General features: G+C 43.1%; 4 protein-coding genes and 1 long non-coding RNA gene across 5 annotated transcripts; all 5 read left to right on the plus strand.

The window, feature by feature from the left end:
• Positions 1–9,526: 9,526 nt before the first annotated feature.
• LOC116519819 (cathepsin L1-like) lies at positions 9,527–21,827 on the plus strand. The gene is made up of 8 exons (XM_032233908.1): positions 9,527–9,547; positions 9,763–9,900; positions 12,991–13,116; positions 14,414–14,566; positions 15,039–15,263; positions 15,460–15,625; positions 20,899–21,007; positions 21,582–21,827. Exons 2-8 carry the CDS (start codon positions 9,772–9,774, stop codon positions 21,694–21,696), a joined length of 1,023 nt encoding a protein of 340 aa, XP_032089799.1. The 5' UTR covers positions 9,527–9,547; positions 9,763–9,771; the 3' UTR covers positions 21,697–21,827.
• A 9,093-nt stretch (positions 21,828–30,920) lies between these two features.
• Positions 30,921–36,772, plus strand: LOC116519891. The gene is made up of 2 exons (XR_004256695.1): positions 30,921–31,051; positions 36,666–36,772. It is a non-coding gene; the product is annotated as an uncharacterized LOC116519891 (long non-coding RNA).
• A 182-nt stretch (positions 36,773–36,954) lies between these two features.
• LOC116506679 (cathepsin L1-like) lies at positions 36,955–41,096 on the plus strand. Its single transcript, XM_032214526.1, has 6 exons — positions 36,955–37,035; positions 38,071–38,223; positions 38,695–38,919; positions 39,116–39,284; positions 39,519–39,627; positions 40,863–41,096. The coding sequence occupies exons 1-6, from the start codon at positions 36,955–36,957 to the stop codon at positions 40,975–40,977; spliced, it is 852 nt and encodes a 283-aa protein (XP_032070417.1). The 3' UTR covers positions 40,978–41,096.
• A 2,705-nt stretch (positions 41,097–43,801) lies between these two features.
• Positions 43,802–50,329, plus strand: LOC116519647 (cathepsin L1-like). Its single transcript, XM_032233686.1, has 8 exons — positions 43,802–43,885; positions 44,100–44,237; positions 44,646–44,771; positions 45,644–45,796; positions 46,268–46,492; positions 46,689–46,857; positions 48,624–48,732; positions 50,005–50,329. Exons 2-8 carry the CDS (start codon positions 44,109–44,111, stop codon positions 50,117–50,119), a joined length of 1,026 nt encoding a protein of 341 aa, XP_032089577.1. The 5' UTR covers positions 43,802–43,885; positions 44,100–44,108; the 3' UTR covers positions 50,120–50,329.
• A 3,570-nt stretch (positions 50,330–53,899) lies between these two features.
• LOC116519740 (cathepsin L1-like) lies at positions 53,900–63,091 on the plus strand. The gene is made up of 7 exons (XM_032233789.1): positions 53,900–54,028; positions 54,421–54,546; positions 55,419–55,571; positions 56,042–56,266; positions 56,461–56,629; positions 62,185–62,293; positions 62,869–63,091. Exons 1-7 carry the CDS (start codon positions 53,900–53,902, stop codon positions 62,981–62,983), a joined length of 1,026 nt encoding a protein of 341 aa, XP_032089680.1. The 3' UTR covers positions 62,984–63,091.
• Positions 63,092–101,352: the final 38,261 nt, after the last annotated feature.

Raw genomic sequence — 101,352 nt, forward strand, 5'->3', positions numbered from 1 at the left:
CTCAGAGAGCATCAAGGATCCCACAATTCAATATTCAGTTGGAAATACTTCCTTCTATTGACAGCCCAGAGTCAGATACCAGCTGTTCCGCCAGTTGTTACTATTTCATTGGTGCATTGCTAGCTCTTCATCTCCTCCTTACCCCATGCCATATTTTAGTAAGGCCTAAAAGTACCGTGTTTTCCTGAAAATAAGACCTACCCCAAAAATAAGCCCCTGGCTTGATTTTTTTTTACAAATGTGCCCAATATAAAAACTACACCCACCCTAAAAAATAAGCCCTAGTGAAGACCCTGCCCACTCCGTGGCGTGAGGTTGGGTGAGGCACATGGGTAAAATTCAAACTAGTGTCAGCCTCTGTTTTGCTGCTTGCTTTTCGGCTGCCATTGAAACGGGGAGGGAGGGCATGGTATTTGGGTGAGGGAAATAATCTGTACAGGACTGTTAATTTGTTGTTGTTCTCACCTTCTTCTGCGCATGTGGTCCAAGGCTCAGGCGCCTCCTGGTGGCCAACCAGCATCTCTGCGCCCTGCTCGGAGTTGGAACCCTGTCCAGGGTCCTCCACATCCTCCAAAGCTGACTCATAGGGCACCTCGCTGTCGGAGTCTGGTGGCAGCTCCAACGGCTCCTGCTGGGCCACAACAACTCTGTGTGCCACTTTGGGCATGTGTGCCATAGGTTCGCCATCACAGCCCTATCCTATTCTAGACAAATTGTTGTCCAATCCTTTCTTGAAAACCTCCAAGGATGAAAACCTCCAGGGAACTACAAAAGGCGAGCCCTTTCACTGGTTGATTGCTCTCCTGATGAGAAATTTGTCCTTACTTCTAGGTTGGTCCTTTTTCATACAGTGCAACTCCACCTCCTTTCATGGGCTCTGGGGTTTCTTGAACAGTTTGTATCCTTCTATCAGTATGTTCCAGTCATGGGTTTCGTCCCACCACCTTTTTGTGATTCCAACTACATTGGATATCAAGAATCAAGATCAGGTGAAGTGTTAATACCATTTTATAAGGCCTTGGTAAGGCCACACTTGGAATACGGCACCAGTTTTGGTCGCCACGATGTAAAAAAGATGTGGAGACTCTAGAAAGAGTGCAGAGAAGAGCAACAAAGAGGATTAGGGGACTGGAGACTAAAACATATGAAGAACGGTTGCAGGAACTGGGTTTTCTCTAGTTTAATGAAAAGAAGGACTAGGGGAGACATGATAGTCTTCCAATATCTCAGGGGTTGCCACAAAGAAGAGGGAGTCAAGCTATTCTCCAAGGCACCTGAGGGTAGAACAAGAAGCAATGGGTGGAAACTAATCAAGGAGAGAAACAACTTAGAATTGAGGAGGAATTTCCTGACAGTGAGAACAATTAATCAATGGAACAGAAGTTGTCTCCAGATGTTGTGAATGCCCCAACACTGGAAATCTTTAAGAAGATAGGCATTTGTCTGAAACGGTATAGGGTTTCCTGCCTAGGCAGAGAGTTGGATTAGAAGACCTCCAAGGTCCCAACTCTGCTATTGTATATTATTGTATATATCTACGTTCATGTATTAATAATTCAAGTTTACCCTGTTTCTTCCCCAAACTTTGTATATCGGCACTTGAGATATTTATGTCTGACTCTTTATGCTTCCTATGTCTTCTACTTGGTGTTTGTCTTCCTTCCCATCCCTCCTTATCTGACTTAATTTGACTTGTTTTCTAGGGTTTTTTGCTTGGAATTAGATCCTGGAGATTCTAAAGATTGATCGACGATTGATTCTCCACTCCAAATTAAGTCAAAAAAAGAAATATGTCCAGATTTTGCCACATAAATAAGCTTAAAATCTATTAGATAAAAGCCTGTGCCAAAAACATATTTTCATGATGGAAACGTTCAAGAATGCATGGAATTTTGGAGTTGTTTACCAAACTTTTATTAGGCCTGCTGAAATTGTATGCCATGTCTGGAAAATGAATACCAAATCATAGCCATTTTAGCATGAGCAATAATAAGCAATTCTCAAGGTTGAAGAACCCAACGTGACATTTGCCAAATAAAGATGGACCCTCAATTGCCCCACAACTAGTAGCAACTGCACTTGTCTTTGCCTGTGGAGATTCTCAGTCACCCAGCTCATCCTTTTTTTCAAAAGACAACTGGACTTTCTTGTTTTTCTTTGAAGATGTTTCGCTTCTCATCCAAGAAGCTTCTTCAGCATGGGATTGAACTAGAAGACCTCTAAGGTCCCTTCCAATTCTGTCCTCTTATTCGAATATCAAACTGGGCTTGATACGCCCCTAATCTGATTTTGTCTCCTTTCCTTCAAGCTCCTCGGTCACAAGGAAGTCACAACACCACAAACGGTCAGAAGCTTCTGCTCAGGCATGAAAGAAGCAGATAAGGGTGGAATGAGAGATAACCATTGATGACTGGGGTGACAATGAAAGTGGATAGAACCACCAGATGCTCTATCTTCCTTGAGTCACTAAGTGGGACCTTTGGTGAAGAGTCCTTCAGTTGATTACTAGTAGCCCTCGCCGCATGATGAGGCCAGGGGAAAGAGCGTTCCAGTACGGGCCCTCCCGAAGAACAGGTACAGGAAGGCACGCTAAATTTCACGAAGGGGTATGTGTTCTGTCCCCCTTTCTCCACTTGTTAACAGACGACAGGCAACCAAACTTAAAAGGAACTCTCTTTATCAGTTCTCGGCTCAGACTGGCTGCGAGCCCAAAAATAAACAGAAATAAAGTCTCTTTCAAGAAGATAACAAAATACAAAACAAAAACTCTTACAAGCAATGCACTTCTCCAAGTGCCTCCTTGAATCAGGGTTACAGAAAGCAAATCACTTCTCCAAGTGCTCTCAGATAAACCACGACCGATGATCAATGAATGTTGAACAAACGAAGGAATGTTAACTCCTGCAACCAGGGCGTGGCACCATCTGTCCTTTTATCACCAGAATACGCCACTAGCGAGCCCCAGCTGCATTGGTCATCTTGCATCCTGAAAAGACTCACAGAGGACGTCTGCTGAGTCACAACAGGTATGTGTGTACTGGTGCGTACCGGCTGAAACCCACCCATGGTACAGGACCACATGGGTTTGAGGTCCTGGTGCAGTTGAACACATGGAGAGTGAGGGTTATATATACCCTCTCTTGGCCCTTGACCTTGAGCTTCCTGTTCCTATGGCAAGGGCATGTATTCTATTGGTTGCTGTCCCACTCCCACGCGGCCACGCAGGGGGTCATAGCTGATTTTATAGGTTATCTGAGTCAAGCTTGGTTGAAACTCGGGCTGATGCAATGCAGTTCCTATTGTGGCTGATTGGCTTTGCTCTGAATAATAATCCCATCATCCTGGAGCTGAAGGTCTTTTGTCTTGTAGACAGGATGGGCAAATATCTGCTGGGGGCAGGAAGATGAAGCTGTGAATTTCTGTCTTTAGAAACATGTTTCTCCTTTAGGGAAAATATAATATTCTGCCTTCTTTGAGTTGTTCTATGCTTTGCTAGTGTTAGATTTGATGGTGTCCAGCCATCCTATTCTTTGGTGGCCTGGTTTCCTTTTACCGCCAATTATTTCAAACATAATTGCATTCGCCAGTGAAAGGCCCCAAAAATGGGACCCATTCTAAGTAATGGTTTGCAATAAGAAGAGGGAACTAGCAAAGTCAATGAAGGAAACTGTATTTGCTTAATTATGGCTTGATACACTTAACAACTACAGTGATTCTGTCAGCTTCTGCCTTGCTGTTGCTTCAGCTGTCATGAAACGGGGAGGGAGGGTTGGTATTTGGGAGGGGTTATTCGATGTGCTGGAGGAATGTTCTAGTATGTACCAGATGGTTGAATTGCGCATGCATGAGTGCTTCCCGCCTGGACCAACGGCCTCGACATTCCATCTTCGTGATGTCTTTTGAAGTTATCTCACACCTGACATTTGAAGGACTTATGATTGGCCTGAGGCTATGATCCCAAGGGGTGGGGAATGGACTATTCTATATATCAATCGCTTTCGCGCCTAATTAAGCAGACTTTGCTTCGCAACTGCTCGCTAACCATTTGTAATTAGTAAAAGTACTTTTGATTTCCAACACATGGAATCTCTTAGTCTTTCTTTCCTAATTATATAATGGAGGGATGCTGACAGATTCATTTAACAACCCGAGCAAAAAAATGATAAAATTGGGCATGATTCACTTAACAGCTGTCTTGCACCCACTCTTTAATGGATATATCTAGTCTGACAAAGAGAAGGACTGGGGTGACACGATAGCTGTCTTCCAATATTTGAGGGCCACAAAGAAGAAGGGCTTAACCTATTGAGCACTGAAGCACCTGAAGGCAGGATCAGAAGCAATGGATGGAAGCCAACCAAGAAGAGAATCAACCTGGAATTAAGAAGATATTTCCTGACAGTTAAAATAGTTAAATCAATGGAACAGCTTGCCTTCAGAAGTTGTGGATGCTTCATAATTGGAGGTTTTTAAGAAGAGATTGGACATCCGTTTGTCTGAAATGGTATAGGGTCTCCTGCTTGAACAGGGGTTGGACTAGAAGGCCTCAAAGGTCCTTCCCAGCTCTGTCATTCTGATCGATTAACCCAAAGAACAAATAAGATCTCTCCCTTGTTGCACACTTGCCCATCCTATTAATTCCCGTCTCATTGTTGACTTCCATCACTGACTCATTCTGTTCTTTCGATGAATGCATGCACAAACCCAACTTCCTGCTTGCCCCGCCATGTCAACCCACATGGCTTTAGCCAGCTCAGCCATGGGATCTTCCAAGGTCCCTTCTAATTCCGCTATTCTGTTATTCTCTTAGCCTTCCTCCTTTGCCTCTCAGCCTCAAAGGGAGCAGCCTGTCCCATGGAGCCTCAGGGCTCTTCTGCCACCTTCGCCTTCAAAAGCCCTCAGAAATTGGAGGGAGTCTCCAAGGGCAACAGTGGGCAGAAATTGCTGCAGCCTGTGATTGGCTGCAGAGGAGGAAGCCATCACCCAATTGGAATTGCCAATTTTCCCGCCTTTTTTTCCCTCCTCTCTGAGGTACAATTACAGTACTGAGCAGCTCTTATAATTTTATTACAACATTAGGTTTTTATCCTGCTTTTAACATAGAACTCAAGGCAGCAAACATATACATACCTCCTGCCTCATATTTTCCTCACAAAAAACAACCCTGTGAGGTGGTTTGGCTGAGAGAATGACTGACCCAAAGTCACTCAGTTAGCTTTTATGACTAAGGCAGGCCTGGAAATTATCATCTCCATATCTAAGCCAGCACCTTCACCACTACCCCAAACTGGCTCTCTTTTATGGTTCAGAGGATAGCATGCTTTAAATTTTGTTTTTATTCAGAACAACCGGCATTTCCTGTCTCATGGAGTCACAGCTCTTCTTTAAGACTTGTGAACTTCAGCTCCCAGAATTCCTCAGCTAGCCACACTGGCTGGGGAATTCTGGGAGTTGAAGTCCACAAGTCTTAAAAGTTGCCAAATTTGTAAACCTCTTTCCAAGGGCAACAGTGGCAGAGGTCATTGGACCCTGAATTTGATCCCCCTTCTTTGTGGCAGCCCCTCAAATACTGAAATACTGCTATCATGTCGTCCTGAATTCTTCTTTTCTTTAGACTAGCCAGACCCAAATCCTGCAGCCGTTCTTCATATGTTTTAGTTTCCAGACCTTTGGTCATCTTAGGTCTTCTCTGAACTGTTTCCATCTTTTTTGTAGTATGATGACAAAAATTGGTTGCGGTATTCCACCTGTGGTCTTACTAGGGTTTTATAAACTAACACTTTGCGTGATCTTGATTCTATGGCTTGGACTGTATTAGGGATTTTTTGCTGCTACTGCACACTGCTGGGTGATGAAATGTCTGCAAGAAAGCAGCCAAGCTCAGAGAACAGCGCGGGGGGTGTCCCACAATCCAATCTTCAGCTACAGTTACAAATATTTTCTTTTACTGACAGCCCAATGAGAGACATTGAAAAGGAGTCGGATATCAGTTGTTCTGCCAATTGTTACTACTTAATTGGTATCCATTGCCGATTGCTAGTTTTTAATCTTTCTTATCCCATGCCATCTTTTAGTTAGGCCTAAGTATCAGCTGATACTTAGAGAAGCACAAAGCCAACGTAGCACCACCCACAATACGGCAATTAAAAGATTAGAGTAGTAGTAACAGGATAACAGATTTGAAAGTGACCTTGGAGGTTTTCTAATCCAACCCTCTGCTCAAGCAGGAGACCCGAAACGATTCCAGACAAATAGTTGTCCAATCTCCAGGGTTGAAAACCTCCAGGGATGGAGCATCCATAATGACTGAAGGCAATTCAGTCCAGAATGCAGCCGCGCGAGTGATATTGTGTGTACCAAGGTACACCCATACTACACCTATCCTCCGCGAGCTGCACTGGCTTCCCATTGGTCTCCGAGCACGAGTCAAGGTGCTGGTTATCACCTTTAAAGCCCTACATGGCCTAGGACCCGGATACCTGCGAGACCGTCTTCTGCCACATACCTCCCTTAGACCAATAAGATCGCACAGGATGGGCCTTCTCCAGGTGCCTTCAGTGGGACAATGCCGGCTGGCGACACCTAGGAGTTGGGCCTTCTCTGTTGCCGCTCTGGCCCTATGGAATGAGCTGCCCCCAGAGATCCGGGCCCTACCCACTCTCATGACCTTCCGCAAAGCTATTAAAACCTGGCTTTTCCGGCATGCCTGGGGCTGTTGACCTCTTGATTGAGGTCCAGCCCCCCTCTGATTGGGTGTATGATGTGCTTCTTCTTAACTTTGTTGTGTTTTATTGTTTAATTCTTTTTTAATATTTTTCATTTCTGTAAGCCGCCCGGAGTCCTTTGGGATTGGGCGACCTAGAAATTCAATAAATGAAATGAAGCCCATTCGCTGGTTGATTGCTCTCACTGATGAGAAATTTCTCCTTAGTTCTAAGTTGGTTCTCTTTTTATAAGTTTCCAGCCGTTACTCCTTGTCTTGCCCTCAGATGCTTTGGAGAATAGGCTGTCCCCATCCTTTCTGTGACAGCCCCTCATATATTGGAAGACTGCTGGCATGTCACACCCCCTAGTTCTTCTCTATGTTAGACTAGACATATGCAGTTCTTGCAACCATATATTTCATCCAGTCTAAACTAAGCCGAAAAGGAAATATGTCCAGATTTTGCCAATTAATTTTGCAAATTAAGTTAGACAAAAGTCTGTACCAAAAAGCATATTTTCACTAATATTCAAGAATGCAAGACAGTTTAATGTCCAATGCATATAAAGAGACTATATAATGTATTAATAGAAATGGATTCGGAAACAGAATTAGTTAAAGACTGTATGATAAAATGGGCACAAAATTTTGAAGAACCAATAATGTTGGATACATGGGAAAAGATTTGGGTAAGAAATGTAAAGTTTACACAAGCCCAAAATTTGAGAGAAAACTTTTATGTTTTATAGATGGCATTTAGATCCTAAAAAACTGGCCTCTATGTATCCAAATTTACAACCTAAATGCTGGAGATGTGATTGTGCTGATGCTACATACTATCATATATGGTGGACTTGTAAAGCATTTTGGATAAAAATATGGTGGATTATGTAAAATGTTCTTAAAAAAGGATAAAGTTTACCCCTCGGTTATTTTTGTTAGGTATAATTACTGATTGTACAGTTGTAGAGATTAATCTGATTTTGCATTTAATAATCGTAGCAAGACGATTATTAAATCGTGGCGCAATACTGGAAGAAGCAAGATTTGCCTACTATTCAAGAATGGACATTAAAAGTAACAAACTTAGCAGAGATGGCTAAAATATCAGCACATCTCAAGGACCATTCAAATGAGAGATATAAACTGGAGTGGAGAAGATGGATTGACTATACTCAAATTAAATATGGGACTAAGAAATTCCAGATAGTTTATGACTGAAGAAACAAGGGATGATATAATCTGTTTAGAGCTAGCCTAGCAAAGAGGAGTTAAAGCTCAAATGAAAGATGATACTAAGTTTATCTTAGAATATCTTTGTTAAAGATTTATACCCTGTATTGGTTCTGGGAAGCCGGGGGGGGGGGAGATTATTGCCAAACCTTTATAGGTAGTCCTCGACTTACAACAGTTCACTCAGTGAACATTCAAAGTTGTAACAACACTGCAAAAAGTGAGTTATGACCATTTCACATCCCCATGGTCACATGACTTACATTTGGATGCTTGAAATCTGACTCACATTGCAATGTCCCAGGGACACGTGATCAAATTAATTGGCAATTGGCTCATATTTATGACCGTTGCTCAGTGGTGGGTTTCAAAAATGTTTCGAACCTACTCTGTGGGTGTGGCCTCCTTTGTGGGAGTGCCTTGCTGGCCATGTGTTCCCCCCCCCCTCTCTCTCTCCTTCCTTTTGTCTCTTTGACACTTTTTCCTTTTTTTCTTTCATCTCTCTCTCACTTTTTCTTTCTTTTTTTCTTTTTTTCTTTATTTATTTCTTCCTTTCTTTCTCTTTCTCTCTCTATGTGAGTCTGTCTGTCTGTCTGTCTGTCTGTGTGTGTGTGTGTGTGTGTGTGTGTGTGTGTGTGTGTCAGTGGTGGGTTTCAAAATTTTTTGGAAGCTCTTCTGTAGGTGTGGCCTGCTTTCCGGGTCCACTGGTGGAACCTCTTCTAACCGGTTCGGTAGATTTGACGAACCGGTTCTACCGAACTGGTGCGAACTGGCAGGAACCCACCTCTGCCGTTGCTGTGCCCCAAGGTCATGCAATCCCTTTTTCTGACCTTTTGACAAGCAAAGTCAATGGTGAAACCAGATTCCCTTAACAATGTGTTACTAATTTAATAACTGCAGTGCTTCACTTAACAAATGTGGCAAGGAAAGTCGTAAAAACCCACTTAACAAATTTCTCACTTAGCAACTTTGGCCACAATTGTGATTATAAGTTGAGGGCTATCTATATTGGGCCTGCCGAAATTGCACGTAGATGCTATGTCTGGAAACAATAAATAATTCACAAGGTTGGAGAACCCATTTTCCCAAATAAAGATGGACACTCAAATGACATATTCCCCACATGTTATTACCCCACAGTTAGTAATAACTGCCATTGTTTTTGTATCTCCTGCTTGGGTGGAGCAGAGTGGAGCTCATGATTTTACCAAGAATCAAGATAGACAGAAGAGCTAGATAGAAATCAAGCATGAAATTTATCTTCATAGGACATTAAAACGGCTGCAACCACACAAAGTCAACAAAATTTCCATGGTTAGGAGATACGATTTAGGTCAGCAATCTAATCAGTGGTTTTCTTGCAGCTATTTTGCTTTATAGGACTTCCTTCCCCCCAAATAAAATCTCCAAGAAAGAAAGTTGAAAGATCATTATCTTACTGAAATGGGAAAAAAAAACATTACTTTCTAAAGAATTCTGAAGATATGCTCTTTCCTTGTAAATGTCAATTAAGGGCAGTGGGAAGTGGCAATTATATGTTCGCTTATAAAAGGGGCTGCTGAAGTTTTGTTTAACATCTGCCTTTCTGCCTTCTGTATACACCTGCTTGAGGTGAGGTTCCAGTTGGCTACCTCAAACGCTCCAAAGATGTTCATGCTCTCATTTGATTTAAGCATTTAACAATAATTGAATAGTTTTAATCTGTTTTTTTAGCACCGTAAGTGAGGGTTTGGAACCTGTTCTCAACCAGACGTTACTGGGCTGTAACTTATCATGGTGCCACATTAAGGCTGAGTTCTTCAATTCTCTTCTTTTCCTTCTCCTAGAGAAGGACAATGTTGTCCGTCTCGGTGGTGGCCCTGATCTGGTTGGTCTCCCTGAGGACCTTGTCCACAGCTTTGGATCCAACCCTGGAGGGGACATGGAAAGACTGGAAGGCCACTCACGGTAAAGAATACACTCAGGTGAGTTTGCTCCACTGATACTCAAATGAAATTGCTGTATACTGCTTTAAAAATTCCGATACAATGTGGGCTGGCTGTCACTCCTGATGTTCTTCTGTAGTTTCTGTCCCAGTTTCCAGTTTCCAGTTTAATAGAATTTGTATGCCGCCCACTCCCATTGGGACTCTGGACGACTCACAAGCAAGATAAAAACAATTTAAAAGTTTAAGAAAAAATACAGTTATTAAAATAATACACCATCCATTCAGTCTAAGTGGGGCTGCATGCAATCAACAGCCCCAGGCCTGCCGGAACAGCCAGGTCTTGGTCGCTTTACGGAAGGCCGGGAGAGTAGTAAGGGTCCGGATCTCTACTGGTAGATCGTTCCACAGGGCCGGTGCAGCTACAGAGAAGGCCCTCCCTCGGGGGGCCGCCAGCCGGCATTGTCCAGTTGACGGCACCCGAAGGAGGCCCAACCTGTGCGATCTTATTGGTCGTTGGGGGGTAAATGGCAGGAGGCTCTCAGGTAGCCAGGTCCTATACTATGTAGGGCTTTAAAAGTAACGACTAGGACCTTAAAGCGCGTCCAGAGACCAATGGGGAGCCTGTGCAGCTCGCGGAGGATAGATGTAACATGGGTGTATCTAGGTACACCCATTATCGCTCGTGCGGCTGAGTTCTGGACCAACTGTAGTCTTCGAACACTCTTCAGGGGCAGCCCCATGTAAAGCGTGTTACAGTAATCCAGTCTTGAGGTGACGAGGCCATGAGTGACCATTCGAAGGGCCTCCCGGTCCAGGTAGGGCCGCAATTGGTGCACCAGGCGAACCTGGGCAAAGGCCCCCCTGGTCACAGCTGACAGATGGTGTTCTAATGTCAGCTGTGGATCCAGGAGGACACCCAAGTTGCGAGCCCTCTCCGAGGGGTATATAATTTCACCCCCCCAGGCTAAGAGGTGGAATGTCTGGACCATCCGTGGGAGGAAGCATCAATAGCTACTCGGTCTTGTCTGGATTGAGTGCAAGCTTGTTCGCTCCCATCCAGACCCTGACAGCCTCCAGGCACTGGCACATCACTTCAACTGCTTCGCTGAGTTGGAACGGGGCAGACAGATACAATTGAGTATCGTCCGCATATTGATGAAATTTGATCCCGTGCTGGCGTATGATCTCACCCAGCGGCTTCATGTAGATATTAAATAGGAGGGGGGACAGGACCGAACCCTGCGGCACCCCATATTTGAGGGGCCTAGGGGTCGATCTCTGTCCCCCAACCAACACCGACTGTGACCTGTCCGAGAGGTAGGAGGAGAACCACTCTAAGACGGTGCCTCCCACTCCCACCTCCCATAACCATCACAGAAGTATACCATGGTCAATAGTATAGAAGGCTGCTGAGAGGTCAAGAAGCACTAGGATAAAGGAATGTCCTCTATCCCTGGCCCGCCAGAGATCATCGATCAGCACAACCAAAGCAGTTTCGGTGCTGTAACCAGGCCTGAAACCCGACTGAAAGGGATCCAGATAATCTGTTTCATCCAAGGTCCGTCGGAGTTGAAAGGCCACCACCTTCTCAACAACCTTCCCAACGAATGGGAGGTTGGAGACTGGGTGATAGTTGTTCAAGATGGCTGGATCCAGGGAAGGTTTCTTAAGGAGGGGTCTCACCACCGCATCCTTTAGAGGGTGCGGGAAGGATCCCTCCTGAAGAGAGGTGTTAACAATCCTCTGGAGCCAGCCACGTGTCACCTCCCTGCTGGTCGAGACCAGCCAGGAGGGACACGGGTCCAGTAAACAGGTGGAGGCACTCACTGCTCCCATGGCCTTGTCCACTTCCTCAGGAGTGACAAGTTGAAACTCGCTCCATAAAATCTGATCAAGACCTGCTCCCGGCATCTCGGCTGGTACCGTCCAAGTGGAGTCCAGGTCCGTTCGAATCCGAGCGATTTTATCTGACAGAAAGTGAACAAACTCCTCAGCTCTAACCTGTAGAGGCTTGTCCGCATCCCTCCCTTTCAAGAGGGAGCGGGCTATCCTAAACAGGGCGGCTGAGCACGATTCTGCGGATGCAATAAGAGTGGAAAAATGCGCACATTTTACCGTCTGTATCGCCACTAGATAAGTCCTAATAAAGGCTCTTAATTGTGTTCGGTCGGATTCAGAGTTACTAGCCCTCCAGCGTTGCTCTAGGCATCTCTTTTGGTGCTTCATCTCCCGGAGTTCCTCGGTAAACCAAGGAGCCCTCCTGGATCCACTGCCGCGGAGAGGCCGTAAAGGCGTAATCCGGTTTAGAGCTTCCGCCGCCGCTTCCAACGTAGTTGGAAGGTAGGTACATTAGAAACAAACCCGCTTGACCCCCAAGGTCCAACTTCACCAGAAGGGACTCACACCCAACAGCCTCCGGAGCAGGGATCCTACAAGAAACTAGTGACTCTCAGATGATGACTGCCCCTCCCCCACCCCTTCCTGGTGTCGCGACTGGTGGAGCACCTGAAACCATTCTGGGCACATTTCAGTAAGGGGGACTCCTCCCTCATGGCCCAGCCAGGTTTCAGTAATACATGCCAGGTCTGCCCCCTCGTCTAATATTAGGTCCCGGAAGAGAGGAGATTTGTGAACCACAGACCTGGCATTTAGCAGCAGCAGCCTGAGACCAGAGCCCTGACAAGTCTCGCCATCTGGTCCTGGAGTGGAGCTAATAGGGCGGAAGAGGGGATAGCTGTAACATAGCGAACCCACCTTCCCCGGTAATGGCTAGCCCTACAACTCCCGTCAAACCTGTCTCTCCCAACTATGACCGGGACGCATCGTCCCACATGAACAAACATCCTACTTTCACTTCAAGTGTTCCAATTCCATAAAATTATCTTGATTTCAACTTAGAATAGCAATGTTTAGAAACTTACTTTCTGCTCTCTGTCTTCATACATGCTTTACGAGGAATAGTGTCCTGTGTACTAAATGAAAATTGAAGGGAATTTCTTCCATTCCTGGGTGATTGAATTCTAGTCTGAGAAATCTTTTATGGAAGAGAATATGAGTTCTAGATCTTCTAGGTGCCACTTGTTTAGGCTGATGCAACTAAGGGATCTTCCCTTTCTTGGCTTCCCAGGAGGAGGAAGAATCCTTCCGAAGAGCCGTGTGGGAGGAGAATTTGCGGATGATCCAAGACCATAACAAGCAGGCTGACCTGGGGAAATACACCTACTGGCTTGGCATTAACCACTTTGGCGATTTGGTAAGCCTGGATCATTTGTCTGTCTCTCTGTCTGTCTGTCTGTCCATCCAACTGTCTATCTACCTACCTATCTCTGATTTCTTTAGCCTCCATCTCAACAAATGACTGTAGTTTTCACTTATTTATTAGGCATAGATTTCCATTTTCCTTGATGCCGAATGTACGATCCCTACTTCCCATGTCAAAAACCTCAAGACAAAGATTGGGGTGCTTGCTCTTTCTCAGCCCAAAGGCCCCCAGTGAGCTTCCATGAATGAAGTGGTCATGGACTTTTCTCTTTCCAGTCTCTTTCCTGGCTTTTATAATCATACAATATTAAAGATTGAGAGAAATTTAGATTGAGATTTGTTTTATTTATATGTTTATTTATATGTTTTATTTATATGCCGCCCTATTCCCGGAGGGACTCAGGGCGGCGAACAACTCAAAGGGGGAAAGGGAACACAAAAGTACAAGACAAGCATTTAAAATAGCCAAGAGCCACACAAGTCGAGAGGGGAAGGGAGCTCATCAACCCCAGGCCTGCCGACACAGCCAGGTTTTAATGGCTTTTCGGAAGGCCTGGAGAGAGGTGAGGGTCCGAATCTCTGCGGGGACTTCGTTCCAAAGGGCCGGAGCTGCCACAGAGAAGGCCCTCCCCCGGGTCGTAGCCAGATGGCATTGGCTGGTAGACGGAACCCGGAGGAGGCCAATCCTGTGTGATCTAATGGGTCTTTGGGAGGTAATTGGCAGCAAGTGGTCTCTCAAGTAAAGAAATTGAATCAATGACCAATGTTATATTGATGACCGCATGATTGCTATTCTGACATCACATTCATTTACATCACATTGTAGCTTCAGAATGCCAAGAGCACATCAAGCAGACCCAGCCAAAGGCCACCAGCAACGGAATTATTGATAATTTGCAATCATTTCATCTGAGTAGAGTTCTAATATTCCAGCACTTACAAATATATAATTTTTAACACTGGATGCATTTAACCACCTCTGTGAATTCATCTTTACAATCTCTCCCAGTCTATTATCCAGAATGGGAATGTTAGCATTTTATCTGCCAGGTGTTTGAGCTGATTCACGGAGGCTGCAGAATTCTGGGAGTTGAAGTCTAGACATCCTAAAAGTTGCCAAAATTGGGAAACATGCAGTAGACTTAACTATACAAAAACTCCTCTGTGGTAACCAGATTTTGTTTGTTCATAAAATAATTCTTTGCATTTGATCATAGGATAAAACTGATTAAGGAGAAATATGAGAAGTAGAAATGGAGATCTGTTAAGATTGTTTTTCTCCTCCTCAGACCAATGAAGAACTTGGCAAGAGGCTGCATTGCCTGCTTTCTCATAATGTAAGTAAAGTCAAAGGGATCCCGTTCAAATCTTCAGAAAATGTGGATATCCCTGACCACGTGGACTGGAGAATCAAAGGTGGTGTCACCAAAGTCAAGGATCAGGTGGGTTGTGGTGGGTGGTTCTGGGTATTACATAGAGGTGTTTTGAAGGAAAAGAAGAGTGTTCTGATCTGTCCATTTGGTCCCATTAGAATTTGACAGATTCACAAAGACTTGCAGATAAAGCTAAATTCTTTTCTCTTAACTTCATCCCCAAAACTTTAATCCTGTTAGAACTCATTTTTGTCCACCTGCTTTCTACCAAGTACTGAGAATTGTTAAAGGAATATAAATTGAGAACAATTAATCAGTGGAGGGGCTTCCTCCAGAAGTTGTGTGTGTTCTGTCACTCAAGGTTTTAAAGAAGAGATTGGAAAGCTGTTTGTCAGCAATGGCATAGTATCTCCCGCCCAAGCAGAGGGCTGTGGATGCACTACAAGAGCTTTGATTTCCCTTCCAACTCTGCTCTTCTATATTGAGGTTTCACATGCTCAGTGGATCACTCCAGCTTTTCTTTTTTCTTTTTTTAACCCAGGGTGAATGTGGCGCTTGCTGGGCCTTCAGTGCCACTGGTGCTCTGGAAGGCATGCATTTCAGGAAGACGGGGAAGCTGGTCTCGCTGAGCGAACAAAATCTTATTGACTGTTCCGGTGATCCAGAGTTTAAAGGGTGCCGGGGTAGTCTTATGGAGAATGCTTTTGAAACTGTGCGGAAGCGAGGCGGGATCAATTCAGAGAAAATCTATCCTTATGACAGACAGGTAATACATGATCGAATCTGTGTATCTCCCAGCCCATTCCTTCTGCATGCATCGAGATGAACTGTTTTGCTCTGTGTGTCTAGTTGATAATGCTTCCAGCAATAGGATGGAAATCATTTGAGTCATGGATGGAGACAATTTCTATTAAATCCCTTCAATGGCAACAATCTCTTAGAATCACCATTTTCTTCTGCAGGATGGTATGTCTTGTCGCTATAAGCCTGAGGAATCTATTACCAGATGTAGCTCATTCGGAAGGATCATAAATGATGAAAAAGGTCTTCAGGAAGCTGTGGCCAAGATTGGTCCAGTTTCTGTTGGAATAGATGCTAGGAGTAACAAGTTCGGCTTCTATAAGACAGGTAAGGTTCCTGAGGGGCTCACATTTGACCTTGTGGTTCTTGCCATCTCCTCTGCCAACTAATATTTAACACTGATGAGGCCATACTCTTTCTAAGTACTTTTCTTTCCAAGATGGTGACAAGATCAGCTTATGTAGATTTTTCTATTAGGTAGGCTGATTTGTTTTGAAGGCTTGGCTGTGTTGAATGCACTATTGCAGGCTAACTCTGCCAATTGCCAGCAGTTCGATTATCACCAGCTCGAGGTAGACTAAACCTTCCATTCTCACAGGGTTGGTAAAATCAGGACCCAGATTGTTGGGGGCAAAATGAACTCTGTCAATCGTTTAGAGAGGGCTGTAAAGCACCCTGAAGAGGTATATAAGTCTAAGTGCTATTGGTCAGGTGGTTATTGGGGAAATTTTCATTTGGTCCCAGAGACTTCTCCGGTTGCATCATCGCTGGGATTGTGGGGCCAGCTATATGACTCTTAGAGCCCAACTTTTGAACACAGCTCCTTCCTTGGAGGTGGTCACTATTTTCCATCTTCCTGGCCAACTAACAGCCTGGTGCCAATCAATATTCTCCACCATTAACTGCTTTATTTATTAGTTATCTGTCTTGGAATTGTGTGTGTGTGACAGAATGCCTATCATCTTGCTTCTCCTGGACCTTTGCTATTCCTTGTCTGTGGGTAGTTTCCTGCATCTTTTGTGTGATACAATGGGATGGGCTGGGAGCATTTGGTCCCTCCAGGATCAAATGTTTTGGGGTTTTGGCAATTGAATGTAAGCCCAGGATGGCCTGGAAAAGGGGCAGAGAAGAGCAACAAAGATGATTAGGGGACTGGAGGCTAAAACATATGAAGAACAGTTGCAGGAATTGGGTGTCTCTAATGAAAAGAAGGACGAGGGGTGACATGATAGCAGTCTTCCAATATCTAAGGGGCTGCTACAAAGAAGAAGGGGTCAACCTATTCTCCAATGCATTGGAAGGCAGGACAAGAAGTAACCAGTGGAAGATCATTAAAGAGAAATCCAACCTACTACTAAGGAGAAATTTTCTGACAGTGAGAACAGTTAATCAGTGGAACCGCTTCAGAGGTTGTGGATGCTCCAACATTGGAGCTTTTCAAGAAGAGATTGGAGAGATGTTTGAACAATATGCTGTTTGATGTCTTGATTGAGCAATGTTTGGAGTAGAAGCTCTCCCAGGTCCCTTCTGATTCTGTTATTCTGTCTCCTTTAACATCAGTGCCTGACATTTCTATATGGCCCTGTTCACCTTTTGTTCCTTTGGTTCCCTTATAGCTTCTGGGTGGAGTTAATAGAAAATAACAGAATAATAGAGTTGGAAGGAACCTTGGAGGTCTTCTAGCCCAACCCCCTGCTCAAACAGGAGACCATTTTTGACAAATGGTTATCCAGTCCCTTCATAAAAGCCTCCAGTGTTGGAGCTCCCACAAACTTTGAAAGCAAGTTTTTCCATTGATTGATTGTTCTTACTGTCAGGTTGATTTAATAAAGCCACCATGTTTCTCTGGGGTGCTTCAGACAGTTGGAGAAATTGTTAAGGCTATTCTTTGAAATACAAAAGAGCTGACTAAGGTGCTTCAGGAATTTAAGGTACAGGCTTTCGCCGACGACCTCGTTTTTATCCTGGAGGATCCTATGGCTTCTGGGATACAACTTTTACGTAAAATAGAGGGGTACGGTAGGATAGCGGGGCTACGTATAAACAAAGAGAAGACAAAACTGTTAATTAAGAATATGACTCTGAATCAGAAAAGGGAAGTACAAAGCCTGTTAGGGATTAAAATGGCCCATAAAATACAATACTTGGGAATTTGGCTCACGGAGAGATGTTCCTCTATCAAGGTAGATAATTATATGAAATTGCTACAGCAGGTATCTAAGGATATGACTAATTGGAGTGGTAAACAACTGTCTTTGATGGGCAGGATTGCAACAGTTAAGACATATGTATTACCGAAATTTTAGCTTCTGTTTCAAACGGCACCAACTAAATTGGACAATTTTTTTTTTAAATCTTTGGAGACAATAGTGGCTCGATTTATATGGCAAGGCAAGAAAGCACGAATTAAAGCCCAAATATTGCAAAAACGTAAAGAACTGGGAGGCTTCGGAGTACCCAACTGGGAAGCATATTATAATGCAGCAATTATGACATGGGTGAAGGATTGGGTGATGTTGAGTAGAAGGCGCCTATTGGCTATAGAGGGACATGACCTCCCCCAGGGATGGCATGCCTCCCTCTGGCAAGAAAGAGACACCCCCCATAGGTACTTCATGGGACATTATATTCGGAAGATTTTGATGGGGGTCTGGGAAAAGATGAGGAAAAAATACTATCTTAGGGTTCCGTGCTGGTTGGCACCGTTAGAGGCCTTAACGCATCCCAGTGTATTTAATTGGTCAAGAAACATAACATATAAAGACATTATGACAGAAGATGGCAACATGAAAACAAAGATAGAATTAGAGCAGCAGGGCAGGAATCTGGAATGGTGGGAATATTTACAGGTTAGAAACAGGTTTAAAAGCAATAAGGTACGGTTTGGGATCTACCCAAACCCTCAGGGCCTAGATAAGATTTTGTTTGGCGGAGACAAGAAAATGTTATCGAAGATTTATCAATTTTTGACCTGCCAAGATGCTAATGAAGAGATGGATAAAAGCCTTCTAATAGCATGGGAGAGAAACTTTGGCTATGAGATTGAAATGGGCAAATGGTGGGATCTATGGAGTAAGACCATTAAACTTACAATATCTACAGCATTCAAAGAAAACATATAACCAGAGATGGTTTATAGGTGGCACTTCCCCCCAACGAGGTTAGCCAAAATGTTTCCTGGGTTATCTCCACTGTGTTGGAAATGTGGAAGAAAGGATGGCACATTCTACCATATTCGGTGGTCCTGTACTGAGGCCACGAAATACTGGAGAAGGATTCAAAAATGGCTAAAAGAGGTTACTGGGGCAAGCATGGAATGGGAACCCGAGAACCTTCTACTAAGCATTAAACCAGAAAACATGAGCAATTCAATATGGCATTTGAGCCTACATATAATTGTGGCCGCAAGAATAACTTATGCACAATTTTGGAAATCCACTATCATACCGTCGGAAGATGCTATAATTAAAAAGATCTATAAATGTGCAGAAATGGACAGAATGACGGGTTGGCTGAGGGACAAAGGAGAAAGGGAACATTACCTTAGCTGGAACTTATGGTATATGTGGGCGACAAGGAGAAGAGCAGGGACTTAAAACGGGGAAAGTTAAACAGCAGTTGTTAACAATGGGAACTAAAAGTGAACGTGGGTATTGTAACAGATCCCTGAATTTTGTAATGAGAAGATGTGGCTTAGAGACCTAACAATGAGGAAGGGAAAAAAAAGTTGGGCTGTGAATGACTGTCACCGCGGGGGGGAGGGGGGTTGTATGTTTAAAATTGTATTTGTATGTTTTACTCTCTAAAAAAATGTATAACTAATAAATATTACTTAAAAAAATAAATAAAGCCACCATAGTTTCTCTAGGATCAGACAGTTGGATACATTTTAAGGCTATTCTTTGAAATACAAAAGAGCTGACTAAGGTTCCAGAAAAATCTCTATTTACTCATGCCAATGGGATCCCAACCAGAGATTGTCATGTTTCCTCCTGGCTTCAAATCAGAGGTGGGTTCCTACCAGTTCAGACCGGTTCGGCCGAACCAGTAGCGGTATGACGGGCTGGGTCACTGGAACAGGCAGCGACCCAGGCCTGTCACACCCCTGAACCAGTTTCCCAGTCGCCGCCCTCATCTTGTTTTTAATTGAACTGCACATGCACACACAGCACGCACGCTCAAGCAAACCGGCAGTAAAGCCGGCCAGAAGCCACCCCTGTTTTAAATGTATATATTGAGTATAGAACTGTTAAGTTTATAACTAAGACACTGGTCCTATGAACCCAATACATTGGAGGCACCTTGCAAGGGGGATTCATTTATTTAATTATTGTCTCTTGGTATTAACAAATTTATATCTGAAGAATGAAGGTGAAAACACGTATCCCAGGATAATGCTGCAGGATTGAATTTGGGTTGCTCACCGGGACCAGAGATTGTCGTCTTCTGAGCTTTTGGACTCATGCTGGAGAGAAGTTCCCTGAAGATGAGCTCCAGCACCAGTCCAAAAGGTCAGAAGACAAAGCCTCTGGTCCCGGTTACCGATCCACATTGGATCCTGCAACATTTCTATCTTACCATTAATTTCCTCCCATATACCCTATTCTGAAATTAGACAATGTAATTTATTTTATTTTATTGATAAGATTGCAAGGCTAATCAGTTAATCAACTATCACGTGAACTGTTAATACCTCTTTATAATGCCTTGGTAAGTCCACACTTGGAATACTGCATTCAGTTCTGGTTGCCACACTGTAGAAAAGGTGTGGACACTCTAGAAAGAGTGCAGAGAAGAGCAACAAAGATGATTAGGGGACTGGAGACTAAAACATATGAAGAACGGTTGCAGGAACTGGGCATGTCTAGTTTAAGAGAAAGAAGGACTAGGGGAGACATGATAGCAGTCTTCCAATATCTCAGGGGTTGCCACAAAGAAGAGGGAGTCAAACTATTCTTCAAGGCACCTGAGGGTAGAACAAGAAGCAATGGGTGGAAACTAATCAAGGAGGGAAGCAACTTAGAACTGAGGAGGAATTTCCTGACAGTGAGAACAATTAATCAGTGGAACAGAAGTTGCCTCCAGAAGTTGTGAATGCCCCAACACTGGAAGTCTTTAAGAAGATGTTGGATAGCCATTTGTCTGAAACGGTATAGGGTTTCCTGCCTAGGCAGGGGGTTGGACTAGAAGACCTCCAAGGTCCCTTCCAACTCTGCTATTGTATTGAAAGAGCAATAAAGATGATTAGGGGACTGGAGACTAAAACATATGAAGAACGGTTGCAGGAACTGGGTATGTCTACAGAAAAAAAAGAAAAAGAAAAAGTAAAGGACTGTCATGAAAAATAAGAAATCTCTTTGATCAACATAGTCGTAGGGGATTGGTTCTCTGGAAAAAGCTGGGAAATACCATTATAGCCTAAGGGTTTCGTCCAGTGCCTGCACAAAGGAGGCCCAGGGAAAACATCTCCAGTAAGACATATTTCAAATTAGAGATGCAATCATTAAAAAGGCCTCTGCTGCAGCTAAGATAGAGTGGGGCATCTGGCTGCCAGTAAGGATGGGTTATTCACTAGGTTATTTCTTATTCTCTCTACCCAGGTATATATAGAGAAGACTACCATGGAGAAAGACAGATAAATCATGCTATGCTGATTGTGGGTTATAACAACACCAGCAGGGGCAAAGGCTATTGGATCGTAAAGAACAGGTGAATAAACAGACGTCAGTCTGCAGAGATGTAAAAAATGGGAAATTCACTTATTGTATAACATACTTGAATGCCCTCAGTTTACAGTTAGTCATGATATGATATGCAGTTTGATATGGGACCCCACAGAATGGAGCCGGCTATTATGCCCCATTTGTGCAGTGAGTCCCAGCAGATGCTGTGTGAGGTCTGCAGGCTAAACATACCCAGATCTTCTTTTGCTTAGTTTCCATCTTGAAGTCGGGTTGCCTATTCTCTGTGAAGCCATGGAGCAGAAAGTTGGCCTAATGTTGCCATATAGATTCTCTTTTTTAAATGTTGGCCTCCCTGTTAACACATGGCAAAAAGCCACCTTTTGCACCGTGCTTTTGGAGATGGCGAAACTTCAGCTAGAATCATGAATGATCCACTGTGCTGCAGAACTGCAGAAATAGAATCAATAGAATGAATGAGCTGGAAGGGACCTTGGAGGTCTACTAGTCCAGCCCCCTGCTCAAGCAGGAGAACCTATACTATTTCAGATAAGTGACTGTCTAGAACTCTAGATAAATGTTCTGTATTCTTACCTTCACAGCTGGTCCACTTTTTGGGGAGAGAAAGGTTACATGCGCGTTGACAAAGGATCAAATCAATGCGCCATTGCTGAAGACGCTGCCTTTCCTATCCCAGATCCAGAGAAGGGAATATAATTTCTTCTTTCAGCATAAGGATCGTTTGAAATGCGGAGCTAAAAGTCACCAATGAATGACCTGCTGCTTCTGAAGCTTCTAGATGAAAATAAAAAAAGTTAATAAATGCTTTTGGGCAATGCAATTCAGAACTGTCAGAGCACATTCTATTCTATCATATGCATGTTAATTAGATTATTAGAGTAACAGAGTTGGAAGGGACATTGGAGGTCTTCTAGTCCAACCCCCTGCTTAGATAGGAAACCCTACAGCACTTCAGACAAATGGTTATCCAACATCTTCTTAAAGACTTCCAATGTTGGAGCATTTGCATCTTCTATGAAGTTAATTGTTAATTGTTAGTTAATTGTTCTGTCAGAAAATTTCTCCTTAGTTCTAAGTTATTTCTCTTCTTGATTAGTTTCTACCCATTGTTCTTGTTGTACCCTCAGGGGCTTTGGAGAATAGCCTGACTCCCGCTTCATGTCATGCCACCCCATCCTTATTTTCATTAAGTTGGACATACCCAGTTCATGCAACTGTTTTTCATATGTTTTATCAAATAGCTTACTGAAATGTTTATTAGAGACCTAGTGTTGGTATAAATATGGCATATTTCCACATGGAATGTCAGAATTCCTGCTGCATCTAGCACTGTAAAAAAAACCCACAGAAAATATGCATTAGAAATATGTATTAATTTCATACATATGTGGTTTGAGATAACAGTTGAGATGACACTGTTTATTGGACTCCAATGGGCCATTAAGAAGGCCAAGCTAGCCCACTTTACATAATGAAGACTTCTCCACTTCAGCTACAGGGGGATGGGATTAAAGCATGATAATATTGGCCCCAACTGACCACATGGCATCTGAGAACTCAACCAAACCTGGATCCAAAACACAGCCTAGAGAGTTGCCTCTGCATGACCCCATGGGAGTCTGACAACCAATCAGAATACATTTCTTACACAGGAACAGGAAACGGCATTAGCGGGGATGCTTACCTCAGAAAAATGCCACCAGTGCTTTCGTGGTGTGGAAAGGGGCACTTTCTGAAGAACTCGATTTATCGTATTGGAGCAGGTTTTGAGAACCTTCCATGGGGTCATTTATGTGAGGGGGGGGGATTAGACTCTTTTTGTCTCCTCTGTGTTTGCAGCGAGACTTTTATTATATAAAATTAATCTGATTTTCTACCTAACCATTGTTACTAACCTGTTGTGGCCCAGCAGGAACCGTTGGACTGCCAACAGACTCTGATAGGAAGGGACCCTATGAATCGGCTCTGGACGATGTGGAGGACCCTGGGCAGGGTTCAGACTCTGAGCAGGAACCAGAGAGGCTGGTTGGCCACCAGGGGGAAAAAAAATCCATTGTTTATATATTTGATTTCTATCCTGCCTTTATTACTTCATCAAGTAACTCAGGGCAGCAAACACATCTTTTTTTACTTCTTCCTCCTCTTTTCCCCATGACAACCACCCTCCTGAGGTGGATTGGGCTGAGAGAGATAAGGCCAAAGAGTCTATGGAGATTCTCAGTCAGCCAAGTCCTGGTTGTCCCAAATGGGCTTTTTTTCAAGAGGCAACTAGATTTCCTTCTTTTTCTTTGAAGATGTTTCACTTCTCATTAAAGGCGCTTCTTCAGTTCTGACTGGATGGTGGGGAATGGAAGGGTTTCTATTCCTTGCAGACAGCTGGTCATTTGCATCCTTTGAGAGAGTTGTTGGAGAACCCTCAACAGGGGGAGAGATAACAACATCGTCTATCTCCAGTCTACAGCCCAGTCTTTTCAGTAGTTTCAAGAAGCCTCCACACCCATTTGCACCACTGGGGTGATCCTGATGACACAGATAAATATCCAAGTGGCCTTAATGATTCTCAAAGGATGCAAATGACCAGCTGTCTGCAAGGAGTAGGAATAGGATAGGAATAGGAAAGTTTATTTATAGGCCGCCCTTTTCCCTGAGGGGACTCAGGGCGGCTTACAATTCATGGGGAAGGGGATACAAACAGTGAGACATAAAACAATACATAATTAAAAATAAACACAACATTCATCATTCGGGTGGGGACGGATTACAATCTAACCCCAGGCCTGACGGGATAGCCAGATCTTAAGAGCTGTGCGGAAGGTCTGGAGGGTGGTGAGGGTACGGATCTCCATGGGGAGATCGTTCCAAAGGGTCGGAGCTACTACAGAGAAGGCTCTCCTCCGCGTAGTCGCCAGTCGACACTGATTGGCAGATGGGACTCGGAGGAGGCCTAATCTGTGTGATCTAATTGGTCGCGAGGAGGTGATTGGCAGGAGGCGGTCTCTCAAGTACCCAGATCCACTACCATGAAGGGCTTTATAGGTGGTAAGTAGCACCTTGAAGCGCACCCGGAGATCAACAGGTAGCCAGAGCAGCTCGCGGAGGATAGGTGTTATGTGGGTGAACCGAGGTGCACCCACAATCGCTCGCGCGGCTACATTCTGGACTAGCTGAAGTCGCCGGATGCTCTTCAAGGGCAGCCCCATGTAGAGCACGTTGCAGTATTCCAGCCTTGAGGTCACAAGGGCACGAGTGACTGTTGTGAGCGCCTCCCGGTTCAGGTAGGGTCGCAACTGGTGCACCAGGCGAACCTGGGCAAATGCCCCCCTGGTCACAGCCGACAGGTGGTGATCAAAGGTCAGCTGTGGGTCCAGGAGGACTCCCAAGTTGCGAACCCTGTCTGAGGGGTATAGTGTTTGACCCCCCAGCCTGAGTGATGGAACACTTGCCAAATTATTGGGAGGGAAGCACAACAGCCACTCGGTCTTATCCGGGTTGAGTACCAGTTTGTTAGCCCTCATCCAGTCCCTAACGGCTTCAAGGCCCCGGCTCATCACGTCCACCGCTTCATTGAGTTGGCACTGGGCGGACAGATACAACTGGGTATCATCCGCGTATTGATGGTATCTTATCCCGTGCCTCCGAATGATCTCGCCCAGCGGTTTCATGTAGATGTTGAATAGCAGGGGGGATAAGACCGAACCCTGCGGCACTCCATATGTTAGGGGCCTAGGGGTCGATCTCTGCCCTCCAACTAACACCGGCTGCGACCTGTCCGAGAGGTAGGAGGAGAACCACTGCAAAACAGTGCCTCCCACCCCCACCTCCCGCAGTCGTCGCAGAAGGATACCATGGTCAATGGTATCAAAAGCCGCCGAGAGGTCAAGGAGAACCAGGATGGAGGCATGGCCTCCATCCCTGGCTCTCCAGAGGTCATCGGTCAATGCGACCAAAGCGGTTTCTGTGCTGTAACCAGGCCTGAAGCCGGACTGAAATGGGTCCAGGTAACTAGTTTCCTCCAAGGTCCGCTGAAGCTGGGAGGCCACCACCTTCTCAACAACCTTCCCCACAAAGGGGAGGTTGGAGACTGGACGATAATTTTTGAGAACGGCTGGATCCAAGGATGGTTTCTTCAGGAGGGGTCTCACCACCGCCGCTTTAAGTGCGGAGGGGAAGAGTCCCTCCCGAAGAGAGGCGGTAACAACCACCTGGATCCAGCCCCGTGTCACCTCTCTGCTGTTGGCAACCAGCCAGGAGGGGCACGGGTCCAGTACACAAGTGGAGGCACTCACAGCTCTCATGGCCTTGTCCACATCCCCAGGGGCAACATCCTGAAACTCAACCCAGCGATGGTGTGCCAGATTATCCTCCTGTGCCTCGGCTGGATCTGCAAAGTCGGAGTCCAAATCCGATCGAAACCGAGCAACTTTGTCCGCTAAGAACTGGACATAGTCCTCAGCCCTACCCTGCAAGGGGTCCCCCGCATCCCTCCTATTTAGTATAAATCCTTCCGTTCCCCACCATCCAGTCAGAGCTGAAAAAAAGCCCTCTTGGGTGGGAAGCAAAATATCTTCAAAGAAAAACCAGAAAGTCCAATTACCTTTTGAATAAAAGCATCTTTGGAATAGGTCCCAAAACACCTACTGTAGTTGGCTTTTATGCTTAAGGTGGAACTGGAACCCGCTGTCTCCTGGCAATGGGCCCAAAGTCATCCAGCTGATTTTCATATCTGGGACTAAAACTCACCATCTGTTACTTTCTCTAACTATTGCGTATTACATACATTTGGAAAACAAAGCACATGATCAATAGCAATTAACAGGTAAGAAGCAACAACATATATTCACACCCCTGATAGAGTAGAGGATACTCCTTCCAGAAGGTGGGTTCATTCCTACAATATTACAGCCCTCACCCCTCTATCCCTAATCAATACGGCTGATAGTTAAGGTACAAATCTTTCAAGATATGAAACATGAAAATGGGAGATGGTGATGATGATGATTATATTCATTCAATCAATCATGTCCAACTCTTGGCAATTCTTGTTCCTGCAACCGTTCTTCATGTTTCAGCCTCCAGTTCGCTATTCATCTTGGTTGGTCTTCTCTGCACTCTTTCTAAACTCTCAATATCTTTTTTACATCGGGGTGACCAAAACTGGATGCACTATTCCAAGTGTGGCCTTACCAAGGCCTTATAAAGTGGTATTAACACTTCACCTGATCTTGATTCTGTCCCTCTGTTTATGCAGCCTAGAACTGTGTTGGCTTTTTTGGCCAATATATTGTTTCTGTGCATTTGGGGGGGGGGGGGTGTTTTTTTAAGTTTTTTTTAAAAATTTTCAAAACACAACACATAAAATCTCCCTTTTTTACAAACTGTAGAAAGTGTATCAGTTGCTTACAAAAAACATTCGTGTATCTCTTCCACAGTCATCAAGCGTAATTCATATTAACTCAAGTATTTTAACTCACATATTTATACATATTACTGTCATCATACCTCCATTTTCATTTGACTATAGTTGTTTAAAAGTCCTTCATCATAAAATATACCAAGGTTTAATATATAACCACATACTTGGCACTACATTTACTATTTCTAAAATCCTCCAATAACACTAAATCCTTTTGTCCTATTCTAGCTAAACATCCATAATATTTAATAACAAAGTTTTCTATCCTTCTTTCCAAATCACTGTTTACAATTTACATCTCATTTCCTTATATTGTATACATACATACATACATACATACATACATGTTATTATCATTATCCCTCCTTTATTTGAGTATATCCTGCATCATATCATTTTCCCCCTAGTAATCAAGACTTAACTAAATCTAACTTAATTCTTTTTATTATTATTATTATACAATTGTATCACAGCGGCCAGTTGTTTCGCCGGATTTGGCATTGGTTACTAGTCGGGCCCCACCCAGGGGCCTAGGACGTCGTAACGTATTTTCGTAATATACGTGCAGATCCAAGCAGTGCGGCTTTTTGCATTTGACTGGTGATGATTTTGTCAATTTTTAACTGTTTTAAATGTAATTCCAGTGCTTTTGGAATAGCACCCAGTGTGCCAATTACCACTGGACTTACCACTGCTGGTTTGTGCCATAGTCGTTGAATTTCGATTTTTAAGTCCTGGTATTTTGCGATTTTTTCATGTTCCTTCTCGGCGACCCTGCTATCACCTGGTATTGTGATGTCTATGATTGTGACCTTATTTTTCTCAACCAGTGTGATGTCTGGTGTATTATGCGCCAGTATTTTGTCCGTTTGTATACGGAAATCCCACAAGATCTTGACCATCTGATTTTCGGTGACTTTTTCAGGCTGATGTTCCCACCAGTTTGTTGCTGCTTTAATATTATAATTTTTGCACAAATTCCAATGGATCATTTGTGCTACTGAATTGTGCCGCAATTTATAATCAGTCTGCGTGATTTTTTTACAGCAGCTGAGTATGTGATCAACAGTTTCATCAGCTTCTTTGCAAAGTCTGCATTTGGCATCATCAGAGGATTTTTCGATTTTGGCCTTAATGGCATTTGTGCGGATAGCTTGTTCTTGCGCAGCCAGGATTAGTGACTCTGTTTCTTTCTTTAATGTACCTGTTGTTAACCATAACCAAGTTTGTTCACTGTCCACTTTATCTTTTATTTTTTCCAGAAATTGGCCATGCAGTGCTTTGTTCTGCCAACTCTCCATTCTTGATTTTATCACATCTTTTCTGTATTCTTGTTTCGTCTGTTGGGCCTTCAGTAGATTTTTGTTCTTTACTTCGATTAATAGATGTTCTTGACTTTCTTTTAAATAATCAGCCAGTGCATGTTTTTCTTCTTCAACTGTTTGCTTCACTTGTAATAATCCTCTGCCACCTGATTTTCGGGGCAGGTATCAGTATCACCATGTGGATGTAAACTGTAGTGCATTGTCATTAGTTTCATTAGTTTTTTTTATGGGACCAGATGCCAATCTGACCCCAACCCTCCTCCTTTCTCATCCGGGCTTGGGACCGGCAACGGCGGAGTTGTTGTTGTTCTTGTTGTTGTTACTATTATTATTATTATTATTAACCTTTATATATAATCCAAAAGGGTTTCTAATCTTCCTTTCATGGGTACCATTCAATATTCATATCCAGTATTACTCATCATAACACTACACATTGTATACATTATTATCATTATCAGTTATTTATTTAACTATATCTATTATCACTAAATTTTGCTAAGTTTAGCTAGACATAACCACATACTGGCATTTCATTTACTATTTTTAAAATCCTCCAATGACACTAAATCCTTATATACTATTCTAGCTAAACATCCATATATTTAATAACAAAGTTTTCTATCCTTCTTTCCAAATCACTGTTTACAGTTTACATTTCATTTCCTTATATTGTACACATACATACATACATACATACATACATACATACATACACGTTATCATTATCCCTCCTTTATTTGACTATATCCTGCATCATATCATTTTCCCTCTAGTAATCAAAACTTAACTGAATCTAACTTAAGATTAAGACTGATTCTAACTTGATTTATTATTATTATTAATATTATTATTATTATTAATATTAACCTTTATATATAATCCAAAAGGGTTTCTAATTTTCCTTTCATGGGTGCCATTCAATATTCATATTCAGTTATTACTTATCATAACACTACACATTGTATATATTATTATCATCCATTATTTATTTAACTATATCTACTATCACTAAATTTCACTAAGTTTAGCTAGTTTTAAATTATACTCTTCCTTCTATCAACCTGTATCTTTCCAGTAACAAAACAGTGTCATATCTCCTGCCATTTGTGGCATCAATCCTCTAATCATCTCTTTCATCAGCTTTGTATGGACTCCTCTTAACAACTCTTTGCTTATAAGATCTCTCATGTAATTTTGATGCCCTTCTTCTGTTTCCTTAATCTGCTTATCTTTGATTGTTGGTGGTGTTATCAAAACTATTGCTAATAAGATTTCTCTCTTTAAGAACTTAAATTCTTTTATTTTTTCTTCTTCTGTATCTTCCCATCTGGGGTAAGTTTCCCCTTCATTTAATTCCTCTTTCAGTATTCCACTCTTTCCATTTTCAGAAACAAACCAATCACCATAAGTCTCAGCAATTTTAATTTCTTTATATTCATTTTCCTCTTTGATTTGGGGGATTTTAACCGCCACTTTTTCCATTTGACGAACATCTTCAACTTCTCCGTCATATTTTACTGTTAGATGCACTAAGTAATCCAACTTCTTCTCTATCCTCTCATTTGTATTTGATAATTTCTGTATTTCTGAGAATATCTTTTGCAGATTTAAATTTTCTTTTTGGTGTTGAAATTGCATCATGATTTCTGGCGAACAAATAGTGCTACTCTAGCTTAGAAGGTTTTAGTAGAATTAAGCATCACAATAACATTTCACCTTTCTCTGGTTAAGAATCTACTTCAAAGGGACATCTATGTGTTTTTCTTCTTCTTCTTATAACTCTCCATATACAAGCTGTGAGTCCTTGAAGTGCCAATTCTTGCAAACATATCATATAGCCTTCCAAGAATTTTAAGGCCTGGGTGTAAGGCCGAAGAATGTGAGACCCCAAGAGAAAAACACCTTAAAAAATGGGCGAGCCAAATGAACATCTTTCAATAAATCGAGGTCTCTGTGGCTAAAACCAGCTATACTGGCAGTCTTCAACATATCACCATTCGCTTAATGACTCTTCAGTTATAACACCACTGAAAAAACTGACTTACAACCAGTTTTGATATGTGTGACCGTGGCAACATTCTCACAGTCAAGTAATCAAATTTCAAGAACTTGGCAACAAGCTCATGTGAAGACGGTTGCAGCACCTCAGGGTTTTGTGATCGCCATTTGCAACCTTCCCAGCTGCCTTCTGACAAGCGAAGTCAGTGTTCAGCAAAGTCACTGAACAACCGTGCTACTAATTTATCAGCTGCAGTGAATCAATTAACAAATGTGGCAATAAATTTCTCACTTAGTAACATAATCTTTGGGCTCAATTTTGATTATAAGTTGAGGACTACCTGTTTAGGCCTGTCTGAATTGCATGTTGAACCCATGTCTGGAAAATAAATACCAAATCATAATCATTTTAGCGTGAGCATTTAATAAACAGTTCTCAAGGTTAAAGAATCCATTCTTCAACCTTGAGTGACGTTTGTCCAAATAAAGATGCACCCTCAATTGACATGTTACCCCACAGTTAGTAATAACTGCCGTTGTTTTTGTATCTCCTGCTTGGGTGGAGCAGGGTGGAGTTCATGCTTTTACCAAGAATCAAGATAGACAGAAGAGCTAGATAGAAATCAAACATGAAATTTATCTTCATCGGACATTAAAACGGCTGCAACCACACAAAGTCAATAAAATTTCTATGGTTAGCAGATACGATTTAGGTCAGCAATCTAATCAGTGGTTTTCTTGCAGCTATTTTGCTTTATAGGACTCCCTTCCCCCCCAAATAAAATCTCCAAGAAAGAAAGTTGAAAGATCATGATCTTACTGAAATGGGGGAAAAAAAACATTACTTTCTAAAGAATTCTGAAGATATGCTCTTTCCTTGTAAATGTCAATTAAGGGCAGTGGGAAGTGGCAATTATATGTTCGCTTATAAAAGGGGCTGCTGCAGTTTTGTTTAACATCTGCCTTTCTGCCTTCTGTATACACCTGCTTGAGGTGAGGTTCCAGTTGGCTACCTCAAACTTTCCAAAGATGTTCATGCTCTCATTTTTTAGTTTTTTTAGCACCGTAAGTGAGGGTTTGGAAGTTGTTCTCAACCAGAGGTTACTGGGCTGTAACTTATCATGGTGCCACATTAAGGCTGAGTTCTTCAATTCTCTTCTTTTCCTTCTCCTAGAGAAAGACAATGTTGTCCGTCTCGGTGGTGGCCCTGATCTGGTTGGTCTCCCTGAGGACCTTGTCCACAGCTTTGGATCCAACCCTGGAGGGGACATGGAAAGACTGGAAGGCCACTCACGGTAAAGAATACACTCAGGTGAGTTTGCTCCACTGATACTCAAATGAAATTGCTGTATACTGCTTTAAAAATTCCGATACAATGTGGGCTGGCTGTCACTCCTGATGTTCTTCTGTAGTTTCTGTCCCAGTTTCCAGTTTCCAGTTTAATAGAATTTGTATGCCGCCCACTCCCATTGGGACTCTGGACGACTCACAAGCAAGATAAAAACAATTTAAAAGTTTAAGAAAGAAAAAGAAAAGAAAAAATACAGTTATTAAAATAATACACCATCCATTCAGTCTAAGTGGGGCTGCATGCAATCAACAGCCCCAGGCCTGCCGGAACAGCCAGGTCTTGGTCGCTTTACGGAAGGCCGGGAGAGTAGTAAGGGTCCGGATCTCTACAGGTAGATCGTTCCACAGGGCCGGTGCAGCTACAGAGAAGGCCCTCCCTCGGGGGGCCGCCAGCCGGCATTGTCCGGTCGGCGGCACCCGAAGGAGGCCCAACCTGTGCGATCTTATTGGTCGTTGGGGGGTAAATGGCAGGAGGCTCTCAGGTAGCCAGGTCCTATACTATGTAGGGCTTTAAAAGTAACGACTAGCACCTTAAAGCGTGTCCGGAGACCAATGGGGAGCCTGTGCAGCTCACGGAGGATAGGTGTAACATGGGTGTATCTAGGTACACCCATTATCACTTGCACGGCTGCATTCTGGACCAACTGTAGTCTTCGAACACTCTTCAGGGGCAGCCCCATGTAAAGCGTGTTACAGTAATCCAGTCTTGAGGTGACGAGGCCATGAGTGACCATTCAAAGGGCCTTCCGGTCCAGGTAGGGCCGCAATTGGTGCACCGTTCGAACCTGGGCAAAGGCCCCCCTGGCCACAGCTGACAGATGGTGTTCTAACGTCAGCTGTGGATCCAGGAGGACACCCAAATTGCGGGCCCTCTCCGAGGGTTGTATAATTTCACTCCCCCAGGCTAAGAGGTGGAATGTCTGGACCATCCTTGGGAGGAAGCATCAATAGCTACTCGGTCTTGCCTGGATTGAGTGCAAGCTTGTTCGCTCCCATGCAGACCCTGACAACCTGCAGGCACTGGCACATCACTTCAACTGCTTCGCTGAGTTGGCACGGGGCAGACAGATACAATTGAGTATCGTCCACATATTGATGAAATTTGATCCCGTGCTGGCGTATGATCTCACCCAGCGGCTTCATGTAGATATTAAATAGGAGGGGGGACAGGACCGAACCCTGCGGCACCCCATATTTGAGGGGCCTAGGGGTCGATCTCTGCCCTCCAACCAACACCGACTGTGACCTGTCCGAGAGGTAGGAGGAGAACCACTCTAAGACGGTGCCTCCCACTCCCACCTCCCGTAACCGTCGCAGAAGGATACCATGGTCAATGGTATCAAAGGCCACTGAGAGGTCAAGAAGCACTAGGATAAAGGAATGTCCTCTATCCCTGGCCTGCCAGAGATCATCAATCAGCGCGACCAAAGCAGTTTCGGTGCTGTAACCAGGCCTGAAACCCGACTGAAAGGGATCCAGATAATCTGTTTCATCCAAGGTCCGTCGGAGGTGAAAGGCCACCACCTTCTCAACAACCTTCCCAAAGAATGGGAGGTTGGAGACTGGGCGATAGTTGTTCAAGATGGCTGGATCCAGGGAAGGTTTCTTAAGGAGGGGTCTCACCACCGCATCCTTTAGAGGGTGCGGGAAGGATCCCTCCCGAAGAGAGGTGTTAACAATCCTCTGGAGCCAACCACCACTGTTCCCTCTAAGGTGCGCGCGTGCGCGGCCGCGCACATGGAAAGAAATCCCCGAGCAGAAGTTTCTAACTGCCTCGCAGAGATTTCTACCAAAGCAAACGTGGGGAAGTCCTTTGCAGGCGGCTAGAACTGGCCTCCCGCAAAGGACCTCCCCAGTCTTGTTTTGATGAGCCGCCAGTCCTCTTGCTTCTTCTCCTTCACCAGCAAAGCTCCCGCTGGCTTCCCGGCCCATGGCTTTGGTGCCTCTCCACGCGGAGCACCTGAGCTGGGCTCTGGGTTATCCCTCCCCCTTCCTCCTCTGCCGTGCTTTTGAGGCCGCAGGAGCTAGTAGGAAAGCAGCGGAGGTGGAGGCGGCGGCAGGGGTAACCCAGAGCCCAGCTGACTCCACTCGGAGCACCTCAGCTGGGCTCTGGGTTATCCCTGCCGCCGTCTCCACCTCCGCCGCTTTCCTACTAGCTCCCGCGGCCTCAAAAGCACGGCAGAGGAGGAAGGGGGAGGGATAACGCGGGAGCCAGCTCAGGGGCTCCGCGTGGAGGGACAGGCACCAAAGCCATGGGCCGGGAAACCAGCGGGAGCTTTGCTGGTGAAAGAGAAGAAGCAAGAGGACTGGCGGCTTTGAAATGCAACCCCTTGGTCCCGCCGGCCGCGGATTTGATTCGGCGTAAGTGGGGGCCGAACACATGCTGAGCCGACTTTGCGCAGTGAGGCGGAGTAATTCAAACCCCCCCCCAAAGAACGTCTCTCTCTGTGTGTGTGTGTGTGTGTGTGTGTGTGTGTGTGTGTGTGAGAGAGAGAGAGAGAGAGAGAGAGAGAGAATTGGATCAAAATTGGTGGCCAAAGGAGTGGAGGGAGGGAGGGAGGGAGGGAGGGAGGGAAGGAAGGAAGGAAGGAAGGAAGGAAGGGAGGGAGGGAGGGAGGAAGGAAGCCCTGCCCCCTGTGAAAAAAACTGAAGATGGAGCAGTGAATGAATAAACCATAAAAGCAACAGTTAATGCGTAAGTAAGCTGAGGAGCAAGTTCTCAACTAAGGAAGAAATATAAGAAAGAAATATAAAAAGCTCAATATGCCAAAACACTTATTTTAGTCTTCATTTAATTACTTTTATTGTAGTCTGATGTAACATCTTTTTAAAGTTAACGTTAGTTAGAAAATATAGGGTACAAAACTTAAATAATAAAAAAATTGTACATTCATTTTGAAAAATAAATGCAATACTTGATTAATTTCATATCTTTATTTAAAATAGTTTTGGCATGGCATATGATTTTATTGACTCAGTTGGAAATGACGTGGATGTTGTTTCTGATTCTGAGGTATATACTTAAGTAACATAACATATAGCATATTGTCCAAACTTGCTAGACTATTTAATTGATCTTACTACTTTAAAGGGGGAGAGTTTCATGATAAATTATTTTATTACATTTATGTTGCATTTATATATTATATTTATTACATTTATATTCCACATTATATATTTGTATTGTTATTTTAGTGTATATTGTCAATTTCGATAGATATTATATTGATATATCAATACTGATTTTAATCATACTAAATAATTACTGCTATTATTTATCAGCATTACATATTTACAGTTTTTAATATCGAGTTAGTCGTATTTTAGAATAATAGCGTTATCTTTTAATAGGATAATTGGCAAAATCTAATTCACATGTGATGGGTTGCATTCCAAAGGAATGTGAGAGGACAGGTTGCCTGCAAAATGCCAGGACCCAGGACCTGTTGGTGCCATGTCTCTCTCTAGCCAGTCTAACAATCTAAAAGCTGAGCAGAAGTCTTTTTTTTTTCAGGGTGAGCGGAAAAGTATAGTGTTTGAGTAGCACATTTTCATGCCTGGCATTCATCAGGCTGAAACCTCGCTAGCAATCGGCGCTTGACGCTTGGTATGTTGCGCAAATGTCCAGCAGACGAGACAGAAGTTCAAACTGTGGCTCTCTTAGGTGCTCAGGCATGAAACTGTGCCGCTCAAACACTATACTTTTCCGCTCACACTGAAAAAAAATTAGAGGGAACATTGCCAACCACGTGTCACCTCCCTGCTGGTCGAGACCAGCCAGGAGGGACACGGGTCCAGTAAACAGGTGGAGGCACTCACCGCTCCCATGGCCTTGTCCACTTCCTCAGGAGCGACAAGTTGAAACTCGCTCCATAAAATCTGATCAAGACCTTCTCCCGGCATCTCGGCTGGTACCGTCCAAGTGGAGTCCAGGTCCGTTCGAATCCGAGCGATTTTATCTGACAGAAAGTGAACAAACTCCTCAGCTCTAACCTGTAGAGGCTCGTCCGCATCCCTCCCTTTCAAGAGGGAGCGGGCTATCCTAAACAGGGCGGCTGGGCACGATTCTGCGGATGCAATGAGAGTGGAAAAATGCGCACATTTTGCCGTCCGTATCGCCACTAGATAAGTCCTAATAAAGGCTCTTAATTGTGTTCGGTCAGATTCAGAGTTACTAGCCCTCCAGCGTTGCTCTAGGCATCTCTTTTGGTGCTTCATCTCCCGGAGTTCCTCGGTAAATCAAGGAGCCCTCCTGGATCCATTGCCGCGGAGAGGCCGTAAAGGCGTAATCCAGTTTAGAGCTTCCGCCGCCGCTGTATTCCAAGCAGCGACCAAGGACTCCACCGAACTGTGGACGAGAGAGTCAGGTATCTCACCAAGTGCCGTCTGAAATCCCATAGGGTCCATCAGGTGCCTGGGGAGGAACCACCTAATCGGTTTCACCTCCCTACGGTGGGGGATTGGTTTCCGAAAGTCAAGCCTCAATAGGAAGTGATCTGACCATGACAAGGGCAAGATCTTAATGCCCTCCAAATCTAGATCACGTCTCCACTGCTCCGAGAGAAACACAAGGTCGAGCGTGCGACCCACTATATGAGTCGGACCTTGAATTACCTGGGTCAAGTCCATGGCTGGCATGGAAGCCATGAATTCCTGTGCTCCATCAGAGCGTTCGCCGAGCAACGGCAGGTTGAAATCCCCCAGCACTATAAGTCTGGGGAACTAAACCGCCAGCTCGGCTACTGACTCGAGGAGCACAGGCAGGGCTGTTGTAATGCAGTTGGAAGGTAGGTACGTTAGAAACAAACCCGCTTGACCCCCAAGGTCCAACTTCACCAGAAGGGACTCACACCCAACAGCCTCTGGAGCAGGGATCCTACGAGGAACTAGTGACTCTCAGATGATGACTGCCCCTCCCCCACCCCTTTCTCTGGTGTCGTGACTGGTGGAGCACCTGAAACCCTTCTGGGCACATTTCAGTAAGGGGGACTCCTCCCTCATGGCCCAGCCAGGTTTCAGTAATACATGCCAGGTCTGCCCCCTCATCTAATATTAGGTCCCGGACGAGGGGAGATTTGTGAACCACAGACCTGGCATTTAGCAGCAGCAGCCTGAGACCAGGGCCCTGACAAGTCTCGCCATCTGGTCCTGGAGTGGAGCTAATAGGGCAGAAGGGGGGATAGCTGTAACATAGCGAACCCACCTTCCCCGGTAATGGATAGCCCTACAACTCCCGTCAAACCTGTCTCTCCCAATTATGACCGGGACGCACCATCCCACATGAACAAACATCCTACTTTCACTTCAAGTGTTCCAGTTCCATAAACTTATCTTGATTTCAACTTAGAATAGCAATGTTTAGAAACTTACTTTATGCTCTCTGTCTTCATACATGCTTTATGAGGAATAGTGTCCTGTGTACTAAATGAAAATTGAAGGGAATTTCTTCCATTCCTGCGTGATTGAATTCTAGTCTGAGAAATCTTTTATGGAAGAGAATATGAGTTCTAGATCTTCTAGGTGCCACTTGTTTAGGCTGATGAAACTAAGGGATCTTCCCTTTCTTGGCTTCCCAGGAGGAGGAAGAATCCTTCCGAAGAGCCGTGTGGGAGGAGAATTTGCGGATGATCCAAGACCATAACAAGCAGGCTGACCTGGGAAAATACACCTACTGGCTTGGCATTAACCACTTTGGCGATTTGGTAAGCCTGGATCATTTGTCTGTCTCTCGGTCTGTCTGTCCATCCGACTGTCTACCTACCTACCTACCTCTGATTTCTTTAGCCTCCATCTCAACAAATGACTGTAGTTTTCACTTATTTATTAGGCATAGATTTCCATTTTCCTTGAAGTTCCAGATGCCGAATGTACGATCCCTACTTCCCATGTCAAAAACCTCAAGACAAAGATTGGGGTGCTTGCTCTTTCTCAGCCCAAAGGCCCCCAGTGAGCTTCCATGAATGAAGTGGTCATGGACTTTTCTCTTTCCAGTCTCTTTCCTGGCTTTTATAATCATACAATATTAAAGATTGAGAGAGATTGAGATTGAGATTTGTTTTATTTATATGCCGCCCTATTCCCGGAGGGACTCAGGGCGGCGAACAACTCAAAGGGGGAAAGGGAACACAAAAATACAAGACAAGCATTTAAAATAGCCAACAGCCACACAAGTGGAGAGGGGAAGGGAGCTCATCAACCCCAGGCCTGCCGACACAGCCAGGTTTTAACGGCTTTTCAGAAGGCCTGGAGAGAGGTGAGGGTCCAAATCTCTGCGGGGAGTTCGTTCCAAAGGGCCGGAGCTGCCACAGAGAAGGCTGTCCCCCGGGTCGTAGCCAGATGGCATTGGCTGGTAGACGGAACCCGGAGGAGGCCAACCCTGTGTGATCTAATGGGTCTTTGAGAGGTAATTGGCAGCAGGTGGTCTCTCAAGTAAAGAAATTGAATCAATGACCAATGTTATATTGATGACCGCATGATTGCTATTCTGACATCACACTCATTTACATCACATTGTCGCTTCAGAATGCCAAAAGCACATCAAGCAGACCAAGTCAAAGGCCACCAGCACTGGAATTATTGATAATTTGCAATCATTCCATTTGAGTACAGAGTTCTAATATTCCAGCACTTACAAATACATAATTTTTAACACTGGATGTGTTTAACCATCTCTGTGAATTCATCTTTACAATCTCTCCCAGTCTATTATCCAGAATGGGAATGTTAGCATTTTACCTGCCAGGTGTTTGAGCTGATTCACGGAGGCTACAGAATTCTGGGAGTTGAAGTCTAGACATCTTAAAAGTCGCCAAAATTGGGAAACATGCAGTAGACTTAACTATACACAAACTCCTCTCTGATAACCAGGTTTGGTTTGTTCATAACCTAATTCTTTGCATTTGATCATAGGATAAAACTGATTAAGGAGAAATATGAGAAGTAGAAATGGAGATCTGTTAAGATTGTTTTTCTCCTCCTCAGACCAATGAAGAATTTGGCAAGAGGCTGCATTGCCTGCTTTCTCATAATGTAAGTAAAGTCAAAGGGATCCCGTTCAAATCTTCAGAAAATCCAGATATCCCTGATCACATGGACTGGAGAATCAAAGGTGGTGTCACCAAAGTCAAGGATCAGGTGGGTTGTGGTGGGTGGTTCTGGGTATTACGCAGAGATGTTTTGAAGGAAAGGAAGAGTGTTCTGATCTGTCCATTTGGTCCCATTAGAATTTGACAGATTCACAAAGACTTGCAGATAAAGCTAAATTCTTTTCTCTTAACTTCATCCACAAAACTTTAATCCTGTTAGAACTCATTTTTGTACACCTGCTTACTACCAAGTACTGAGAATTGTTAAAGGAATATAAATTGGGAACATTTAATCAGCAGAGGGGCTTCCTCCAGATGTTGTGTGTGTTCTGTCACTCAAAGATTTTAATAAGAGATTGGAAAGCCGTTTGTCAGCAATGGCATAGTATCTCCCGCCCAAGCAGAAAGCTGCAGATGCACTACAAGAGCTTTGATTTCCCTTCCAACTCTGCTCTTCTATATTGAGGTTTCACATGCTCAGTGGATCACTCCAGCTTTTCTTTTTTCTTTTTTAACACAGGGTGGATGTGGCGCTTGCTGGTCCTTCAGTGCCACTGGTGCTCTGGAAGGCATGCATTTCAAGAAGACGGGGAAGCTGGTCTCACTGAGCGAACAAAATCTTATTGACTGTTCCGGTGATCCAGAGTTTGAAGGGTGCCAGGGTAGTCTTATGGAGAATGCTTTTGAAACTGTGCGGAAGCGAGGCGGGATCAATTCAGAGAAAAGCTATCCTTATGACAGACAGGTAATACATGATCAAATCTGTGTATCTCCCAGCCCATTCCTTCTGCATGCATCAAGATGAACTGTTTTGCTCTATGTGTCTAGTTGATAATGCCTCCAGCAATAGGATGGAAATCATTTGAGTCATGGATGGAGACAATTTCTATTAAATCCCTTCAATGGCAACAATCTCTTAGAATCACCATTTTCTTCTGCAGGATGGTATGCCTTGTCGCTATAACTCTGAGCAATCTATTACCAGATGTAGCTCATACGGACAGATCATGGCGGTGGATGAAAAAGGTCTTCAGGAGGCTGTGGCCAAGATTGGTCCAGTTTCTGTTGGAATAGATGCTGGGAGTAGCAAGTTCAAGTTCTATAAGTCAGGTAAGGTTCCTGAGGGGGCTCACATTTGACCCTGTGGTTCTTGCCATCTCCTCTGCCAACTAATATTTAACACTGATGAGGCCATACTCTTTCTAAGTACTAAAGGGTGATGTTTTTCTTTCCAAGATGGTGACAAGATCAGCTTACGTAGATTTTTCTATTAGGTAGGCTGATTTGTTTTGAAGGGTTGGCTGTCTTAGGATAACATGTGATTTGAATGCACTATCTATCCAGGTATATATGAGGAACAACATGGTGGAGAAAGACAGATAAATCATGCTATGCTGATTGTGGGTTATAACAACTCCAGTGAGGGCAAAGGATATTGGATCCTAAAGAACAGGTGAGTAAAGAGAAATCAGTCTGCAGAACTGTAGGAAATTTACTTACTGTGTAAGTTACTTGTTTTCCCCATGGGATTTTCCCATTGAAATTTTTATTTTATCTATTAAATGTATTGGCCGTCCATCCTACCACAGGGTAATTCTTGGCAGCTTAAAATGTTAATTTTGCATCTCCCAAGAGTGTCTTTCAGCTGGGTTTGAAGAGAATGCTCCTGAAGTACTTGGAGATGGTGAGTGTTGTCATCCAACTCATACCGAGGATGTTAGCTGAGGAAGGTGATCTCCAAGTAGCATCACCTGAAAATAGAATGGGAAGCTTTTTCTTACCTGGAGCACTTGGATATTTCTGTAAAAATGGGCAAGGCACCCACAATATTCTCAGGGGTGCATCTGCCTTATAACCTCTATCTTCTGTTAAAATTCCATGTGAAGATATCATCTGCACTGTGGGAAATTGCAAATGAATTCTCATTTGGACCAAACATCCAAATTATGTGGAAAGCCCTTCGGAGGTTTAGCTTGTACCATCTTCGTTGTAGTTAAGGCCCATTGCTTCTTTTATGCTCTTGTCTTCTGGGGCAATATGGAATAAGGCCATTTCCTCTTCCATGTTACAACCTTCTTCAGACATCAGTCTCCCTTGGCTGCCCCTTCTGCAGACAATTTATTTATTTAGCATAGTTAGCATATGGCATATCATCCATGGACCTGCATTTTATATTGACATTTTATCTAGATTAAAAAGTCCATGTAAAATATGAACGTTTAAAAATTCCATATTCAGGTAGTAATGTCTAGGCCATCTAATCATTAAGGCACAGCAACATTTATATGAAGAAGAAGAAATCTGATACAAGAGCAGTAATATGCCCTCAGTTTACAGTTGGTCATGATATGATATGGATACAGGAACCCACAGAGGGGACGAGGATACAATGCCTTATTGATGCAGTGAATCCCAGCAGATGCTGGGTGAGGTCTGCAGGCTAACCATATTCAGATCTTCTTATGTTTAGTTTGAAGTCAGGTTGCCTCTCCTCTGTAAAGCCATGGAGCAGGAAGTTGGTGTAATGTTGCCATATAGCTCTTCTTTTAAAAATGGCAGCCTCTCTGTTAACACATGGCAAAAAGCTTCCTTTTGCATCATGCTTTTGGAGATGGTGAAACTTCAGCTAGAATCATGACTATGCTGCAGAATTCTAGAAATAAAGGTTCTGTATTCTTCCCTTCACAGTTGGTCCACTCTTTGGGGAGAGAAAGGTTACATGCGCCTCGTCAAAGGATCAAATGAATGCAATGTCGCCGATTACGCCGTCTTTCCTATCCCAGATCCAGAGAAGGGAATGTAATATCTTCTTTCAGCATAAGGATCGTTTGAAATGCGGAGCTAAAAGTCACCAATGAATAACCTGCTGCTTCTGAAGCTTCTGGGAGAAAAAAAGTTAATAAATACTTTTGGGCAATGCTATTCAGAACTGTCAAAGCACACTCTATTCTATCATATGCATGTTAATTAGATTATTAGAATAACAGAGTTGGAAGGATCCTTGGAGGTCTGCTAGCCCAACCCCCTGCTTAGGCAGAAAACACTGTACCACTTCAGACAAATGGATATCCAACATCTTCTTAAAAACTTCCAGTGTTGGAACATTTACAAATTCTGGAAGCAAGCTGTTCCCCTGATTAATTGTTCTAACTGTCAGGAAATTCCTCCTTAGTTCTAAGTTGCTTCTCTCCTTGATTAGTTTCTACCCATTGCTTCATGTCCTACATGCAGTGGCTCTGGGGAATAGCTTGACTCCTTTGTGGCATCCCCTGAGATATTGGAACACTGCTATCATGTCTCCCCTAGTCTTCCTTTTCATTAAACTTGTTCCTGTAACCATTCTTCATATGTTTCAGCTTCCAGTTCGCTAATCATCTTGGTTGGTTTTCTCTGAACTCTTTCTAAAGTCTCAATATCTTGTTTACATCGGGGTGACCAAAACTGGATGCACTATTCCAAGTGTGGCCTTACCAAGGCCTTATAAAGTGGTATTAACACTTCACGTGATCTTGATTCTCTCCCTCGGTTTATGCAGTCTAGAACTGTGTTGGCTTTTTTGGCTGCTGCTGTACACAGCTGGCTCATATTTAAATGGTTGTCCACTAGGACTCAAAGATCCCTCTCACAGTTACTATTATTGAGCAAGGTACCAAATATACTGTACCTGTGCATTTTGTTTTTATTGACTAAATGTAGAACCTTACTTTTTTCATCATTGAATTTTGTTTTGTTAGTTAGAGCTCAATATTCAAGTCTGTCAAGATTCTTCTGTATCTTGAGCCTGTCTTCTGGAGTGTTGGCTATTCCTGCCAGCTTAGGGTCATTTGCAAATTTTATGAGTTCCCCATCTATCCCCTTGTCCAAGTCATTGATGAAGATGTTGAAGAGTACTGGGCCTAAAACAGAGCCCTGGGGTACTCCACTGCATACTGCCCTCCATGTAGAAGCAGTTCCATTGAGAACTGTGCGTTGAGTGTGGTTGGTCAACCAGTTAGGAATCCATCTGGTGGTGATACTCTCTAACCCACATTTTTTACTTTGTCTAGTAGTAGGTTATGATCTACTTTATCAAATGCCTTATGGAAGTGTTAGTTAGGGTTATAGTGTTGGTATAAATGTGGCAAATTTCCACATGGAATGTCAGAATTCCTGGTGTGACTAGTACTGTAAAAAAAACCCACAGAAAATGTGCATAAGAAATTTGTATTTTGAGATAACAGTTGAGATGACACTGTTTATTCGGTGCAGTGCAAAGAAATATGCTTTCAGGACTACATCACACAACATCGTCCATTGAGAGCCCTCAGTACTCAAATTGGAATGTGTATTACACACATTTGGATAGTTAAGTGTGCAAATCCTTCAAGATATGAAACACGAAAATGGGAGATGATGATGATGATTATACTCATTCAATGAATCAATCATGTCCAACTCTTGGCAATTCTATGAGTCAGGTTATTCCACATCTTCAATTCTTGCACTATTAATTTGAATTGTTCTATGCTTTGTTGGTATTAGGTTTGATGGTGTCCAGCCCTCCTATTCTTCGGTGGCCTGGTTTCTTTTTCCGCCAATTCTTTCAAGCATATCATATAGCCTTTCAAAAATTTTAAGGTCTGGGTGTAAGGCCAAAGAATGAGAGACCCCAAGACAAAAACACCTTAAAAAATGGGTGAGCCAAGTGAACATCTTTCAATAAATGGGGGTCTCTCTTTCTAAAACCACCTATACAGGCAGTCTTCAACATATCACCATTCGCTTAATGACTCTTCACAGTTATAACACCACAGAAAAAAGTGACCTACAACCAGTTTTGATACGTGTGCCCATGGCAACATTCTCACAGTCAAGTGGTCAAATTTCGAGAACTTGGCAACAAGCTCGTGTGAAGATGGTTGCAGCACCTCAGGGTTTTGTGATCGCCATTTGCAACCTTCCCAGCTGCCTTCTGACAAGCGAAGTCAATGTTCAGCAAAGTCACTGAGCAACCGTGCTACTAATTTATCAGCTGTAGTGATTCAATTAACAAATGTTGCAATAGATTTCTCACTTAGTAACATAATCTTTGGGCTCAATTTTGATTGTAAGTTGAGGACTACATATATTAGGCCTGTGTGAATTGCATGTTGAACCCATGTCTGGAAAATAAATACCAAATCATAATCATTTTAGCGTGAGCATTTAATAAACTGTTCTCAAGGTTAAAGAATCCATTCTTCAACCTTGAGTGACGTTTGTCCAAATAAAGATGCACCCTCAATTGACATGTTACCCCACAGTTAGTAATAACTGCTGTTGTTTTTGTATCTCCTGCTTGGGTGGAGTTCATGCTTTTACCAAGAATCAAGATAGACAGAAGAGCTAGATAGAAATCAAACATGAAATTTATCTTCATCGGACATTAAAACGGCTGCAACCACACAAAGTCAATAAAATTTCTATGGTTAGCAGATACGATTTAGGTCAGCAATCTAATCAGTGGCTTTCTTGCAGCTATTTTGCTTTCTCCAAGAAAGCAAGTTAAAAGAACATTATCTTACTGAAATGAAAAAAAAAAATACTTTCTAAAGAATTCTAAAGATGTGCTATTTCCTTGTAAACGTCAATCAAGGGCAGTGGGAAGTGGCAATTATATGTTCGCTTATAAAAGGAGCTGCTGCAGTTTTGTTTAACATCTGTCTTTCTGCTTTTTGTATAAACCTCTTGAGGTGAGGTTCCAGTTGGCTACCTCAAATTTTCCAAAGATATTCATGCTCTCATTTGATTTAAGCATTTAACAATAATTGAATAGTTTTAATCTGTTTTTTTAGCACCGTAAGTGAGGATTTGGAACTTTTGTCAACCAGAGGTTACTGGGCTGTAACTTATCATGCTGCCACATTAAGGCTGAGTTCTTCAATTCTCATCTTTTCCTTCTCCTAGAGAAAGACAATGTTGTCTGCCTCGGTGGTGGCCCTGATCTGGTTGGTCTCCCTGAGGACCTTGTCCACAGCTTTGGATCCAACCCTGGAGGGGACATGGAGAGACTGGAAGGCCACTCATGGTAAAGAATACGCTCAGGTGAGTTTGCTCCAGTAATACTCAAACGAAATTGTTGTATACTGCTTTAACAGTTCCGATACAATGTGGGCTGGCTGTCACTCCTGATGTTCTTCTGTAGTTTCTTTCCCACAGGAACAAGCATTCTACTTTCACTTCAAATGTTCCAGTTCCATAAACTTATCTTGATTTCAACTTAGAATAGCAATGTTTAGAAACTTACCTTCTGCTCTATGTCTTCATACATGCTTTGCGAGGAATAGTGTCCTGTGAACTAAATGAAAATTGAAGGGAATTTTTTCCATTCCTGGGTGATTGAATTCTAGTCTGAGAAATCTTTTATGGAAGAGAATATGAGTTCTAGATCTTCTAGGTGCCACTTGTTTAGGCTGATGAAACTAAGGGATCTTCCCTTTCTTGGCTTCCCAGGAGGAGGAAGAATCCTTCCGAAGAGCCGTGTGGGAGGAGAATTTGCAGATGATCCAAGACCATAACAAGCAGGCTGACCTGGGAAAATACACCTACTGGCTTGGCATGAACCACTTTGGTGATTTGGTAAGCCGGGATCATTTGTCTGTCTCTCTGTCTGTTTGTCTGTCCATCTGACTGTCTATCTACCTACCTACCTCTGATTTCTTTAGCCTCTAGCTCAAGAAATGACTCTAGTTTTCACTTATTTATTAGGCGTAGATGTCCCCTTTCCTTGAAGTTCCAGATGCCAAATGTACTATTCCCACTTCCCATGTCAAAAACCTCAAGACAAAGATTGGGGTGCTTGCTCTTTCTCAGCCCAAAGGCCCCCAGTGAGCTTCCATGAATGAAGTGGTCATGAACCTTTCTCTTTCCAGTACATGGTTTTTACAATCATACGATATTGCAGAACTTGAATCCAATGACCAATGTTATATTGATGACCGCATGATTGCTATTCTGACATCACATTCATTTACATCACATTGTAGCTCCAGAATGCCAAGAGCACATCAAGCAGACCCAGCCAAAGGCCACCCGCAATGGAATTATTGATAATTTGAAAGCATTCCATTTGAGTACAGAGTTCTAATATTCCAGCACTTACAAATACATAATTTTAAACAGTGGATGCATTTAACCACCTCTGTGAATTCATCTTTACAATCTCTCCCAGTCTATTATCCAGAATGGGAATGTTAGCATTTTACCTGCCAGGTGTTTGAGCTGATTCACGGAGGCTGCAGAATTCTGGGAGTTGAAGTCTAGACATCTTAAAAGTCGCCAAAATTGGAAAACATGCAGTAGACTTAACTATACAAAAACTCCACTGTGATAACCAGGTTTGGTTTGTTCATAACCTAATTCTTTGCATTTGATCATAGGATAAAACTGATTAAGGAGAAATATGAGAAGTAGAAATGGAGATCTGTTAAGATTGTTTTTCTCCTCCTCAGACCAATGAAGAACTTGGCAAGAGGCTGCATTGCCTGCTTTCTCATAATGTAAGTAAAGTCAAAGGGATCCCGTTCAAATCTTCAGAAAATCCGGATATCCCTGACCACATGGACTGGAGAATCAAAGGTGGTGTCACCAACGTCAAGGATCAGGTGAGTTGTGGTGGGTGGTTCTGGGTATTACATAGAGGTGTTTTGAAGGAAAAGAAGAGTGTTCTGATCTGTCCATTTGGTCCCATTAGAATTTGACAGATTCACAAAGACTTGCAGATAAAGCTAAATTCTTTTCTCTTAACTTCATCCACAAAACTTTAATCCTGTTAGAACTCATTTTTGTCCACCTGCTTACTACCAAGTACTGTGAATTGTTAAAGGAATATAAATTGAGAACAATTAATCAGCGGAGGGGCTTCCTCCAGATGTTGGGTGTGTTCTATCACTCAAAGTTTTTAAGAAGAGATTGGAAATTCGTTTGTCAGCAATGGCATAGTATCTCCCGCCCAAGCAGAAAGCTGCGGATGCACTAGAAGAGCTTTGATTTCCCTTCCAACTCTGCTATTCTATACAGAGTTGTCACATGCTCAGTGGATCACTCCAGCTTTTCTTTTTTCTTTTTTAACACAGGGTGGATGTGGCTCATGCTGGTCCTTCAGTGCCACTGGTGCTCTGGAAGGCATGCATTTCAAGAAGACGGGGAAGCTGGTCTCACTGAGCGAACAAAATCTTATTGACTGTTCCGGTGATCCAGAGTTTGAAGGGTGCCAGGGTAGTCTTATGGAGAATGCTTTTGAAACTGTGCGGAAGCGAGGCGGGATCAATTCAGAGAAAAGCTACCCTTATGACAGAACGGTAATAAATGAATGAATCTGTGTATCTCCCAGCCCATTCCTTCTGCATGCATCAAGATGAACTGTTTTGCTCTATGTGTCTAGTTGATAATGCCTCCAGCAATAGGATGGAAATCATTTGAGTCATGGATGGAAACAATTTCTATTAAATCCCTTCAATGGCAACAATCTCTTAGAATCACCATTTTCTTCTGCAGGATGGTATGTCTTGTCGCTATAATCCTGAGGAATCTATTACCAGATGTAGCTCATATGGACAGATCACATCGGAGGATGAAAAAGGTCTTCAGGAGGCTGTGGCCAGGATTGGTCCAGTTTCTGTTGGAATAGATGCTGGGAGTAGCAAGTTCAGCTTCTATAAGTCAGGTAAGGTTCCTGAGGGGGCTCACATTTGATCTTGTGGTTCTTGCCATCTCCTCTGCCAACTAATGTTTAACACTGATGAGGCCATACTCTTTCTAAGTATTAAAGGGTTATCTTGTTGTTTTCAAGATGGTGAAAAGAGAGCTTTTACTTTATTTTAGGTCAGCTTATGGAGATTTTTCTGTTAGATTTGCTGGTTTGGTTTAAAGACTTTGCTGTGCTAGGATAACATGGTGGTACAGTGATTGGAATGGAATATTGCAGGATAATTCTTCCCACTCTCAGCAGTTCAAACCCCAACAGCGCAAGGTTGACTCTGCTTTCCATTCTTCCGAAGTCAGTAAAATGAGGACCAGATTGTTGGGGGCAAAATGAACTCTGTCAATCGCTTAGAGAGGGCTGTAAAGCACCCTGAAGAGGTAGATAAGTCTAAGTGCTATTGCTCAGGTGGTTATTTGGGCAATTTTCATTTGGCCCAAGAGGTTTCCCGGGTTGCATCATTTTTGGGATTGTGGGGCCATCTATATGACTCTTAATAGCCTGATGCCAATCAATATTCTCCACCATCAACTGCTTTATTTATTAGTTATCTGTCTTGGATTTGTGTGTATCTCTGGAGAAGAAAAATGGTTGTGTGACAGAATGCCTATCATCTTGCTTCTCCTGGACCTTTGCTATTCCTTGTCTGTGGGTAGTTTCCTGCATCTTTTGTGTGATACAATGGGATGGGCTGGGAGCATTTGGTCCCTCCAGGATGAAATGTTTGGGGGTTTTGGCAATTGAATGTAAGCCCAGGATGGCCTGGAAAGAGGGCAGAGAAGAGCAACAAAGATGATTAGGGGACTGGAGGCTAAAACATATGAAGAACAGTTGCAGGAATTGGGTGTCTCTACTCTAATGAAAAGAAGGACTAGCGGTGACATGATAGCAGTCTTCCAATATCTAAGGGGCTGCTACAAAGAAGAAGGGGCCAGCCTATTCTCCAAAGCATTGGAAGGCAGGACAAGAAGTAACCAGTGGAAGTTCATTAAAGAGAGATCCAACCTGGAACTAAGGAGAAATTTTCTGACAGTGAGAACAGTTAATCAGTGGAACCGCTTCAGAAGTTGTGGGTGCTCCAACATTGGAGCTTTTCAAGAAGAGATTGGAGAGATGTTTGAACAATATGCTGTTGGGTGTTTTGATTGAGCAATGGTTGGAGTAGAAGCTCTCCCAGGTCCCTTCTGAGTCTGTTATTCTGTCTCCTTTAACATCAGTGCCCAACATGTCTATATGGCGCTGTTCACCTTTTGTTCCTTTGGTCCCCTTACAGCTTTTGGGTGGAGTTAATAAAAAATTACAGAATAATAGAGTTGGAAGGAACCTTGGAGGTCTTCTAGCCAAACCTCCTGTTGAGGCAGGAGACCATTTTTGACAAAGGGTTATCCAGTCCCTTCTTAAAAGCTTCCAGTGTTGGAGCAGCCACAACCTTTGAAAGCCAGTTTTTCCATTGATTGATTGTTCTTACTGTCAGGTTGATTTAACAAAACCACCATAGTTTCTCTGGGCTGCGTCAGACAGTTGGAGGAATTGTTAAGGCTATTCTTTGAAATACAAAAGAGCTGACCATGTTTCCAGAAAAATCTCTATTTACTCATGCCACTGGGATCCCAACCAGAGATTGTCATATTTCCTCCTGGCTTCAAATCAGAGGCTAAGAAAGGGTGGGGCATCTGGATGGCAGTAAGGATGAATTATTCACTAGGTTATTTTTTTTTCTTTCTATCCAGGTATATATAAGGAACAACATGGTGGAGAAAGACAGATAAATCATGCAATGCTGATTGTGGGTTATAACAACTCCAGTGAGGGCAAAGGATATTGGATCCTAAAGAACAGGTGAGTAAAGAGAAATCAGTCTGCAGAACTGAAGGAAATTGGAAATTTACCTACTGTGTAACTTACTTGTTTTCCACATGGTATTTTCCCATGGAAAATTTTATTTTATTTATTAAATTTATTGGCCGTCCATCCTACCACAGGGTAATTCTTGGCAGCTTAAAATATTAATTTTGCATCTCCCAAGAGTGTCTTTCAGCTTGGTTTGAAGACAATACTTCTGAAGTATTTAGAGATGGTGGGAGTTGTCGTCCAACTCATACCGAGGACGTTAGCTGAGGAAGGTGATCTCCGAGTAGCATCACCTGAAAATAGAATGGGAAGCTTTTTCTTACCTGGAGCACTTCGATATTTGAACTCTGTCTTAGCTTTCTGTAAAGATGGGCAAGGCACCCACAATATTCGCAGGAGTGCATCTGCCTTATAACCTCTATCTTCTGTTAAAATTCCATGTGAAGATATCATCTGCACTGTGGGAAATTGCAAATGAATTCTCATTCGGATCAAGCATTTATCCAAATTATGTGGAAAGCCCTTTGGAGGTTTAGCTTGTACCGTCTTCGTTGTAGTTAAGGCCCATTGCTTCTTTTATGCTCTTGTCTTCTGGGGCAATATGGAATAAGGCCATTTCCTCTTCCATGTTACAACCTCCTTCAGACATCAGTCCCCCTTGGCTGCCCCTTCTGCAGACAATTTATTTATTTAGCATAGTTAGCATATGGCATATCATCCATGGACTTGCATTTTATATTGACATTTTATCTAGATTAAAAAGTCCATGTAAAATCTGAACGTTTAAAAATTCCATATTCAGGTAGTAATGTCTAGGCCATCTAACCATTAAGGCACAGCAACATTTATATGAAGAAGAAGAAATCTGATACAATAGCAGTAATATGTCCTCAGTTTACAGTTGGTCATGATATGATATGGACACAGGAACCCACAGAGGGGACGAGGATACAATGCCTTATTGATGCAGTGAATCCCAGCAGATGCTGGGTGAGGTCTGCAGGCTAACCATATTCAGATCTTCTTATGTTTAGTTTGAAGTCAGGTTGCCTCTCCTCTGTAAAGCCATGGAGCAGGAAGTTGGTGTAATGTTGCCATATAGCTCTTCTTTTAAAAATGGCAGCCTCCCTGTTAACACATGGCAAAAAGCCTCCTTTTGCACCATGCTTTTGGAGATGGGGAAACTATGGCTAGAATCATGAATGATCCACTGTGCTGCAGAATTCTAGAAATAAAGATTCTGTATTCTTCCCTTCACAGCTGGTCCACTCTTTGGGGAGAGAAAGGTTACATGCGCCTCGTCAAAGGATCAAATGAATGCAATGTCGCCGATTATGCCGTCTTTCCTATCCCAGATCCGGAGAAGGGAATGTAATATCTTTTTTCAGCATAAAGATCTTTTGAAATGCGGAGCTAAAGTCACCAATGAATAACCTGCTGCTTCTGAAGCTTCTGGGAGAAAAAAAAAGTTAATAAATACTTTTGGGCAATGCTATTCAGAACTGTCAAAGCACACTCTATTCTATCATATGCATGTTAATTAGATTATTAGAGTAACAGAGTTGGAAGGAGCCTTGGAGGTCTGCTAGTCCAACCCCCTGCTTAGGCAGAAAACACTGTACCACTTCAGACAAATGGATATCCAACATCTTCTAAAAAATTTCCAGTGTTGGAACATTTACAAAGTCTGGAAGCAAGCTGTTCCACTGATTAATTGTTCTGTCAGGAAATTCCTCCTTAGTTCTAAGTTGCTTCTCTCCTTGATTAGGATTAGGATTAGGATTTATTTCATTTATATGCCGCCCTTTTCCCCGAAGGGGACTCAGGGCGGCTCACAACTCAGTCAAGGGAAAGGAGGTACAAACAGGGGATAAAAGACAAACAAACAATACACAATTTAAAAAACACACAACAACCATACCATTCGAGAAGGGGGGGCAGAAGCTCTTTAGCCCCAGGCCTGCCGGAATAGCCAGGTTTTAAGGGCTTTGCGGAAGGCCTGGAGGGTGGTGGGGGTTCGAATCTCCACGGGGAGTTCGTTCCAGAGGGTCGGAACAGCCACAGAGAAGGCTATCCTCCGGGTAGTCGCCAGTTGGCATTGGCCGGCGGATGGAATTCGGAGGAGGCCTAATCTGTGGGATCTAATCGGTCTATTGGAGGTAATTGGCAGCAGGCGGTCTCTCAAGTACCCAGGTCCAATACCATGAAGGGCAAGTTTCTACTCATTGCTTCATGTCCTATCCGCAGTGGCTTTGGAGAAAAGCCTGACTCCTTCTTCTTTGTGGCATCTCCTGAGATATTGGAACACTGCTATCATGTCTCCCCTAGTCTTCCTTTTCATTAAACTTGTTCCTGTAACCATTCTTCATATGTTTCAGCCTCCAGTTCACTAATCATCTTGGTTGGTCTTCTCTGAACTCATTCTAAAGTCTCAATATCTTTTTTACATCGGGGTGACCAAAACTGGATGCGTTATTCCAAGTGTGGCCTTACCAAGGCCTTATAAAGTGGTATTAACCCTTCACATGATCTTGATTCTGTCCCTCTGTTTATGCAGCCTAGAACTGTGTTGGCTTTTTTGGCTGCTGCTGCACACAGCTGGCTCATATTTAAATGGTTGTCCACTAGGACTCAAAGATCCCTCTCACAGTTACTATTATTGAGCAAGGTACCAAATATACTGTACCTGTGCATTTTGTTTTTCTTGACTAAATGTAGAACCTTACTTTTTTCACCATTGAATTTCATTTTGTTAGAGCTCAATGTTCAAGTCTGTCAAGATTCTTCTGTATCTTGAGCCTGTCTTCTGGAGTGTTGGCTATTCCTGCCAGTTTAGGGTCATTGGCAAATTTTATGAGTTCCCCATCTATCCCCTTGTCCAAGTCATTGATGAAGATGTTAAAGAGTTCTGGGCCTAAAACAGAGCCCTGGGGTACTCCACTGCATACTGCCCTCCATGTAGAAGCAGTTCCATTGAGAACTGTGCGTTGAGTGTGGTTGGTCAACCAGTTAGGAATCCATCTGGTGGTGATGCTCTCTAACCCACATTTTTCTACTTTATCTAGTAGTAGGTTATGATCTACTTTATCAAATGCCTTATTGAAGTGTTAGTTAGGGTTATAGTGTTGATATAAATGTGGCATATTTCCACGTGGAATGTCAGAATTCCTGGTGTGACTAGTACTGTAAAAACCCCCACAGAAAATGTGCATAAGAAATATGTATTAATTTCACACACATGTGGTTTGAGATAACAGTTGAGATGACACTGTTTATTCGGTGCAGTGCAAAGAAATGTGCTCTCAGGACTACATCATACAACATCGCCCATTGAGAGCAATCAGTACTCAAATTGGCATGTGTATTACACACATTTGGAAAACAAAGCACATGATCAATAGCAATTACCAGTTAAGAAGCAACAACATATATACACACCCCTGATAGAGTGGAGGATACCCCTTCCAGAAGGTGGGTTCATTCCTACAATATTACAGCCCTCACCCCTCTATCCCTAATCAATACGGCTGATAGTTAAGTGTGCAAATCTTTCAAGATATGAAACATGAAAATGGGAGATGATGATGATGATTATACTCATTCAATGAATCAATCATGTCCAACTCTTGGCAATTCTATGCGTCAGGTCATTCCACATCTTCAATTCTTGCATTATTAATTTGAATTGTTCTATGCTTTGGTGGTGTTAGGTTTGATGGTGTCCAGCCCTCCTATTCTTTGGTGGCCTGGTTTCTTTTTCCACCAATTCTTTCAAACATATCATATAGCCTTCCAAGAATTTTAAGGCCTGGGTGTATGAAGAATGAGAGACCCCAAGACAAAAACACCTTAAAAAATGGGCGAGCCAAATGAACATATTTCAATAAATGGGGGTCACTCTGGCTAAAACCAGCTATACAGGCAGTCTTCAACATACCACCATTCGCTTAATGACTCTTCACAGTTATAACACCACTGAAAAAAGTGACTTGCAACCAGTTTTGATACGTGTGACTGTGGCAAAATTCTCACAGTCAAGTGATCAAATTTTGAGAACTTGGCAACAAGCTCATGTGAAGATGGCTGCAGCACCTCAGGGTTTTGTGACCGCCATTTGCAACCTTCCCAGCTGCCTTCTGACAAGCGAAGTCAATGTTCAGCAAAGTCACTGAACAATCGTGTTACTAATTTATCAGCTGCAGTGATTCAATTAACAAATGTGGCAATAAATTTCTCACTTAGTAACATAATCTTTGGGCTCAATTTTGATTGTAAGTTGAGGACTAACTATATTAGGCCTGTCTGAATTGCATGTTGAACCCATGTCGGGAAACTAAATACCAAATCATAATCATTTTAGCGTGAGCATTTAATAAACTGTTCTCAAGGTTAAAGAATCCATTCTTCAACCTTGAGTGACGTTTGTCCAAATAAAGATGCACCCTCAATTGACATATTACCCCACAGTTAGTAATAACTGCCATTGTTTTTGTATCTCCTGCTTGGGTGGAGCAGGGTGGAACTCATGATTTTACCAAGAATCCAGATAGAAAGAAGAGCTAGATAGAAATCAAGCATGAAATTTATCTTCATAGGACATTAAAACGGCTGCAACCACACAAAGTCAATAAAGTTTCCATGGTTAGGAGATACGATTTAGGTCAGCAATCTAATCAGTGGCTTTCTTGCAGCTATTTTGCTTTATAGGATTCCCTTCCCTCCAAATAAAATCTCCAAGAAAGAAAGTTAAAAGAACATTATCTTACTGAAATGAAAAAAAAATACTTTCTAAAGAATTCTAAAGATATGCTCTTTCCTTGTTAATGTCAATTAAGGGCAGTGGGAAGTGGCAATTATATGTTCGTTTATAAAAGGGGCTGCTGCAGTTTTGTTTAACATCTGTCTTTCTGCTTTTTGTATAAACCTCTTGAGGTGAGGTTCCAGTTGGCTACCTCAAATTTTCCAAAGATATTCATGCTCTCATTTGATTTAAGCATTTAACAATAATTGAATAGTTTTAATCTGTTTTTTTAGCACCGTAAGTGAGGATTTGGAACTTTTCTCAACCAGATGTTACTGGGCTGTAACTTATCATGCTACCACATTAAGGCTGAGTTCTTCAATTCTCATCTTTTCCTTCTCCTAGAGAAAGACAATGTTGTCTGCCTCGGTGGTGGCCCTCATCTGGTTGGTCTCCCTGAGGACTTTGTCCACAGCTTTGGATCCAACCCTGGAGGGGACATGGAGAGACTGGAAGGCCACTCACCGTAAAGAATACGCTCAGGTGAGTTTGTTCCAATGATACTCAAATGAAATCTCTGTATTTTGATTTAATAGTTCTGATACAATGGGGGCTGGCTGTCACTCCTGATTTTCTTCTGTAGTTTCTGTCCCACATGAACAAACATCCTTCTTTCACTTCAAATGTTCCAGTTCCATAAACTTACCTTGATTTCAACTTAGAATAGCAATGTTTAGAAACTTACCTTCTGCTCTATGTCTTCATACATGATTTGCAAGGAATCATGAAAATTGAAGGGAATTTCTTCCATTCCTGGGTGATTGAATTCTAGTCTGAGAAATCTTTTATGGAAGAGAATATGAGTTCTAGATCTTCTAGGTGCCACTTGTTTAGGCTGATGAAACTAAGGGATCTTCCATTTCTTGGCTTCCCAGGAGGAGGAAGAATCCTTCCGAAGAGCCGTGTGGGAGGAGAATTTGCAGATGATCCAAGACCATAACAAGCAGGCTGACCTGGGAAAATACAACTACTGGCTTGGCATGAACCACTTTGGCGATTTGGTAAGCCTGGATCATTCATCTGTCTCTCTGTCTGTTTGTCTGTCTGTCCGACTGTCTATCTACCTACCTACCTCTGATTTTTTTAGCCACCATCTCAACAAATCACTCTAGTTTTCACTTATTTATTAGGAATAGATGTCCCCTTTCCTTGAAGTTCCAGATGCCAAATGTACTATTCCCACTTCCCATGTCAAAAACCTCAAGACAAAGATTGGGATGCTTGCTCTTTCTCAGCCCAAAGGCCCCCAGTGAGCTTCCATGAATGAAGTGGTCATGAACCTTTCTCTTTCCAGTACATGGTTTTTACAATCATACGATATTGCAGAACTTGAATCCAATGACCAATGTTATATTGATGACCACATGATTGCTATTCTGACATCACATTCATTTACATCACATTGTAGCTTCAGAATGCCAAGAGCACATCAAGCAGACCCAGCCAAAGGCCACCCGCAATGGAATTATTGATAATTTGCAATCATTTCATCTGAGTACAGAGTTCTAATATTCCAGCACTTACAAATACATAATTTTTAACACTGGATGCGTTTAATCATCTCTGTGAATTCATCTTTACAATCTCTCCCAGTCTATTATCCAGAATGGGAATGTTAGCATTTTACCTGCCAGGTGTTTGAGCTGATTCACGGAGGCTGCAGAATTCTGGGAGTTGAAGTCTAGACATCTTAAAAGTCGCCAAAATTGGAAAACATGCAGTAGACTTAACTATACAAAAACTCCACTGTGATAACCAGGTTTTGTTTGTTCATAACCTAATTCTTTGCATTTGATCATAGGATAAAACTGATTAAGGAGAAATATGAGAAGTAGAAATGGAGACCTGTTAAGATTGTTTTTCTCCTCCTCAGACCAATGAAGAACTTGGCAAGAGGCTGCATTGCCTGCTTTCTCATAATGTAAGTAAAGTCAAAGGGATCCCGTTCAAATCTTCAGAAAATCCGGATATCCCTGATCACATGGACTGGAGAATCAAAGGTGGTGTCACCAACGTCAAGGATCAGGTGGGTTGTGGTGGGTGGTTCTGGGTATTACGTAGAGATGTTTTGAAGGAAAGGAAGAGTGTTCTGATCTGTTCATTTGGTCCCATTAGAATTTGACAGATTCACAAAGACTTGCAGATAAAGCTAAATTCTTTTCTCTTAAATTCATCCCCAAAACTTTAATCCTGTTAGAACTCATTTTTGTCCACCTGCTTACTACCAAGTACTGAGAATTGTTAAAGGAATATAAATTGAGAACAATTAATCAGCGGAGGGGCTTCCTCCAGATGTTGTGTGTTCTGTCACTCAAATTTTTTAAGAAGAGATTGGAAAGTCCTTTGTCAGCAATGGCATAGTATCTCCCGCCCAAGCAGAGGGCTGCGTATACACTAGAAGAGCTTTGATTTTCCTTCCAACTCTGCTATTCTATACTGAGTTGTCACATGCTCAGTGGATCACTCCAGCTTTTCTTTTTTCTTTTTTTAACCCAGGGTGACTGTGGCTCATGCTGGGCCTTCAGTGCCACTGGTGCTCTGGAAGGCATGCATTTCAAGAAGACGGGGAAGCTGATCTCGCTGAGCGAACAAAATCTTATTGACTGTTCCGGTGACCCAGATTATAAAGGGTGCCAGGGTGGATTTGAGTTGGAAGCTTTTGAAACTGTGCGGAAGCGAGGCGGGATCAATTCAGAAAAATCCTACCCTTATGACAGAACGGTAATAAACTATGAAATCTGTGTATGCCCCTGTCCATTCCTTCTGCAAGCTATAAGATGAACTGTTTTGCTCTGTCTCTAGTTGATAATGCCTCCAGCAATAAGATGGAAATCGTTTGAATCATGGATGGAGACAATTTCTATTAAATCCCTTCAATGGCAACAATCTCTTAGAATCACCATTTTCTTCTGCAGGATGGTATGCCTTGTCGCTATAATCCTGAGGAATCTATTACCAGATGTAGCTCATTCGGAAAGATCATGGAGAAGGATGAAAAAGGTCTTCAGGAAGCTGTGGCCAAGATTGGTCCAGTTTCTGTTGGAATAGATGCTGGGAGCAGCAAGTTCGGCTTCTATAAGTCAGGTAAGGTTCCTGAGGGGGCTCACATTTGACCTTGTGGTTCTTGCCATCTCCTCTGCCAACTAATATTTAACACTGATGAGGCCATACTCTTTCTAAGTACTAAAGGGTTATGTTTTTCTTTCCAAGATGGTGACAAGATCAGCTTATGTAGATTTTTCTATTAGGTAGGCTGATTTGTTTTGAAGGCTTGGCTGTGTTGAATGCACTATTGCAGGCTAACTCTGCCAATTGCCAGCAGTTCGATTATCACCAGCTCGAGGTACACTAAACCTTCCATTCTCACAGGGTTGGTAAAATCAGGACCCAGATTGTTGGGGGCAAAATGAACTCTGTCAATCGTTTAGAGAGGGCTGTAAAGCACCCTGAAGAGGTATATAAGTCTGTGCTATTGCTCAGGTGGTTATTGGGGAAATTTTCATTTGGTCCCAGAGACTTCTCCGGTTGCATCATCGCTGGGATTGTGGGGCCAGCTATATGACTCTTAGAGCCCAACTTTTGAACACAGCTTCTTCCTTGGAGGTGGTCACTATTTTCCATCTTCCTGGCCAACTAACAGCCTGGTGCCAATCAATATTCTCCACCATTAACTGCTTTATTTATTAGTTATCTGTCTTGGAATTGTGTGTATCTCTGGAGAAGAAAAATGGTTGTGTGACAGAATGCCTATCATCTTCTTCTCCTGGACCTTTGCTATTCCTTGTCTGTGGGTAGTTTCCTGCACCTTTTGTGTGATACAATGGGATGGGCTGGGAGCATTTGGTCCCTCCAGGATCAAATGTTTGGGGTTTTTGGCAATTGAATGTAAGCCCAGGATGGCCTGGAAAGAGGGCAGAGAAGAGCAACAAAGATGATTAGGGGACTGGAGGCTAAAACATATGAAGAACAGTTGCAGGAATTGGGTGTCTCTACTCTAATGAAAAGGAGGACTAGGGGTGACATGATAGCAGTCTTCCAATATCTAAGGGGCTGCTACAAAGAAGAAGGGGTCAACCTATTCTCCAAAGCATTGGAAGGCAGGACAAGAAGTAACCAGTGGAAGATCATTAAAGAGAAATCCAACCTACTACTAAGGAGAAATTTTCTGACAGTGAGAACAGTTAATCAGTGGAACCGCTTCAGAGGTTGTGGATGCTCCAACATTGGAGTTTTTCAAGAAGAGATTGGAGAGATGTTTGAACAATATGCTGTTTGATGTCTTGATTGAGCAATGGTTGGAGTAGAAGCTCTCCAGGTCCCTTCTGATTCTGTTATTCTGTCTCCTTTAACATCAGTGCCTGACATGTCTATATGGTGCTGTTCACCTTTTGTTCCTTTGGTTCCCTTATAGCTTCTGGGTGGAGTTAATAGAAAATAACAGAATAATAGAGTTGGAAGGAACCTTGGAGGTCTTCTAGCCCAATCCCCTGCTCAAACAGGAGACCATTTTTGACAAATGGTTATCCAGTCCCTTCATAAAAGCCTCCAGTGTTGGAGCTCCCACAAACTTTGAAAGCAAGTTTTTCCATTGATTGATTGTTCTTACTGTCAGGTTGATTTAATAAAGCCACCATGTTTCTCTGGGGTGCTTCAGACAGTTGGAGAAATTGTTAAGGCTATTCTTTAAAATACAAAAGAGCTGACTAAGGTGCTTCAGGAATTTAAGGTACAGGCTTTCGCCGACGACCTCGTTTTTATCCTGGAGGATCCTATGGCTTCTGGGATACAACTTTTACGTAAAATAGAGGGGTACGGTAGGATAGCGGGGCTACGTATAAACAAAGAGAAGACAAAACTGTTAATTAAGAATATGACTCTGAATCAGAAAAGGGAAGTACAAAGCCTCTTAGGGATTAAAATGGCCCATAAAATACAATACTTGGGAATTTGGCTCACAGAGAGATGTTCCTCTATCAAGGTAGATAATTATATGAAATTGCTACAGCAGGTATCTAAGGATATGACTAATTGGAGTGGTAAACAACTGTCTTTGATGGGCAGGATTGCAACAGTTAAGACATATGTATTACCGAAATTTTAGCTTCTGTTTCAAACGGCACCAACTAAATTGGACAAATTTTTTTTAAAAATCTTTGGAGACAATAGTGGCTCGATTTATATGGCAAGGCAAGAAAGCACGAATTAAAGCCCAAATATTGCAAAAACGTAAAGAACTGGGAGGCTTCGGAGTACCCAACTGGAAAGCATATTATAATGCAGCAATTATGACATGGGTGAAGGATTGGGTGATGTTGAGTAGAAGGCGCCTATTGGCTATAGAGGGACATGACCTCCCCCAGGGATGGCATGCCTCCCTCTGGCAAGAAAGAGACACCCCCCATAGGTACTTCATGGGACATTATATTCGGAAGATTTTGATGGGGGTCTGGGAAAAGATGAGGAAAAAATACTATCTTAGGGTTCCGTGCTGGTTGGCACCGTTAGAGACCTTAACGCATCCCAGTGTATTTAATTGGACAAGAAACATAACATATAAAGACATTATGACAGAAGATGGCAACATGAAAACAAAGATAGAATTAGAGCAGCAGGGCAGGAATCTGGAATGGTGGGAATATTTACAGGTTAGAAACAGGTTTAAAAGCAATAAGGTACGGTTTGGGATCTACCCAAACCCTCTGGGGCTAGATAAGATTTTGTTTGGCGGAGACAAGAAAATGTTATCGAAGATTTATCAATTTTTGACCTGCCAAGATGCTAATGAAGAGATGGACAAAAGCCTTCTAATAGCATGGGAGAGAAACTTTGGCTATGAGATTGAAATGGGCAAATGGTGGGATCTATGGAGTAAGACCATTAAACTTACAATATCTACAGCATTCAAAGAAAACATATAACCAGAGATGGTTTATAGGTGGCACTTCCCCCCAACGAGGTTAGCCAAAATGTTTCCTGGGTTATCTCCACTGTGTTGGAAATGTGGAAGAAAGGATGGCACATTCTACCATATTTGGTGGTCCTGTACTGAGGCCACGAAATACTGGAGAAGGATTCAAAAATGGCTAAAAGAGGTTACTGGGGCAAGCATGGAATGGGAACCCGAGAACCTTCTACTAAGCATTAAACCAGAAAACATGAGCAATTCAATATGGCATTTGAGCCTACATATAATTGTGGCCGCAAGAATAACTTATGCACAATTTTGGAAATCCACTATCATACCGTCGGAAGATGCTATAATTAAAAAGATCTATGAATGTGCAGAAATGGACAGAATGACGGGTTGGCTGAGGGACAAAGGAGAAACGGAACATTACCTTAGCTGGAACTTATGGTATATGTGGGCGACAAGGAGAAGAGCAGGGACTTAAAACGGGGAAAGTTAAACAGCAGTTGTTAACAATGGGAACTAAAAGTGAACATGGGTATTGTAACAGATCCCTGAATTTTGTAATGAGAAGATGTGGCTTAGAGACCTAACAATGAGGAAGGAAAAAAAAGTTGGGCTGTGAATGACTGTCACCGCGGGGGGGAAGGGGGGGTTGTATGTTTAAAATTGTATTTGTATTTCTATGTTTTACTCTTTAAAAAAATGTATAACTAATAAAGATTACTTTTAAAAAAAAATAAAGCCACCATAGTTTCTCTAGGGTCAGACAGTTGGAGAAATTGTTAAGGCTATTCTTTGAAATACAAAAGAGCTGACTAAAGTTCTAGAAAAATCTCTATTTACTCATGCCACTGGGATCCCAACCAGAGATTGTCATGTTTCCTCCTGGCTTCAAATCAGAGGTGGGTTCCTACCAGTTCAGACCGGTTCGGCCGAACCGGTAGTGGTATGACGGACTGAGTCACTGGAACCGGCAGTGACCCAGGCCTGTCACACCCCTGAACCAGTTTCCCAGTCGCCGCCCTCATCTTGTTTTTAATTGAACTGCACATGCACGTACAGCGCGCACGCTCAAGCAAACCGGCAGTAAAGCCGGCCAGAACCCACCCCTGTTTTAAACGTATATATTGAGTATAGAACTGTTAAGTTTATAACTAAGACACTGGTCCTATGAACCCAATACATTGGAGGCACCTTGCAAGGGGGATTCATTTATTTAATTATTGTCTCTTGGTATTAACAAATTTATATCTGAAGAATGAAGGTGAAAACACGTATCCCAGGATAATGCTGCAGGATTGAATTTGGGTTGGTCACCGGGACCAGAGATTGTCGTCTTCTGAGCTTTTGGACTCATGCTGGAGAGAAGTTCCCTGAAGATGAGCTCCAGCACCAGTCCAAAAGGTCAGAAGACAAAGCCTCTGGTCCCGGTTACCGATCCACATTGGATCCTGCAACATTTCTATCTTACCATTAATTTCCTCCCATATACCCTATTCTGAAATTAGACAATGTAATTTATTTTTATTTTATTGATAAGATTGCAAGGCTAATCAGTTAATCAACTATCATGTGAACTGTTAACACCTCTTTATAATGCCTTGGTAAGTCCACACTTGGAATACTGCATTCAGTTCTGGTCACCACAATGTAGAAAAGGTGTGGACACTCTAGAAAGAGTGCAGAGAAGAGCAACAAAGATGATTAGGGGACTGGAGACTAAAACATATGAAGAACGGTTGCAGGAACTGGGCATGTCTAGTTTAATAGAAAGAAGGACCAGGGGAGACATGTTAGCAGTCTTCCAATATCTCAGGGGTTGCCACAAAGAAAAGGGAGTCAAACTATTCTTCAAGGCATCTGAGGGTAGGACAAGAAGCAATGAGTGGAAACTAATCAAGGAGAGAAGCAACTTAGAACTGAGGAGAAATTTCCTGACAGTTAGAACAATTAATCAGTGGAACAGAAGTTGCCTTCAGAAGTTGTGAATGCCCCAACACTGGAAGTCTTTAAGAAGATGTTGGATAGCCATCTGTCTGAAACAGTATAGGGTTTCCTGCCTAGGCAGGGGGTTGGACTAGAAGACCTCCAAGGTCCCTTCCAACTCTGCTATTGTATTATTATACTAGTATGCAGAAGTAAACTCAGAATTTTTCTTGAGTTAACACCAAACTACACAAACCTTTCTCAATCAATAGGAGAAGAATATTTGTAGCTCAGGGTTGAAATGAGGATTTGTAGGTGTTCACTGAGGTTGGTTGTTTCCTTGCAGATGTTTCATCACTAATGATGTTACCCAGTTCAGTTATGAAACATCTGCAAGAAAACAACCAAGCTCAGAGAGCACCAAGGACCCTTCTCAATATTCTTTATTTTTAGAGTGACCTTTTTCTGCAGCACAGGATAAAATAGTTGCTAAACATATTAAACAGACAAAAAAGAAAAAGAAAAACTAAAGGACTCTAATGAAAAATAAGAAATCTCTTTGATCAACATAGTCGTAGGGGATTGGTTCTCTGGAAAAAGCTGGAAAATACCATTATAGCCTAAGGGTTTCGTCCAGTGCCTACACAAAGGAGGCCCAGGGAAAACATCTCCAGTAAGACATATTTCAAATTAGAGATGCAATCATTAAAAAGGCCTCTGCTGCAGCTAAGATAGAGTGGGGCATCTGGCTGCCAGTAAGGATGGGTTATTCACTAGGTTATTTCTTATTCTCTCTACCCAGGTATATATAGAGAAGACTATCATGGAGAAAGACAGATAAATCATGCTATGCTGATTGTGGGTTATAACACCACCAGCGAGGGCAAAGGCTATTGGATCGTAAAGAACAGGTAAATAAACAGACATTAGTCTGCAGAGGTGTAAAAAAATGGGAAATTCACTTATTGTATAACATACTTGAATGCCCTCAGTTTACAGTCAGTCGTGATATGATATACAGTTTGATATGGGACCCCACAGAATGGAGCCGGCTATTATGTCCCATTTGTGCAGTGAGTCCCAGCAGATGCTGTGTGAGGTCTGCAGGCTAAACATACCCAGATCTTCTTTTGCTTAGTTTCCATCTTGAAGTCAGGTTGCCTATTCTCTGTGAAGCCATGGACCAGGAAGTTGGTCTAATGTTGCCATATAGATTATCTTTTAAAAATGGCGGCCTCCCTGTTAACACATGGCAAAAAGCCACCTTTTGCACCATGCTTTTGGAGATGGCGAAACTTCAGCTAGAATCATGAATGATCCACTGTGCTGCAGAACTGCAGAAATAGAATCAATAGAATGAATGAGCTGGAAGGGACCTTGGAGATCTACTAGTCCAGCCCCCTGCTCAAGCAGGAGAACCTATACTATTTCAGATAAGTGACTGTCTAGAACTCTAGATAAATGTTCTGTATTCTTACCTTCACAGCTGGTCCACTCTTTGGGGAGAGAAAGGTTACATGCGCATAGTCAAAGGATCAAATCAATGCGGCATTGCTGAAGACGCTGTCTTTCCTATCCCAGATCCAGAGAAGGGAAGATAATTTTTTCTTTCAGCATAAGGATCGTTTGAAATGCGGAGCTAAAAGTCACCAATGAATGACCTGCTGCTTCTGAAGCTTCTAGATGAAAATAAAAAAGTTAATAAATGCTTTTGGGCAATGCAATTCAGAACTGTCAGAGCACTCTATTCTATCATATACATGTTAATTAGATTATTAGAGTAACAGAGTTGGAAGGAACATTGGAGGTCTTCTAGTCCAACCCCCTGCTTAGATAGGAAACCCTACAGCACTTCAGACAAATGGTTATCCAACATCTTCTTAAAGACTTCCAGTGTTGGAGCATTTGCATCTTCTATGAAGTTAATTGTTAATTGTTAGTTAATTGTTCTGTCAGAAAATTTCTCCTTAGTTCTAAGTTATTTCTCTTCTTGATTAGTTTCTACCCATTGTTCTTGTTGTACCCTCAGGAGCTTTGGAGAATAGCTTGACTCCCGCTTCATGTCATGTCACCCCATCCTTATTTTCATTAAGTTGGACATACCCAGTTCATGCAACCGTTTTTCATATGTTTTAGCCTCCAGTCTCCTAATCCTCTCTGTTGCTCTTCTCTGCACTCTTTTTTACATTGTGGCAACCAAAAGTGGATGCAGTATTCCAAGGTGGCCTTTCCAAGGCATTATAAAGTGGTATTAACACTTCATGTGATCTTGATTCTATCCCTATTTATGCAGCCTAGAACTGTGTTGGCTTTTTTGGCAGCTACTGCACACTGCTGGCTCATATTTAAATGGTTCTGCACTAGGACTCCAAGATCCCTCTCACACTGTTACTACTATTGAGCAAGGTACCACACATACTGTACCTGTGCAATGTGTTTCACCATTGAATTTCATTTTGTTAGATAGCGTCCAATATTCAAGTCTGTCAAGATTTTTCTGTATCTTGAGCCTAGAGTATTGGCTATTCCTGCCAGCTTGGTGTCATCTGTAAATTTGATGAGTTCCCCATCTATCCCCTTGTCCAAGTCATTGATGAAGATGTTGAAGAGTATTGAGCCTAAAACAAGAGCCTTGGGAATGCATGTAGATGCATTAGAAATATGTATTAATTTCATATATATGTGGTTTGAGATAACAGTTGAGATGACACTGTTTATTCGGTGCAGTGCAAAGAAATGTGCTCTCAGGACTACATCACACAACATCGCCCATTGAGAGCCCTCAGTACTCAAAGCCGAGGTGGCGCAGTGGTTAAATGCAGCACTGCAGGCTACTTCAGCTGACTGCAGTTCTGCAGTTCGGCTGTTCAAATCTCACCGGCTCAGGGTTGACTCAGCCTTCCGTCCTTCCGAGGTGGGTAAAATGAGGACCCGGATTGTTGGGGGCAATATGCTGACTCTGTAAACCGCTTAGAGAGGGCTGAAAGCCCTATGAAGCGGTATATAAGTCTAACTGCTATTGCTATTGCTAAATTGGCATGCGTATTACACACATTTGGAAAACAAAGCACATGATCAATAGCAATTAACAGGTAAGAAGCAACAACGTATATTCACACCTGATACTCTGATGCTCCTTCCAGAAGGTGGGTTCATTCCTACAATATTACAGCCATCGGCCTTTTGTCCCTAATCAATAAGACTGATAGTTAAGTATGCAAAACTTTCTAGATAATTTATCTGCAACAAGGAAACAGGAGATGAGGATGAGGATGTTATTCAGTCATGTCCAACTCATGGGAATTCTATGGGCCAGGTCTCTCCATATCTTCCAATCTTACACTATTTCTTTGAGTTGTTCTATGCTTTGGCTGGTGTCAGGTTTGATGGTGTCCAGCCAGCCTATTCTTTGGCAACCTGGTTTCTTTTTACTGCTAATTCTTTTAAATATAAGTGTTTGCTCCAGTGAATGGCCAAAAAAATGGGACACACATTCTAAGCCAGTGGTTCCCAAACTTGGCAACTTTAAGACTTGTGGACTTCAACTCCCAGAATTCTCCAGCTAGCTTGGCAACTTTAAGACTTGTGGACTTCAACTCCCAGAATTCTCCAGCTAGCTCTTCTGGCTGGAGAACTCTGGGAGTTGAAGTCCACAAGTCTTAAAGTTGCCAAGTTTGGGAACCACTGTTCTAAGTAATGGTTTGCAGTAAGAAGAAGCCTTGTTTCCATTGCTGTTTTCCTTCAGGATGATACAAGTTCTTTGCTGTCATATGGCCTTCCAAGAATTTTAGGATGCAAGGCCCAAGAATGAGACGCCCAAAGACAAAAACTTATAAGAAAAAGTAGTGAGTCAAATGAACATCTTTCAACAAATGGGGTCTCCCTGGTTAAAACTAACTATACAGGCAGTCCTCAACATACAGCCATTTGCTAAATGACGGCTCAAAATTATAACACCATGGAAAAATATTACTTACAATCAGTTCTCATACTTGTGACGGTAGCAACATCCTCACAGTCAAGTGCTCAAAGTTCGAGAATTTGGTAATAAGTTCATGTGAAGATGATTGCAGCATCTCAGCATCTCACCATTTGCAACCTTACCAGCTGCCTTCTGACAAGCAAAGTGAATGAGGAGGAGAGCTGGATTTGCTTAATGATGGCTTGATTCACTTAAGAACTACAGTGATTCATTTAACAACCCCAGCAAAACAAGGTTCTAACATCGGGCATGATTCACTTAACAACTGGCTCGCTTAACAACAGGGAGGACCCTAGGCTGCCAACCTAGTAACATGTTTATTGCAGCTCCTCTTAATTTTATCACGTTATTAGTTTTTTTTACATTTTTATCACTTAACAGCAGAAATTCTGGTCTCAATTGTGGTCGTATCTTACATGAGGACATCTAAGTATCTAATCTGGAGATTTTTAAGAAGAGATTGGACAGCCATTTGTCTGAAGTAGTGTAGGGTTCCCTGCTTGAGCAGGGGGTTGGACTAGAAGACCTCCAAGGTCCCTTCCAACTCTGTTATTCTGTTAGCTAGAGTAGGCATAAGGTCCTTTCCTTCAACACTGCTATCTAGCAGGACTTGAGGAGCATGCCTTTTCCATGATGGCCTTCTTGTCCTGGAAAGCCCCTTTCCCCTTAAGGCCCAGCAGATGCCCACCCTCTTGCAAGAACTGGGTATATCTAATCTGACAAAGGAAAGGACTAGGGTGATACGATAGGCTTCCAATATTTGAGAGCCACAAAGAGGGCCTCAACCTATTGAGCACTGAAGCACCTAAAGGCAGGATAAGAAACAATGGATGGAAACTAATCAAGGAGAAATTCAACCTAGAACTAAGGGGGAACTTCCTGACAGTGAGGACAATTAATCGGGGGATGGCTTTATACAATACAATACAATGCAATGCAATGCAATGCAATGCAATGCAATGCAATGCAATGCAATGCAATGCAATGCAATGCAATGCAATAGCAGACTTGGAAGGGACCTTGGAGGTCTTCTAGTCCAACCCCCTGCCTAGGCAGGAAACCCTATACAAATGGGTATCCAGCAAAGATTTCCAGTGTTGAGGCATTCACAACCTCTGGAGGCAACTTCTGTTCCATTGATTAATTGTTCTAACTGTCAGGAAATTTCTCCTCAGTTCTAGGTTGCTTCTCTCCTTGATTAGTTTCCACCCATTGCTTCTTGTTCTACCCTCAGGTGCCTTGGAGAATAGTTTGACTCCCTCTTCTTTGTGGCAGGTATCGGAAGGCTGCTATCATGTCTCCCCTAGTCCTTCTTTCTCTTAAACTAGATTTACCCAGTTCTTTCTCTCAGAAGATGTGAGCGCTCTATCACTGGAGGTTTTTAAGAAGTGATTGGACAATATTTGTCTGAAATGGTATAGGGTCTCCTGCTTGTGGGAGGGGCTTGGACAAGAAAGACCTCCATGCTTCCTTCCAATTCCGCTATTCTGTTATTCTCTTAGCCTTCCTCCTTTGCCTCTCAGCCTCAAAGGGAGCAGCCTGACCCACGGAGCCTCAGGGCTCTTCTGCCACCTTCGCCTTCAAAACCCCTCAGAAATTGGAGGGAGTCTCCAAGGGCAACAGTGGGCAGAAATTGCTGCAGCCTGTGATTGGCTGCAGAGGAGGAAGCCATCACCCAATCGGAATCCCCAATTTTCCCGCCTTTTTTTCCCCCCCTCCTCTCTGAGGTACAATTACAGTACTGGGCAGCTCTTATAATTTTATTACAACATTAGGTTTTTATCCTGCTTTTAACATAGAACTGTTGAAAGAAATGTCCTTTTGGGTTCAGCTCAGAGTGGGGGAAAAGACACTGGAGACATGGAGGCTGCTTGGAAAGATGGTTTATTGTTGGACAGGGCCACATGGTTTGAGCCCTGTACAGAAAAGGGGATCACAGGCTTCAATGTTGGTGGAGAAGAAGAGAAGGGCTGAGGGAGGGGATTGCTAGGCTTTTTATACCCTGTTCAGTCCCACCTCTCTGTTTCCTGTTCCTGTGTAAGAAATGTATTCTGATTGGTTGTCAGACTCCCATGGTGCCATGCAGGGGGCTACTCTCTAGGCTGTGATGAGTTCTCAGTTGCCATGTGGAGAGTTGAGTAATATCCCTTCCCCCTACAGCTGCAGTGAGGAGAAGTCTTTATGATGTAAAGTGGGCTAGCCTGGCCATCTTAATAGCCCATTAGCTGGGGATGGGCAGAAAGCTATAGGCAACTATTCTGTCTTTTAAAACATGTTTCTTTTCACATCCAGAGAAATATTCTGCCTTTTCGATATTTCCTAGGATATTTCATTTTTCTGGGAGAGGGCTGGATTGAGTTCTTCCAACAGAACTCAAGGCAGCAAACATATACATACCTCCTGCCTCCTATTTTCCTCACAAAAAACAACCCTGTGAGGTGGTTTGGCTGAGAGAATGACTGACCCAAAGTCACCCAGTTAGCTTTTATGACTAAGGCAGGCCTGGAAATTATCATCTCCATATCTAGGCCAACTCTTTCACCACTACTACCCCAAACTGGCTCTCTTTCATGGTTCAGAGGATAGCATGTTTTAAATTCTGTTTTTATTCAGAACAACAGGCCCTTGCCTGTCCCACGGAGTCACAGCTCTTCTTTTAAGAACTTGTGAACTTCAGCTCCCAGAATTCCTCAGCTAGCCACGCTGGCTGGGGAATTCTGGGAGTTGAAGTCCACAAGTCTTGGAGTTGCCAAATTTGTAAACCTCTTTCCAAGGGCAGCAGTGGGCAGAGATTGTTGGGGCCTGTGATTGGCTGGAGGGAAGCAAGCCTTCATCCAATCAGAATGCTCATTAAAAGAAACAATTTGATAGAGGAGGAAGATTTACCCAGCAGTATTGATAGATTATGGATCTGCTGTATAGTATTAAGTGAATGTATTCTAACCCAGTTTAAAATGATTAAAAGGACTCTGCTGTTCTACAGTTTCCCCATATATTCCACCTGGTCCTGTTACCTCTCAGTTACAAAGAAACAGGGAAGAAAAGCAAAACTGAAAGTTTAGCAGCAAGACCACTAGATGGTTTAGAGATTCCTGAGTTAAATCTACTCTTAGATTTGAAAGAAGAGAGAACAGGAGAGGAGAGATCCATAGCAGTGCTGGACACAACAGCCCTGAACTTCACGCCTGAATGAGAATTTAGGGATCAAACTAAGTTTCCCACCCAAGTACACTTAGCCAACGGTCATAAAATATTTAGAAAGCCAAGGAAAGTTGACATGCTGAAAAAGACTTGGGAGAAACTGTGGGAAGTTATCATCCAGCCCTCTCCCAGAAAAAAATGAAATATCCCCTAGGAAATATTGAAAAGGCAGAATGTTTCTCTGGACGTGAAAAGAAGCATGTTTTAAAAGACAGAATAGTTGCCTGTAGCTTCCTGCCTACCCCCACTTTGTCAATAGGCCCATTAAGACTAGCCAGGCTAGCCCACTTTACATAATAAAGACTTCACCAGCAGCTACAGAAAGGCTCAACTCTCCACATGGCATCTGAGAACTCATCTATGGATTCAAAACAGCCTAGAGAGTAGCCCCCTGCATGGCACCATGGGAGTCTGACAACCAATCAGAATACATTTCTTACACAGGAACAGGAAACAGAGAGGTGGGACTAAACAGGGTATAAAAAGCCTAGCAAGCCCCTCCCTCAGTCCTTCTCTTCTTCTCCACCTACATTGAAGCATGTGATCACCTTTTCTGTTCAGGGCTCAAGCCATGTGGCCCTGTCCACGAATAAACCATCTTTCCAAGCAGCCTCCATGTCTCCAGTGTCTTCTTCCCCACTTGGAGCTGAACCTAGAAGGACATTTCTTTCAACAAAACCAAATAAAGTAATTTAGTTATCGTGCATATTGATATTTTATTTATGAATGAATGCATTCCCTAGAAGTAGAAACTATGAAAGAAATTCTGCTCGTGGAATAGTGTCCCTCTGCTCTTTCAAAATCCTGGTCTTTGTAGTCCTGCCTCAGGATTTCATAGCTGAATGGCCTCTGTAACCTCACTAAGGATCAGTCAAATAACTGAGGGTCCTTGGTGCTCTCTGAGCTTGCTTGTTTTCTTGCAGAATTTTCATTACCCAAACTAGGTAACATCATCAGTGTTAGTGCTAATCAAATTAAAAGGCATTTTGCTTGGATAATCATTTGTCTGAAGTGGTGGAGGGTTTCCTTCCTAGGTAGGGGGTTGGACTAGAAGATCTCCAAGGTCCCTTCCAACTCTTCTATTCTATTGTTGAAAGAAATGTCCTTCTGGGTTCAGCTCCAAGTGGGGAAGAAGACACTGGAGACATGGAGGCTGCTTGGAAAGATGGTTTATTGTTGGACAGGACCACATGGCTTGAGCCCTGAACAGAAAAGGTGATCACATGTTTCAATGTAGGTGAAGAAGAAGAGAAGGGCTGAGGGAGGGGCTTGCTAGACTTTTTATACCCTGTATTAATCCCACCTCTCTGTTTCCTGTTCCTGTGTAAGAAATGTATTCTGATTGGTTGCCAGACTCCCATGGTGCCATGCAGGGGGCTACTCTCTAGGCTGTGATGAGTTCTCAGATGCCTTGTGGTCAGTTGAGTAATATCCCTTCCACCTACAGCTGCAGTGAGGAGAAGTCTTTATTATGTAAAGTGGGCTAGCCTGGCCATCTTAATCGCCCATTAGCTGGGGATGGGCAGAAAGCTATAGGCAACTATTATGTCTTTTAAAACATGTTTCTTTTCACATCCAGAGAAATATTCTGCCTTTTCAATATTTCCTAGGATATTTCATTTTTCTGGGAGAGGGCTGGATGATAACTTCCCACACTATTCTATCTATTCTACTAACTCTATGTTATTTTACCCTAAAGTCATGCCAGTGTTTATATTTATCTTATTCCTAAAGAATCCACTCTCGGCTTATTTATATAATAAATGTCTATCCTGCCTTTATTACTTCATCAAGTAACTCAGGGCAGCAAACATACATTTTTACTTCTAAGAGGCAAATGGATTTTATGGTTTTTCTTTTGAAGACATCTTGCTTCTCATCCAAGAAGCTTCTTCAGCTCTGAAGAAGCTTCCTGGATGAGAAGCGAAATGTTTTCAAATAAAAACCAGAAAGTCAAGTTACCTCTTGGAAAAAAAAAACACCTTTAGAATGTTGAAAGAAATGTCCTTCTGGGTTCAGCTCCAAGTGGGGAAGAAGACACTGGAGACATGGAGGCTGCTTGGAAAGATGGTTTATTGTTGGACAGGGCCACATGGCTTGAGCCCTGACCAGAAAAGGGGATCACACGATTCAATGTTGATGGAGAAGAAGAGAAGAGCTGAGGGAGGGGCTTGCTAGGCTTTTATACCCTGTTCAGTCCCACCTCTCTGTTTCCTGTTCCTGTGTAAGAAATGTATTCTGACTGGTTGTCAGACTCCCATGGTGCCATGCAGGGGCTACTCTCTAGGCTGTGATGAGTTCTCAGTTGCCTTGTGGTCAGTTGAGTAATATCCCTTCCCCCTACACCTGCAGTGAGGAGAAGTCTTTATTATGTAAAGTGGGCTAGCCTGGCCATCTTAATGGCCCATTAGCTGGGGATGGGCAGAAAGCTATAGGCAACTATTCTGTCTTTTGAAACAGGTTTCTTTTCACATCCAGAGAAATATTCTGCCTTTTCAATATTTCCTAGGATATTTCATTTTTCTGGGAGAGGGCTGGATGATAACTTCCTACAATCCCTCCTTTTTTTTTTCAAAACATGTGAGTGGAACGCACATGTTTTGACAAAAGATTAAAATTGGTTAGATCAGGGAGACTTAATTCTTCTGATGAAAAAGCATTGAGAGACAGCAGAAGGATCTCTTCAGTGGCTCCCAGATAGCTTTCAACCATGAAGGTCTAGCTACCAGGGCACAAATTTCTGGAAAGAAATTTACAGTATCCAATTTTCCATGCCAATTAGTATCAGATATCATTTTCTGTGAGCTTTCAGACAGGTTTTTAAAAAAAAAGCAGAAATCCCAAAAATTATTCACAGCCTTGCTTTCCCTTTAAGTTACAGGCTGCCCATTTTAAAAGGGATGGTTCTTCAACCTGCCCTGGCTCTTATTTTAGTGAGGCCAAATTGAGTTCAGATGGTGTGCAATCCAGGTTATCTAGTATTTGTAAAATTACACAGAATGAGCCTGGGGACTCCTGGAGACTCCCTACTCATGAGACCACCAGTGCAACATATCCTGTTTTACTGGGCAGCGTGGGGTTTTTTGTTTGTTTTTTTGTCACAGTGAGGGCTTGGGGTTTTTGGAGATCCTCTCTGCCAGCTCTTCAACTGGGGGAATTGCTTGAGGGGAATTGATCCTCCCCCAATGGGATTAAAAGGGAGAAATCCCTGTTTAGGCTTTTGTGCCTGGGGCAAAAATCAAGCTAGGAAAAAACTGTGTGTGGAGGAGATAGTTTCAATCTAATTCTGAATAGGCTCTTCTCTCTCTCTCTCTTTTCTTTGTGTGTGTGTGTGTGTGTGTGTGTGTAGCTGGTTCTACAATACAGAAAATACAGACATTTTGGACAAACTTTCCCTCCCACTAGACAGAAATCTAAGGTGTTCAAAATTGCTGTACTAGCCATTCTTAAATACAATTCTTACATGAATACATTAAACTGATTACAATATAAATGAGACAAGAAAGAAACCTTACAATGAATTTCTGTGAAGGAAGCAAAGAAAGAAAACTTTAGGATCAATTTTCACCCTCCCCTATAGTCTTTACAGCTGTCTTCTGGGGATGGAAGAAAGTCTTTTGGTCTTTACTTCTCCATCTCAGGGTCCATTCTTTCATATCTGCTGGGTGGCATTAAGCTTAGTTTAGCTTAGCTTGCTGGTAAGAGTGGTCAGTCAGGCTTTGTAGAGTCTGTCCCAGGCTTGGCTAAGTTTTTTTTTCTCTCCTCATGTCAGGTTTTATCAGGATGCAATCACCAGCAGCCAATTCAAGAGTTATGGTTTGAGCTAGCAGTCCTTTGTTTCTGAGGTGAAGAAAAAGAGAGACCAAGTATACAGTTCTTTACAGACATATCTTTAGTCTCATGTTGTGGAATCTCACCCATTCTGTCCAAATGTGGAAATCCAAACATTATTCCAGAGGGCAGACAATGTAAATTTCATGGAACATGACATTCCCACTGCTTCTATGATTGAAACACTTTTGCAGTAAGATGAGTAAATTTTTCAAAAAGGACAACAACTTGTGTTGCAAACAAACAAACAAAAAAAATATCATAGGGTAGAGCACCTTGACTCACAAGCTTTTAAAAATGCACTCAGGTGTAAAAGAGAAAGGGAAGAAAAACAGCTTTTTTTAAAAAAATGCAATTAAAAAAAGAGGTACTTTGAGTCAACACTCCAAAATATTAGATTCCATTCAGATGGAAGCAAATTCTCATCAAGTATGTTAAAACATTTACAAATGTAAGCAAAATATCTCAAAATTATTTCTTTTTATACCTCAAAATTTCCAGAAGAGAAAAAAAAATCAAAATTGTATTCAGAGCAGAAAAGGAAATGTAATTGCATAACTTTTATAGATGAAAAGATAGCAGTGAAAGGTAAAGGTGAAGGAGCAAGTCACCCATTTACTCCAAATTTCTCAGAAGAGAGAGGGAAAAAAAAATGGTTAAAGTGGCAGATTTTGTGGCTCTGTGAGCTGGGTGTGCCATGTACCATCCTCCTGCCAGGCACATGCTCCCCGATCGGCAAAGACAGTTATAGCGTCTTTGATAGGAAAAGCTGTTTGAAGGAGGCTTCCACTGGAGCGGAAGGGCTTTTGTAATTAGGGCTGCAAAAAGGGCGGGTGTCTGAGAAATAGTGGACAAGTGTCATGAGATCACATTCTTGGGGAATCAAATTTGGATTGGGGAGGCCGCACTGCAGCGCTCCCATGGGTTGGAGAATTTTATTAACAGCCCGCAAATCATGCAAAAAACACCATTTACCAGATTTCTTTTTTATAACAAACACAGGGGTGTTATAAAGGCTGTGGGATATCTCTTTCCTCTTCCTCTCTTCTCTCTTTCCCTCTTTTCACTTTCTCTTTCCCTCTCTTCCATTCTTCTGTCACTTTCTCCTTCTCCCTTCTCTCACTCTTTTTCTCTCTCCTCTTTGTCTCTTTCTGTCTCTTTCACTCTTTTCCTTTCTTCCCCTCTCCCACTCTTTCATCACTTTCTCTTTACTCTCTACTGCCCAACCTGTCCTCATAATTTACCTACTTTCCTAAATAGGCACAGTTCCCTTAATGGATCCCTCGCTCACTCAAACACATACACACACATACCATTAAACAACCATGCAACTTACTGTTTCTTTATATGAAAGGAATTAAAGTACATTCATACCAACTTTTACCGTCAACACTCACATTTGCACTGCAATCAGGCTGCTTGTGTAAATTAATTTCACATACAAAAATATCCCATTTCATTTTTTCTTCATCCAAAGCGATTATTACAATTATTTCAGGGAGCTGTACATAAGCCAATGAGCTCCATTTTCTATTATTAAGGGATCTCAACTTCCCTCCAGGCCTGGGGGAGGTTCTGTCCCTTTAAATCTTCATTTTCCTTTACTTGGGGAACATGTGGTTCATTCTGCAAGCAGTGGGGAAACTCAGAGAGAGAGCAGTTTAAATCCTAACTACTCTCCCCTCCCCCACAGCTTCAAGCCCAAGCTTATTTATTTATTTAGCTGGTCAAACATATCACCATCAATTCAATTCAATATGTTATTAGATGCACATCTAAGTATTTTTTAACAGACATTACATCAAAGTAATCAAGTCCAATTACCTAGGTCTTTCCATTCAGTTAGGCTTTACCTCATTACCTGCTAACTTTCTTACTTTTGCTCGAAGTTACACCCGTTGTTCTATCTCCTTAAGCACTAGATTGTTAATAACTGTCTCTCCCTGGGATGTTCCGTTTTAAAATTGGATCTGCCAGCCCACGCTGGCTAATTTTTAAAGATCCAAACTCTTATATATCTTGAACTCCCAGCAGCGCTGGCATATTTTTAAAGGTCAAGATTTATAGAGACAATGTATAGAGATGTTTGTCCACACATTGTTTGCATTGGCCAGGGTTCCAGGTTGGTCCTCCCAGCTGAGCGCTGGCATAGTTTTAAAGGTCCAAACTCTTAGCTCTCCCAGCAGACCGCTGGCATAGTTTTAAAGAGCAAGATATATAGATATTTTATTAACACATCATTTGCATCTGGGTGGGGCTCAAGCTCTACTTTTCTTTTAAAAGACAACTATTACAGCTGCAACAATTTCTAACATATCCCTGTGGACTCCTTAGTCACTTCGGGGAAGAAACTCAGGTAGAACTTCTCTTCAGTTCATCTGATGGTGGCCAGAAAATCAGCAAACTTGTTACAAAATCTAAATCAAAACTGTCTTCTAGGGGCCAGGTTTCGAGTAGGTTGGCCAGATAGATGTGCAGAGGGTTTTTGCTCAGGTTGAAGGCAAACCTTTAGTAGGAATTTCCTTCATCTTATACATGCACACACACGGCAACACTCTCCTCCTTCCCCCAAAAGAAAAAAAAAATCTTTACTCACCTGAAGAGTAAATCTTCCAGGCCTGAAAAACATGAAAACAAGGTTCCCTCCCTCACAGAAAAGGCATTGTTGGGGGATTAAGGGTAAGGGAGGGGCTTGGGGGGGGGGGTAGAAAGCTTGCAGGCAGAGTTTTTTTAAAAAAAGGTAAAATCATCAGTTACTAAACAGATAAACTGGTAACATTATGGGGATATCACAGATGCGAAATGGGGTCTGGATTCACATGCTTCAGGAAGGAAATAAACAGGTAAAATCATTTAAACACACGATAGAAGCAAGGATGGAACTTTTCCTGTAAATGAACTTAAAACATTTCCTGGGTTGTTACTTTAAGGCAAAGGGAAGGAAGGAAGGAAAAAAAAATACTCTGGGTTTTTTTTGGGGGGGGGGGGAACAAACTGAGCGAAGGCAATTTCTGCCAGTTTACTCTTTTCTTTCATTGAACACTTTAAAATCCTTGTCTTTTGGTTCAGAGACATCTTAGTTACAATTACCTTGAAGGTGCATAAAGACTTAGGCACACATTTACACAAGAACAAGGAGAAAATAAGAAGGGAAAAAAACAGAACTCTCAGGTTTTCACATCCTACATTCTTAGTTACAAATCTGTTAAATTAGGGAAGCCACAAATCTTAACAAACAAACCACGTGGTTACATAGAAGACAAAGAGACAAACAGACAAGAGAAAAAAGAAACCTCAACATTTTTCCCTTTTCTTTTAAGTACCTTTATGTAGCCAAATTAGTTTTCCTGTATTATCTTTCAGCAAAGCTCATTTCTCACACAATTTCCTTGCCTTCATGCCTGCCAAGATAGGCATGTGCCTGGCGTCCCAGGCTTCTAGGAAATCTCCAAGGGATTTTCCTGTCACCCTCGAGCTAATGCTTCCCATGACCCATTACATGCAGGGCTCACTTTGGCTTAGCCGGGTGACCACCGCCCCGTAAGTTTTCAGAAAAAAAAAAGATTCTGGGAAGGACTTCAAATTCCCCAATGAAGTATTCGGTCCCTTCCTTCCAGGGAATTTCCGCTAGGGTTTTACAGATCAAAAAGGTAATCTGCAGAGGACCTCTGTTCCCTTTAACAGTTAGTACCTGCTCCTCTTTCTCTTTACACACAATGAGCCTTTGCTTTTTCTTTTTGCTTTCACAGAACAACAGCAACAACAAAATTTTCATTCATTTTTCCATCCATTTTCACACACACTCTCCTTTCCCTAACAGAAGGTCCTGTGCTCTGGCCTGACCCTAATACTTTCCAGGCTCTCTTGGTAAAACACACAGAGGAACCAGGATCCAGCTGTGCTCAGAAGAAGGATCCCACACATGCACGCATACACACATCTCCCATGCTTTGCCATGCTTTAAAATTAAACTTTAGAGAATTAAAATTTAAAGGTACTCACCTTCTTTCCAGGCAGCCTTTGAGCTCAAACTCAAAACCCCTTTAAAACCTAGATCCAATGGTTAAGGCCAAGATAAAGTCCACCCTCAGACTCAATGGGGTCTGTGCCGGCATGGGAGGCTTACCTGGGCCATATCCCTTGGTTAGGCTAGCTTGGAGTCCCATCTGGGGGTCGCCAATTGTTGAAAGAAATGTCCTTCTGGGTTCAGCTCCAAGTGGGGAAGACGACACTGGAGACATGGAGGCTGCTTGGAAAGATGGTTTATTGTTGGACAGGGCCACATGGCTTGAGCCCTGTACAGAAAAGGTGATCACATGTTTCAATGTTGATGGAGAAGAAGAGAAGAAGAAGGGCTGAGGAAGGGGCTTGCTAGGCTTTTATACCCTGTTCAGTCCCACCTCTCTGTTTCCTGTTCCTGTGTAAGAAATGTATTCTGACTGGTTGTCAGACTCCCATGGTGCCATGCAGGGGCTACTCTCTAGGCTGTGATGAGTTCTCAGTTGCCTTGTGGTCAGTTGAGTAATATCCCTTCCCCCTACACCTGCAGTGAGGAGAAGTCTTTATTATGTAAAGTGGGCTAGCCTGGCCATCTTAATGGCCCATTAGCTGGGGATGGGCAGAAAGCTATAGGCAACTATTCTGTCTTTTGAAACAGGTTTCTTTTCACATCCAGAGAAATATTCTGCCTTTTCAATATTTCCTAGGATATTTCATTTTTCTGGGAGAGGGCTGGATGATAACTTCCTACAAGAACATGCATGGAAGATGCTACCTAGTTGGGTAATGACTGCAAGAAAACAACCAAATTTGGAGAGTGTACCAAAATCTTCACAGGACCCCCTATATTTCTCTGTACAAGGGTAGCAAAGAGATGGAAAGCTCAAGATGATGCATTAGATGGATTATATTCAAAATAAATATGGGACTAAGAAACTCCAGATAGCTTATGATTGGAGGAGCAAGGAATGATATAATTTGTTTAGAGCTATCTTAACAAAAGGCGAGTTAAAGTACAAGTGAGGGATGATGCTAAAGTCTGTTAGTTTATTTTGGAATATGATTGTTAAAGATTTATACCCTGTATTTGCTCTGGGAGGTTGGGGGGGGGGGAGGTGGGTTTGGGTGGGGGAGGGGAGGTAAATATTTGTAAAACTTTAAAAAAAAAACTTTTAAACTCTCTAGGCTGTGTTTTGAGTCTCAGGTTTGGTTGAGTTCTCAGATGCCATGCGGTGAGTTGGGTAAAGGGCTAATACTATCATGCCTTAATCCCATCACCCTGGAGCTGAAGGGGAGAACTCTTTATTATGTAGAATAGACTGCCATGGGCGTCTTAATGGCCTATTGACAAAGGGGGATGGGCAGGAAGCTACAGGGAGTTATTCTGTCTTTTAAAACATGTTTATCCCTTTTCACCTCCAGGGAAATATAATATTCTGCCTTTTAAATATTTCCTAGGATACTTCATTCTTCTAGGAGAGAGATGGGTTTTAACTTCCTACACCCCACTTGGAACTGAACCCAGAAGAATATTTCTTCCAACAGTGGTAAGGATAAAGGAAGGAAGATGCAGAAAATGCAGACACTACTGTGCCCACTTCACCAGTTGTTAGGAATATAATTCTAACGGTTGGGTTGGCAATATATAAATCATTAAGGTGACCAGATTTTCAGATTGGTAAAGAGGGACACCTTTGACCGGGGGGGGGGGGGGGGTTGATTAAAAATTTTATACAGAGCAACAAAAATTTTCATACAACGCAAAAATAGTATTGTAATGTTTTTTTTATTTCAACATAACTACAATTTACAAATATAAATTGTAACTGTTGCCAAACATCCGAATTTTGATCACATGACCATGAGGATGCTGCAACGGTCGCTAAGTGTGAAAATGGTCGCTAAGTGTGAAAAATGGTCCTCAGTCACTTTTTTCAATGCCATTGTAACTTTGGTCACTATACCACCTTTCTTGCCACAGTTCTTAAGTGAATCTTAAGTGAAGATGTTATATCTTAAGTGAATCTTAAGTCTTAAGTGAAGATGTTATACAGTAGAACAGAAGCGTCACAAACACTTCTGACCAAAATATTCACATTCTCCCCGCTGCTGATTTCCCCTTCTGCACCATTTTTTTTTGTAAGCACCAAATTTCCAAAATTAGGTTTGATTCATGACCAAATCAGTTTGCGACCAATGTTATGGAACGAATTATGGTTGTGACCAGAGGTTCTACTGTATTCATGCCTTTACATACTCTATATCACCTCAAAATGTTGCACAGCCTTCATAAGTTTCTAATACAGATAAAATTAAATACAACATCAAAACCATAAAAAAGTAAAATTAACCTGGCTGGAAAATCCTATGCCTGTCTTGCTATTATTACTGACACACTTGCTGCAGTATTTGATGGCTAAAAGAAAAAAAAATACTGTTAAAGTGTGTATTATGTTCACTCCCATGTCTTGTCTGCTGCGTTGATTTTGAATTCATTAAAAGAGCTTATTTTACATCAAATCCCTCTCATTCTCCTATGTTCAATAAACCCTAAGAGACAGCATACTATACATGAAATTCCTGTAACTGTATATTTAGTAAATTGTGGAGCTGAGTTTATCCAATTAACTCAGTTTTTGGACTTGAGTAATCACATACAATAAAGGAAATAAAACTATTTAGAATGAAGTGTAGTTGGCTATTAAGGGTGATTAAGGGTATGATGCAGAAACAATTATAGTTTTGGTCAGGAAAATACCCTAAAAAAACCCTTTTGTTCTTTCAGGTTTTTTTAAAATGATTTTTCCATGGCACATCACATATTGTTTTGAATAAAAAAACAGTAGCTGCACATTTTTAAAAACCTACATTATTTTAAAATGCATTAAAAAATAAAAGAAAAAAACCCAGCACACTTACCAGAAAGTTTCTTTTCCCACCATTTTGAGCAGTCCTCCAACCTCCGTGCCTCTCCCCTCTGGAAAATCCAGGAAGTAACACTGGCGACCCCTCTAGCCATTTCCTGCAGCTCTATGGTACTAGGATCATTTTTTTTTTCTTATAAAATGAGGTAAACGCGATCGGCGTGGGGGGAGGGGAGAGGTCCGTTTTGTTGCTTTAACGTTTTAATATCTTCAGTGAAAGTACTGAGACAGAGAGAGAGGTTAGACAGGGTGTCTTTTGTCTTGCCCCGGTTAGGATTTCTTAAGCAAATCCATTGGGCCTTCAACATGAAGCCAGAAAAAAAATCGGGACTTTTTTAAAAGGCGGAGGGACGCGGGAAAAATTGTTAAAAATCGGGACTGTCCCGCTGAAATCGGGTCATCTGGTCACCCTATAAATCATGTAACAATGCTGTACCTGTTTCTTTAAATCATACTGTAAAATGTGATTGGTTGCTGTTTCCTCGATCGGCCATAAGAGGGAGCCAGAATGACTGTTAGCTCTCTGTTCGTTAGATGCTGGGCTGATCTGATCTGAGTGTTTTTGGAAGCTGGCTGTTAGAAAGTGCCGTGAGCTAATGTAAGTTTTGCAACTAGTAGCAAACTTTGTGTACCGGACTGTTTGTATGATTATGGACTATGTTATTTGGATTATCCCTTAACTGAAAGACGTTGATGACTGACTGACTTATCCGTGTATGACTTGGACTGTTTGATGGACTCTGATACCTCTATTTCCATGAAAGTAAAAGCCTATTTCAACTGCAGTGTCTCTGTATGCTGGTTTGTGTGTTCTCCAACACAACGGGGAGCTTACCTAACACCAGTGACTCACTGTTGAGCAACCAAGGTAGCCTACCTGTTAGCTGAAAACCCAGGGCACGTAGTGTTGTGGGAAGTTATCATCCAGCCCTCTCCCAGAAAAATGAAATATCCTAGGAAATATCGAAAAGGCAGAATATTTCTCTGGATGTGAAAAGAAACATGTTTCAAAAGACAGAATAGTTGCCTATAGCTTTCTGCCCATCCCCAGCTAATAGGCCATTAAGATGGCCAGGCTAGCCCACTTTACATAATAAAGACTTCTCCTCACTGCAGCTGTAGGGGGAAGGGATATTACTCAACTGACCACAAGGCAACTGAGAACTCATCACAGCCTAGAGAGTAGCCCCCTGCATGGCACCATGGGAGTCTGACAAGCAATCAGAATACATTTCTTACACAGGAACAGGAAACAGAGAGGTGGGACTAAACAGGGTATAAAAAGTCTAGCAAGCCCCTTCCTCAGCCCTTCTCTTCTTCTCCATCAACATTGAAACATGTCATCACCTTTTCTGTTCAGGGCTCAAGCCATGTGGTCCTGTCCAACAATAAACCATCTTTCCAAGCAGCCTCCATGTCTCCAGTGTCGTCTTCCCCACTTGGAGCTGAACCCAGAAGGACATTTCTTCCAACAGTGTTAAGGAAAAGGCTTGTTTCTGCAATCCCAACAGCAAAGAGCAATTAATTGTAGATTAAAGCATAGCTGAGCAAGCCAAAGTTTCCAAGTCAAGGAATTCAAATGGAAGATTTACAAAGCCACATGAAGAGAGAGCATGGTTAGTTAATAACCCAGGATGATAACTTCTTACATAAATAACTAGCTTCCAAGTGTCACAACATGCAAGCCAGATGCTGAAGTTCCTTCTAACAAAAAGCAAATTGCTCCTATGGGAATTCAAATATTCTTTCTGCTGAGTATGCACACAGTTGTGATCAAACCTGGTTGGTGAGTTCAGTGTCTTCCTGCTAAATCATGAGTTGCATGATTTAGTGAGCTGCAAAGATCCCAGGAGGAATTGCCAGGAGATGGAGGGGTGGGGGGCAAGTGACTTCCTGGAATAGCACACACAGCTAGGGAGTCAGACCTGGTGGCATGCTAAAAAAAAGAAGAAGGCAAGTGGAATCAAAGGAATAAAGATTTTGGGAGGAGAAATACAGGAAATTTTAATTAAAATACCACAAGAATGTAGCCATGCAATCTGGGGACAATGTTTTGTTTGTTTTTTTAAAAAGACATGGAGAACATCCCGGGACAGCAATTCAATTTGAAAGGAGGCTAAGAGGAGAGGGGGGAATTCTAGGGGAGGAAATATATATGACAGCTGTCTTTTCTGAAGAACTGTTATGTAGAAGATGGGCCAAAATCGTTCCAGAAGGCAAAACAACAAGTAACGGCTTTAAATGAAAAGTAAGAACATTTGGCTGGACATCAGGAAAGAGTTTCTAATAGAAGTTGGCAGTTCTATGGGTCAGGGGTCTCTTCCACCTCTTTGGATTGTGCATGAGTTGTTCTATGATCTTGCTGGTGTCAGCTTTGATGATATCCATTCACTGTGTTTTTTTGATGACCTGGTTTCTTTTTACCACTAACTCTTCCAAACGTAACTGCTTTCTCCAGTGAATTTCCCCGCGTGAAATGGCTGTGCAGGAATAAGCAATGCTGATTTTATTTTCAGAGGGAGGAGCTTATCTCTGAACATGCACAAGGTATTCCCACTTGCAAAGATATCCAAGATTAATGATAAAAATATTTCCACATTTAATTCCCCCTTTGAAGCTGAACTCAGATGTTGGAACTAATATTTGATGAGGTAATGTGGACCACTGGGGCAAGAACTTCAGAGTTCCTAGTAGATCTTGAAAACTAACGTGATCCGACAAAAGGGTGAACGACAAAACCGCGCCCGACTAAACTGCGTTGCTAAAACCGTGACGTCCTCAACGCGCTGACAACAGCACGGCGACAACAGTGCGGAGACACAAGGGCGCTTTACAACAGTGCGTCGACAGAAAGCCGATTTAACTTAAGGTAAGGGTTAGGTTTAGGGTTAGGTTTAGGGTTAGCATTACATTTAGGGTTAGGGTTAGGGTTAGCGTTACGTTTAGGGTTAGGGTTAGGGTTAGTTTTACAGCGCACTTCTGTCGCCGCGTTGTTGTCAGCGCGATTCAGCACTCATTCGTCGGAGCGCTTTAGAACACGTGGTTTTGTCACCGCGGTTTAGTCGGGCGCGGTTTTGTCAGTGAACCGAAAACTAACTGTAGCGAAAACTGTAAAAGCTCAATGTAACTGTAGGATTTCACTTAAGAATTACAAGCTTTTTCCATGCTAAACGCCTGAATGATGTTTGGTGAAATTCATTGCAAAGTTTGAAGGGACTCTGAAGTTTAAATACCTTTCATCTCCAAAATGCAACATGGGATACATTCATAAAGCTTGTGATTCTGTTTCAGGAAGGAAATCTGAGTATTTGTTTCCACTCTTTTTGTTTCTTTATTTTTATTGATGTAAGTAAGCTTCTTAAAGTAGCCCTCCCTTGTTTTAGAGTCCTAGTGGACAATCACTTAAATATGAGCCAGGCTTGTGCTGCAGCTGCCAAAATAGCCAACACAGTTCTAGGCTGCATAAACAGAGGGAGAGAATCAAGATCACGTGAAGGGTTAATGCCTCTTTATAAGGCCTTGGTAAGTCCACCCTTGGAATATTTGCATTCAGTTTTGGTCACCACGAGGTAGAAAAGATGTGGAGACTCTAGAAAGAGGGCAGAGAAGAGCAGCAAAGAGGATTAGGGGACTGGAGGCGAAATCATATTAGGGGACTGGAGGCGAAATGCGCATGCGTGAGAATGAGAATGGCTGCCGAGTCTTACCGCTCCGGCTACCGAAAGACAGCAAAGAAATAATTCGGATGACCAGGACCCCGGACATGGAAGCAGAGGGGTTCCTGCAGAGCACGGACGTTTGGGCTCTTCAGGGAGGTAACTATTTGAGGAGGGGGCTGCATTTGAGTGGCTCCTGGACGGCGTTGCCTCCCCTGTCTCTTTCATTGACCTACTTACACAGCTGGCTGGCGGCGGCGGCGGTGGCGAAGACGGCTTTGTGCGAGAGGCGGCGGTTTCGGCCCCGTTGCCCTGGGAAGTGTTGGACCTTTCCTTTAACTGAGCAGTGCCGAGGTGTTGGTTTGTGCCCCAAAGAGGGGGTGGGGAGCCCAGGAGAGATGTCTATCGGGACTTTCTGCCCCCACCATAGCCCTGTGGACTCCCCCCCTTCCCTCCTGGCGCGGCGTTTTCTTTCGCTTTTGCCGCTGTCCCTACGAGGCCCCACGTCGCCTGACCATCTTTCTGCTCAGACTGGGACTCAAGGAGCCCAACGGTGGGCCTCCTGTTGTGATCGGTGCCATCTGCTGCTGCGACTGCTTCAGGAGTATTGCGTTAGCCAACGCTATTGTTATCATCTTATATCAGACGCCATTACTCCGGAGAGACAACGTACTGGCAGCTTGGACTCCCCCCAGTGGCCACTACCACAACTGCAGCTCTCGGATTTTCATATGTATGAACGGACTACACCTGTTCAATCAGTGTTACCTTTCTCTGCCCCAGTGTCACTACTGCAGCCACTCAGACTCTGCCTTTTACCACACGTTTGGCAGTCCGGACCCAACATCTTTGGCAGGCCCCTAAACCATCTAGACTCCTGGGACTTTTCAATCTTGCCAGAGAGAGGGGGGCACCATCCTCCCCCCTATATATACCTACAGTGGATTGGAACTGGGCTTTTAACCACCTTGCCAATTAATTGCCATAGGAAGGGAGAGGAGTAGAGTACCTCTCCCCCCCTCCCCCCTTAGGGGAGGGTGGAAGATGCCTTGGACTACCACAAGCTTAGTACGGACTTGCCAACTTGCGCAATTTTAAATTTTTAAATTTTTAATTTTTAATTGGTATGTTGAGTGCATGGGATTGTCTGGGATGGTGTGAATGACCTCACTTTTATTATTATTATTGTTGTAATCTGTGTTTTTTAATTACTCGTGAGGACTGCTTGTGTGAGAGCTTGGGTATGATTGACTCGGAGGGCCTGCCGGGGTTTGCGGGGGTCACCGGGGTGGTTGGGGGGACTATGGCCACAGGAGAGGGTCGGAGCATTACGGTCATAACAGGGAGGGGCAGATATGGCGGGGACTTTAGGGCTGGCCATTACCGGGGAAGGAGGGTTCGCTACATTACAGAGATCCCTCCTTCCGGCCCTATGAGTCCCACTCCAAGACCAGATGGCGTGAGTAATCAGGACCCTGGTCTCAGGCTGCTGTTGCTAAATGCCAGGTCTGTTGTTCACAAAGCTCCCCTCGTCCGGGACTTAATTGTTGACGAGAGGGCAGACCTGGCATGTATTACTGAAACCTGGCTGGGCACAGAAGGAGGAGTCCCCCTTGTAGAGATGTGCCCAGAGGGTTTTCAGGTGCTTCATCAGCCAAGAGCCCAGGGAAGGGGTGGCGGTGTGGCTATTATTATCCGGGAGTCTCTGTTACCTCGTAGGGTCCCTGCTCCGGAGCTTGCCGGGTGTGAGTCCCTGCTGATAAAGTTGGACCTCAAGGGTCAAGTGGGTTTGCTGCTAACGTACCTGCCTCCCAACTGCGTTGCAGCATCCCTCCCCTCACTCCTCGAGTCAGTAGCCGAGCTGGCAGTTGAGCTCCCCAGGCTTATAGTTCTGGGGGACTTTAATCTGCCATCACTCGGTGAACGCTCTGACGGGGCGCAGGAGTTCATGGCTTCCATGACAGCCATGGGCTTGACCCAGGTAATTCGGGGCCCAACTCATACAGCGGGTCACATGCTCGACCTCGTATTCCTCTCGGAGCAGTGGATGCGTGATCTTGGTCTGAGGGGTAATGAGATCATACCCCTGTCGTGGTCAGACTACTGCCTACTGAGGCTTGACTTCCGGAGGCCAAACCCCCACCATAGGGAGGAGGAACCGACCAGGTGGTTCTGCCCCAGGCGACTTATGGACCCTTTGAGGTTCCAGACGGAGCTTGGGGTAATTCCCGACACTCTCGCCCACAGTTCGGCGGAGACTCTGGTTGCCGCCTGGCATTCGGCGGCGTCGGAGTCTCTTGACCGGATTGCGCCACTACGGCCCCTCCAGGTCAGCGGATCCCGGAGACCTCCTTGGTTCACCGAGGAGCTCCGGGAGAAGAAGCGCCGGAGGAGACGCCTAGAGCACCAGTGGAGGTCCGATAAGTCCGAGGAGAACCGAGCACTTTTGACTACCTGCACCAAGGATTACATCCGGGCACTAAGAGTTGCCAAAAGAACGCATATCTCCGCCTTGGTTGCGTCCGCCGAGTCACGCCCAGCCGCCCTGTTTAGGATCACCCGCTCCCTCCTCAATAGGAGGGACGTGGGAGACCCCTTGCAGGGTAGGGCTGAGGACTATGCCCAGTTCTTGGCGGACAAAGTTGCTCGGTTTTGGTCGGACTTGGACTCCACTGCTGTAGATCCAGCCGAGACACAGGGGGATTACTTGGCAAACCATCTCTGGGTTGAGTTCCAGGATGTTGCCTCTGGGGATGTGGACAAGGCCATTTGAGCTGTAAGTGCCTCCACCTGTATTCTGGACCCGTGTCCCTCCTGGCTGGTTGCCAACAGCAGGGAGGTGACACATGGCTGGATCCAGGCGGTCACGACCGCCTCCCTTCGGGAGGGGCACTTCCCCGCCACACTTAAGACGGCGGTGGTGAGACCCCTCCTGAAGAAATCATCCTTGGATCCAGCCATTTTAAACAACTATCGTCCTGTCTCCAACCTCCCCTTTATTGGGAAGGTTGTCGAGAAGGTGGTGGCCTTCCAGCTTCAACGGGCCTTGGAGGAAGCTAGCTATCTTGACCCTTCCAGTCCGGCTTCAGACCTGGTTACAGCACTGAAACCGCTTTGGTCGCATTGACCGATGATCTCTGGAGGGCCAGAGATGGAGGCCATGCGTCCATCCTGGTTCTCCTTGACCTCTCAGCGGCTTTCGATACCATCGACCATGGTATCCTTCTGCGACGACTGCGGGAGGTGGGGGTGGGAGGCACTGTTTTGCAGTGGTTCTCCACCTACCTCTCGGACAGGTCGCAGTCGGTGTTGGTCGGGGGGCAGAGATCGTCCCTGAGGCCCCTAACATATGGGGTGCCGCAGGGTTCGGTCTTATCCCCCCTACTATTTAACATTTACATGAAACCGCTGGGCGAGATCATCCGGAGGCACGGGATAAAATACCATCAATATGCGGACGATACACAACTGTATCTGTCCGCCCCGTGCCAACTCAATGAAGCGGTGGACGTGATGAACCAGGGCCTTGAGGCCGTTAAGAACTGGATGAGCACTAACAAACTGGTACTCAACCCGGACAAGACCGAGTGGCTGTTGTGTTTCCCTCCCAACAATTTGGCTGATATTCCAACACTCAGGCTGGGGGGTCAAATTTTATACCCCTCAGATAGGGTCCGTAATCTGGGAGTCCTCCTGGATCCACAGCTGACCTTTGACCATCAGTTGTCGGCTGTGACCAGGGGGGCATTTGCCCAGGTTCGCCTGGTCCGTCAGTTACGGCCCTACCTGAACCGGGAGGCTCTCGCAACAGTCACTCGAGCCCTTGTGATCTCTAGGCTGGAATACTGTAATGGGCTCTACATGGGGTTGCCCTTGAAGTGCATCCGGCGACTGCAGTTAGTCCAGAATGCAGCCGCGCGAGTGATAGTGGGCGCACCGCGATTCGCCCACATTACACCCATCCTCCACGAGCTGCACTGGCTACCTGTCGATCTCCGGGTGCGCTTCAGGGTATTGATGACCACCTTTAAAGCACTCCATGGTAGTGGATCTGGGTACTTGAGAGACCGCCTTCTGCCGATTACCTCCCTTCGACCGATTAGATCGCACAGACTGGGCCTCCTCCGGATTCCATCTGCCAGTCAATGTCGACTGGCGACTACACGGAGGAGAGCCTTTTCTGTTGCAGCTCCGACCCTGTGGAACGATCTCCCCGTTGAGATCCGTACCCTCACCACCATCCAGACCTTCCGCACGGCCCTTAAGACCTGGCTTTCCCAGCAGGCCTGGGGATAAGTTCCTAAATTACCCGCCCGAGTGTTGACTGTTGAATGCAAGTTGTGTTTTATTAATTATTTAGTTTACTCACTGTTTGTCTTTTATTATTGCACCCCCTTCCCTGTGGTTGTAAGCCGCCCTGAGTCCCCTCAGGGAGAAGGGCAGCCTATAAATCTTAATAAATGTCTAAATGTCTAAATGTCTAAAATGTCTATCATATAAAGAATGGTTGCTGGAATTGGATATGTCTCGTGAAAAGAAGGACTAAGGGATAACATGATAGTAGTGTTACAATATCTCAGGGGTTGCCCCAAAGGGAGGGTCCACCCTTTCTCCAAAGCACCTGAAGGCAGGGCAAGAAGCAATGGGTGGAAACTAAGCTCCCGAGAGGAATGCAGGGAAAAAGCTCCCCTCTGAGGCTGAGGACGTTTCGTGATTCCCTCAGAATAACGACCTCAAAGCATTAGCGGGGATGCTTACCTCAGAAAAATGCCACCGGTGCTTTCGTGGTGTGGAAAGGGGGTGCCTTCTGAAGAACTCGGCTTATCGTATTGGAGCAGGTCTTGACAACCTTACGTGGGGTCATTTATGTGAGGTGGGGGATTAGACTCTTTTTGTCTCCCCTGTTTGCAGCGAGACTTTTATTATATAAAATTAATCTGATTTTCTGCCTAACCATTGTTACTAACCTGTTGTGGCCCAGCAGAAGCCGTTGGAGCTGCCGACGGACTCTGATAGCGAGGGACCCTATGAATTGGCTCTGGACGATGTGGAGGACCCTGGGCAGGGTTCAGACTACGAGCAAGGATCAGAGAGGCTGGTTGGCCACCAGGAGGCACCTGAGGCATGGAGCAGCGGTGAAAGCCAAAGGGAGTGTGCTCCTGACGTCAGGCCCTGGAGCAGTGGTGAAGACGTCAGGCCCTGGAGCAGTGGTGAAGATGTCAGGCCCTGGCGGAGTGGGAGGAGCAAAGGGAGGTGGTCCCGGACACCAGGCAGAGACGGGCAGATAAACGCCGGCAGCAATTACAGAGACTTAGAAGATAATCGGGCCGAGGTGGTTGTGATTAGGCTCCTCCCAAGAGAGTATATAAGAAGAGACTTTGGGAGGAGACCTTTTGCAGGACACAACCGTTATACTAAAGCTGGAGAAGCTCTTGTGTGTATTTCTTATCTGTGGGAGTCTGGGTTGCTGCCAAAGTCTTGTCTGTGAGTAATTACTGTGAATAAAGTGGCTAACAGTAACCTTGTGTCGGAGGGGGGATCAGAATTTGGAAAGAATTTGGAACACAAATTATAAACTAACACAATCAGCAGCACTTAAAGAAAATATATACAAAATGTTTTATCGCTGGCATTTATCACCAACAAGATTGGTTAAAATGTCCCCAAAAATGAAGCCGACCTGCTGGAAGCGTAAAAAAGTACAAGGGACTTATTATCATATATGGTGGACCTGCCCGGAAACACAAAAATATTGGACCAAAATTTGGAAATGGGTGCAAGAAATTACAGGACAACAGATAAAATACAAGCCCAAAATCTTTCTACTGGGAATAATCAAAAGGAAATATACAAAGAAAATTAAGTATATATTAACACATCTGCTAACGACAGCTAGAATAGCATTTGCCCAATGCTGGAAACAAAATAATACCCCCTCGGACGAATTAGTGATAAAAAAACCTTTGGATTGTGCAGAGATGGACAAATTAACACTGAAATTAAAAGATAAAGAAGAGTCGGAATATTATGAAATTTGGAACATTTAAATTGTTTAAAGTTAGCTTAGCAAGAAGAAGCTAAGATCAATGTAGAGATGTTATTAACCTTTTTTATTTTTTATTTTTTTCTCAATATATTTTAGACTGTTTGTTAAAAATCTATACTGTGTACGGGCTCTGGGAAGTCAGGGGGGAGGGAGGTGGGGGGTTGGGGGGGGAGGGTGGGGGGGAGGGATATATACTAGGTTAGATTTCAATGTAATATGACTTCACATGTATACTATTTTTCTATAATTTCTCTGTAAAAATAGGATAAGTTAAGTACATTGACATATAGTGGAAATACACCAAGGGGAGGAGGAGAGGGATAGAAGAAAGAGGGGGAGAGAGGGACGGGAGAGAGGATGGCAGGGAGGGTGAGAAGGAAGGGAGGGAGTGGATCGGGAGAGAGGAGTGGTAGAGGGGGAGGGGAAGTAGGGTAGAGGATGATGATGGAGGGAAGATAGAAAGTTGGAGCGGGGTGGAAGAAAGAGGTGTACGGAGAGTGGAAGAGGTATATTGGGTTTCTATTTTGGGGGGTATTGTTGACAAGAGGAATTGCTGCAATTATTGTTTAATGTTGTATGGCGCCGGCTATGCACAGTATATATGTGAGTGTATGAAAATGATAAAATGGAAAATAACAACTTTTATATGTGTAAAAAAAAGAAAAGAAAGAAATTTGGAACAATTGGTACAAATGGCTGCAAAACAAGAATAAAATTAATTAAGCCAAAAAAACAATATATATAAATATATATATAGATCTGTGTATAAAGGTGTGTAAATATAGAAGTGAAATATTATATACATGTACAGGTATGATGACACAACAATGTTGATGTAACGACTGTAAGGTGTTGTAGAAGGGAAAAAATAATTAAAAAGACTGATTTTTTTTTAAAAATGTACACTAACCCTATGTTATTTTACCCTAAAGTCATGCCAGTATTTACATCTATGGTTATCTGATTCCTAAAAAAATCCATTGTTTATATACTTGATTTCTATCCTGCCTTTATTACTTCATCAAGTAACTCAGGGCAGCAAACACATCTTTTTTGACTTCTTCCTCCTCTTTTCCCCATGACAACCACCCTCCTGAGGTGGATTGGGCTGAGAGAGATAAGGCCAAAAAGTCTATGGAGATTCTCAGTCAGCCAAGTCCTGGCTGTCCCAAACGGGCTTTTTTTCAAGAGGCAACTAGACTTCCTTCTTTTTCTTTGAAGATGTTTCGCTTCTCATTAAAGGCGCTTCTTCAGTTCTGACTGGATGGTGGGGAATGGAAGGGTTTATATTCCTTGCAGACAGCTGGTCATTTGCATCCTTTGAGAGAGTTGTTGGAGAACCCTCAACAGGGGGAGAGATAACAACATCGTCTATCTCCAGTCTACAGCCCAGTCTTTTCAGTAGTTTCAAGAAGCCTCCACACCCATTTGCACCACTGGGGTGATCCTGATGACACAGATAAATATCCAAGTGGCCTTAATGATTCTCAAAGGATGCAAATGACCAGCTGTCTGCAAGGAGTATAAATCCTTCCATTCCCCACAGTTCTGACTCCCTCTCTCCGTACGGTGAGTCACGCCGACACAAGGTTACTGTTAGCCAATTTATTCACAGTAATTACTCACAAACAAGACTTTGGCAGCAACCCAGACTCCCACAAATAAGAAATACACACAAGAGCTTTAGTATAACGGTTGTGTCCTGCAAAGGTTCTCCTCCCAAAGTCTCTTCTTATATCCTCTCTTGAGAGGAGCCTAATCACAACCACCTGGGCCTGATTATCTTCTATGTCTCCGTAATTGCTGCCGGCGTTTATCTGCCCGTCTCTGCCTGGTGTCCGGGACCACCTCCCTTTGCTCCTCCCCACTGCTCCAGGGCCTGACATCTTCACCACTGCTCCAGGGCCTGACGTCAGGGACAAACTAACTTTGATCTTCCCCACTGCTCCATGCCTCAGGCACCTCCTGATGGGTCCCTGCTCGGAGAGTGTATTTGTATTTGTATTTAATGGATTTATAGGCCGCCCAATCCCGGAGGACTCTGGGCGGCTTACAGAAGTGAATTATCAAAAAATAACAATAAGAATTACAAAGACAACAGTTTAAAAATCACCATGCACCCAATCTGATCGGGGCTGGACCTCAGTAATGAGGTCAACAGCCCCAGGCCTGCTGGAATAGCCAGGTTTTGACAGCTTTTCGGAAGGCCATGAGAGTGGGAAGGGTCCGGATCTCTGGGGGTAGTTCGTTCCATAGGGTCGGAGCGGCTACAGAGAAGGCCCAGCCAACATTGCCTGGCTGACGGCCCCTGAAGGAGGCCCGCCCTGTGCGATCTTACCGGCCGTTGGGAGGTATGCGGCAGTAGGCGGTCTCGCAGGTATCCAGGTCCTAAGCCATGTAGGGCTTTAAAGGTAATAACCAGCACCTTGAATCGCATTCGGAGACCAATAGGAAGCCAGTGCAGCTCGTGGAGGATAGGTGTAACTTGGGTGTATCTTGGTACACCCAATATCACTCTCGCGGCTGCGTTCTGGACTAATTGTAGTCTCCGAACGCTTTTCAAGGGCAGCCCCATGTAGAGCGCATTACAGTAGTCTAGTCTTGAGGTGATGAGGGCATGAGTGACCCCTGCCCAGGGTCCTCCACGAGTCCACATCATCCAAAGCCGACTCATAGGGTCCCTCGCTATCAGTCTGTCGGCAGCTCCAACGGCTCCTGCTGGGCCATAATACCCCACCATCCAGTCAGAGCTGAAAAAAAGCCCCTCGCATGGGAAGTGAAATGTCTTCAAAGAAAAACCAGAAAGTCCAATTGGCTCTCGAACAAAAGCATCTTTGGAATAGGTCCCCAAATACCTACTGTATCTCGCTTTTATGCTTAAGGTGGAACTGGAACCCGCTGTCTCCTGGCGATGGGCCCAAAGTCATCCAGCTGATTTTCATGTCTGGGACTAAAACTCATCATCATCTGTTACTTTCTCAACAATTGTCCACATTGATGCCAATCCCTGGCCTTGGCAGTCTCTGCTGGGATAGAAAAGGAATGAAGTTGGCTGGAACTTCTGAGTGGAGATGCCTGCTGTTTTCAGTTTGTCTGCTCCTCCCTTACCATTAAGTTGTTGGTTGAGCTGATAATTACTTCTCTCCCTCAATTGCAAATTCTTGTTTTTTTAAATATATTTTTATTCTTTTTAAACAAAACAGCACATACAAAACAAAGCAAGAGAAGAAAAAAGAACAACTTTCCTCCATTTCATCAAGCATGTTGTTTGGTTACAAGTTTTTGTGCGTCAATTCTTAAGCTCAGGATTAACATCACATTAAACATAACTGAATGTTTCGCTGTCATTGAGCATTATGTATTCAAATTACCATTAATATTCTTTCATTTGTAACAATCCTTATTTCCTTAAATTCATAATTATCTACCAAATAACAACAAGTCTTTAAAGTATTATAGTGTCACCCAGAGGTGGGTTCCTACCAGTTCGCACCAGTTCGGTAGAACCGGTTCGTCAAATCTACTGAACCGGTTAGAAGAGGTTCCACCAGTGGACCCAGAAAGCAGGCCACACCTACAGAAGAGCTTCCAAAAAATTTTGAAACCCACCACTGACACACACACACACACACACACACTGACACAGAGAGAGAGAGAGAGGAAGAGAAAGGAAGGAAGAAATAAAGAAAAAAGAAAAAGAGAGAGAGACGAAAGAAAAAATGAAAAAAGGGACAGAGAGACAAAAGGAAGGAAAAGGAGAGAGAGAGAGAGAGAAAGAAAGAAAGAAAGAAAGAAAGAAAGAAAGAAAGAAAGAAAGAAAGAAAGAAAGGTCACATGGCCGGCAAGCCACTCCTTGGACTCAAAGGAGGCCACACCCACAGAGTAGGTTCCAAAAAATTTTGTCACCTACCTCTAAGGAGAAAGAGCGAAGAATAGAACAAAGAATTCCCATTAATTTATAATATACATTCATATTTTCAATTGACCATAATGTCACCAATCATCCAGAATTCCAAGAATAGTTTCCCATTATTAATTATTAAACCATATACTGGTTAAGTATTTCAATTCATGTATATATCAATTGTTCCTTACATCATCACTGACTCGTTTAATATACAAAGGAGAACCGGTTAGTAACTTTCTAAGCAGTTCAGAGAACCGGTTTTGGGAAGAAATCTTTTGTTTTATCCCACTTTACAGGGCTAATCCTGTAAGTAAGTAAGTAAGTAAGTAAGTAAGTAAGTAAGTAAGTAAGTAAGGAAGGAAGGAAGGAAGGAAGGAAGGAAGGAAGGAAGGAAGGAAACATTTTGGTGTTGTTTCTAGCCTCATCTTTATTGCCCTGCTTACAGAAACTGCCTCTCTGGTTAACCCTTATTACCATTGTAACAACTAAGGCGAAGTGCCCATCAACCTGAGGGACATTGACTTGGCCACACCAGGGGTGGGTTTCTCGCCCCGTTCCAACCGGTTCGGTTTGAACGAGGCCGACGGCGTCCTCGCGCACGCATGCGGTGCGTGCGTGCACGCGCACGGTACACGCATGCGTACTAGCGTCTGTGCGATGCTCCAGCTGCTCCTGGAGGATCACGCAGGCGCTGTATGCATCCTGCGCATGCGTGGAAGCGCAGAATTTGTCAAAACCGGGTAAGGAGCGCACGCGGGGGCGCGGGGGCCCGGGTGGGCACAGGTGGGCCCTTCGCCGTTCCCGGAAGTTACTTACTTCCGGGTTCGGCGACCAACCGGTTCGCAGGGACCGCCGCGAACCGGTTGAAACCCACCCCTGGGCCTCACCCACATGATCACATGCCCACCGAGCCCCACCTACCCAGCTGGTCATTAGGGCAGAGAACTGGTTGGTAAATTATTTGAATCCCACCACTGATTAGTAGTAACCCTGAGAAGCAAAAGGTTTTCAAAGAAAAAAACCAAGAAAGTCCAATTACTTTTGGAAAAAGCGCCTGTGGGAATAAGGAAATGGTTTTCTTCCACAGTTCAGTGCAAAAGGCATTCTGTATTAGAGGAGGTGGTGTTTTACTAATCACACAACAGATTGCTGGAGTGCCCTTTGCTCTTAGATACACAGTGTATTATTTTCAAATCATTATCTTAAGATTAAAAAGAAATGCTCCATTAGGAAATGTAAATTAGCACAGAGGCAAGCCATTAAATAAACGAGCAGCTATGGAGTGGAGGTTAAGATTCTTGGCTAGAAGCAGGACGCGCTCGAGACCATCTTTATCTCTTAAAAGTTGCTTGTTGACTTTAAGCTGGTGAATCTCTTTCATCCCAATGACCTCATAAGGTTGATGGTCTTTCTGGTCCCTTCCAATTCCAGTTTTGTTTTGTTTTTTAATTCTATGACCATAAAAATTTGTCAAATTTCTTGTGTGTCCACACTTGGCCAAGAAAGAATTCCTATTCTGTTATTCTATTCTATAACAAACTCAAAGGAATAAATAAAAAATAATAGTGAAAGTTCAACAAGATAGACAGTTCATCCAAAGTATCACAAGCAAAAGTGAATACAAGTTACTCCTCAACTTACAACTGTTTTTTCAGACATTGGAGTACTGCCCAGGTAAACGCCACAGGTGGTGGTGTAGAGAAAAATTGAAAATATTACCGTAGTAACATCAAGACCTCAACGAAAAAACAAATTAATTGAAAACAGAAAACCGCCTGGAGAGGAAGTTCATTACAGAGAGTAAACAAATGCTAACGAACAAACATCTCAAAGAAACTAAATTAATTGAATTGGGCTGTACTGCATAAATCTGCCTTAAGGTTAAACTTGATTCCTGATGACTAGCAGAGACCACCATGCTGTTTTCTTGGCATAATGCAAAATGGGTTCAGCATTTCTTCTTAATGTGTTACTGCTACAGAAATCTAAGTAGCTTAGATTACAAGCAATAACATTTACATTTAGATACTTCCGCATAGCGTTTTACGGTTCCACCACAAAACCGCGGAGGACAAAATTGTGCTCGACGAAAGCGCGCATTTGACGTCATCACAGCGCGCCGAAAACATCGCGCTGTGATCGAAAAATGTAAAAATAAAGCGAAAACCTTACCCTAACCCCCCCAAACCTAACCCTAAACCTAACCCTAAACCTAACCCTAAATCTAACCCTAAACGTAACCCTTAACCTAACGCTAAACGTAACCCTAACGCTCTAAACCTAACCCTAACCCTTAACCTAACCCTAACCCTAACCCTAAACCTAACCCTTACCTTTATGTGAATCGGCTTGCTTTAATTTTATTTCAATTTTTAATTTTTTTCGTCGCGCTGTGATGATGTCAAATGCGCGCTTTCGTCGAGCGCGATTTTGTCCTCCACGGTTTTGACGGGTCACGGCGTTTTACAGCCTTCTCTAAGCGGTTTACAGTTACTCTTGCTGTTAACCATCTGGGTCCTCATTTTACTGACCTTGGAAGGATGGAAGGCAGTGAAGTGCAGTCAGGGGAGGCAGGGGAGGCACAGCCTCACCACTGTCAATCATGAAAAGGAAAAAAAATGTAAACGGGAAAAGGCGAGTGCTGAGGTCAGGCTAGCTAGCCGCTGCCACACCGTGAATGACTGCCTGTTTAAAAAAAGCCTCTAAAAAGCGCCCTCTACTATGAGGCAGGAGAACTGCGTGCCTCAGCTAGTTTGACTTTTTAGGCGCTCGAGCAGAGTTAAGCGAGGGTTAACAGCCTAAAAAAAATCCCGAGGTAGTTGAGGCACGCAATTCTCCTGCCTCATAGTAGAGGGCGCACTTTTTTAGAGGCTTCAACTCTGTCGTTCTGTTTAAAGCTGCAGCGTCACGCTCACTCTTCCTCCTCTCTTTCTCCGTTTATTTTTTTTATTATTATTTTTTTTCAAAACAAACATACAACTCCTCCTTCTTTACATATTGTAGAAAGTGTATCAGCTGGTTACAAAAGGCTTTTGTGCATCTCTTCCACCGTCATCACATATAATTCATATTAATTCAAATATCTTAACTCAAATATTTACTATATTAGCCACTTTTATTTGACTATAGTTATTTAAACATCCTTCATCCTTAAATATACCAAGATTCAATACATAACCACATGCTGGCATTTCATTTGCTTATTTGCAAAATCCTCCGTTAACATTAAATCCTCATATCCTGTTTTAGCTAAACATCCATAATATTTAATACCAAAATTTTCTAGTCCTCCATGTATATAATTTATTATTATTATCCTTTCTCTGTTTCTGATGCCCCCCACCCCACGCTCCCTCTTTTCCTTCAAATTTCCTTTTTTTATTTTTTTATTTAATAAATGCAATGCTAAGGCATTCTCTCCTCTCCCGCGACACTTTCTTTCACCCGCCTGTGCTCACGGCAGCCCGCCTGAGCTCACGGCAGCCCGCCTGAGCTCTGCCGCGAGCACAGGCGGGCGAAAGAAAGTGCTTTAGTCAGTGGGGTTTTGGGGGAGAGGACTGCCTGACCAGCCATAAACCTCACCGCACGTCACTGACGGAACGTTAAGTCAAACTTGAGCCAGTGTGGATTGAACTGCTGGCAGTGGGCAGAGTTAGCCTGCAATATTGCATTCTAACCATTGCGCCCCCACAGCTCTTCAGCCCTGGTTTTTGTCCAAATGTCAATTTAGGAAATGGACACAAGTACCTTATATTTGTCTGAATATTGATACATTTTAAAAACATGTTCACAATAATATTGATTCATTACAAGACTTGAAACTATAAGTATGAATTAGCTTTGCTTATCCAAGAAAGGTATAAAACTAGATCTATTGACTTAATGCTTCTTAACCAATGATTTTTTTGAAAAATTGATTACATGCCATCACGTCTTTGTCAACTTGTTCCTTTATGAGAGGAACTTTCTAACTTTCAGTAAAAGTTTGAAGACTGTTCAAACTATGCTTCTGATTCTTAGTTGTTGGAGAGGAGTAACAAGAGTCCTGTCTTGTCTATGGAAAGCAGGAATTTGTATAGGGCAGTGGTGGGATTCAGCCGGTTCTCACCTATTCGGGAGAACCGGTTGGCAACTTTCTAAGCAGTTCGGAGAACCGATTGTTGGAAGAAATCTTATTTTGATTTTTTCCCCACTTTACAGGGCTAATCCTGTAAGGAAGGCAGGAAGGAAACATTCTGGTGTTGTTTCTAGCCTAATCTTTGTTGCCCTGCTTACAGAAACTGCCTCTCCGGTTAACCCTTATTACATTGTAACAGCCAACGTGAAGCGCCCATCAATGTGAGTGACATTGAATTGGCCACACCCACCCAGTCACATGACCACTGTGCCCCACCTACCCAGCTGGTCATTAGGACAGAGAACCGGTTGTTAAATTATTTGAACCCCACCACTGGTATAGGGGAAAAACAAGTTCTTAACGTGTTGGCTTTCAGATAGTTTTAATGTCACAGCCACAGCTGACTGAAGTGCTCAGGGAATGGTCTTTGAGAAGTTTTTTTCAGTCTAGCTATCTCACAGGATTGCTTTCATGTGGGGAAAAAAAACCTATGCAAATCTCCCATGTACAATAATTTGCCTTGATAAAGCCCTTTTATTTATTAATAGATGCAACAAAATAAGTAAGTCGATCTCTGGTAGTTTGAAAATTACCTTTCTAATTCTTCCTGCGACCAAGATAATATGAGTGCAAAAGAAAATGACTGTTGAGATAAATACACAATGTCAAAAATTTATTTCAAAATTCAAAGCAAAAAACAAAACAAAACACATTCCCGTTTATGAAAAAACAAGTTGTAGCACAAAAATATTACAGGTGAAACTAAAGTGATTTAGCAATGTACCATCCAGTTGGTGTTGACTTATTGACAATAGAAATATTTTTTCCATTAAAATCTGCCCAATACACAAGTGAAATTCAGATGGAGGAAAAACAAAAGCATAACTCAAAGCAAGGTTTTACCTGCACAATTTACAACATCTTGATAAATTATAGAATTGCATAATACTCCAGATTCCAAAGGCAAAATGTGATTCATGAGTAGGTATATACATAACAGGTGGTATCCAGCCAGAACCGGTAGCGGAGATTTTGAGAGTGGGGAGGCAATGGGGATTTTGCAGTATCCATCCCCTCCACGCCCACAGAACCGGTAGTAAAAATGGTTCCACCACAAAACCGCGCTCGACTAAAGGGCACTCGACGAAACCGCGTAGCTGACGTCATCACAGCGCGACAACAGCGTGAAGAAAAAAGCACGCTGTAAACGCTAAACCTAAAATTAACCCCTAAACCTAAACCTAACCCCCCTAAACCTAACCCTTAACCTAACCCTAACCCTAACCCTAACCCTTAACCTAACCCTAAACCTAACCCTAAACCTAACCCTTAACCTAAGCCTAAATCTAACCCTAAACCTAACCCTTAACCTAACCCTAAACCTAACCCTAAACCTAACCCTAAACCTAACCCTAAACCTAACCCTTAACCTAATCCTTACCTTAACTTGAATCGTCTTGCTTTTAAAGCGCTATTTAAAGCGCCCTTCTTTCTCTGTGCTCGCTATTGTCACCCTGTTGATAATGTCAGCGCTGCGGTTTAATCGGGCGCGCTTTAGTCAAGCGCGGTTTTGTCGTGCCACGAGTAAAAATGTTTGAATCCCACCACTGGTACATAACCCTAATGTAACTTTGTATTTTCCTGGGCTTGTGCAGCCACCCACACAATTGAGGAAAAGATGTGTTTGATAAAGTATTCCCAATAGGAGTACCAGTTCGGTGTGAGTACCAGTTGGGGGTTTAGGGGCTGGCCTAGAAACCTAGGAAACCTAGTTCTGCCTTGAGGCATGAAAAATCAACTGGGTTACTTTGGGTCACTCCATCCCTCACAGCCCAACCCATTTCACAGAGTTGCTTTCTGTAGGGAAATAGGAGAAGGGAGGAGTATTGTGTATGTTCACTGTTGTGGCCCAACGGGAGCCGTTGGAGCTGCCGACAGACTCCGATAGCGAGGGACCCTATGAGTCGGCTCTGGACGATGTGGAGGACCCTGGGCAGGGTTCAGACTCTGAGCAGGGACCAGAGAGGCTGGTTGGCCACCAGGAGGTGCCTGAGGCATGGAGCGGCGGTGAAAGCCAAAGGGAGTGTGCTCCTGACGTCAGGCCCTGGAGCAGTGGTGAAGACGTCAGGCCCTGGAGCAGTGGGGAGGAGTAAAGGAAGTTTGTCCCGGGCGCCAGGCAGAGACGGGCAGATAAGCGCCGGCAGCAATTACGGAGACTTAGAAGATAATCGGGACCAGGTGGTTGTGATTAGGCTCCTCCCAAGAGAGTATATAAGAAGAGACTTTGGGAGGAGACCTTTTGCAGGACACAACCGTTATACTAAAGCTGGAGAAGCTCTTGTGTGTATTTCTTATTTGTGGGAGTCTGGGTTGCTGCCAAAGTCTTGTCTGTGAGTAATTACTGTGAATAAAGTGGCTAACAGTAACCTTGTGTCGGCGTGACTCACCATACGGAGGGGGGGAGAGGCGGTCAGTACAGTTCACTATCTTACTTATAAAGTACAATAATAAAAGCAGGATAAAATCTTTTAAAAATATACTACATAATATGCACACATGCACTTGCCAAACCATACTTGCCAAATCCATATTGCTTCACAGATCCAACAAACTTAATTTGCATCAGAAAAGTAATAATAACCATGAAATGAAGTGGCCATATGTGTAATACTTATAACAGGCACAATTAGCAATGTTATTACATTTTAAATTTGCTAATTCTTAACAGATTTGGAGAAATTGATAGCAATGGACATTGGAAAAATTCAAGAAATACCGAGGAAGATCCAGATAAAGTATTGTAATACAGCAGTGTTTCTCAACCTTGGCAACTTGAAGATGTCTGGACTTCAAGTCCCAGAATTCCCCAGCCAGTGAATGCTGGCTGGGGAATTCTGGGAGTTGAAGTCCAGACATCTTCAAGTTGCCAAGGTTGAGAAACACTGTAATACAGTATTGAGCTGAATAAAGTTTCCATTAGAAAATATAATACAGTGAACTAAAGCTTTAAAAAAAAACAATAAATCCTAATATTGGCTGTTTAGGGACCAAACAGGCTGAGTTGAACCGAAAACTGGTCCTCTACTTACAATGGGTCACTTAGCAACTATTCAGATTTAGGGAAGATGCCTATAAAGTTTTTCCCCATCCAATTTTGAGGTTGCAACAGTCTCAACACAAAACGCATGCAATCATTCGGGTGCTTAGCAACCAGCTCACATTTATTTATTTTATTTATTTGACTTACATACCGCTTCATAGGGCTTTCAGCCCTCTCTAAGCGGTTTACAATTTTTTTTTAGCAAATTGAGTCAGCAACTTGCCCCCACAGTCCGGGTCCTCATTTCACCCACCTCGGAAGGATGGAAGGCTGAGTCGACCTTGAGCCGGTGAGATTTGAACCACTGAACTGCAGATCACAGTCAGCTAAAGTGGCCTGCAGTACTGCACCCTAACCACTGTGCCACCTCGTCTCTACTTACTTTTACATTTACGTTACATTACATAGTATTTACATTTACTGCTCTTTGGAGCATCCCAGGGTCACACAATCACAGTTTCTGACATTTTTTTTTTGCAATTTTCCGGGATTTATTTCCAGTTTCCAATTAAAAAAAATGTCCATTGGATATAACGGAGTAGGGGGTGAACAATTGCTGCATTTGTTTAAGCACAGCCTTCGCTTAACAGCCCCTGCAAAATATGTAAAGTTGTGTCCAATCACGTGGTGAACCCTCTCAATATCCACATTGATTTACAACCATAATTCCAGACTCCAAAATTATGGTTGTAAATCAAGGATTGCTTGCAATTTGAGGTTATGTTTAGGGTGCCCTGAGCTCTGCAAACAGGACACAGTCAAAAGAACAATGCCTTGCCTACTTTCCCAGAGGAAGCAAAAGTAAGCTGTGGTTCAAAATGCTTTTGGGGTTTTGTTTTTTTTTAAACAAAAAGTTACCAACTGCAAAGATCAAACAAATATATTAAAAGAGAGAATCTACAGACATTTCCAAATGCCTGATTCCAGGCTGTTTTCTCTTGCTTCACTAAGCATTTGGTTCTGATTTATTTTTCTGATGGATTTATTCAGTGGTGGGCTTCAAAAAAATTTGGAACCTACTCTGTGGGTGTGGCCTCTTTTGTGGGAGTGGCTTGGCAGCCATGTGACCTGGTGGGAGTGGCTTGCCGGCCATGTGTTTTCTCTCTCTCTCTCTCTCTCTCTCCTTCCTTTTGTCTCTGTCCCTTTTTTCTTTTTTTCTTTCATCTCTCTCTCACTTTTTCTTTCTTTTTTCTTTACTTATTTCTTC

This window comes from Thamnophis elegans, chromosome 1 (genome assembly GCF_009769535.1).
Source record: "Thamnophis elegans isolate rThaEle1 chromosome 1, rThaEle1.pri, whole genome shotgun sequence".
Taxonomy (NCBI): Eukaryota; Metazoa; Chordata; class Lepidosauria; order Squamata; family Colubridae; genus Thamnophis; species Thamnophis elegans.

Excerpts from the sequence above, each read along its gene's own strand:
- LOC116506679 (XM_032214526.1), top strand. The coding sequence starts at position 36,955 with ATGTACGATCCCTACTTCCCATGTCAAAAACCTCAAGACAAAGATTGG. Across the intron at positions 39,285-39,518 it reads GTTCAAGTTCTATAAGTCAG|GTATATATGAGGAACAACAT; the intron begins GTAAGGTTCCTG and ends CTATCTATCCAG. Across the intron at positions 39,628-40,862 it reads TATTGGATCCTAAAGAACAG|TTGGTCCACTCTTTGGGGAG; the intron begins GTGAGTAAAGAG and ends TTCCCTTCACAG.
- LOC116519740 (XM_032233789.1), top strand. The coding sequence starts at position 53,900 with ATGTTGTCTGCCTCGGTGGTGGCCCTCATCTGGTTGGTCTCCCTGAGG. Across the intron at positions 54,029-54,420 it reads ACCGTAAAGAATACGCTCAG|GAGGAGGAAGAATCCTTCCG; the intron begins GTGAGTTTGTTC and ends TTGGCTTCCCAG. Across the intron at positions 56,630-62,184 it reads GTTCGGCTTCTATAAGTCAG|GTATATATAGAGAAGACTAT; the intron begins GTAAGGTTCCTG and ends CTCTCTACCCAG.
- LOC116519647 (XM_032233686.1), top strand. The coding sequence starts at position 44,109 with ATGTTGTCTGCCTCGGTGGTGGCCCTGATCTGGTTGGTCTCCCTGAGG. Across the intron at positions 44,238-44,645 it reads ATGGTAAAGAATACGCTCAG|GAGGAGGAAGAATCCTTCCG; the intron begins GTGAGTTTGCTC and ends TTGGCTTCCCAG. Across the intron at positions 48,733-50,004 it reads TATTGGATCCTAAAGAACAG|CTGGTCCACTCTTTGGGGAG; the intron begins GTGAGTAAAGAG and ends TTCCCTTCACAG.
- LOC116519819 (XM_032233908.1), top strand. The coding sequence starts at position 9,772 with ATGTTGTCCGTCTCGGTGGTGGCCCTGATCTGGTTGGTCTCCCTGAGG. Across the intron at positions 9,901-12,990 it reads ACGGTAAAGAATACACTCAG|GAGGAGGAAGAATCCTTCCG; the intron begins GTGAGTTTGCTC and ends TTGGCTTCCCAG. Across the intron at positions 15,626-20,898 it reads GTTCGGCTTCTATAAGACAG|GTATATATAGAGAAGACTAC; the intron begins GTAAGGTTCCTG and ends CTCTCTACCCAG.